This window comes from Gymnoscopelus microlampas (assembly GCF_963454915.1).
Source record: "Gymnoscopelus microlampas genome assembly, chromosome: 10".
NCBI classification, from domain to species: domain Eukaryota; kingdom Metazoa; phylum Chordata; class Actinopteri; order Myctophiformes; family Myctophidae; genus Gymnoscopelus; species Gymnoscopelus microlampas.
The window spans coordinates 52,090,953-52,227,207 of record NC_139947.1 but is presented as its reverse complement, the minus strand read 5'-3'; the positions used below and the strand labels follow the sequence as shown (position 1 = coordinate 52,227,207).

General features: G+C 41.0%; 1 protein-coding gene, 2 long non-coding RNA genes and 2 pseudogenes across 5 annotated transcripts; all 5 read left to right on the top strand.

The window, feature by feature from the left end:
• The first annotated feature begins 42,407 nt into the window (after positions 1–42,407).
• On the top strand, positions 42,408–43,458 carry LOC311054297 (5-cytosine rRNA methyltransferase NSUN4-like; annotated as a pseudogene). Its single transcript has one exon. The product of its transcript is annotated as a 5-cytosine rRNA methyltransferase NSUN4-like (transcript).
• A 20,468-nt stretch (positions 43,459–63,926) lies between these two features.
• Positions 63,927–93,498, top strand: LOC311054296 (zinc finger RNA-binding protein-like; annotated as a pseudogene). Its single transcript has 13 exons — positions 63,927–63,944; positions 79,627–79,765; positions 80,382–80,592; positions 81,612–81,853; positions 82,161–82,370; positions 83,416–83,446; positions 84,407–84,591; positions 85,126–85,251; positions 91,919–92,064; positions 92,348–92,379; positions 92,774–92,926; positions 93,194–93,325; positions 93,491–93,498. The product of its transcript is annotated as a zinc finger RNA-binding protein-like (transcript).
• A 50-nt stretch (positions 93,499–93,548) lies between these two features.
• LOC311053613 lies at positions 93,549–94,135 on the top strand. The gene is made up of 3 exons (XR_014601662.1): positions 93,549–93,627; positions 93,860–93,953; positions 94,047–94,135. It is a non-coding gene; the product is annotated as an uncharacterized lncRNA (long non-coding RNA).
• A 6,790-nt stretch (positions 94,136–100,925) lies between these two features.
• Positions 100,926–101,934, top strand: LOC311053849. The gene is made up of 3 exons (XR_014601691.1): positions 100,926–100,981; positions 101,639–101,714; positions 101,857–101,934. It is a non-coding gene; the product is annotated as an uncharacterized lncRNA (long non-coding RNA).
• Positions 101,935–101,968: 34 nt separating this feature from the next.
• On the top strand, positions 101,969–109,705 carry LOC311054295 (uncharacterized protein; the record flags this gene model as incomplete). The annotated part of the gene is made up of 6 exons (XM_084070171.1): positions 101,969–102,076; positions 102,464–102,573; positions 102,738–102,856; positions 103,160–103,291; positions 104,255–104,391; positions 109,675–109,705. The coding sequence occupies exons 1-6, from the start codon at positions 101,973–101,975 to the stop codon at positions 109,703–109,705; spliced, it is 633 nt and encodes a 210-aa protein (XP_083926297.1). The 5' UTR covers positions 101,969–101,972.
• Between the last annotated feature and the right edge of the window lie 26,550 nt (positions 109,706–136,255).

Sequence of the window (136,255 nt, the reverse complement as noted above, 5' to 3'; positions counted from 1 at the left end):
TAGCAAGTTTTACCCTAATGGAGACAAACATGCCTAACATTTCAGCCTAGCGCAGCTGCTATATGTAGGCTATACAACATACTATGATCACTACCTACATGTAGGCTATACAACATACTATGATCACTACCTACATGTAGGCTATACAACATACTATGATCACTACCTACATGTAGGCTATACAACATACTATGATCACTACCTACATGTAGGCTATATAACATACTATGATCACTACCTACATGTAGGCTATACAACATACTATGATCATTACCTACATGTAGTCTATACAACATACTATGATCATTACCTACATGTAGTCTATACAACATACTATGATCATTACCTACATGTAGGCTATACAACATACTATGATCACTACCTACATGTAGGCTATACAACATACTATGATCAATTACACTCAAAGGTGATGATGGGCCAATACAAGGTTTGTTGATTTTAACCACTGAAACACCTGTAGTGTTAGAGAACTGGATAGAGTTAGTGTCCACTCCATATCTCTTTGCCACAAATAGCAGATCTACAAGTTCACAATGTGTTGTGAACGTGATGCATTTTGAACTTGAAGATCTACTATTTTGGCTAATGTTTCCCCTTAGAATATGGACGAAGGGGTTCAAGTTGTTAAGTCAGTAAGTGTTTGTTTAACAGGCTGTGTGTTAAGGGTTAAAGATGCTATTTGTTGTGGCAGCTCAGGGGGAATGGAGGCAGGCCTGCCAATAAAGTAAGGCCTTTGTTGATTTGTTTTTCAAATCTGATCTTTAGGACTGACTGTTCACACTTTTATTTGCAAGTGAATCAGATCGGATTTGTGTATTCAAAAATAGCCGATCTACAAGTTAACAACACGTCGCATTGTGAACTTGGATATCGTCTATTTTCAGCAAGGGACACCGCTGTATGACAAAGTATAAATCCTGCTTCAGTGTCAGAATGTCCAGACTGAGACACGTCTTTAGAAATCACATTTGAATCACATTTCAAACAAGAATCAGTTTCCATGTGGTTTTATGCTGTTCAGACCTGATCAAATAAATCTAGTTCCAATCTGAATAGGACAACAATGTGATTTGGGCTGCCAGTCTGAACAGGGCCTTTTAGTGAGCAGAGAGACCAAGGATGGAGAAAACAGAACAGCTTCATTACGTTGAAGGAAGTGATGTTGTAGAAAGCTCTTTTCCTCAAGATAAATTACTGGACATAATAATGTAATAATAATAGTTTAATCTTGACTGGAATAGACCTTTTCAATTAAACAAATGAAGGCTGTGTTTCATTCAAGTCAAAGTAAACAGAGTGGGTGCTGCTATTGTGCATGTTTATTTAATTAGTATCATTGGTGACACCTGTACAGGGTGTAACATTACACAACTATTCATGTCAATATTCAGGCATGAGAGAAGTGCTGAGGACACATCTTTTAGTCAGACAGAGGAATGTCAGTCCTCAGAAATATAACGGTGTGTAGAATCTGTATTTAAGCTGCCCGACATCCAGATCAGCATAATATCATAACAATGTGTATGTATCCTTGTAGAATCTATATTTAAGCTGCCCCAACATCCAGATCATCATAAATATCATTACAATGTGTATGTATCCATGTAGAATCTGTATTTAAGATGCCCCAATCAATCAAACCTCAATCAAACCTTTATTTATTCTCGAAAGAAGTTGAGGTTACCCTCATTTACAACATCATCGAGACAATACATCACAAAATAGTACTTTTTCAAAAGGAAAATAATAACAGCAACAATAATAATAACAACAGTACTACAAGTTTAAAAGCAGTTGCAAACAGTTGCAGGTAAGTCAGCAATCAAAGATTTAAAAGTTCCATATGTTATGGGAGAATCTATTTTGAATTTAAGCTGCAGCTCATTCCACGTGTTTGCAGCATTAAAGCAAAAGGCTGTTTTCCCTAGTTCAGTGTTCATTGTGGGGATTTTTAGCGTGAGCCAGTCACTAGAGCGTGTTCCATATGTTACAGGTTTCCAGTCCAGCAACGATTTAAGATATAGTGGTAAAGTCCCATCGGTTGTCTTAAAAATAAACAGGTACCAATGTTTGTTTCGTCTGTCGTTCAAAGAAGGCCAACCTACTCTGTCATACAGGATACAGTGGTGGGTCATGTATGGGGCACCTGATACAAAGCGCAGAGCAGAATGGTAAACTGTATCAAGGGGTTTGAGGACAGAAGGGGATGCCTTTCCATATATAACGTCTCCAACATCCAGATCATCATAAATATCATTACAATGTGTATGTATTCTTGTAGAATCTGTATTGAAACTGCCCCAACCCCAACATCCAGATCGATGTCAGACTCCCTTTGCCTTCCAAGGCAAAAGGACCCTGTCCACATTTTCTTCTTCCATCACTTTTCCTTTTCCCTTTCTATTCTTTACTCTAATGTTCTCATTATAATATGTCCCATTATTATATTACATAATTATTGTCATATTATTGTCATCTTTTGTATTGAAACAATCTCCTAAAATGCATATTCGTATAAACTCATTCATTCTCTCACAGAGGAAATGTTACATTTCCACAATAATAACTAGCAACTGAAGCTGTCAAAATATGTAGACACGTACATATGTTCGTTTTTTTTATAATATCAACATTTTAATTAAGAATATAATAACCACACTTTGAGTCTATATATAATTATATATTTTTTGTGAGATATGTGAAATTAATTTCATTTTTGTATCACATTCATGTTATTCAAAAGAAAGTGGAAGGCAGTCCCACCATCCATCCATCCATCCGTCCTTTACTCAGTTACACATCTCCTCCACCAGGTGGCGAAAGACAACAGTGTCTGGATCCTTTGCTGCTGCTCATGCTTGTAAAACGTTGACCCGGAAGTAAATGCGTGTTGTTTATTTTCAGGAGCCCGGCTATCGTTAATGTTTCATTTGTTTGGGATCCTCAACGGAATAGACTTATAGAGAGCTTGTTGAAAATGTCTCATAAAGTTAAAGGAGGTAAAATGAGTCAAATGGAGTCTGTACGGCTGAAGATAAATGAACACATGACGTCAGTGGTGGGAGAGGAGATATTGTGTGTTTTGGAAAAACAGCGTGGTGTTGATGTTTGTAGTGTGAAGCTTAATGTCAGAGTGTTTGTGTTGGAGCTCCTCAGTGCGGCTGCAGAGTTCATGTGCAACCTCTTCCAGAGAGAGATAGAGACACTAGAAACTCTGCTGGAGACACAAAACAAACTGCTGGACGTGATGCTACAGCCACACATCAAACTACACAGAGCAGGTTGGTTCATGCTTCATGTCAAACACATGTTTACATACGTTCAACACAAGCTTAATAGCTACTAGTAGCTAAGCTGCTAGCTTAACCACACTTGATTGATTGATTGATTGATTGATTGAATATTAGCAGTTAAAAAAAGCACAGGAAAGCACAGTTCAATACAAGGTCTGCTAAGAGGATTTTAAACCCAAGAAAGCCTATTGCTTGTTTCCATTGGGGTCCTTTGTACTCAATTAATCGAAGCATAAAATGGCAGACAAATATACAGTACTATGCAAAACATCATACATCACATAAACTGTTAGAAATCAAAAAGCAAAATAAGTACAGTAAACAGTGCGGGGGGGGGGGGGGGGTAGGCTGTTTACAGGGGCCAGTTTTGAATTGCAGCCACCTGTAAGTGCTCTCTTAGAGCGGCTTTGAAGGAGAGCAGGGATTTAAACTCCTTCATGACTTTTGGTGGCTAGCAGGAGAACAAATTTAACCCCTTGTTTGCACCAAATCTGGGTTGAACGTGATAAGTGGAGTTACCTCTGCTCTGGTGTTGTGATTGTGGATGTCATTGACGTTTGTGAAGTAGTTTGACAGGTACATGGGTGTCTTTGTAGTGTAGCGCATCTTGTAGACCAGGCCCATTGCAAATTACTGTCCTCTACCCTGAGCCATCCCACCCTAGCAAAATGAGCAGGGGTTAAATGGGTTGTAGATGTAAGGTCAAGCAGGAGCCTGACCAGTGTTTTTTGGGATGTCTGGAACCTTGTTTCTAAGGCCTTTGTGGAACTATGTTACCATGAGGTAAATGCATAGTTGAAATGACTTTGGATGAGTTCTTCTGTTAAGAGTCCTCAATGTTCTTACTGACCAGTTGTTAGATGCCATTTTATCACTGGAAAGATTTGCCTCTATAATGGAACCCAGGTAACCCATGTTGAGTTGTGGTGCTGATTCTACCTCTTCTGTCTTTCTTCTGTCTGTGTGTAAAGAGGTTTCATCTGAACATGAGGAGAAGAGAAGCCCCAGTCTGGTCCAGGAGGAACCACAACCACCACAGATTAAACAGGAACAGGAAGAGGCTGATGTGTCAACATGGACATTACTACACAGGAAGACCACGTGCAACACTCTCTCAGGTATATAAAAAAACAAGCTCTATAAGTGCTAATCTAATGAAGCTAAAAGCCCTACGATCAGCCCTTAGAGGCTGCTAGATCAGATGGGTGTAGATTCAGAAACAAAGTAAGGTTTGAATTTCAAGATGGTTATTGGGCATCTATGCATACGTATGCCCGTACCTACTTAAATAAAAGAAACCTAATTTAAGGACATTTTAATGAATGTCTGTATGAACTCTTCTGAACCGTGCATTTAAAGAAACTGCTTGTTGACACTTGAGTTGTGCTCATATTTGTCTCCGTTGTCTCCGCCAGGAGACTATGTTTTCGTTCTCGTCCTTCCGTGTGTTCACCAAGCTAACATTGGTCAAGCTTCACGTGACACGTGACAATATGTTGAAAGGGTGTGCTTTGATTGGCTAGGAGACGCATGATGAAATAGAGTTCTATAAATAGGTGTGTCACTTCAAAAATCATGTATATTTTTTTAAGTGACACACCTATCCATCAGCCAAGTTAACATTGGTCAAGTGACGTGACAATATGTAATATTGACAGGATTAATGGAGAGTATCTTTTCCTCTCCGTCCGTCTCTGTAAGTGTCCGTCTGTGAACACCCAACATTGGTCAAGCTTCATGTGACATCACAATATGTAATATAAATAGGTAAGACTGGATCAATCAGGAACAATACTTTCCAGTACAAATTACCTGACCGTGCGTGTGTGTCCGTCTGAGAACACATCCAATTGATTCATCTGACTTCATATTCCAACAGCAGCAAGAAATGAAATTGATGATTGATAAGATACGCAAAGGCGATTGGGCCGACAACCTTGCAATAAATGCTGTGGCAAACATGCTGAATATCAACATATTCATCTACAACAGTGACACAGAACAGGACTATAGAGTTGAATTGATCCCACAGCAAGGCCGAAGTCTTAATACTGTAACAATTGGCCACCTTGATCAAATACATTATGTATCACTAAAAAAACTGACATAGATCAAACACACCAATCCAATTCAATTTCTAGAACACTATGGTTAAAGATAGAGTAAGTGATTTCCTTTGGTTAAAATAGCACAGGTCCGCTGGCGGAGACTTTTGCTCCGAGGAGCACATTTTCTAGTTTCTTATGTTGCCGAGCCAAGTTCAGCCACCTGGTGGCGCTCTGTTCATTCAGTCAGACAGACAGGTCGTGGCTGGTCTCACATATGATCAGAGATCTCTGCCTACTGGGACTGGACAATTAACCAAGAATATATCGAAACCAACATTTATGCTGTGTTCACTCTGTCAAATACAAAGCTACAGTCCACCATTCATTTCAATGGCAGCCAGTGACATGAAGTTACAAAGCTACACCTGATGTTTGTAGCTGCTACAAAATCTACAAAGCTACAATCCAAGTTGAACTGAGCTTCAACTGCAGATACAAACCTACAAAACGACAAAAGCTTGTAACTGACTGTCTTGGAACTGGACTACTAGTATCCACTAATTTTTATACATTTTTTGAAAGACATTGCATGGCTGTCCTATTTGGCTGTTCAGTCGAAATGGATTTTTGGATTATTATTTCTGATAAACATTGCATGATCCTTGTTTCAGGCTTGCATGATGAGAGGACTCCTTGTCCCATCTCTTTTTTGGCTTGGACTCAAAACATTTTGCATGGACGAGCATTGCATGTTATAGATTGGATAATACTAATTTCTTTGCATTTTTTTTTGCTTTTTTGGGGAACAAATGTATGTATATCTGAGCACCTGTACCTCCATCTATGACAGTTGTTGATGAGAATCTTCAGTTCCCGTACAGGGACATTGATGATGATGAACTTGTTGATGGTGCCAATGTTTATGTAAGCAGTACAAACAGACAACAGTATGAACAATATGAGTTCAGAAACTTTGAACATACTGATCATAAGCCACACGAGCTAGGCTATGATTTAGATCCGGAGAATAATTTTTATAAGAACATAAATAACAACTGCCAGTACTATACTGATGATCAATTTAGTAAAATTAAAATGAATGGTTCATTCTCAATTATACATTTTAACAGTAGAAGTCTGAATAGAAATTTCCGTAAAATTAAGAAGTATCTGGCCCAATTTAACAAATTCAATGTCATCGTGGTCTCCGAAACTTGGTTGAATGATGAGAATGAATGCAATGTGGAACTAGAGGGGTACGAACTGTTCACCGCTAATAGGAAAAACAAAACAAGAGGAGGAGTCGCCTTGTATGTAGATACAGCCTTAAGAAGTAGCGTGGTACAAAATATGACGTATATCATAGATAATATTATGGAATGCCTTACAGTTGAAATCATTTTGGACAAATGTAAAAATATGGTCATAAGTTGTGTATATAGGACACCTGGATCATGCCTAGACACTTTCAACAACAAATTAGACAATATGTTTGGCAGCCTTAATAATAACAAAGTGCACATAGCATGTGGCGACTTCAATGTTGACCTGCTTAACCCACATGGAAAGAAAAAAATAACTAACTTTGTCGATTCAATGTTCAGCAACACTCTATACCCTGTCATCACAAAACCTACCAGAATCACAACAGACACAGCCACATTAATTGACAATATTTTTACAAATACAGTGGAAAGCCAAGTAACAGCTGGACTGTTAATTAATGACACCAGTGACCATCTCCCAGTATTTGCCATTTTCCACCATCATTTTAAGAAGGAAAATAAATGCAGAAACAACACCTACAGGCTAACCCGACATAGAACACCTGAAGCCGTTGCTGCCCTCAAGGTGGACCTTAGAAGACAGACCTGGAATGAGGTTTATGAAACTGATGACCCAAATAAATCCTATGACGCGTTCTTGTTAAAACTTCTTGAACTATATGATAAAAATTGTCCTCTCAGAAAAACCCAGACTATACACAATCATAAACAGCAAACCCCGTGGATAACTAAAGGTATTGAAAACGCCTGTAAAAAGAAAAATACACTTTATAGGATATTTATAAAACAAAGAACAATAGAGGCAGAGACCAGATATAAGACATACAAAAATAAATTGACAAATATTATAAGATCAAGTAAAAAGGACTATTATCACAAAAAACTTCAACAGCAAAGAGGAAATATTCAAGCCACATGGAAAACAATAAATAGTATAATTAGAAAAGGTACTGGCAAAGGTGAGTATCCAAACCACTTCAATAAAGAAAACACAATTATAAATAAAACAAAAGAAATTGCTAACGAATTCAATCATTTTTTTGTTAATGTCGGACCAAGCCTAGCCAAGGCAATAATTGATCCAAGTGTCAAGCAAGGCCTGGACCACTTAATTATTAACCAGAATACTCATTCTATATTTATAAAAAGTGTATATGAACATGAGATACTGGGCATAGTAAAAACATTTGAAAATAAAAAGTCCACTGACAGTACCAACATTGATATGACAATAATTAAAGACATAATAGATACTATAGTCACACCACTCACACACATTTGCAATCAATCATTCACAACAGGTATTTTTTCCCAAAGCCAAGAAAACAGCTAAAGTCATACCCATCCACAAAAGTGGCGACAAACACCAATTCACCAATTACAGACCTATTTCGCTGCAATCACAATTCTCAAAAATATTGGAAAAATTATTTGTCACAAGGTTAGACAGCTTCATAGAAAAACATCAGCTGCTGAGTGACCACCAATATGGTTTCAGATCAAACAGGTCCACCTCGATGGCAGTAACAGAGCTAGTGGAAGCAATTTCAACCAACACAAACAACAGGGAGTACACTGTCGGGATTTAAAGAAAGCATTTGACACAATAGATTATAACATACTACTAAAGAAAATGGAGAGGTATGGCATCAGAGGAGTCGCCCACGCATGGCTAAAAAGCTACCTAAATGACAGACAACAATATGTTCACATGAACAATGTTGACTCAGAATTGCTTAAATCTACACATGGAGTGCCACAGGGTTCAGTATTGGGCCCCAAACTATTCATCATGTACATCAATGATATATGCAAAGCATTGCCACTGCTTAAGTGCGTCCTTTTTGCTGATGACACCAGCCTACATAGCTCCGGGAAAGATCTTGGGCAGCTCTTGCAGGCAGTGGGAAGGGAATTAGAGATTCTTAAGAACTGGTTTGATGTCAACAAATTATCTTTGAACTTAACCAAAACCAAGTATATCATCTTCTCCAGCAGAAAAATTAACACACCAGTCAAATTATCAATCAATAACGTTGAAATTGAAAGGGTATATGAGCATAATTTTTTGGGAATCACAATAGACAATCGACTCAATTGGAAACAGCATATAGACAACACTAAAACAAAAATATCAAAATCAATTGCAATATTATATAAAATGAAACACATAGTAAATAATAATTCACTGTACATACTGTATTGCTCCCTCATACTTCCATACTTAACCTACTGTGTGGAGGTATGGGGGAACACATACAAAACAATCATCAAACCAATATACATGCTACAAAAGAAAGCAATAAGAATTGTAACTCAAAGTGACTACATTGCACCCACAAACCCACTCTTCATCAATACAAAAACTCTAAAACTAGAAGATCTAGTGGATCTAAATACAGCTGTAATCATGTACAAGGCACATAATAAAATACTTCCACCCTGCATGCAGGAGCTGTTCGAGGCTAGGGAGTCCCAGTATTCACTCAGGGGGACGTGTATATTTAAAACAAGAAGTGTAAGGACCAACATAAAAGGCAGGTGTATATCAGTAAAGGGGGTTAATTTATGGAATAACTTAGATAAAGAACTAAAAATGTGCAAAACAGTCACCACATTCAAAAAGATGTTCAAAAATAAGGTATTAAACAAGTATAAAACATTACTATGATAAAGCACACCAACTAACATTTAATAACAATAAAATAGTGACGTAAAATAGTGACATAGTGACGTGCCCGTGCCAGTGTACTGTAGGTACTATATGTATGCGTATAAATGTGTAAGTATGAAATGGGTGTATGAGCTGAGGTGAGTATGTATGTGTATGTAAATCTGTGTGTGGAGACAGAGCCTTACTGTGTGACCTAATAGCCACAGAGTATAGTACTGTATGGTGTAGCGTTGTGTGTAAAAATTGAACCATATTGTGTGGTCAAAAAACCACAAAGTATGGTCAACCATAGAACCAAGCTGTACTAGGTGAATGCAGACTCTTTTTCTCTTTTCTTTATTTTTCCCCCTCTCTTTTCTTTTATTCCTGTCTTGGTGCCGGGATAGTCCATCTGAATTATGCTTCGTTTTGCTCTAACCATGTTTGATACTGATATTTATTTTGTCATGAAACATGTATCGGTACATTTTGAACTTTTATTACTCTTTACACAGTGTACTGCAGGTAAAAGCCAAGTCTTTACTCTGATTAGTACTAGTTTTGTTAAAATCAATGTTTGATTAGTTTCTTCTTTTCTATTCTATCGAATTATCTGATGAGATTAGTTTAGTTAAACAAATGTGTTACTACATTTTCTTATATTTTATAACCAAAGATGTTTCAAAAAGGGTAGGCAAAATAAGCCTTGGCTTCAGCCTACACCTTTTCGGTGCTACTTGTATAAGTGGACTCTAATGTATGTTTGTATTCTTTCTGTTTTTTTTAAATGGACCGAAATAAAGATTTACTACTACTACTACTACTACTACTTGGCGACACGATAAGAAGACTACTACTACTACTAATAATAATAATGATAATACTCATGTATTATTACTACTACTACCACAAAAATTGTCTTAACCAATCAGATGAGCATTTTTTTCATCGTTGAACTCTTCTCTGCAACTCTGTCAATCACAGTGTCTGTGTCCAGGTTCATAAGAACGTCCTTCTCAGTAGCCATCAACATAAACGCCTCCAAGTGGTCCTGTGAGAGTGAGCTCCTGAGTCTGCTTTTAACGAACTTCAGGATGGAAAATGACCGTTCACAGGCCACCTGGGTGATGGACAGAGTGAGGAGGAACTTGTATGTGAGGCCAATTACATGGTATGGCTGTGTGGACAACAGGGTAGAGAAGCCTTTGTATTGACCTTGCATATTAGATGCTCCATCTGTCGCACTTCCTATACACTTGTTCATGTCCAATTTCAGCTTGGCGATGACCTCTGTCAGCATATCAGCAAAGTACTGTCCAGTAGAATCCTTGCACTTGACATATCTCAGAATAACTGAGCATTTATCCTGAGATGTGATGTCCTGTGTTTGTGTCAATTTGGACTGAGAACATCCCAGCATCCTGAATGTCACTGGAAATTGATTCTTGAATCAGTTGCTTAACCGTATTTATGACAGAATTGACTGTTGTTTTTTAAATAAATGTGACATGGGAACCTCTGCCTTTTGCCCCAGACTGACTGATGCTCAATTCAATTAGTGAGATGGTCTTTCAGGATCACGTCATACTTTCTCAGAAGAATGAGCTCTAAAAAAGTGCCATGGTCTTTAGTGCTGTCTTCTAGGGCATATGCTGCCTCATTCTCTGCCCCCTGTAGCTAAGCCCCCTCTTGCCTATAACCTTCACTAGATCTACTATACGCTCCATAACCTGTCGTTTCTTTCTGACCTGGTCTCTGTGAGCAGACATCTGGTTCCCACTTAACAAACTATTTATGTTGGCTTTGGAAACCTGCAAGAAATATGCTTCTGCACAACTCCTACGTGCATGGCTCTGCTCATGCTCCATTGCACGCTGGTGTGGACGCCTCCAATCTGTCATACCACTAATACAAATGCTGGGGTCAGTGGGATTTGCAAAGGCCAAACAAACGAAGCAAAAGGCTGTATCACTTTCTTCATCATATGTTAGCCACTTTCTATTGGTGCCATCTTGGCAGGAGAAAGCTCTCTGCACCACTGGGTTCTTTGCCTTTTGTTGAGAGTGAGAGTTAAAGAACAGCTGAATGGTGTTTGGGTTGGGACGGGTGCTGGGCCTGGCCCTGGGCTGCTTGGGATGATGATGTTAGTTGGGGACTCTGAGGAGATCATCTCCACTGGAGAAGATGTACTGGGTCTATCACAAACCTAGACATGAGAAGTAGAGGACTGTTATGAATGGGTGAAGTATGAACATGATTACATGCACACATGTGTCTGCGTGCAATCTGGACTTTGGCTAGTTAGCTAATGAATGGAAAACAAGAGCATAATGATCTGAGAATTGGACAAACACTTGGGGTTTATTTTAGAAAGTATTTGATTGCTTAATATGCAGCATACTGCAGTATACTGTATAGGTTGAATAGATACCAGGGTTATATATCACATAAGAGGAAAATGCTTGTGCTGTTTTATTGTAACAGCAAAATAATTCAGTGTTTTATAACCTGTGATCATGCTGAAACTGAAAGGCCAATAAACAATACACAGTGATTGAAACAATATGTGTAGCCTAGTACTGTACATACAGTATTTATTTTGTTTGATCAATGTCCTTTAAGTCCATATGGGCTGTGGGCACCAAGAAAGGTGCATGGTGGCACTTAAACCCTGGTATCCTGATTCTGGGGATGTCATTATAGGTAGAATATATATTTTAAATAAGTGAAAGTAGAAGATCTACAGGTTCACATGTGAGTTTTGAGACATTGTATGATTAAAGTATAAAATGGGGCTTAAAAGTAGCTAATCAATGAATCGGGATAGTATATATGAATATGATTATTGTTTTCCAATACATTAGATAACTACATAGTTGCAACAACACACACCACACCATGCAGAGAACAGAGTTTCTAGTGTTCTATCTATTTATTGATTCATAGATAGAGCAACCATTTCCGAACCATTTTGTTGACAGAAACCATTCGCTTTTTTGACCGTTGCGATGCAATTTATTTATTTATTATTCCACACCATGCTTGATGTTGCTGGAGGGCCATACAACAGGCCCCTCCATGCTTACCACGTCACCATCTCCTCCTTCACGTCATGGTGGCAAGCCTTCCTCAACAAGTATCATCTGATCCTCCTCCACTACAAATACAATCTCCTCATCATGTACCACCACGGGCCCCTGGGCCTGGGGCTCGGTAGGAGCCTCGCTCTCTGAGTCAGACACGCACTGAGTCGGCAGGCTGCTGTAACCCGACACCAACACCTGTTGCTGCGATGGACCTGCAGCCGTGGTGCTCTGACCAGCTTCCCCTGCTGCTGGCCCTGCAGAAAACATCTGTGTGATCTTTTTATTTGTTGCAGCCTCTGCCTCTAGGGCTTTTCTTTTCTTTTCCCTTGCCTTCTGTGCACTTCCTTTATGTGTTTTGGTCTCCTTCTCCATTTTTGTAACTCTGTTTTCATTTTGTTTTTGTTTTTTCTCTCTCTCTTCTCCTCTCAAATCACCATATCTCCTCAAAGACGAGGGGGGGGGGGGGGGTGTAGCAACATGTGGGGGTGGTACCCCTGGGCCATTGTAGCCCTGTGATAGGGCCACTGGGCCAGGTATTCAGTTGAGAGACAAGCTAGTGGGCCAATGACATGAGATCCTTTCGCTTTCTGGGCCGCCCAACCCATGATTACCGTAATTACCGGTGGCGAGGGCCAGCCGCATGACCAGAAATTACTGTAATTATCCTAAAACCGGGGAAATTTCTTTTTACCATTACTGATCGGCCCACCGGGCATATACCCGCTGTGTAAAACGGCCAGTCCGCCCCTGTCGCCATGGAGACGGAGTGAAGCGACCAATCCGTGGGGTTTATCAATCCCCATGTGTGGCTCAGTCGACGGTCAACGCCCCCGTGTCGAATCATGAATTAATTACTTCAATCAGGCAATCAAGCCTACGCCCCACTCTCCTCTCCCATTCATAGAATGGACCAACACTCCAACTGAATGAAGTACAAAAGCAACAGCGTAATACAATAATACAAATAATAACATAGCCTATCAAATACAATAATAACAATAATTAGGGCCACTGGCCGTAACGGATAGACAGCTGCAGTGTACACAAAGATTCAAATATTTGATTACTGTACAAAACTGTTCAATTTCCACCACAAAGTGTATTGGTGGAATGGAATGGTTGCAGCCGATATAAATATACAAATATCTTTGATAAATGAGGATAGATCTATGGTTTAGGAGCATTTATTTACAGCGGAAGTTACTTAAACTATCACACCTATGAAACAGAGGAAACACTTAATGAAAAAAGAAAAAGAAAATGTGTTAAAAAACATTTCATGTTTGCTTTTATTGTGTCTTTTCCCCAGACGTCCTGCACCTCCCTGTGTGTAAAGAGGAAGTTTCCCCTGAAGAGGAGAGGAGCCCCAGGCTGGTCCAGGAGGAACCAGAGCCTCCACACATTAAAGAGGAGCAGGAGGAGCTACTTCAAAGACCAGAAGAGGTTGATGGGCCAATGCTGACATTACTAGCAGTGAAAAGTGAAGGTGATGATGGTGAAAACAGAGACACAGAGCCTGTAGCCAGCACCTCAACTGAACACATGAAAACACAAGCTGATGTAGAGGACTGTGGAACATCACATCCAACTAGTGATGACCAGCTCCTCTCTTCACACTGTTCTGAATCTGACATCACTGAAGACAGTGATGAGTGGGAGCCCAGTGTAGATCAGTCACCTTTAAACACACAAGACACAACATGTGGAAGGACAGAGATTATCTTTGAGCAACAAGATGTCCCAGGACCTGAAATCATCGAAAGAAACTCACTCCATGCTGAGTTACACAGGGAAGAAAAGATTTAGTTGTACAGTGTGTTGCAAAATGTTTAATCGTATGGGAACTCTAAAGACGCACATGATGACTCATACAGGGGAAAAGCCATTTACTTGTAATGTTTGTGGCCAAGGATGTACTCATAAGGGTAATCTAAAAATACACATGAGGATTCATACAGGGGAAAAGCCATTCACTTGTACAATTTGTAACAAAGGCTTTGGTGCCAACAGTGATCTAAAAACACACATGAGGACTCATATAGGAGAAAAGCGATTTAGTTGTTCAGTTTGTAGCAAAGGCTTTTTCCGAAATTGTGACCTAAAACGACACATGGTGGCCCATACAGGGGAAAAGCCAGACACTTGTACAGTTTGTAACAAAGGCTTTCGTAACAACGGTTATCTAAAAATACACATGAGGACTCATACAGGAGAAAAGCCATTTACTTGTTCAGTTTGTAACAAAGGCTATAGTGCCAACGGTAGTCTAAAAATACACATGAGGACTCATACAGGAGAAAAGCCATTTACTTGTTCAGTTTGTAGCAAAGACTTTTGTGACAACAGTAATCTAAAAAGACATAGGAGGACTCATACAGGGGGGAAAAACCTTTAACTGCAGTTTGTGACAAACGCTTTGGTCCAAATGGACATACTGTAGATTCATACGCAGAGAAGCTGTTAGTTAAACAGAAACAAATGATTTTTTTCAAAGGATCATCTGAGTTGATAAATGACATCAAACAAACGTATGATCTATCACCATTATTTATAGCTTTTGCCTCGATTATTTATGATTAATGAACAGTGATAATGCATTGTATAATTATTATAATGTATTACAGAATATGACAATTATTTTGAATCAAAATCCTGGCCTAAATAAAAAGTCTGTGAGTGACCTTTAATAATGAAGCTGTGTGATACTTGACCTTATACATTATAAATAAGTAGGTCGGGAGGTGGCTTATTGTCGGTATCAGCCGAGTAACACGCGGGAGTCTGTCCCCGTTACAATGAGCTAGACCCCTGGGAGATGGATTGCTGAGGTGGAGCGCCACACCTATCCTCAGCTCCCATTACTTACCGCACGACTTACCGCACCCAAGCCGTGCTACTCATGCGCTGAGTTGGCGGTGCCCGGGATCGAACCCATGACCTTGTGGTCTGAAGGCTTTATAATGTGTTACGATTATTGTTATTAAGCATTAGTATTTATGGGTTCTTATAATTATACAGTATTATAAGTATATTTATGAAGCATTATAGACAAAGAATCCATAGCAAGTTTTACCCTAATGGGGACAAACATGCATAACATTTCAGCCTAGCGCAGCCGCTGTCAGCGCAGACATTCACTGGTCTGGCACCGTTATTATGAAGCACCAACATCTCTGTTGTAATTCACATGTTCAGTTTTGATAATTAAATAACATTCTGCATTCATAACACATTCTCTCACTTCAGCTTTTCAGAAACAACACCACGTTGCTACCTACATGTAGTCTATACAACATACTATGATCACTACCTACATGTAGGCTATACAACATACTATGATCACTACCTACATGTAGGCTATACAACACACTATGATCACTACCTACATGTAGGCTATACAACATACTATGATCACTACCTACATGTAGGCTATACAACATACTATGATCACTACCTACATGTAGGTTATACAACATACTATGATCACTACCTACATGTAGGCTATACAACATACTATGATCACTACCTACATGTAGGTTATACAACATACTATGATCACTACCTACATGTAGTCTATACAACATACTATGATCACTACCTACATGTAGGTTATACAACATACTATGATCACTACCTACATGTAGTCTATACAACATACTATGATCACTACCTACATGTAGGCTATACACCATACTATGATCACTACCTACATGTAGGCTATACAACATACTATGATCACTACCTACATGTAGGCTATACAACATACTATGATCACTACCTACATGTAGGCTATACACCATACTATGATCACTACCTACATGTAGGCTATACAACATACTATGATCACTACCTACATGTAGGCTATACACCATACTATGATCACTACCTACATGTAGGCTATACAACATACTATGATCACTACCTACATGTAGGCTATACAACATACTATGATCAACTACACTCAAAGGTGATGATGGGCCAATACAAGGTTTGTTGATTTGAACCACTTAAACACCTGTAGTGTTAGAGAACTGGATAGAGTTAGCATCCACTCTATATCTTTGCCACAAATAGCAGATCTACAAGTTCACAATGTGTTATGAACGTGACTCATTGTGAGCTTGAAGATCTACTATGTTGGCTAATGTTTCCCCTTAGAATATGGACGCTGGGGTTCAAGTGGTTAAATCAGTAAGTGTTTAACAGGCTGTGTGTTAAGGGTTAAAGATGCTATTTGTTGTGGCAGCTCAGGGGGAATGGAGGCAGGCCTGACAATAAAGTAAGGCCTTTGTTGATTTGTTTCTCAAATCTGATCTTTAGGACTGACTGTTCACACTGTTATTTGCAAGTGAATCAGATCAGATTTGTGTATTCAAAAATAGCCGATCTACAAGTTCACAACATGTCGCATTGTGAACTTGTATATCGTCTATTTTCAGCAAGGGACACCGTTGTACGATAAAGTATAAATCCTGCTTCAGTGTCAGAATGTCCAGGCTTAGACACATCTTTAGAAATCAGATTTGAATCACATTTCAAACAAAAATCAGTTTCCATGTGGTTTTATGCTGTTCAGACCAGGGGCCTGTTCCTCAAAAGGGAATTAGAGTTTAAGCCTGGCTTTAACACCTATCCTGGCTTAATTTAGCCAGGATTAGGGCTGAATCGGTTCCTCAAAAGCTGAATTAGCTTGAAGATTAGTTTAGCCAGTTCAACCTGGCTAAGTTTAGCCATGACCCGATTCCTCAAAAGAGAATTGAAGCAAGCCTACCTTAGTTACCATGGCAATTTAGCTGTGAAGTTAGCCTGGTCAGGAGCAGGCTAACAGCCAAGCTTACTTAATCCAGTGCCTTTGTTCTTCAAGTTTTTCCACAGTTAATTCAACACATGTGTTTGTATATGGACTCATTGAATGACCCTGCATTCAAATAAAATGAAATAAATACAATAAGATAATATAGCTGCAAGCAGCGATAATACGGGGCCAGGAGAGAGAAAGAGAAATGATAATTCCTTTAACAGGTCAGTTCATGAAAGTCCTTGCGGTCTTGTTTCCAATGAGGGCCTGTGAGCAATAAGGGGTTAAGAGTCTTGCTCAGGGACAAATTTCATTTCATCGACACATTTGCTGGCCTGGAATCGTACCTGGGTCAACCAGAGCCTCTGGCTCCCTAACCACTCAGCTATGGCAGAGAGAGAGAGAGAGAGAGAGAGAGAGAGAGAGAGAGAGAGAGAGAGAGAGAGAGAGAGAGAGAGAGAGAGAGAGAGAGAGAGAGAGAGAGAGAGAGAGAGAGAGAGAGAGAGAGAGAGAGAGAGAGAGAGAGAGAGAGAGACGGAATAGATTGAAGAGACAGAGAGAGACATGGAAACGGAATAGATTGAAGATAGAAACGGAATAGATTGAAGAGACAGACATGGAAACGGAATAGATTGAAGATAGAAACGGAATAGATTGAAGAGAGAGAGAGAGCCATGGAAACGGAATAGATTGAGTCATGTTTTTTGCAATTCAACTTAAATGAGTCTGCATCAAGTGAGGCTTGAACCGGCAACCTTGCGATCGTGATGCACTCTTAGGTAGCTGCAACACTACCTATAGTGCTATAGCTTTGTCCAGGCTGATATTGTCTGTTGAGGATCACAAACTCTTGCCTTCTGTCATGACCCAAGCCCCTGTTTCACTAACACAAAGATCACTCGTTCACAAACCATTTACCAATGAACAAATTGTACATCTCCTCAGAACCAAAACTAGTGAAAGTAGCCGATCTACAAGCTCACAAACCATTAAAAGTTGTCAGATTGTACATCGGCTATTTTCACAATGAAGTATGTTATACATTGAAAAAACATACTCTCATTGCTATCTGAAAAGTTGTGAGATTGTAGATCAGCTGTATGTAAAAAACACTCAATTAAGTATTTCATGTTATCTTTAACAATTGCAGATGTATTCATTGATAGTCATGTTGTGTGAAATGCAACTTAGATGAAGTCTGCACCAAGTGAGGCTTGAACTGGTGACCTTCAGGTTGTGGGGCACACATTTAAGCGAGAAGCCACCAACAGACAAGAACCTGTGAAAGGAGATCACACAGATTATACAGTTTCACGCAAATAGCTGAAAAATCCTGGGTTTAAGTGTTTTTCAAACTGCTCAAGATTGCGGACAATCTAAGGGCGGTGCTTACTGGTCAACGTGATAGATGTGTTCCTCATTAGTCAAGGCACATGTGTAAGCAGGTCTAATGGCTGTCGGCCAAACGAGGCATGACTTTTGCCTGTTTAAAGTTTCAATTTTCAAAAAATTGCTATAGCGCCCCCGTTTGACCAATTGGAGTAAGATTGGTTTCAGTGATATTTGGAATGGCCCTTTACATTTCTGCAAAGTTTTCAAAGAATGGTAAGTCTGCATGTATGTGTTAGGGGCAGATGAATAATTGTCATAAAACTGCAATATTCATTGGCTCATTAAAGCTTCATTTTTTCACTTATGGAAGATATTTTGCAAACGTTTTTTGGTATAGGTCCAAAGTTCATGTGTAAAAAGTTTTGTGCAGATTACTCAAAAATCCCAGGAGGAGATAGGTTTTAACTGTTTTTCATATAATTCAAAATGGTGGGAGATCTAAAGGTCAGAGGTCAAAAGTCAGAGTGTGAAAGTTGTTCATCATGAGGAGACGCATGTGTGTATTGAAGTTTTATGGCTGTAGGTAAAACAGGGCATGAGTTGTACCTGTTCAAAGTTGTCATTTTCAACTGAGTGCTATAGCGCCACCTTTTGACGAAAGATTGTGAGATTTATTTTTTGATCGTTTTTCATGACCATCTATCATATGGCCGAGTTTCATAAAAAGCGTATGCACGGTTCAGCCAGAACTGGCAAAAACGGCAGAAGAAGAAGAAATGGAAATATAGCTGCAAGCAGCGATAATATGGGGCCAGGAGAGAGAAAGAGAAATGATAATTCCTTTAACAGGTCAGTTCATGAAAGTCCTTGCGGTCTTGTTTCCAATGAGTGCCTGTGAGCAATTAGGGGTTAAGAGTCTTGCTCAGGGACAAATTTCATTTCATCGACACATTTGCTGACCTGGCCTGGAATCGTACCTGGGGCAAGCAGAGTCTCTGGCTCCCTAGGCGGGCTCACTAACCACTCAGCTATGGCCACCCCTCAGAGAGAGAGAGAGAGAGAGAGAGAGAGAGAGAGAGAGAGAGAGAGAGAGAGAGAGAGAGAGAGAGAGAGAGAGAGAGAGAGAGAGAGAGAGAGAGAGAGAGAGAGAGAGAGAGAGAGAGAGAGAGAGAGAGAGAGAGAGAGAGAGAGAGAGAGAGAGAGAGAGGTTGGAGAGACAGAGAGAGAGACAAATGGAATAGATTGAAGAGACAGACATGGAAACGGAATAGATTGAAGAGACAGACATGGAAACGGAATAGATTGAAGAGAAAGACATGGAAATGGAATAGATTGAAGAGAGAGAGAGAGAGCGCCATGGAAACGGAATAGATTGAGTCATGTTTTTTGCATTTCAACTTAAATGAGTCTGCATCAAGTGAGGCTTGAACCGGCAACCTTACGGTCATGAAGCACTCTTAGGTAGCTGCAACACTACCTATAGTGCTATATCTTTGTCCAGGCTGATATTGTCTGTTGAGGATCACAAACTCTTGCCTTCTGTCATGACCCAAGCCCCTGTTTCACTAACACTAAGATCACTCGTTCACAAACCATTTACCAATGAAGAAATTGTACATCTCCTCAGAACCAAAATTAGTGAAAGTAGCCGATCTACAAGCTCACAAACCATTAAAAGTTGTCAGATTGTACATTGGCTATTTTCACAATGAAGTATGTTATACATTGAAAAAACATACTCTCATTGCTATCTGAAAAGTTGTGAGATTGTAGATCAGCTGTATGTAAAAAACACTCAATTAAGTATTTCATGTTATCTTTAACAATTGCAGATGTATTCATTGATAGTCATGTTGTGTGAAATGCAACTTAGATGAAGTCTGCACCAAGTGAGGCTTGAACTGGTGACCTTCAGGTTGTGGGGCACACATTTAAGCGAGAAGCCACCAACAGACAAGAACCTGTGAAAAAGGAGATCACACAGATCATACAGTTTCACGCAAATAGCTGAAAAATCCTGGGTTTAAGTGTTTTTCAAACTGCTCAAGATTGCGGACAATCTAAGGGCGGTGCTTACTGGTCAACGTGATAGATGTGTTCCTCATTAGTCAAGGCACATGTGTAAGCAGGTCTAATGGCTGTCGGCCAAACGAGGCATGACTTTTGCCTGTTTAAAGTTTCAATTTTCAAAAAATTGCTATAGCGCCCCCGTTTGACCAATTGGAGTAAGATTGGTTTCAGTGATATTTGGAATGGCCCTTTACATTTCTGCAAAGTTTCAAAGAATGGTAAGTCTGCATGTATGTGTTAGGGGCAGATGAATAATTGTCATAAAACTGCAATATTCATTGGCTCATTAAAGCTTCATTTTTTCACTTATGGAAGATATTTTGCAAACGTTTTTTGGTATAGGTCCAAAGTTCATGTGTAAAAAGTTTCGTGCAGATTACTCAAAAATCCCAGGAGGAGATAGGTTTTAACTGTTTTTCATATAATTCAAAATGGTGGGAGATCTAAAGGTCAGAGGTCAAAAGTCAGAGTGTGAAAGTTGTTCAGCATGAGGAGACGCATGTGTGCATCGAAGTTTCATGGCTGTAGGTGAAACAGGGCATGAGTTGTACCTGTTCAAAGTTGTCATTTTCAACTGAGTGCTATAGCGCCACCTTTTGACGAAAGATTGTGAGATTTATTTTTTGATCGTTTTTCATGACCATCTACCATATGGCCGAGTTTCATAAAAAGCGACTGCACGGTTCAGCCAGAACTGGCAAAAACGGCAGAAAAAGAAGAAGAAGAAACGGAATAATGCCAATAACAATATGGGTCCATGCTGGAAGCCTGGCCCCATAATAATGCCAATAACAATACGGGTCCATGCTGGAAGCCTGGCCCCGTAATAATCAAATTAATTATATTAATGAAATAGTGCGTGACCATGAATCATAATTGTTTCACAATGACTCATGTGATGTCATTGTCACTCTGTTAACACTATAGTTCATATTGTTGTTAGATGTTTGATAATATATTACAGATTTTTTTTAATATAAAAAATGTCTGACATTATATATATATATATATATATATATATATATATATATATATATATATATATATATATATATCAGACAGGTGAGATGAGGCCGCACACTCCAATGATGAGATGGACTTTTATATTTTCATTGCTTTTATTTGTGCACAACGCGTTTCGCCTTTTGGCTTCGTCAGGTGCATATATATATTATATATATATATATATATATATATATATATATATATATATATATATAAATTATTATTATTAGTAATTATTAGTTACGGGTTTAAAAGAGCCTCTTCACTGAATGTAAGTGAGGAGAATATTTTAAATTATCAATTTCTAGTCAATGGAGAAATATTTGTTTTATTTCTTGTCCACCTTTGGAGTTACATCATGATGGTAAAGTAACTACACAACCCAAACCTCGACCAAAGTGGTCTTTCAAATGTGGGGTTATTGCGCGTCAACCTTCTCTCCCCCCACCCCACCACACCCCCCCTCCGTGCGTCCCGTCACGGCCCCCGTCGCGGTCAGTCTGAACAGGGCCTTATAGTGAGCAGAGAGACCAAGGATGGAGAAAACAGAACAGCTTCATTACGTTGAAGGAAGTGATGTTGTAGAAAGCTCTTTTCCTCAAGATAAATTACTGGACATAATAATGTAATAATAATAGTTTAATGTCAGACTGGAATAGACCTTTTCAATTAAACAAATTAAGGCTGTGTTTCATTCAAGTCAAAGTAAACAGAGTGGGTGCTGCTATTGTGCATGTATTTAATTAGTATCATTTGTGACACCTGTACAGGGTGTAACATTACGCAACTATTTATCTCAATATTCAGGCAGAAGAGAAGTGCTGAGGACACATCTTTTAGTCAGACAGAGGAATGTCAGTCCTCAGAAATATAACAGTGTGTAGAATCTGTATTTAAGCTGCCCCAACATCCAGATCATCATAAATATCATTACAATGTATATGTATGTATCCTTGTAGAATCTGTATTTAAGCTGCCCCAACCCCAACATCCAGATCGATGTCAGACTCCTGTTGCATTCCAAGGCAACAGGACCCTGTCCACCTTTTCTTCTTCCATTTTCTTGCATCACTTTTCCTTTTCTATTCTTTACTCTAATTTTCTCATTATAATATTTCCCTCACAGAGGATATTCTCTCACAGAGGAAATGTTACATTTCCACAATAATAACTAGCAACTGAAGCTGTCAAAATATGTAGACACGTACATATGTTTGGTACTTGTTTTTGATAATATCAACATTTTAATTAAGAATATAATAACCACACTTTGCGTTTAATGTAGATTATATATTAATTTCATTTTTGTATCACATTCATGTTATTCAAAAGAAAGTGGAAGGCAGACCCTCCATCCAGCTGTCCTTTACTCAGTTACACACCTCCTCCACCAGGTGGCGAAAGGCAACAGTGCCTGTATCCTTTGCTGCTCATGCTTGTAAAACGTTGACCCGGAAGTAAATGCGTGTTGTTTATTTTCAGTAGCCCGGCTGTTGTTATCGTTTCATTTGTTTGGGATCCTCAGCGTAGGAATAGACTTATAGAGAGCTTGGTGAAAATGTCTCATAAAGATAAAGGAGGTAAAATGAGTCAAATGGAGTCTGTACGGCTGAAGATAAATGAACACATGACGTCAGTGGTGGGAGAGGAGATATTGTGTGTTTTGGAAAAACAGCGTGGTGTTGATGTTTGTAGTATGAAGCTTAATGTCAGAGTGTTTGTGTTGGAGCGCCTCAGTGCGGCTGCAGAGTTCATGTGCAACCTCTTCCAGAGAGAGATAGAGACACTAGAAACTCTGCTGGAGACACAAAACAAACTGCTGGAGGTGATGCCACAGCCACACATCAAACTACACAGAGCAGGTTGGTTCATGATTCATGTAAGTCTCACCCTTTGAGAGTGAGAGTCACGCAATTTAACCTGTTCTCACGCCACACTTGCCATTTCTCACGCTTCTCCCCTCTCAGAGCAAACCGTGGACGTCGGATTAGACCGGGGTGAGGGTGTTTTAGAACATTGGATCTCAAAGTGGGGTCCGGGGACCCCCAGGGGTACTCGCGGGGGTTCCAGGGGGTCCCCAGCTAAATGATGGATAGGCACCAAATGGACCGTTATGGGTCTGTAACTCTGAGATTGTACAAACGGGTCCATTTGGTTCCATTTGTACACTCAGTTACATTAACATTGATTTTACAATACAAATTGGGGTCCCAGGGCTAGAAATGCCATTAAATGGGGGTCCGTAGCCCTAATGCATGTCAAACTGGGGGTCCTTGAAATTATAATGGTTGAGAATCACTGCTAGAGAGCCGTGAAAATCTTCTCTTATGGGGGTCCCTGGCTTATCTTTTGAAATGGGGGTCCGCGGGCTATTGAGAGTCAATTTGGGGGTCCTTGATATGAATACGTTTGAGAATCACTGTTTTAGAACGACGGTTGAACCGTCGTGTCGGATTAACGCATGCCTCCCGTCCTTTAACCCTCTAAGACCCGGATATATTTGTACTTGCAAAAAAAAATTTTAAACCTTTCAGATGGTCTTGTAGGAGTATTTTGAAGAGGAAAATATAATGTTTTTAAAAAAAAAATGTTTTGGTAAGCTTTTATGCAAATGTTGACATTTAGCAACGTTGGGTTCATCAGGTAGCAAAATTTCCTATAGGCCATTTTTATGGATAACATGGCAAATGTGTAATTACTTCACTAAAACAACTTAATGATTCATTTATATGGTTTATTATTTGGCCTCAGATCAATTATGAATAATATTTGGCCTCAGAACAGTATACATTATGAATAATAACACCAATAAGCCATATTCTTAAATCAATTTTATTAAAAGAACAAAATGAAAATCAGTACAATATATGTCCTTCTCTGGCACGGTCAAGTTGTCAACCAGATGTAACGAGGTCAACAAAGACTGAAATCGGTTGCGTGGCATCACATCAGCTACAGACGCGTTTCGTGTGTCTGCTTCCCAGTACATCCGGCATCCATTCATTTGAGAAAGGCCCATTCTCAAATACATCCCAAACATTTGCTCAATTTCTTTTGGACTTGTGTTGACTGATGTTCCTTTTGTTTGAAGGCTGTAAATGTTTGTGTTCGTTGTGAGAGAGTCAATCATGTCTTTGGACACAAACTGGCGGAAGTACTGCAGTGGTGTTTGGATAGAACTCACATCTTCAGAGGTCAGAGGTGGGCCAGAAAAGTCTGTATTAGGGCTGATGAAGTCCTTCTTCAGCCACTGATATCTTGAATCACGGCGATGAGTGGGTTTGGTCAGTTGGGGCAGCTGAATGTCTGCTGGGCGGTCAGTGGGTTCACTGGGTGGTTCGGATGGTTCGTTTTCTTTGGACCCCAAGCCACAGTCCTCTTCATCTGACTCTTCATCAGTCTCATTGATGTCTATGTCAACATCACTCTCTCTGTTGAACACGGCATCCAGAACATCCCTTGCTAAGAAGCGAGGCTCTTTCCGTCTTTGTGGCATTCTGAAATGAAATAAAGACATACCATTAGTACATTAGTAATGCTAAGTTCTTACACATCACTGCTCACTGCAGGACAACATTTCACAAGTCATACAATACTGTCTGGCAACCTATTGTTTGATGTTGATTGCCACTAAGTGGTCATCATCATTACAAGCCCCTAAGTACCCACCACCCCTCGAATGAATAATGAACAACCCCCACAACACCCCAAGAATTACCACATTGGTCCCACTGTCCTTGTAGTATTGAAAGAAAATTAAACTTACTGAGAATTAACAAGGGAATAATATTGGTTGAATATGTATTGTTTAGGGGGAAAGAGAAACTTTGGGTGGACATTTTCTGAGGCTTACAGCTCAATTATCATTGAGACCCAAAAAAAAAAAAAAAAAAAAAAAAAAAAAAAAAATATATATATATATATATATATATATATATATATATATATATATATATATATATATATATATATATATATATATATATATAAATTATATAGTAATGTAAATACACATATAACTGTTTAAATCTATTGTGAAAACTATATATAAGGCTGAACAGTAGCAGGTGAACCCTTGTATTTTTTGCAACCCCAAGGGCCCAACGTTGACCAAAAGCAACAAGTATGAATCATGCTCTAATTTCAATTTGGGACATATATTTCACAATAATAACATATATACATGTTCTAGACATTGTAATGTTCACCCAAAAAAATTATTACAGGCATATTACTTACGTTTTTGTGAGGAATATCTTCCAGAGAAAAAAGAGATCTGTTCCAGCAGAGATTTTTCAAGTTGTGATGATTCCTGCCTCTGTGGGGGGTATTTATATGCAAATATCCTGGCCAATGGCATTGTAAGACTAAACAATAGGACCCAATGAGGATTTAGAGGTGAAAAAATAACAGAAAAACAAATTATTTAAACTCCTTTCTTTATAAAATATAATTGTTGCTCTGAAGCATCTCTGGGTCTTAGAGGGTTAAACACCCTCCCATTGACGACACGCAGCGCCAAAACACACTCACTCCCATTATTTTCGCCGACCGAGCCCACCGGATATACCCGGGGCGTGCACTGGACACTCAAGTCTCACTCCTAGATTTTCCTGAAACTTGGCAGCCCTTCATGTCAAACACATGTTCACATACGTTCAACACAAGCTTAGCTACAAGTAGCGATGTCGATATAATCTATCGTCATGAAACCGCCTCCACACTCAAGCCTCTGGACTCAGTTTACCACTCAGCTCTGAGGTTTATTACTGGTGACAGCTACATCACTGTGCCCTGTATGATAAGGTGGGCTGGTCTTCTCTGACTGAGAGGCGCAATAATTAATCATTGGCACCTCTTTATTTATAGAGCCCTGGTAGGAACATTACCACCTTATATCTGCTACGTCAGAAACCTAGTCACATTCTAACTCGCTCCAGCGATTTGCTAGTCCTTCTGGTTCCTTTTGTTCGGAACTGGGAAAGACTGCTTTCAGCTTTGGTGCACCTGATTGTTGGAACCTCTTGCAACAAGAGCTTAAACTGAATACCCTTTTATAGAGTCCGACCGATATATCGGTCACCGATATATCGGTACCCGATATGGCCTTATTTGGTTATATCGGATCATATCGTATCGGTGAAATTTCTCACCGATATGACCGATATGAAAAAAAAAAAAGTTTGCTCAAAAAGCACATTGCTGGTGTAATTATATATTTTGTCCAGCAGAGCGCGCTGGGCTTGTAGATCTGCTACTTTCAGTAGGCCTACCATACTCTACTACTCTACAAAACAGCAAACCAAACAAAAACATCGTCGATGGTCGACCAAAGCAGCTTCAACCAGCGGATACTTTTCCCAGATGCGACAGTAAATTAGTTCAATCTGATGACTGGTTCAGCCCAAAACATGCCAGTATACATAATTGTGGATTGTCTTATAATAATAATGATAGGCTGAGGTGAGGCTATACTCACTTCGATTTTAGCGTCGTCATTTTGGCTTAGTTTGTTATGCCTCAAACAAAACAACACCACCACAGCTGTAGTGTTAATTAATTAATTGTCTCTAAAGCGGGTTTGCGTATTAAGTAAAAGTACAATACTGTAATACAGAAATACTCTGTTACAAGTAAAAGTCCGGAATTAAAAAAAATCTGTAAAGTAAAAAAACAAAAGTTTTGGTATCAAAATGTACTTAAAGCAGAATCCTGCACGGGTCCAATGTTGAGAACCCGCGCTGCCCGTCAATAATCAGATCTGCAGAGTAGACCCACCCGTCACCCTGGCCGTGATCCTTTCAAAATACGAACCAGAACCGCCCCGCGTCCGCCCGTCAAATAATGGACCTGTTGTCCGCCCGTTTACCCATGATTACATGCAGAGTAAAATGTAAGTAGCCTACAGTCACTCAATTTAAAAGTGTGTTGAAAAGGATAGATAGCAGCCTTCAACAATAGAGCTATACATTCAGTGTACAAGTGAGACGGAGGAGCGAGCTTTAGCCACACGCGTGAACGCGCACATACGCAGTAAGCATGTGTCATTGTTTACGTCTCAGATGGTTTTAATTTGAAGGTTTAACAGGATGTTCAATGTGTTTTGTGAGTTAAGCTAACTGACCGGTGTGCTCCATGCCGTTGTACTGTGTTAAGTTACACAAGTGACGTTGTTTTCGCGGAGACAGGGCTCTCTGATTTTCACAATAAAACGTTACCTACCCGCGTTTAGTTCAGAACCGCCCGTCAGTATATTTTACACCCGTTTTCACCCGTCAAACGATTGCAGGACTCTGACTTAAAGTACAAAGTAGAAAGTACTACTAATTATGCAGAATGTCCTGTTCAACAAGATTTCAAATGTATAAAAATCTTTGGAAAATAGCAGATCTACAAGCTTGTAAATCTGCTATTTTCAAATGGCAGAAATGTATATAGGGCTGAAGTGGTTAATGTGTGTTTTGTTTATAATATTCTAGATCTTAATCTACAAAGTAACTAGTAACTAAAGTTTTCAAATAATTGCTGTGGAGTAAAAGTATAATATTTGCCTAGTCTGAGATGTAGTGGAGTAGAAGTAAAAGTGTTGAAAATTGGAAATACTTTCCAATACTTTACTATTACTAAATAATAGTTAAAACAATACCTCAAAATTTTACTTTAAAATGTCCTAAGTACAGTACTTGAGTAAATGTAAAAAAAACAAAACAGAAAAGGCCTATTTTCATTGCAGCTAAAATTCACAATATCGGTTGTTGCATATCGGTTATCGGTGACCGATATAATCCAAACCTCTCTAAAATCGGTTATCGGTATCGGTCACAAAAATCCCTATCGGTCGGACTCTACCCTTTTATCTATTGGCCATTTTAGGAATTTATATAATAACCGTGCATTACCTGTATGCAACTGTTTTAACTGATTGCTGTCAACATTCAACTGTTTTAACTTTTTCTTGTCAACATTATCGTTTTATTTGTTGTTCTTATTAGTGATGCGTGGGTTGACCCGTAACCCGCGGGTCAACCCGCGGCGCGGGTGGGTCGAGTCAGAATTTCAGAGGCAATTATGCGGGCTGCGGGTGAGCGGGTCAGCCGCTCTCACACGCAAAAAAAAATAAAAATCACATGCTCTTGTTTTGTCTTTATTCCTAATAAGAATAAGAATAATAACAATAAAACAGTTTGAATACACTTGGGGATTATTTTCTAACCATGATTTTACAGAATTAAAAAATAATCGCGGGGCGGGTTGAGCCATAGATTTATATATGGGTTCGCGGGGCGGGTTGGGTTCCGTTGCGGGGCGGGGCGGGTCATGAAAAAACCCGACCCGCGCATCACTAGTTCTTATGTTATTTGTGTGTAATCTCAGTGCATCATTGTTGCTGCTAGCTTAACTACACTTGATATATTGATTTAATACTCTATTAGCAGTTTGCAAATAAAAGCACAGGAAAGTACAGTTCTATACAAGGTCTGCTAAGAGGATTTTAAACCCAAGAAAGCCGATGTCTTGTTTCCATTGGGGTCCTTTGTACTCAATTCATCTAAACATTTAATGACACAAATATACAATACTAGTATGCAAAACATCATATAAACAGAGTAGGGATTTACACTCCTTTACGACTGTTGTTAGGGCGTTCCACATTTTTGTGGCATAGTAGGAGAAAAATGTAACCCCTTGTTTGAGCCAAATCTGGGTTGAACGTGATTTGTGGAGCTCCCTCTGGTGTTGGGATTGTGGACGTCATTGACGTTTGTGAAGTAGTTTGACAGGTACATTGGTGTCTTTGTGGTGTAGTGTATCTTGTAGACCAGGCCCATTGCAAGTTACTGTACTCTGTCCTCTACCCTGAGCCATCCCACCCTAGAAAAATGAGCAGGGCTTAAATGAGTTGTAGATGTGAGGCCACGAAGTAGCCTTACCAGTTTGTTTTGGGATGTTTTGAGCCAGGTTTTTAAGGCCTTTGTGGTGCTTTGGTATGATGAGGTGCCTGCATAGTCGAAGTGACTTTGAATGAGTGCTCCTCTTAGAGTCCTCCATGTATTCTTACTGACCAGTGAGGAGATCCTTTATTCCATTCTAGACCTGCGGAGCACCATTGTCTGACTGTCTGACAAGCATCTGGACACATAATCCACTCCTAAATGTGTATATCTACAATAATAAATAATCGCTGTGAAAATATATCATTTTATAAAGTCATTTAAACAAACTGCTTTAACAGTCATTCAGATAAGATTGTAGATCTGTCTGTATTGAAAATAGCAGATCTACAAGCTCACAAGCCAGCGTTGCATCGCGACGCGTTGTGAGCTTGTAGATCTGCTATTTTCAAAAATACACAAGCACTTTTGCGCTGGGAGTCCCGCGGTCGGGACTCCCGGCCACCTTTTCATGGACAGTGAGGTCTACAAACTTACAGTAGCTTGTCCTATGTTATGGAGTTATGTCATAGAGAGTTATGTAGGCTACACAACCTGGCTGGGTTAAGGAGATAAACCCGACGCTCCAATATTAACGTGGCGGCACGGAATCACTGCATTCCGCCCGAGTCTCATGTACCGCTACGCTACGCAAAGACGAAGTTGGGCGGGCGCATGTGTGTGTGTGTGAGAGAGAGAGAGAGCGAGAGAGAGAGAGGCGTGTGCGTGTGTGCGAGGCGAGGCGAACGGGGCAAACTGTTTCTTATTGGCTTTTCATGTCTTTGGTCGTATTCTGGTTCGTCTTCATGTCGTAAAATCGGGGCGTTTTGAGAATATTTAAGGGCGTGTTATTTAAATGGCGCTCGGTTTCAGCCGTCACATTTATCAACGCTGGGACCAAGCGTACGCTCGGATCAGCTGTATAGGATGCGTTGATAAATGTGACTTCGACGTTGTTGTACGGCCGAATATATGGAAAAATATACGCCGGTTTATACGCTGTGTTGATAAATGAGGGCCATTGCCTCTAAAATGGAACCCAGGTAACCTACATTGAGTTGTGGTGCTGATTCTACCTCTTCTGTCCTCCTTCTGTCTGTGTGTAAAGAGGTTTCATCTGAACATGAGGAGAGGAGGAGCCCCAGTCTGGTCCAGGAGGAACCACAACCTCCACAGATTAAACAGGAACAGGAAGAGGCTGATGTGTCAACATGGACATTACTACATAGGAAGACCACGTGCAACACTCTCTCAGGTATATAAAAAAAACAAGCCTTATAAGTGCTAAACTAATACGGCTAAAAGCCCTACATTCAGCCCATATATACTGCTAGGTCAGATGTGTGTAGGTTCAAACAAAGTAAAGTTTCAAGATGGTTATTGGATGCAAACGTATGCCTGTGCCTCCTTAAATAACAGGTATCTAATTTAAGGACATTTTAATGAATGTCTGTATGAACTCTTCTGAACCGTGTATTTAAAGAAACTGCTTGTTGACACTTGAGTTGTGCTCATATTTTCATATGTTGCCGAGCCAAGTTCAGCCACCTGGTGGCGCTCTGTACATTCAGTCAGACAGACAGGTGGTGGCTGGTCTCACACATGATCAGAGAACTCTGCCTACTAGGACTGGACAATTAGCCAAAAATATATCGAAACCAACATTTATGCTGTGTTCACTCTGTCAAATACAAAGCTACAGTCCACCATTCATTTCAATGGAAGCCAGTGTCATGAAGTTACAAAGCTACACCGGATGTTTGTAGCTGCTACAAAATCTACAAAGCTACAATCCAAGTTGAACTGAGCTTCAACTGCAGATACAAAGCTATAAAACGACAAAAGCTTGTAACTGACGGTCTTGTGGACACGATAAGAAGACTACTACTACTGCTACTATTAATAATAATAATAATAATCATGTATTATTATCACTACTACCACAAAAATTGTCTTAACCAATCAGATGAGCATTTTTGTCATCGTTGAACTCTTTTCTGCAACTCTGTCAATCACCTCTGAGTCTCTGTCAATCACCCTGTGTCCAGGTTCATAAGAACGTCCTTCTCAGTAGCCATCAACATAAATATCTCCAAGTGGTCCTGTGAAAGTGAGCTCCTGAGTCTGCTTTTAACAAACTTCAGGGTGGAAAATTACCGTTCACAGGCCACCTGGGTGATGGACAGAGTGAGTAGGAACTTGTAAGCGAGACCAATTATACGGTATGCATCCGATAGGAGGTTGAACTCCTTGAGGAGCTGGTAGCAGCACAGTGGACAGTCTTTGCGGGAAGTGTTTTTTTTTGTTGACTATTTCAACCTCTTCCTCTCCACCAGATCCATCCTCCATTGCCCTGGACATGTACTCAGAGAGTGGAGAAGCTTTTAAGTCTATCCCACTGTCCAGCTAACCTTTTCAGCTCACTCTGTAAGTTCTCCACTGTTGCCCTGCTGTCAAACTTCAGCAAACATTTGCTGAGCTCTTGGAGGGCAGACTGAGGAAGAGCACTGGTCTTGAGCTTAGATAATATGCTGGGGTCCAGAATTGCTAAATCAGCATACAGGGTAGCATGAGACAGAAACCTTCTGTGGATTGCCTCAAGTGCTGTGTCCATCACTTGATTGTATTATGCACATTGACTTCATGTGCTCGGTCTGCATCAGACAGTGTCTCATCATGAGCCGTCTCTCCAGCTAAGACTTTTTTCTTTCTTTGCCTTTTCTCCAGCAGTGCGCCTTCCACTTCAAATTCAGGTTCTTTATCCTGCTCCTACAATGTCTTATTTGCCCATCCCACAAATGTTTCTCCAGCTGCCTTGACTGTCTGGTAGTCTCTTGCCATCTCTTTCAACTTGTCCTGTGTTGTCAAAACTGTGGGTGAAGAGGATGTCCATCCCTTTTGTTTGCAGATACTTTGACAGCACTGACGTTTCCTCAAATATTTGCAGGAACACCTGTGCTGTCAGTATGGTCTCATACCTGAGCAGGGCCTCTATGTATCCCCTTGCTTTGACCCGGGCTGTCGTCTTCATGGTTTCCTGTTCCTATATGGCCGACAATGTGAGCAGCACATCAATGAAGAGACCACTTTCAGATTTGGCAAAGAAACTAAAAACCTTCTTCAGGGCCTTGTGCTTGGCCCACCACCGTGTCTCTCCAATTGGAGAAAGCCGTCTGTGTCGCTTGTCCTGGCTTTCATTCTTCCACATAGTCATCCTTTTGTATGACTCTGATGAAAACTGCAATGTCATTGAGGAGAGCAAGCAGCGAGACACCTTCAATGACTGTCTGGGTTGTGTCGGCCAGCACCATGCATGTACCTTATTTGGGGACTGTGCGGACAACAGGGTAGAGAAGCCTTTGTATTGACCTTGCATATTAGATGCTCCATCTGTCGCAGTTCCTATACACTTGTTCATGTCCAATTTCAGCTTGGCGATGACCTCTGTCGGCAAAGTACTGTCCAGTAGAATCCTTGCACTTGACATATCTCAGAATAACAGAGCATTGATCCTGAGACGTGATGTCCTGTGTTTGTGTCAATTTGGACTGAGAACATCCCAGCATCCTGAATGTCACTGGAAATTGATTCTTGAATCAGTTGCTTAACTGTATCTAAGACAGAATTGACTATTGTTTTTTAAATAAATGTGACAATTGCCCCAGACTGACTGATGCTCAATTCAATTAGTGAGATGGTCTTTCAGGATCACATCATACATACAGAAGAATGAGCTCTAAAAAAGTGCCATGGTCTTTAGTGCTGTCTTCTAGGGCATATGTTGCCTCATTATCTGCCCCCCTGTAGCTAAGCCCCCTCTTGCCTATAACCTTCACTACATCTACTATACGCTCCATAACCTGTCGTTTCTTTCTGACCTGGTCTCTGTGAGCAGACATCTGGTTCCCACTCAACAAACTCTTTATGTTGGCTTTGGAAGCCTGCAAGAGATATGCTTCTGCACAACTCCTACGTGCATGGCTCTGCTCATGCTCCCTTGCACGCTGGTGTGGATGCCTCCAATCTGTCATACCACTAATACAAATGCTGGGGTCAGTGGGATTTGCAAAGGCCAAACAAACGAAGCAAAAGGCTGTATCACTTTCTTCATCATATGTTAGCCACTTTCTATTGGTACCATCTTGGCAGGAGAAAGCTCTCTGCACCACTGGGTTCTTTGCCTTTTGTCGAGAGTGAGAGTTAAAGAACAGCTGAATGGTGTTTGGGTTGGGACGGGTTCTGGGCCTGGCCCTGGCCCTGGGCTGCTTGGGATGATGATGTTAGTTGGGGACTCTGAGGAGATCATCTCCACTGGAGATGATGTACTGGGTCTATCACAAACCTAGACATGAGAAGTAGAGGACTGTTATGAATGGGTGAAGTATGAACATGATTACATGCACACATGTGTCTGCATGCAATTTGGACTTTGGCTAGTTAGCTAATGAATGGAAAACAAGAGCATAATGTCTGAGAATTGAACAAACACTTAGGTTATATTTTAGAAAGTATTTGATTGCTTAATATGCAGCATACTGCAGTATACTGTATAGGTTGAATAGATACCAGGGTTATATATCACATAAGAGGAAAATGCTTGTGCTGTTTTATTGTAACAGCAAAATAATTCAGTGTTTTATAACCTGTAATCATGCTGAAACTGAAAGGCCAATAAACAATATACAGTGATTGAAACAATATGTGTAGCCTAGTACTGTACATACAGTATTTATTTTGTTTGATCAATGTCCTTTAAGCCCATATGGGCTGTGGGCACCAAGAAAGGTGCATGATGGCACTTAAACCCTGGTATCCTGATTCTGAGGATGTCATTATAGGTAGAATATATATTTAAATAAGTGAAAGTAGAATATCTGCAAGTTCACAACACATGTGAGTTTTGAGACATTCTATGATTAAAGTATAAAATGGGGCTTAAAAGCAGCTAATCAATGAATCAGGATAGTATATGAATATAATTATTGTTTTCCAATACATTAGATAACTACATAGTTGCAACAACACACACCACACCATGCAGAGAACAGAGTTTCTAGTGTTCTATCTATTTATTGATTAGTAGATGTATTTATTTATTATTCCACACCATGCTTGATGTTGCTGGAGGGCCATACAACAGGCCCCTCCATGCTTACCACATCACCATCTCCTCCTTCACGTGATGGTGGCAAGCCTTCCTCAACAAGTATCATCTGATCCTCCTCCACTACAAATATAATCTCCTCATCATGTACCACCACGGGCCCCTGGGCCTGGGGCTCGGTAGGAGCCTCGCTCTCTGAGTCAGACATGCACTGGGTCGGCAGGCTGCTGTAACCCGACTCCACCACCTGTTGCTGCGATGGACCTGCAGCCGTGGTGCTCTGACCAGCTTCCCCTGCTGCTGGCCCTGCAGAAAACATCTGTGTGATCTGTTTATTTGTTGCAGCCTCTGCCTCTAGGGCTTTTCTTTTCTTTTCCCTTGCCTTCTGTGCACTTCCTTTGTGTTTTGGTCTCCTTCTCCATTTTTGTAACTCTGTTTTCATTTTGTTTTTGTTTTTGGGGCGGTGTAGCCGCCTCCTATAAGTGAGTTTTGGACACCGACCAATCCTGCACCGTGATTGGCCAATAGTCTACAACGTATTGTATACCCCCTAACCCTTCCATTGTTAATGCAAATCGATACTTTTGCAAAGTCAGCCAATCACATTACAGCTAGTGTCATCACCACTAACTGTAATGTGATTGGCTGACTTTGCAAATTCAGGACTGTGATTGGCTAGCGAAACACATGACACATGTGCAGCCCTATGAATAGCAGTATGGACTTTAAAGTGAGTCATGTTGTGATGACCACACACCGCCCACTTCACGCTGGGTGTGATTTTTTTCTCTCTGTATTCTCTTCTCAAATCACCATATCTCCTCAAAGATGAGGGGGGTGGGGTGTAGCAACATGTGGGGGCTTCTTCTTAGGCCTTGCACGGCAATCAGACACTGCATTCATGAGTTGAGGCATTTTGTTCCAAAAATGTGGTTTGCTAAATTAGACCAGCTGGTGGCGCTATAACAGGCCAATGTGAAAAGGGTGGCATTTCTTCCTCGGCCTAGTGGGAATGTGTGTGCACAATTTCACAGAAATCGCACACTGCGTTCATGATTTGAGGAATTTTGTTCAAAACGGACCTATCCTGCAAACTTTAGAAGCCAATGTTAGCCAAGTAGGATAGAATATGAAGTATCGGACACATCCATCTTGATCACATGACTATAGAGAGACTTTGTACCGATTTGCGTGATTTTTGAACAGAATCTGAAGGAGTAAGAGCAAAAAATGTGTTTTTCAAAACTCAGCCTCCTGGTGGCGCTCTAAAAGGCATATGTGAAAAATGCATGGCAAAGGTTTTTCCTTGGCCTCTAAGGAGTGTGCATGCAAAGTTGCACGCAGATCGGTGCAGTTATAGCTAAAAACGTGAATTGGCCTGTTATAGCGCCACCATGAGGCTGATTTGAAAGTTTTCAAGTGCCATTTCTTCCTGGGCCAAGTGGGAACGACGTGGAAAATTGCACGGAAAGTGCATGCTGCGTTCATGATTTGAGGCATTTTGTTCAAAATGAACCAATCCTGCTAACTTTGGAAGCCAATCTCAGCCAATCAGGATGGAATATGGAAAATCGGACAGATCCGTGTTGATCACATGGCTATAGAGATACTCTGTACCGATTTGCGTGTTATTTGGAGAAAATCTGTAGGAGTAATATTAAAAAATTTGTTTTGCAAAAGTCTGCCTCATGGTGGCGCTATGACAGGCTGATCTGAAAAATGTGGGGCAGAGGTTCTGCTGTGACATCCAGGGAGTGTGTGTGTGCAGTTTCACAGCAACCGGGCCAACGGTGGCGGAGATTAGCTGGTCACAGACAGAAGGACGGACACACACACACACACACGGACGGACGGACGGACGGACGGAGGGTAAAACATACTCTCCCGCCATGCCTTTCGGACTGGCGGAGACAATTACTTCAATCAGGCAATCAAGCCTACGCCCCACTCTCCTCTCCCATTCATAGAATGGACCAACACTCCAACTGAATTAACCCATTGAGACCTGTTGCTACCTATACGTTGTTATACCTTTCAATCCGGATGCCACCTCTGTGTCTCTCATCTTTCGCCGCAGGCTGAAAACCCACCTCTTCAGGAAACACTACCCTTCCTCTTTGCCTGGCCTACTTGTTGTTAACTAGTTGTACGAATGCTTGTTTTATTGTTGAATTGTTTATTGGATCTTGTTTAGTCAATACAATTATTTGTTTTTAGCTCCTGCTCATTTGACTACTTTGTCTCATCTGTAAATAGGAAATAGGTAGCTGATATATTGCACTTTTACCTTAGCGCTAGGTATGCTCTTGGTTGCTTGTTATTGCAGAAAATGCACTTATAACCTCTGGTGATTAGTAGCTTTCGTTCCCTACCTTTGTTGATTGCACTTATTGTAAGTCGCTTTGGATAAAAGCGTCTGCTAAATGACTGTAATGTAATGTAATGTAATGTTGCTATAATATAGCAACATAATTTTTGTCTCCGCCAGGAGACTATTGTTTTCGTTCCTGTCCTTCCGTGTGTCCACCAAGCTAACATTGGTCAAGCTTCACGTGACACGTGACAATATGTTGAAAGGGTGTGCTTTGATTGGCTAGCGAGATGCATGATGAAATAGAGACCTATAAATATGTGTGTCACTTCCAAAGACTATTTATGTCTTTGGAAGTGAGGTAAGACACACCTATCCATCAGCCAAGCTAACATTGGTCAAGTGACACGTGACAATTTAATAAAATTGAATTGAATTGACAATATGTAATATTGATATGTCCGTCTGAGAACACCCAACATTGGTCAAGCTGCATGTGACATCACAATATGTTATATAAATAGGTAAGACAGGGACAGTACTTTCCAGTACAAATTACCCGACTGTGCATGTGTGTCCGTCTGAGAACGCCATTGGTCAAGTTTCACGTGACATCACAATATGTAATATAAATACCTTAGACAGGATCAATCAGGAACAGTACTTTCCAGTACAAACTGAGAGTGATTTCCTTTGGTTAAAATAGCACAGGTCCGCTGACGGGTCCGCTGACTCAAGTCCTCCTGACACCTCAGGAGGACTTGAGTACCTGCTAACTGCCACACTACGGCTCCCATGAACTCTCTAGACCTGATGGTCAATGGGCAGGCCAGCACATGCCCAACACTATTCTTTTTACTTTCCCTTTTTACTACTGGCGGAGACCTGTGCTCCGGGGAGCACATTTTCTAGTTTATTTTTAGCGGCGCTAGCCGAGCGGATCCTGCTCTATACCTGACTTTGTCCGTGTTCACCGTCAACGTTCTGATTGGTCAGACCCGTCAACGTTCTGATTGGTCAGACCCGTCAACAAAGTGATTGGTCAAGCTTCACGTGACACATGGCTATAAACACATTATAAACACATCAATGACATAATGTATCAAAGGCGCCGCTACCTTCACACAGGGTGTGATTTTTTATTTTTAGTAAGAATTTGAATGTTTTCAGAAAACTTTTGTTAGGTTTTAGAAGGCGTTTTTAGAATTGGCCTTTTGTACTTAATGGGTTAAGTACAAAAGCAACAGCGTAATACAATAATACAAATAATAACATAGCCTAATAACAAATACAATAATAACTAGAAAAAGTGCTCCTCGGAGCACAAGTCTCCGCCAGCAGACTTGTGTTGGGAATGTTGGGAATGTTCTAATTCTTATGTTCTAATTAGAACATGTTACTGTGTCATAGTAGCATGACACAAGTGTCCTATCCGTGTCCTATCCGTCTGTTTTATCCAAACCTTAGTTGGATAAAACTGGTATCCCCACCTGGAGTTACTGTATAACTGTCCTATCCGTCCTGTCTGTATAAGTGTCCTATCCGTCCTGTCTGTATAAGTGTCCTATCCGTCCTGTCTGTATAAGTGTCCTATCCGTCCTGTCTGTGTAAGTGTCCTATCTGTCCTGTCTGTGTAAGTGTCCTATCCAATTGTTACAGTATCCGCCATTTCTCAGCCATTTCGTGATTATTCCTGTCTTACCTCACTTTGAAAGAGGAAAAGACTCTTTCAAAGTAACACATGTATTTATAGCCCGTTATATGTCACTAGCCAATCAGATCACACTATTTCACCGTATTGTCAAGTGTCACGTGAGGCTCGACCAATGTTTGCTTGGCTGACGGAAAGTGAAAACAAACTCTCCTGGCGGAGACAACTAGAAAATGTGCTCCTCGGAGCACAGGTCTCCGCCAGGCGAGGTGGTAAAACTGTTCCTGATTAATTCTGTCTTACCTATTTATATTACATTGTGATGTCACGTGAAGCTTGACCAATGTTAGGTGTTCACAGGACGGACAAAGTGAAAACATACTCTCCACCATGCCTTCGGCCTGGCGGAGACTTCGGCCTTGGGTCCACTTTCTGACATCTTCTTTAAGAATGCGGCACCAGCTTCATCAACTTGAACGTCTTCTAGTTCTTTAAGTGATCTGTAGCGTCTCTTCTTACTGGTGTAATCTGCTCGTTGATGTTGTCTTTCATCTATCTACTGTGACCAGTGCCTTCTTTTCCTTTCGATGTTCTTTACAGACTCTTGTACTTTTTCTTCCAGAGAATGTAGCAATCTTTGCTGTGTCATGTTGTCAGCATTTGTGGCTCGTCTTCGTTTTTTGTCATTTAGGGATTCAAGTGCTCTTTGTCTCTGTTTCTTAGCTTTGGCCTTCTGCTGTCGGCGTTGCACCGTTGCTTCTTCATGAGGTTTCAGATGATGATTTCCTGCTTCTTCAGTTTGCGTAATGAGAGTTAGTTGCATTGTGTGATCTCAGCTGTGATCTCTGTTTGTACTGGAAAGTACTGTTCCTGATTAATCCTGTCTTACCTATTTATATTACATATTGTCACGTGTCACTTGACCAATGTTAGCTTGATCCCGTTAGCTTGACCAATGTTACCTCACTTCCAAAAACATAAATGTTTTTTGGAAGTGACACACCTATTTATAGGATTTTATTTCGTCATGCGTCTCGCTAGCCAATCAAAAGCATTGGTGACAACATATTGTCACGTGAAGCTTGACCAATGTTAGCTTGGCTAAGGGGGGGGGGGGGCACACAGCGTGACGGGAACGAAAACATACTCTCCACCATGCCTTCGGCCTGGCGGAGACAACAATAATTAGGGCCACTGGCCGTAACAGATAGACAGCTGCAGTGTACACAAAGATTCAAACATTTGATTACAGTACAAAACTGTTCAATTTCCACCACAAAGTGTATTGGTGGAATGGAATGGTTGCAGCCGATATAAATATACAAATATCTTAGATAAATGAGGATAGATCTATGGTTTAGGAGCATTTATTTACAGCGGAAGTTACTCAAATTATCACACCTATGAAACAGAGGAAACACTTAATGAAAAAAATAAAATAGAAAATGTGTTAAAAATATGTTTGCTTTCATTGTATCTTTCCCCAGACGTCCTGCACCTCCCTATGTGTAAAGAGGAGGTTTCCCCTGATGAGGAGAGGAGCCCCAGTCTGGTCCAGGAGGAACCAGAGCCTCCACACATTAAAGAGGAGCAGGAGGAACTACTTCAAAGACCAGAAGAGGTTGATGGGCCAATGCTGACATTACTAGCAGTGAAAAGTGAAGGTGATGATGGTGAAAACAGAGACACAGAGCCTGTAGCCAGCACCTCAACTGAACACATGAAAACACAAGCTGATGTAGAGGACTGTGGAACATCACATCCAACTAGTGATGACCAGCTCCTCTTTTCACACTGTTCTGAATCTGACATCACTGAAGACAGTGATGAGTGGGAGCCCAGTGTAGATCAGTCACCTTTAAACACACTGAAGTCACACAAGACACAACATGTGGAAGTACAGAGATTGAAGAAGATGTCCCAGGACCTGAAATCATCGAAAGAAACTCACTCCATGCAGAGTCAAACAGGGAAGAAAATATTTAGTTGTACAGTGTGTTGCAAAATGTATGATAGTAAAGGAAATCTAAGGTCGCACATGATTACTCATACAGGGGAAAAGCCATTTACTTGTATAGTTTGTGGCAAAGGCTTTAGTACCAACTGTGATCTAAAAGTACACATGAGGACTCATACAGGAAAAAATACATTTACTTGTAATTTTTGTAGCAAAGGCTTTAGTCTCAACGGTAATCTAAAAACACATATGAGGACTCATACAGGGGAAAAGCCATATCCTTGTACTGTTTGTAGTAAAAGCTTTGTTCACAACAGTCATCTAAAAACACATATGAGGACTCATACAGGGGAAAAGCCATATACTTGTACTGTTTGTAGTAAAGGCTTTTGTCACAACAGTCATCTAAAAAGACATATGAGGACTCATACAGGGGAAAAGACATTCACTTGTACAGTTTGTAACAAAGGCTTTCGTCTCAACGGTGATCTAAAAACACATATGAGGACTCATACAGGGGAAAAGACATTCACTTGTACAGTTTGTAACAAAGGCTTTTGTCGCAACGGTAGTCTAAAAACACATATGAGGACTCATACAGGGGAAAAGACATTCACTTGTACAGTTTGTAACAAAGGCTTTCATCTCAACGGTAATCTAAAAACACATATGAGGACTCATAAAAGGGGAAAAAACCTTTAGCTGCAGTTTCTGACAAACACTTTGGTCCAAATGCACATAGATTCATACAAAGAGAAGCTGTTCGTTAAACAGAAACAAATGATTTTTTTCAAAGGATCAATCTGAGTTGATTATTTATAGCTTTTTCCTCGATTACTTACGTTTAATGAGCAGTGATAATGCATTGTATAATTATTATAATGTATTACAACTATGACAATTATTATGAATCTAGATCTTGGCCTAAATAAAAAGTCTGTGAGTGACCTTTAATTATGAAGCTGTGTGATACTTGCCCTTATACATTATAAATAAGTAGGTCGGGAGGTGGCTTATTGTCGGTATCAGCCGAGTAACACGCGGGAGTCTGTCCCGTTACAATGAGCTAGACCCCTGGGAGATGGATTGCTGAGGTGGAGCGCCACACCTATCCTCAGCTCCCAGTACTTAACGCACGACTTACCGCACCCAAGCCGTGCTACTCATGCGCTGAGTTGTTCTTTTTGTTTACTTGGTCTGCTCTTTTCCCCCTCTACACCTATACCTCTTTGCCAAAAATAGCCGATTGAGCTTGTAGATCTGCTATTTTTGGCTAAAGTTCACCTCAGAAAAGGGATGGGGTTAAGGTAAAAAAAAAATCATATCACACAAAGATTTGGCGGACCCCCTGTAGTAACTCTGAGGACCCCCTAGGGGTCCCGGACCCTCTGTTGAAGACCCCTGGCTTAGCTTATTATTCACATTTCTTGTTTGTTAAAGCTCTTACCTGTTCAAACAATGTGAACATACTTTAAGAAGTTCAAGAACATGTAGCCAAATAACAGTTGTCTTTGGATCCTTTTTTCTTACATGTTCAACTTTGTATTTAGATTTTATTTAGTTATAGAGCTTCACAAGAATGTTGTTGTTAACTCATCTTAAAGAAGAATCTGAAAATGACAGTTGTTGAAAGGGCATAAAACCCTTTTGTTGTTCTCATTTGATATTATTCAAATAAAAGGGACTTATTGAGAAAATTGTGTTTTTCTTTACAAATCAAGACAATAGCCTAAATTCATATAGCCCTCAAAGCTGAAAAAAGGATGTTTTAAAAATATATATCGTATCGAAAATTGAATCGAGACCTTAGAATCGAAAGTCGAATCGAATCGTGGATTAGGCGTATCGTGACACCCCTATCATGGACACAAGATTACTCCTCAGGAAAATCAAAGATTTACGTTGTTTAGCTCCTAGACCAAACCATGTAAAAGCCAAATGGGCTGGAACTCGACCCAAGTATCCTGCCAGCAATCTGGCCCTGCAGAACTTTGAGTCCGGGTCAGCTTGCTCTCCGAGCGCAAGTACGGAGACTTGTTCAACAGCTTCTCTGCCGACGAGGCTGCCGTTGCTGAGCTACAGGCCCAGGGCTGCAGGGACTTCATCATAAATACAGATCAGGATGGTGGAGCAAAGTCAGGACGGAGGAGGAGTACACTGGTGTTGGTCAAGAACTGCCACAGCTCAGCCCCGATATCAAGTGTTTAGTGTTTCCAAGAGCAGATATCACAAGATTCAAGCCTGCTAGACCAGATGTGTATGGCTTATGGTCATACTACCTGATGGATGCCGCCTCCATCTTGCCTTGCCTGGTGCTGGATGTCCAGGAGGGTCACAGCGTGTTGGACCTGTGTGCTGCCCCAGGTGGAAAGATGTGTGAATGTCTCGAACCTCACGTCTCAGAAAGGTCATCGACACCTACATTCCAAAGGAGCTTTTGAAAGGGAGACTACGTATCACCTCCCACAATGGCACAATGGGGTGAAATGGAGAAGGACGTCTTTGACAGGGTCCTAGTTGATGTCCCCTGCACCACGGATAGACATTCAGTCATGGAGGACGACAACAATATATTCAACAGGAGCAGAACCAAGGAGAGACGCATGCTGCCCCAGCTGCAGATGGAGTTGTTGCTGGCTGGTATCGAGGCAGCGCGTCCTGGGGGAGAGATTGTCTACTCCACTTGCACCCTCTCCCAGCTTCAGAACCAGTATGTGGTGGAGCAGGCCATCCACCTGGCCAGAGAGAACCTCGGCATCCACCTTCAGGTACTCGACCCCTCACAAAGCTGTTCAGCAACACTTTTAACTTCGCCCCTGACTTGACCCTGGGTGAGATGGTCCTTCCACAACTAGCAGCCAACTTTGGACTTTGGACCCATCTACATGTGCAAGCTGAAGAAGCTGATTTAGACTAGGAGGACGACTGTAGACTGGATCTCATTTTACAGAAAAAATGACAAAAACTTTCATCTGATTACTATAGCATGGAAACTAGAGGGTGCTAATAATGCGTCCCTCAGGTACCGTGGTTGAGGTAAATAGAACTTGTTTTTTTGTGGCGCTTCTGTGTACCCTATCACATACGATTTTAACATTTACATTTTGACATACGGATACGGTGATGTCAATAGATTAATTACAAAGACAGTTCTACAGTATTAGTCCATCGGCCCAGGCCAGAATTTTCACTAATCAGGGACACTCAAGGTAGCAAATTCTAGTTTGGTATTTTGAAAAGATCTATATCCCTAGATAATATTTCAACATGATAGCCCTTCCCAAGTAGTAGCTTAGTCCCAGTTATCAGCCTTCAATGACAAGATTGACATTGATCCAAAGAATGAAAAAATTGTCTAACCTTTTTTGAATAGAACATGCCATACAGAAGGGAAAACAAACATTATTCAATCTCTTTCATTCACTTATTAACCACATGAACCCTAGCATGCCTATTCTGGGGCAAACATTCAGCAAATGGCATGTCTGCAAGCTCACAACACCTCACGTTGTGATACGATGTGAACAGCATTTTCACTAATCGGGGTCACTCAAGTGCAGTCAATCAGTCTGTGTAAACACGCCGGATTTAGCTAGAAGCTCATTTCCATCCGTAATCCCCAAGCTTTTGTGGACTCTGAAGTGTACACATTTTAAATGTGCTTCACAAATAGAGGAGGCTTGACTTCAATAAATGATTCGTGAATTTGTGATCCGTGTTCTGTAGAGCTTCAGCAGACACAGGAGCAGACAGTGGCTTTGAAGGTATCTGTGAAGCTTCAGACACAGGAGCAGACAGTGGATTTGAAGGTATCTGTGAAGCTTCAGACACAGGAGCAGACAGTGGCTTTGAAGGTATCTGTGAAGCTTCAGACACAGAAGCAGACAGTGGCTGAAGGTATCTGTGAAGCTTCAGACAGCAGGATGAAGATGGTACGGTGGCTGAGTGTGACCTCTCTGCTCCTTTCCTCTCTAACCATGGAGCTGCATTGTAAGTAGATCTAATCCACCATCTGCTGATACCATGTGAGCAGATTATCATTATTATTATTAAGTATAACACAATGTAGAAATACTCAGTTTACAAGTAAAAGTCATGTTTTAAAGGCATAGTTTGTAACTTTGCCCTGTATTTGAATAACAAAACAATACATACATGTTTTACCAATCATGTCCCTCCATATCAAAAGCGTTGGCATCAAAATACACTTACAGTACCAAGACTAAAAGTATTGAAATGTGTTTAAATTTGTCAAACATTGCAGATGAAAATAGCAGATGAAAAGAGTTCATAATGTATCACAATGTGTTTGTGCGCTTGTAGATCTGCTATTTTCAAATAGTCAAAGTAAAAAAAATGGGATTAATGGGTTAATGTTTTGCAATAGTAATCTAGATCTACAAATCATTCTAGCAGAGTAAAAAAGTACTAATTTGCCTCTTTGAGGTGTAGTGGAGTAGAAGTATGAAGCACTGAAACATGAAAATACAAGTAAAGTAATAGTATCTAAAATTATACTTAAGTACAGTACTTGAGTAAATGTATGTGTCACATACTAGTGCAGTGGTTCTCAAAGTGGGGTCCGGGGACCCCCAGGAGTCCTTTTTTCCAGGTTTCCAGGGGGTCCTCAGCAAAATTGGTTAATATAGCATCAATATCAGTTTAACCACTCTAAACTACAGTAGATACGAGCTCATGTGATTCGGGCTTGTAGATCTGCTATTATCTTGTGGAACAAGATAATGTGCAACATTTTATATATTTTTTAAACATTTTAACAAAACACATCTTGTATAGGGGTCCCTGGCACAAAATATTTTCATATGGAGGGGTCCGTGGCCAAATCTCTCTCTAGGTCGTCCTCAGATTAACCCAATACATGTTAATTTGGGAGGTCCTTGACATGAAAACGTTTGAGAAGGACTGACGTCCGTGAACCTTTCACCAGGGGTGATGTGTTGTTGCCTCGTATTTGTTCAGTTCTGTTCGTTATTTGCTGAGTTTACTGTGTCAGAAGCAAAGCACAAAGTCAGCAGTGATGATGACATGTTATTGATCTGCAGGGACGTGCACAGATAGACTCTAGGTGGTGCTAGAGCACCTGCCCTTTGCCCTCTTGACCAGAAGTCCCCTTTTGAAAAAAAGGGCACTTTTTTCCCCAGTTTACAGCAGGGGTCTTCAACAGGGGGTCCGGGACCCCTAGGGGGTCCTCAGAGTTATTACAGGGGGTCCGCCAAATCTTTATGTGATTATGATTTTTCTTTTTACCATAACCACTTGAAACTTAGCATCCCTTTTCTGAGGAAAACTTTAGCCAAAAATAGCCGATCTACAAGCCCACTATTTTTGGCAAAGAGGTATAGGTGTAGAGGGAAAAAAGAGCAGACCAAGTAAACAAAAAAAAGTATAATTTACTTGAGCACCTGCCCCTCAAAATGTCTGTGCACGCCACTGCCTGGATTCATCATTGAGTCACTTAAGCAACAGAGAAGGCACGGTCATATTTAGTGTTAAGGAGTGTTTGGGTCAAAGGTCAAATTGATTGATTGATTGAATACTTTATTAGCAGTTTGCAAAAAAAGCACAGGAAAGTACAGTTCAATACGAGGTCAGCTAAGAGGATTTTAAACCCAAGAAAGCCTATAGCTTGTTTCCATTGGGTCTTTGTACTCAATTCATAGAGATATGACCTTGAGTCATGAGTTGACCTTTTACTGTCTCCTGATGCACTGCCCCCCCTTCTCTCTCTCTCTCTCTCTCTCTCTCTCTCTCTCTCTCTCTCTCTCTCTCTCTCTCTCTCTCTCTCTCTCTCTCTCTCCCCCACAATATCTCTCTCCCCCCCCAATATCTCTCTCTCTCTCTCTCTCTCTCTCTCTCTCTCTCTCTCTCTCTCTCTCTCTCTCTCTCTCTCTCTCTCTCTGCTAGAGAGGATCCATGTATTCTGTAACAGTCACGCTCATATATATATTTTTTTTAATCATTTTTCTCCTCAGCTCTCCAGGTTCAGCCAACACCAAAACCAACACCAGGTAAACAAAGATTAATGAACAACTAAGCATTATATATTGTAGCCTAATAGCTTTTCTTCCGATCAATATGCCTTTCTTTTCTTCCCCTTATTCTTTCTACTATTTATTCTGTTGTCTCTGTACAGGTGTCAGGTTGGTGGGAGGAACCAGTCACTGTGCTGGTATACTGCACACCATGGAGAAACACAATGGAGGGTGGGTTACAGTTAAGGATTGTGAATTTAAGCTGAAAGCAGCACATGAAGTGTGTCGACAGCTGGACTGTGGTACTGCTGCTTCAGCCACAACCATTGTTAACCCATGGGTGGAGGAGGGGACCACAGAGGTGATCTGCTCAGGTAACAAACAATGACTACAACAAATGCTTTTCTTAATCTGTATCATGTAACTGTGTAAATCCTGCTGTGCTGCCTCTTGGCGACTGATTTTCCCCTATAGGATGATCTATCTAACGTATCTGTCAAGAAAAGTACATTTTAAATTATTTTGAAAACTCTCTCTCTCTCTCTCTCTCTCTCTCTCTCTCTCTCTCTCTCTCTCTCTCTCTCTCTCTCTCTCTCTCTCTCTCTCTCTCTCTCTCTCTCAGAGTCTGTGCGGTTGGTGAATGGGACTGGTTCGTGTTCAGGCAGAGTGGAGGTGAAGTCTAATCAGTCGTGGGTCTCAGTGTGTGAAGGTGACTTTGACCAGCAGGATGCAGAGGTGGCCTGTAGGCAGCTTGGCTGTGGAACTCATCCGATCCTCCTGGGGGCGCTCTATGGAGAAGCCAATGTTCCAATGTGGACCAAAGAGTTCCAGTGTGAAGGCAACGAGTCTGTTCTCCTGGACTGTAGAGCCTCGAACTCAACTAGAAACACCTGCTCACCTGACAAGGCTGTTGGACTCACATGCTCAGGTAAAAGACAAACTACACTGTAGGTTTTATTTGTTATTTATATTTACAATTTAGTCATTTAACAGAGGCTCTTATCCAGAGTGACTTACAATAAGCAATGGTAATACTATTGAAATAATAATCTGTACATTGAAACTCTAGGATACAGAGTAAACAATGAATCTAGCATCTGTTTAAATAACATTTTATCTAAGAATGACATTCTTAACCCATTAAGACCTGGAACTGTGTCATTTTTAGATTTGAGCTAAAATGCATTATTTTACACTTTGGGCTATTAAAAAATAGTAGATATACAAGCTCATAGCGCGGCACCGAGTGCCGCGCTATGAGCTTGTAGATCTGCTATTTTTTTTTAATCGTGAAAATGTGTGCAAATCTTTGAATATATATATATTTTTAAGCGAACATTTTTAACTCAAATCTTTGCTTCTGGGGGTCCCTGGAAAAAATATTTTGATGGGGGTCTACGGCCAAATACATATAATTTTGGGGGTCCTTGACATGAACAAGATTGAGCACCACGGTTTTGCAAATACACCTGTGGAGTGCCAAAAAGCCAAAAAAACTTAAATATACGTTTTTTTTTTTTACCTTTTAGTTTTTTTTTGTTTTTTAATTATAAAATTCGGGCACCCAATGTGTTAACTGCCCATGACAATGGAACGGATTATCCCGGCGGCACGTCCCCCCCCCCCCATTCTCCGAGACCCCTGTGTGCGTAATGAGGCGATCGCCGGATGGATCGCTGTAAAAAATATTATTCTATGATTTTTCAAAGGTTACTAAAAACCCTCGGAATCGTTGGCAGTGGCTTGACACTTTTCAGAAAAGACAGTCAGTTAAAGGCACTCATACTGCCCTCCTAAAACGTGCGGGGGCCATGTTTTTTAGAAATTATATTTTGAACTATTTACTTTCTTTCTTTTCTTTTCCATTTCTTTTTCATTTTCAAAAAATATATTAAAAACCTTTATGAAAAAAGTTATCGAAAACGCCCCCCCGCACGTATTAGGAAGGCAGTATGAGTCACCATAACCAAGGACGTTTTTCGATCAATATGGTAAAAATTTAGTTTGAAGTTACAATGGGTATGTATCGGTCTCATAAAATGAATATCAAATATCTAAATACTGAATCAAACAACTTAAAAACCGTCTGGGGTGAAACACAAAATCCTGAGTAGAGGTTAAAATGAACCCAAACATGTTTGAAAGTGAATTATCCCTTCAAGCTGGCAGGTACAATTAGCTAAGTGGTAAACAAAAAATACAGCCCTTGCTCAGGAGACCCGGGTTCAAGTCCAGGTTAGAAAAGCACAGTTACATAGTGCAGCTTTAATATTGTGATCAAGAAAACTAAAACATGAGATCAAGTGACCAGGATAGCAAGGGTCTGCATGGCAGCCATACAGTATCTTAGTCAATCGCTAAGACAACCAATCCCATTCATATTTGCTTAACCCTGTCTTCTACCCCGAGCCATCCCAGACTAGCAAAGTGTGTTGGAATTAGGTGGGTCATGGGCTTTATCAGTTTGTTTTGGGATGTCTGAAGCTTAGTTTCTAGTAGCATTGAGGTGTTTGGAGAACCAAGAGGTGCAAAACAGCTAACAGCTAAAATATTATAGATTGCGGCCTAAAAGCTTTTCCTCTAATCAAAGAGTTATTTTTTCTATTCTGTTGTCTCTGTATAGGGGTCAGGTTGGTGGGAGGAACCAGTAAATGTATTGGTAAACTAGAGGAGAAACCCGATGGCGAGTGGACAAGAGTGAATCCGAAAGATATATGGAAGCTGATGGCAACACATCAAGTGTGTAGACAGCTGGATTGTGGCTTTACTACTTCAACAGGAACGAGTGATTTCTTTGGGTTCTGGCGGAATGATTATTATTATGGCCAAGTGGAGGTGATCTGTGCAGGTAACAAACAATAACAAAAACATAAAGAGTGTCTTATCACCAAACTGTGGTTCAAATCTTCTGAAAGGTCAGTCTCTACTCAACAAATTGTTCATGTCCATAGATGTCAGGTTGGTGGGAGGAGCCAATGACTGTACCGGTACACTGGAGAAGAAACAAGATGGAGAGTGGAGCCTAGTGCATGATGATAATAATAAGTTTGAAATGAATATCATACATGAAGTGTGTCGACAGTTGGACTGCGGCCCTGCTGTTTCATTAAAATACAGTTTTGTGCCCGGCAGTGTTCGAATAAAAATGGAGGTGATCTGTTCAGGTAACAAACAATGACTTAAAAAATGACAGAACTCTATCTATCTATCTATCTATCTATCTAGTAGATCTGCTATTTTTGCTTATTATTGCAGCAGCAGAAAGTCTCTTACTATCTATATCTTTTAAAAGAAAATGGTTAACATTATGACAATATGAATGACCATGACATTAAATTAATTCATTTAACCCTAACCCCAAAAAAGTCTAAATGACAACACAAAATCTTCGTTTCAAAATCCAAACCATCTATTAATCAGATCACTTGAACGTGTGAATGAGTAGGCTGTCAGCTGGGAGACGCACAGCGCATAGGAAGCTCTGTCTGTCTGTCTGTCTGTCTGTCTGTCTGTCTGTCTGTCTGTCTGTCTGTCTGTCTGTCTGTCTGTCTGTCTGTCTGTCTGTCTTTCTTTCTTCCCTTGTTTATCTTTTGTCTGTGCTATGGGGGACGGAGAGGTTGACAGGTCCCTGAACTTGATTGATTGAATACTTTATTAACAGTTTGCAAAAAGTACAGAGGTACAGTTATACAATAATGCTAAAAGGATAACACAAAAATCCCTGAGGGCTTGTTTCCATTGTGGTCCTTTGTATTCAATTCATCATCATAATTATAAAGACATACAATACAATACTATACAGGAAATAATCAATATTAGGAGGAGCAGTAAAAGTATATTTACAGAAAAACAGTGGAGGGTGATTTCTTTTGGCAAGCTAGAAGACTTGTCTAGGGCAACTGTGCAACTAGTTGCTCGGCACACACCCTCTGCACCCGGGAGTTGACCATAGCATCATTGTATAGAAAATGTACATAAAAATGGTTTTGAAATATCTCTCTCTCTCTCTCTCTCTCTCTCTCTCTCTCTCTCTCTCTCCCTCTCTCCCTTCAGAGTCTGTAAGGTTGGTGAATGGGCCTAGTGAGTGTTCAGGCAGAGTGGAGGTGAAGTCTAATCAGTCGTGGGTCTCAGTGTGTGAAGGTGACTTTGACCAGCAGGTTGCAGAGGTGGTCTGTAGGCAGCTTGGCTGTGGAACTCGTCCAGTCCTCCAGGGGGCGCTCTATGGAGAAGCCAATGTTCCAATGTGGACCAAAGAGTTCCAGTGTGAAGGCAACGAGTCTGTTCTCCTGGACTGTAGAGCCTCAGACTCGACTAGAAACACCTGCTCACCTGACAAGGCTGTTGGACTCACCTGCTCAGGTAAAATATCAACCATACTTTAGGGAGCCTCCGTCCTACTCCTCCCACCCAACACTCCCTGCTGACAGGCTCCACCCCCAGCCAGTGTAGGAGTACGTGCATTGAGAAATATCACCCTCCCTGCCTGCCTGGATTCCCTCCCCCGAAAATGGTGTTCTTATAAACGCTTGACCCGATGCACCGCTGTGGATTCGAACCCCCAGACTCCTCAGCGGTGGTCTACCACTGCGCCACCCAAGCGCCATTAACTCTCTCAGTGCCAAGCCACGAGTTATCCCGAGTTTTTTCTGAATGCCCTCAGTGCCAGAACGAGTTATCCCGAGTTCACATTGTGTGCCAAAAATGGTCCGGACCGTTTTTGAGAATCCATGCGAAACTTTGGGATCATCCAAGGAGTCTCTGAGAAGGAGAGGCCGCATGTGGATCCATGTCAAAAATCCTTCCGGTCGGCCTTTCCAATCTTAACTCCTTGACTAAAAGCTTAATATCTCCATTTCTTTTTAACGTGGTGGAAGTGAGCCGTTTTCGATCGGCGATCACTCTGCAATGGAGGATCGCGTTAGAAATATTATTGTTCCAGGCGTTAATCGGGACCCTGCGCCGTCTCGCACGCACGCTTTGTTTACATTTCCGCGTCGGGGCTTCTACAGCACGAAACGTATCAACTTAAGTGGATGGAAGAAATGCAGGCACTGAACGTACAGTATTTTAATAAACCTCTGGCACACAATGTGTTAAAAAGAAATACTCAAGATTTCATTATCTGAATATTTGCAGCTCCATCCACTCTTTGTTTAACTTATAACTGAAAAAGGCTGTATCTCGCTTCCCTTTTCCTCACACTTTTTCTTTACTTTGAAAAAAAAACCAATTGCTGGCACAGTATGAACATATTTTTTTATTTCATTGGCACTGAGAGAGTTAATATGACTTTATATTTTTACAGTTTGTTCTGTATTCTCTGTCCAGATATCAGGATGTTGAAAGGAGACGGTAAATGTGTTGGTATACTGGAAGAGAGACGTGATGGAGGGTGGAGAGGTGTGTATGACCATGATCACACATGGAATCTGATGAAGGAAAACAAACTGTGTAGACAGCTGGGCTGTGGCTCTGCTGCCTCTGGGATATGGTTCGGGTATAAGGATCATGAAAGGACGCCTCACAATATTTTGACGATGTTGATCTGTTCAGGTAACAAACAATTACAGGCATCTATACAAGTGTCTTATCACCAAACTGTGGTTTAAATATGCAGGAAAGTCAATCTCTACTCAACAAAATGCTCATGTCTGTACTACAGATATCAGGCTGGTGGGAGGAGCCAGTCACTGTAGTGGTACACTGGAGAAGAAAGACGACGGAAAGTGGGTTACAGTACGGGATAAGGAGCATTACTTTAAGCTGAGGACAGCACATGAAGTGTGTCAACAGCTGCACTGTGGCACTGCTGTTTCAACACGAACCATTGATGTTCGTGGGAGATGGACACATGACACATTTGTGGAGGTGATCTGTTCAGGTAACTTCATAACTTCAACAATGACATGAATCTGTACAGTCTCTTATTGCATCTATCTATCTGTCTGTCTGTCTGTCTGTCTGTTTCTCGTTAAGCAGTTTTGGCTGGATGGTGTTGAAGGCATAGATATAGAAACCTAGATACCTCATTGGCCTCTGCAGTTCATTGGAGCGACTGGTATCTCAATACTTCCGCAGGGCTACTTGACTACTGGCCAATCACAGCGCGTTAACTACTGGCCAATCACAGCGCGTCTAACTGACTAGTTGCTGCGCGGCTATCTCTTAAGAAAAGACCCGCCCCACCTGCCTCTGATTGGCCTACCGAACACCCCCCTTCTGTGACGCACACGGAAGTTTACAGCTTGCCCTGCTGAAGCGGAAGGAAGTGGAAGCACGGCCGAGATACGCACGCCTCAGAGACGAAGGAGGCGTCTACCTTTATATGTCTATGGTTGAAGGCATTAGAGAAGACAAAAACAAACATAATTCTCACGGTGTTGCCCTGTGTGTCACGGTGTGTGAAGGCCCTGTTTAACATGTAGATCACGCCTGGTACGCAGACTGAAGTGGGTCGAGGTGTTCACTCATCAGCGGTCTCAGATGACACAGTACCAGCCGCTCAAAGGTTGCATGACCTGTGATGTCAGAGCAACTGGCCTGGAGTCGTTGGGGACTGAGTAGTCCAACCAGGAAAACGCGATTCCGCGATCGCGGAAATTACCGCAGATTTCAAGGCCATCCGTGGATTTCAAAGCCGTCCGCGGATTACAAGGCATAGTGCAGAAAACAAGAAAAATCTCTGTAAAACACGTATGGAGAAGTATTCTCTCTCTGTCTCAGGGCAGCACTAATTAATGGCAGCTTAGATCCTTGTGTCTGTCCGTGCAGCCTAGATATCAAGTAATTCCCTGTAGATGGACCCTCTCCCTCATGTTCAACTTCAAGTGTGACTTCTAAGTTTTACTTTTCCTCAAAAGGATAACTTTATTATTTCCCATCCTGAATGACAAGCCTAATATTATTATTGCATTTGGCTATGTGCAATAACTGCAAGCCAATGTTCAGAGGCATTGTCAGTATTTGTCTTAATTTCATTCATTCATATTTCTTTAGTCGCCAATAATTCAACTGTAAGCCAGTGTTTTGAGACATATTGTCTTGTATTGCTACAAAATATATGGTAAAAATGCATTCTACATGCATAAATACAAAAATAAAAAATGATTGGATCGGTGATTGCTATCGGCCTGATCGGACCACCTCTATTTATAACCAGTAACATTGACTCAATTACTATGTTCCACGGTATTTTAGTGTTTTAGAATGGTATAACAATTAATTGTATCTATTTCATTATGGAATTCACTTGATTATTAAAACTTAATCTATTTTTGCTTGATAACTGGTAATTTCAGGTTGTTTTTTAATGCCCGCGGAATATTAACGATAAGCCGCGGAATCAATTATTGCTCTCCGTGGAATCTAGACTTTTTCTCCGCGCTTTCCTGGGGGGACTAACTGAGGGGAGGTTTTATTTGGGCACCAGAACAATGCAGATAGACTTCCACAGTTGCGCCTCAGTATCCCTCTGTCTTCAGGGAGAGGTTGTTCTTTGTTTTTTATTGATTGAATACTTTATTAGTCAGAAATGTAAACAGCACGTGGTACAGTAAGACATTAACTAATTTCCTGCCAATCGCGCATGAATGCGTTCTATTAAATGGCGCACTTGTCAGCCAAATCGCATAAATGCGTTCTATCAAAAAAATTAGGCACGCTGTTTTAGGCACCGTAACACAGCTCTGGGATGATCCATCGTCAATGAGAGAAGAAGTATGTGGATGTGAGATCATTCCAAAAAAAGGTCACTTCCGCCCGCCCTGACTATGGGATTTTCAGAAAAACGCCTGTAACTCAGATGCTGTTTTTTGCATTGAAAACCACTGTTTTCAGCGAGCCCCAGCCCCAAAATGGCGGATCGCGGTTGGACTGTTGTGGTCCGTCTGAATACACAGATCCATCCTCTTACCCCTTCCCTCCGCCTTTTTTGTTTTTTTGGAACACAATGTCGCCTCCACGGTGTTTCAAAATTCATCGGATGAAGGTAATTACGCTGGCAAGGGGATAACAAACGATGTTTAATACCTTGGCGGGTAAGCTAAAAGGATAACGCAAAACAGTCCTGGGGACTTGTTTCCATTGTGGTCCTATGTATTCAATTCATCAACATGGCATAAGAAAATTAACACAATTATACATGTCATCTACAAATACAGACACTAAATGTACAAAAGAGATGGAAAATTACATGTACCTCCCCTTGTGTTCTCCTGATAGGTGTTTTTTACATGTACCTCCCCTTGTGGTCTCCTGATAGATGTTTTTTACATGTACCTCCCCTTGTGTTCTCCTGATAGGTGTTTTTTAAATGTACCTCCCCTTGTGTTCTCCTGATAGATGTTTTTTACATGTACCTCCCCTTGTGGTCTCCTGATAGATGTTTTTTACATGTACCTCCCCTTGTGTTCTCCTGATAGGTGTTTTTTAAATGTACCTCCCCTTGTGGTCTCCTGATAGATGTTTTTTACATGTACCTCCCCTTGTGGTCTCCTGATAGATGTTTTTTACATGTACCTCCCCTTGTGTTCTCCTGATAGGTGTTTTTTAAATGTACCTCCCCTTGTGGTCTCCTGATAGATGTTTTTTACATGTACCTCCCCTTGTGGTCTCCTGATAGATGTTTTTTACATGTACCTCCCCTTGTGGTCTCCTGATAGATGTTTTTTACATGTACCTCCCCTTGTGGTCTCCTGATAGATGTTTTTTACATGTACCTCCCCTTGTGGTCTCCTGATAGATGTTTTTTACATGTACCTCCCCTTGTGTTCTCCTGATAGGTGTTTTTTACATGTACCTCCCCTTGTGTTCTCCTGATAGGTGTTTTTTCAGGCCTGTTTTGAAAGAGACCAGTGTTTACATCCTTTAATGGATGGTGTCAGGGAATTCCACATTGTGGTGGCAGAGCAGTAGAATGAGAACTTTCCCATGTTTGTTCTAAACCGCTCACAAAATGTAAGGAAACTTGAATTTGGGCCATTATATCTCCCCTTTACTAATACCAATCAGTAAAGTGTTATATATCATTTTTATCGGTGATTAGTCACCTTTACAACGAGGTACAGCTTGTAAGCATCAGGTATTCATGAAATTATCAACACAGGCAAACGTTTGGGTAGCGCCGAGCAAAAATGTGCCAAAATCACCCAATAATGCTTTTGCTGGTAATCGCTCTTGTTTTGAGCGACCTGCCAGCGCACACCTGCTGAGAGGTGGGTTCTGCAACTTTGCGTTCTGCAACATGGGTTCTGCAACTTTGTTGAGTTTGTGTATGCTCCAAGCAGCAACACTGCCCCCATAGAAAGATGCCACATTTGTCCCTTCAGGATAAGGCCCGTGCAATAGGGCAAGTGAAGCTGGTGTTCCGTTACGCATATTACGCATTATTTGGTCTTAGCCCTGGTACCATTTGCAGGCAGGTGTGTGCCAGTCAAAGGTGTGTTATCCTGACAAAAGTGGCATCTTTCCATGGGGGCAGTGTTGCTGCTTGGAGCATACACAAACTCAACAAAGTTGCAGAACCCATGTGCAGGTGCCAGTCACTCACCTGTGAGGCAGTCACATACCTGTGACTGGCACACACCTGAAGCCCATTGAATGTCATGAATGTCACGACATTGAATGTCAGCAGAAAAGTCTAACAGGCCATTTTGGCACATTTTTGCTCGGCGCTACCCACACGTTTGCCTGTGTTGCTCATTCCATGAATGCCCGATGCTTACAAGCTGTACCTCGTTGTAAAGGTGACTAATCACAGATAAAAATGATATATAACAGTTTACTGATTGGTATTAGTAAAGGGGAGATATAATGGCCCAAATTCAAGTTTCCTTACATTTTGTGAGCGGTTTATATGTGGGTGTTACCAGATCATTGTCGCTCCCTCTGGTGTTGTGGCTGTGGGTGTCACTCACTTTGGAGAAGTAGATCATCAGGTATGAGGGTATTGAGGGCTCTGTCTCTTTGACTATCTTATATACAAATCACAGTCATATTTTCTTAACCCTTTCTTCTATCCTGAGACATCCCAAACTAGCAAAGTGTGTCTATATAAATGCACCATTTACCATTCATCAGTTTGTTTTGGTAGGTCTGAAGCTTAGTTTTTACTGAACAGGTCCCTGAACGGGGCAGCTAGTTGCTCTGCACACATCCTCTACACGTGGGAGTTGATGTTGTCCTCTGAACCCGGGCTTTGATGTTGTCCTCTGAACCCGGGCTTTGATGTTGTCCTCTGAACCCGGGCTTTGCTGTTGTCCAGTCCCGCTGCTTTCCTGGTGTTGGTCCGGGTGAGCTGAGGCCTCACTTGGTCGGTGGTTAGGATCAGGGGTGGAGGAGCTTCCTACTCCACTGCTATGGGACAATGAAAGTAGATGCTGTGTGGATGGTGTAAATGTGACCTTGTTTATGAACTAATGTGAGCTACATCGATATGTACCTGTTCATTTAATCACTTATTTACATGTTTTTACTTACATCTCTCTCTCTCTCTCTCTCTCTCTCTCTCTCTCTCTCTCTCTCTCTCTCTCTCTCTCTCTCTCTCTCTCTCTCTCTCTTTCAGAGTCTGTGAGGTTGGTGAATGGGACTGGTTCGTGTTCAGGCAGAGTGGAGGTGAAGTCTAATCAGTCTTGGGTCTCAGTGTGTGAAGGTGACTTTGACCAGCAGGATGCAGAGGTGGTATGCAGGCAGCTTGGCTGTGGAAGTCATGCAATCCTCCTGGAGGGGCTCCATGGAGAAGTGAATGTTCCTATGTGGACCCAAGAGTTCCAGTGTGAGGGCAACGAGTCTGTTCTCCTGGACTGTAGAACCTCAAACCCGACTAGAAACACCTGCTCACCTGACAAGGCTGTTGGACTCACCTGCTCAGGTAAAATATCACACTTTAGGTTTGGATTAGTAGTGTGTGTGTGTGTGTGTGTGTGTGTGTGTGTGTGTGTGTGTGTGTGTGTGTGTGTGTGTGTGTGTGTGTGTGTGTGTGTGTGTGTGTGCGCGCGTAGTACACATTGTAATCATAAAGTTACAAATTCCGACCCTGTGAATGTCAAATAAATAGCAGCAAACAGGAGAAACGAGGCTTTAAAAAAGCTCCTGTATTTCAACAGATAGACTAACTTGTTGCACTGCTAGAGAGGATCCATGTCCTCTGTTCACTGTACACTCAAACTATAGTATTTTTAAATACTTTTTCTCTTCAGCCCTCCAGGTTCAACCAACACACCACACAACATATAGACATATTTGAACCAACAACTTGATTATAGATTGTAGCCTAAAAAGTATTCTTCTAATCAAAGTGATATTACTTTTTTACGGGGCCAGGCTTCCAGCATGGACCCGTATTGTTATTCTGATTATTCCGTTTCTTCTTCTGCCACTTTTGGCAGTTCTGGCTGAACCGTGCAGTCGCTTTTTATGAAACTCGGCCATATGATAGATGGTCATGAAAAACGATCAAGAAATAATTCTCACAATCTTTCGTCAAAAGGTGGCGCTATAGCACTCAATTGAAAAATGCCAACTTTGAACAGGTGCAACTCATGCCCTGTTTCACCTACAGCCATGAAACTTCGATGCACACATGCGTCTCCTCATGCTGAACAACTTTCACACTCTGACTTTTGACCTCTGACCTTTAGATCTCCCACCATTTTGAATTATATGAAAAACAGTTAAAACCTATCTCCTCCTGGGATTTTTGAGTAATCTGCACGAAACTTTTTACACATGAACTTTGGACCTATGCCAAAAAACTTTTGCAAAATATTTTCCATAAGTGAAAAAATGAAGCTTTAATGAGCCAATGAATATTGCAGTTTTATGACAATTATTCATCTGCCCCTAACACATACATGCAGACTTACCATTCTTTGAAACTTTGCAGAAATGTAAAGGGCCATTCCAAATATCACTAAAACCAATCTTACTCCAATTGGTCAAACGGGGGCGCTATAGCAATTTTTTGAAAATGCAAACTTTAAACAGGCAAAAGTCATGCCTCGTTTGGCCGACAGCCATTAGACCTGCTTACACATGTGCCTTGACTAATGAGGAACACATCTATCACGTTGACCAGTAAGCACCGCCCTTAGATTGTCCGCAATCTTGAGCAGTTTGAAAAACACTTAAACCCAGGATTTTTCAGCTATTTGCGTGAAACTGTATCATCTGTGTGATCTCCTTTCACAGGTTCTTGTCTGTTGGTGGCTTCTCGCTTAAATGTGTGCCCCACAACCTGAAGGTCACCAGTTCAAGCCTCACTTGGTGCAGACTTCATCTAAGTTGCATTTCACACAACATGACTATCAATGAATACATCTGCAATTGTTAAAGATAACATGAAATACTTAATTGAGTGTTTTTTACATACAGCTGATCTACAATCTCACAACTTTTCAGATAGCAATGAGAGTATGTTTTTTCAATGTATAACATACTTCATTGTGAAAATAGCCGATGTACAATCTGACAACTTTTAATGGTTTGAGAGCTTGTAGATCGGCTACTTTCACTAGTTTTGCTTCTGAGGAGATGTACAATTTCTTCATTGGTAAATGGTTTGTGAACGAGTGATCTTAGTGTTAGTGAAACAGGGGCTTGGGTCATGACAGAAGGCAAGCGTTTGTGATCCTCAACAGACAACATCAGCCTGGACAAAGCTATAGCACTATAGGTAGTGTTGCAGCTACCTAAGAGTGCCTCACGACCGCAAGGTTGCTGGTTCAAGCCTCACTTGATGCACACTCATTTAAGTTGAATTGCAAAAAACATGACTCAATCTATTCCGTTTCCATGGCTCTCTCTCTCTTCAATCTATTCCGTTTCCATGTCTTTCTCTTCAATCTATTCCGTTTCCATGTCTCTCTCTCTCTTCAATCTATTCCGTTTCTATCTTCAATCTATTCCGTTTCCATCTCTCTCTCTCTCTCTCTCTCTCTCTCTCTCTCTCTCTCTCTCTCTCTCTCTCTCTCTCTCTCTCTCTCTCTCTCTCTCTCTCTCTCTCTCTCTCTCAGGGGCGGCCATAGCTGAGTAGTTAGTGAGCCCGCCTAGGGAGCCAGAGGCTCTGGTTGCCCCAGGTACGATTCCAGCAGGTGTGTCGATGAAATTTGTCATCGACACAAGCAAGACTCTTAACCCCTAATTGCTCACAGGCCCTCATTGGAAACAAGACCGCAAGGACTTTCATGAACTGACCTGTTAAAGGAATTATCATTTCTCTTTTTCTCTCCTGGCCCCGTATTATCGCTGCTTGCAGCTATATTCTTCTTTTCTTTTTCCTTCTGTTGTCTCTGTATAGAGCTCAGGTTGGTGGGAGGAACCAGTAACTGTGCTGGTGTACTGGAGATGGAACTCTGGAGTGCGTGGAAACCAACGTTTGATCGGTATAGTGACTGGGACATGAAGGCTTCACATGTAGTGTGTAGACAGCTGGGCTGTGGCCAAGCTCTTTACACAAACAGGAGACGTGGTTCTAAAAGCCAAGCTGTATGGCACACCATATCTACCTGTAAAGGAGATGAGTCTCCAGCAAAGGACTGTATTGGAAAGGAATGGACTCACTCTGGTCACACAAACGACTTACGGGAGATAACATGTTCAGGTGACAAATAATGACAGTAATACAGTCTCTTATTTGATCTATCTATCTATCTATCTATCTACCTACCTATCTATCTATCTATCTATCTATCTATCTACCTACCTACCTACCTATCTATCTATCTATCTATCTATCTATCTATCTATCTATCTATCTATCTATCTATCTATCTATCTATCTATCTATCTATCTATCTATCTATCTATCTATCTATCTCAGCTATTGTAGATTTTGTCAAATTTTGACCACTGCGCCACCTGTCTTACATTCATGCATTCTGCAAACCTTTTGATTAGTATATGTGTTCTGATAGAAATCATACAGGTACTCATCCCCACCCTGTGAAAGTCAAATAAATAGCAGCAAACAGGAGAATCAAAGGACATCATCTCATGTCAACAGATAAACCAACTGGTTGCACTGCTAGAGAGGATCCATGCACTCTGTAACACTCAAACTCTTGTATTTTATCATCTGTCTCTTCAGGTCCCCCGGTTCAACCAACACCAAACACCAGGTAAACAAAGATGAACCAACCAGGGACGCCGATAGGGGGGGGGGGCTTCAGGGCCAGCGCCCCCACGCTCAATTGGTCAGCCCCCTCATGAATCTCAGATGTCAGGCTCAAACTTACAGTACCATTACCATTACCATTACATAGCGGGCGCAGATAGGTGTTAGCGCGCCGTTGACACCTAGAACAATAGCCCAGACAGAGAAACATACTTTTTTTCGGTCGCGGCTGAGGGAGCGGGGGGGGGCGGGGCTATTGCGGTTCCAGTTGAGCCCCCACGGCCACGCACATAAATCGGCGTGCCTGGAACCAACAACTAAAAAATGATAGATTTGAGCCTAAAAGGTTTTCTTCTAATCAAAGTAATATTCATTTGTTTTTCTTTACTGTTTATTCTGTGGAGGAACCAGTAACTGCACTGGTATACTGGAGATTAAGCACAATTAACAAACTAGACTGGGAACAAGTTGGAAATGCATGCCCCACCTGGTTATGCAATACCTGTTGCACTCGTTGTCGCTGAGTATATATCCATTGTACCTGTCTGTCTGTGACCCTTTTATGCCCATACATGGACATATCTGTATCTGTCTGTCTGGAGACATCTGATAATCTAACATTAAAAACACATAATGTCTTCAAAGTGTTTGATCAAGTCTCATTATATTTGATGCTTTTTCACACTAACTCCTGTATCTCCTTCATAACTAGAGCTTTAAACTTTAAATGTGATCATAGCAGAGGTATATTAGTGGTGGGCGTGGCCAGACAGTGACATCATGAGGTTCACTGTCAGTTTTGGTGTAACTCCAAAGAAGAGTATAGCCTACAAATGTAACCAAATGGACTCCTCGGAATTTAATTAACTAACTATAAGCACTTGAATGTGATTTAGGTGACAATTATAGCATGGATAAAGACCATTTACCATTGTAAATGTTAAAGTAATTTTTCTGACTTTCTATTTAAGGGAAATTCAAAATGTGAGAAGGTTTTACTGTCATAATTATTGGATGGCTGGATTCCAGGCTTAAAATAATTGATATAATTTTTGGGGAAATCTCTATGGGAAGAATGTATGTGCTCTGGATCGATTGAACCACAATTTTCACAATGTATGCCTCTTTCTTATATTATTTGACAATTTGGCCAATGTTTGACCAGTTTTTGTAGTGTAGTTTGTTGATTACTTTTGATGCAGTAATGATTGTATGCCTTTTTTATATTTAGTGTGCCTTAATTATATAATAAATATATAATTATTTATTATATAAGTCATCTTTTGTATTAAAACAATCTCCTAAAATGTATATTAGTATCAACTCTTCATTCTCTCACGAGGAAATTACATTTCCACAACAATATAAACTAGCAACTAAAGCTGGCAAAATATGTACACAGGTAGATATGTCTGGTACTCGTTTTTGATAATATCAACGATATGTGAATGTATTAATTACTATTAATCATTTTGTAAAACATTCATGTTATTCAAAAGAAAGTGGAAGGCAGTCCCTCCATCCATCCATCTGTCCTTTACTCAGTTACACACCTCCTCCACCAGGTGGCGACAGACAACAGTGCCTGGATCCTTTGCCGCTCATGCTTGTAACACGTTGACCCGGAAGTAAATGCGTGTTGTTTATTTTCTGAGCTGGTGATCCTTAACGATGCAAACTGCGTTTTCCAAGCGACATGTGAGTGAGGGGGCTGAGATGCATGTAGATACACGCAGGAACAGAGAGCTTTACACATTATATAAGTATATTACAGTAGGAACAGAGAGCTTGGTGAAAATGTCTCATAAAGATAAAGGAGGTAAAATGAGTCAAATGGAGTCTGTACGGCTGAAGATAAATGAACACATGACGTCAGTGGTGGGAGAGGAGATATTGTGTGTTTTGGAAAAACAGCGTGGTGTTGATGTTTGTAGTGTGAAGCGTAATGTCAGAGTGTTTGTGTTGGAGCGCCTCAGTGCGGCTGCAGAGTTCATGTGCAACCTCTTCCAGAGAGAGATAGAGACACTAGAAACTCTGCTGGAGACACAAAACAAACTGCTGGACGTGATGCTACAGCCACACATCAAACTACACAGAGCAGGTTGGTTCATGCTTCATGTCAAACACATTATCACTACCTTCAGTCAAAAACCAAGACCGTAGTTCTTTCTCCTTGGTGGATTTATTCTGCACTCTTTCAGAAAAAACAAATTAACGTCGAACTGGTGAACATAAAGATAAATAAAGAAACGTTCACTATAGACATAACAGAAACAAACGTAAATATTGTACGACAAATACAATGTAACAAATGAAGAACATGATTCACAAACACACCTCAATGGCTTCTGCACATAACCAAAGGGAATGAGATCAACAAAGTGCCCATGAACAAGCTCAGACAGCAACAGAAGTGTAATAAATCAATACATTAATGAAACATTCAAATACAGACAATATTAATAATACATTTTATTTGTATTGCACTTTTAATTCACACACAGGGAATCCCAGAGCGCTACATGGTTAAAACACAATAAATCATAGAAGGATAAAAACCGGGTTTAAAAATGTCAAGCACAAAAGGATATTGCTGACAGTGGTTACACAACAATTTAACACGAAAAGCCCTTCCGAAATAAAAATGTCTTTAGGCCTGTTTTAAAACAGTTTGTGGTGGTCTCAAATCGATAGGAAGGCTATTCCTCAGGCACGGTGTTGCAGAGCAGAAGGCCAGGCCCGCCATGGTGTGTAGATTGGTACTAGGGACATCGAGGAGGAATCTGTTCTGGGAGATCTGAGGGTGCGGGTGGAAGTTTATGGAGGCTTAATTAGTTTCTGTAGGTAGGGAGGGGCATGTCCGTTTATGCAGTTATGAGTGATTAGCAGGACCTTGTAGTCGATTGACTTAGATTTCGGGAGTTTTGGATTTGGGGTATATAGCATTCGGAGATTGTGGAATAGTTGTCTGGCTACGCGAGACTAGGGTGCAAGACTATAGTCTCGGCCACACCTTCGGCCTGGCAGAGACAACTAAATAATTACAAATAATTATGACAGCTAAACACATGTTTACATATGGTCTACACGAGCTTAGCTACTGCTAGCTTAACTACACTTTGATTTGTGGTGCTGATTCTACCTCTTCTGTCCTCTTTCTGTCTGTGTGTAAAGAGGTTTCATCTGAACATGAGGAGAAGAGGAGCCCCAGTCTGGTCCAGGAGGAACCACAACCACCACAGATCAAACAGGAACAGGAAGAGGCTGATGTGTCAACATGGACAAGGACGACCAGGTGTGACACTCACTCAGGTAAAAAAAAAAAAAAAAGTTTTAAGTATTCAACTAACAAGGCTAAATGCCATACAATCAGCCCATATATTTTTCTGTGAAAAAATATATTTGAATATTTAATTAAATTATATGATATAGCCTACTATATTTAATAAATATTGTTTGTTTTGCAAAGGATATTTTTTTTCACAGAATCAAATGTTGTATGGTCATGATTCACCAGGAGCCTGGATGGCTTGGTTCCAGGCTTAAAATAATTAATATAAATATTTTCGGAAATGGCTATGGGGAAAATTAATGGGCTTTTGATCGGTGGCACCACAATATGGCCGCCACTGCTATGCCCTATAGACTTGTATGTCAGATGGGTGTAGGTTCAGAAACGGTAAAGTTTAAATTTCAAGATGTTGTATTGGACGCAGACGTATGCCCCTACCTACTTAAATAGCGGGTACTTAATTTAAGGACATTTTAATGAATGCTATGAACTCTTCTGAACTGTGCATTTAAAGAAATTACTTGTTGACACTGAGTTGTGCTCATATTTTATTATGTTGCCGAGCCAAGTTCAGCCACCTGGTGGCTCTCGGTTCATTCAGTCGGGGTCCAGCTGAAACAGTGCGACTTGTAGTAGTTTATAATGGCATATGGTTATATATCACATTTCACAAGACATAGTATTTAGATAATAGAATTCCTGGCTGAAAAAGGAGTAGTTCACCCTAAAAATGACTTATTTTCTATCAATTACACACCCCATGAAGCGTTGAATTCATGGAGATTTTTTGTTTTTGTTGCATTCTTAAGCCAATAATTGAATGACCGGCGGTCTCTCCGGTAGGAGACACAAAGGAGTCTCCTTTGTGTCTCCTAGTGGATACATTAGGATCTTTTGGCCAGTCATCAAATTATTGGCTTAGGAATGAGACAAAAACTAAACAAAACTCCATGAATTCAACGCTTCATGGGGAGTGTGATTGATAGAGAATAAGTCATTTTTTGGGTGAACCACTCCTTTAACTTTATATTCAAGTCGCACTCTTTCAGCGGGAAGTGAAATTCACCATTCTAGTGAATGCAACAGCCTAGAGGGCGGGCCAAAGAGTACACCTTCCATATGTCACTGATCACATGACCCCTACAATCAATTCTCCAGTTCTAGGCAACATAGAAGGGGGTGGGGACTTTTTTTGTATCTCCACACAACAGCTCAAAGGTATATTATGACATGGTTCAATGTTGAAAATGAGTGGTATTCCCCTTTAAGTCTATTGCCACCTTTAACTTTTTTTTATTAAGCTTTTGCAGATACAGCCTTTGTGAATAACATTCAAAGAACCTATCACTGATCTGCAGCTACTCAGTCGCTGCATGCTCTACTTGTTCTATTCCCTCCACTCTTGTCATCGATAAATCGACAATATATTTGAATGTTCTCTCTGAATGGATTTTTGACTATATCAAACACAGGTTCAGCTTCCCACAGACCTAGAAACAGACATGCATACTCAAGTGCAAAGGAAGCTCCCATACTAGTACCTTTGCACTGTTTAAACCTCCTATTTTGAAACAGAAACACATTGTTGTTCAAGACCCAGTCGGTGAGTTCCACAATGAAACCTGTACGGGGTGTCAGTCCCTCTTTATCTGACAAAAAGTGACTCACTGCTAAGGCCGTCAAGAGTGATCAATATTAGTGTGAAGGGCTTCAACGTCCATAGTAACCATGACCATGAAGTCCCAAACTGTGTGCTCATCAATATGACTCAATTTAAGACGTCTGTAGTGTCCCGCACATATGAAGGTACATTGTGAACACAGGGTTTTAGAAAATAGTCAATGAACTGCGATGCGGGTTCAGTGAGGGTCCCATTAGCGGGTTTCAGTGAGGGTCCCATTAGCAGGTTCAGTGAGGGTCTCATTAGTGGGTTCAGTGAGGGTCTCATTAGTGGGTTCAGTGAGGGTCTCATTAGTGGGTTCAGTGAGGGTCTCATTAGTGGGTTCAGTGAGGGTCCCATTAGCAGGTTCAGTGAGGGTCCCATTAGCGGGGCCACAATTGGCCTACCTGGGGGAGTGTCTTTGGGCTCCTTATGCACTTTCGGCAACATATAAAATGTTTCCAATCTAGGGTGTTCACATGAAAGGAATCCGTGTTCACTGGTGGTGATCCATCCACTGTCTCTAGCTCTCTCTCTACGTCGTCCTCAGACGAGCCCTCCATCGGAGTCTCCAGTCATCTGGGTTCTCCATACATCTGGCCAGCTCCTTTGTGCTTTCTGCACCAGCATCTTTCCTTAGTACATCCACGTAGGTAGGTGTGGGACGTCCTCTTGATCGATGCCCGTGTGTTGGTTCCCACAGTACGAGCTTTTTGACCGGGAATTCTCGGTGCCGGTGGCAGTGGCCGGCTAGTCTCATCCTCCTGACTGGTATCTTTTCTGATACACTTGGTAGTGCCCCGTACAGACCCTTGTTGTCTCCCCGCCAGAGGTGGAGAGTATGTTTTCGTTCTTGTCCTTCCGTGTGTCCGTCCGTCTCAGCCAAGCTAACATTGGTCAAGCTTCACGTGACACGTGACAATATGTCACGTCGCACGTTGTCACCAATGCTTTGATTGGCTAGCGAGACGCATGACGAAATAAAATCCTATAAATAGGTGTGTCACTTCAAAAAATCATTTATATTTTTTGAAGTGAGCTTCCATCAGCCAAGCTAACATTGGTCAAGTGACACGTGACAATATGTAATATAAATAGGTAAGACAGGATTAATCGGGAACAGTACTGGCGGAGACCTGTGCTCCGAAGAGCACATTTTCTAGTTGGTAATGTGCTCGTCCTGGTTGATGTTCAGTACCACACGTAACATTCTGGTGTAGCACCCCGTCCAGGGACTTCTGTAGGGCTTGCTTTAGCTCGGTCCACTACACTACAGCAGTGAGTTCCTCCTGCATGCGGAGAAGAGGATTACTATGGAGTTCAGTGTAATTAATACTCAGTGTTTTCTAGTTGACAATGAGCCTCTTGAACATACTTGTCAAGTTGTCATAATCCCACACAACAACTTCCCCTCCTTTATCTGCTCTTTTTTTTATCACAATGTCTTTATTGCGTTGCAGCTCTTTTAAGGTTGTACGTTCAGCGTGGGTTAAAGGACGACTTCACCCATTTTCAACCTGTCTTCATATAATTGGTCCTTGCTAATGCTCATTGTAACATGGCACCATTTTTGTCTACTCGGTCTGTGTCTCAGAGGAGGGCTGTGGACAGTTCAGAAACCCGTCTGCCAGTGACATCATCGATGCGGAATCCATACTAATAGAAACTACAGGCTTTCTATTCCTGGAAAGTTAGCATGCTATAATGGAAGCCATTGTTTTCGCGTTAATAAAAAAAAAAAGAAGATGTACGATGATGTCACTGGTAGATGGGTTTCTGAAGTGTCCACAGCCCTCCTGTGAGACACCGACTGAGTAGTAGAAAAATAACACAATTTTATCAGGAGCGTTAGTGAGGATTTATTATATGAAGATAGGATGAAAATGGGTGAAGTCGTCCTTTAAGTCGTGTGTCAGTAGGAGTAGGTGGTGGTTTGTTTTCTATAACATTTAAACAACTCAACCTTGTTGTCAAAATGTTTGGTGTCGAAATGTTTGGTGTTATGAGTAGGGGCAAATGATAAGCCTTTTGACAATACCTTAACCCATTAATACCTAGAACGCATCTGTGTCACTTTTAGATTTCTTTAGGCTATTCAAAAATAGCAGATATACAAGCTCATAGCTCGGCACCGAGTGCCGCGCTACGAGCTTGTAGATCTGCTATTTTTGAAAAATCTTGAAAACATTATTATTTTATTTTTTTCCAAAAAACTGTTGGATTTAGAAAACATTTTTAAGAATCGCCTCAGGTCTTAATGGGTTAATCTGGTTAGTGGTGAGCTCTACGGCTCTATGGTGATTATGACAGTTTTTGCAATGATACATTATATCGATAGTGGTTGATCACCGCACTCTGTGCTTGTGCGTCTTAGCCCGTAGCCCCGTCCTGCGTGTCGGCCTGTCCTGTTGTGGTTTTCTTTCTTTTCAGCTGAACTGTGATGGGAATCGCTTAAGACACAAACAGACAAAAAAAAGCAAAAACATTGATAAATGGTGACTATGACAGAGTTTTTGCAATGATACATATGTCGATAGCTGGCTGTCAATCGCATGATTATGAAATAACCGGCCTGGCCCACTGATCATCTATGATGATAGACAGCTGTAGTGTACACAAAGATTCAAACATTTGATTACAGTACAAAACTGAGACAGCGTTCACTTTCCACCACAAAGTGTATTGGTAAAGTGGAATGGTTGAAGCCAATAACAAATATCTTAGATAAATTAGGCTGGCTCTATGGTTTAGCAATAGACCATTTATTTACAGCGAAAGTTACTCCAACTAGCACACCTATGAAACACAGGTAACACTTAAGGTGCATTCGGATATACAGCACTGAGCACACTGGCCAATACAAACTAATAAGTCAGTGCACTCCTGGTGCGCATTTCCAAACACACCCTTAATGAAAAAATCACACCCTGTGTGAAGAGAGTGGTGCCTTTGATGAGCCCCGCATTGTCATCACCCGTGTTGTCATCAATGTTTGTTTATTGGACATACATACATACGGACACACGGACAAAGTCAGATATAGGAGTGGTTGGCACCACTCAAAAAGAAGGGAAAAATATATAGGTAAAATATTTCATGGTTGCTTTCATTGTATCTTTTCCCCAGACGTCCTGCACCTCCCTGTGTGTAAAGAGGAGGTTTCCCCTGAAGAGGAGAGGAGCCCCAGTCTGGTCCAGGAGGAACCAGAGCCTCCACACATCAAAGAGGAGCAGGAGGAGCTACTTCAAAGACCAGAAGAGGTTGATAGGCCAATGTTGACATTACTAGCAGTGAAAAGTGAAGGTGATGATGGTGAAAACAGAGACACAGAGCCTGTAGCCAGCACCTCAACTGAACACACGAAAGCACAAGAAACTCACTCCATGCAGAGTCACACAGGGAAGAAAAGTTTTAGTTGTACATTGTGTTGCAAAATGTTTAAACTTAAGGCAAATCTGAAGAAACACATGATGAATCATACAGGGGAAATGCCCTTTACATGTGAAGTTTGTAGCAAAGGCTTTAGATACTTGTGTTATCTAAAAACACACACAAGTACCCATACACGAGCCAAGCCATTTACTTGTACCGTTTGTTGCAAAATGTTTCATCGTAAGGGAAAGCTAAAGACACACATGAGGACCCATACAGAGGAAATGCCCTTTACTTGTGATGTTTGTAGCAAAGGCTTTAGATACGGGCATCATCTAAAAGCACACATGATGACCCATACAGGGGAAAAGCCATTTACCTGTACAGTTTGTGGCCACGGCTGTATTCAAAAGGGTCATCTGAAAAGACACATGATGATCCATACAGGAGAAAAGCCCTTTACTTGTAAAGTTTGTAGGAAAGGCTTTAGTCAATTGAGTCATCTAAAACAACACATGGTGACCCATACAGGGGAAAAGCTATTCGCTTGTACAGTTTGCAACAAAGGCTTTGCTGACATGAGTTATGTAAAACAACACATGATGACCCATAAAAGGGGGAAAAACCTTTAGCTGCAGTTTGTGACAAACGCTTTGGTCCAAATCCACATAGATTCATACGTAGAGAAGTTAGTTAAACGGAAACAAATGCTTTTTCCAAAGGAGCATCTGAGTTGATAAATGACATCAGACAAACGTACAGTATGATCTAGGGCTGGGCCTTGTGACTTCAAAACATATTTATAACTTTTGCCTCGATGATGTACGGTTAATGAACGATTATTTAAAAAACTAAAACTAAATAATGAGAGTAGCAGATCTACAAGCTCACAACAACACGCCGTGATGCATTTTGTACACCATGGGTTCCCAAACTTTTCAGCCTGCGACCCCAAAATAATGCGGAAATTGACTCGCGACCCCACCTAAAACTTGGAGGTCATTTATGCACATAAACTTGCATGTTCGGTGCGCATTTGTAATGTATTAAAATGTACTATTTGTAATAATTTTTAGACTGTATTTCATCCATTCTGTTGAATTTAAAATTGAAAAAATACAATAAAAATGTAATTACCCCAAATAAATTCGCGACCCCACCGTCAGTCTCCCGCGACCCCAAGTGGTGTCGCGACCCCAACTTTGGGTATCCCTGTTGTACACAACCATTGTACTGCGAAGTATAATACAGTCAAGGGGTTAAAGGTACACTTAACCATTTTTCAACATATCTTCATATAATTGGTCCTCACTAATGCTCGTTATAAGATGGCACCATTTCTGTCTCTACTCACTCTGTGTCTCAGAGGAGGGCTGTGGACAGTTCAGAAACCTGCATAAATGTGACATCATTGGTAGACATGTTTGGTCTTTTATTTATAATTTTGCTTTATTACCCCTTTTCTCCCCAATGTAGTCGTTATGCCAATTGAAACACGTGTGTCGTCACTGCTGTTGTGTCCAGTGGTGGAAGGTAACTAAGTACATTTACTTAAGTACAATTTTGAGGTATTTGTACTTTACTTGAGTATTTCCAATTTCCAATACTTTTACTTCTACTCCACTACATCTCAGAGGCATATATTGCACTTTTACTCCACTACAATTATTTGAAAACTTTAGTTACTAGTTACTTTTCAGATATAAATGACAGAAATGGACACTACACACAGACCACTTTTGGTGGCTTTATTTTTATTTGATTTTTGAAAAAAGTTGTTTTTCTCATGTTTTAATCTGTTTTTAAAGGACATGGGTTTGTCCTCATGCTGGAATTGAATCAGGTGTAGGATTAACTAATTCTCTTCCTTCCCCCAAAACGACTTTGTTTCTGTTGTTGTTGTTGTTGTTGTGTGCAGTTTAATCTCTAGACCCATATGATGTACTTGATGTTTTTTACGGCTCCACCCAGCAGAAGGCTGCTCAGATGGCTCAAGTGTCCCATTTTGACTCAATTATTTTTTTCAGAGACTCATCAACTTTATTAGGGACCTGTCTGTCTCTGTCCCAGCAACACACTCGTGGGATCTAGCACCAGTAAACAGGACGTTGGTATGCCATTGTAAGCCATCTAGTGGCTATAATTGGGATGGACGATCTTCCTATAGACAGGTTTCCTGTTAGTAAACATGAGAGGATATGACCGTGCAGATCCGGGGGTAGCCTATAGAGGGCGCCATTACCCGCAGCAGCTCTGGTCAAATGTCCATTCATAAAATAAATGATCTTCACCGGGTTTAATGAAAGTAGATTAAATTATGCAGTTTGTAATACCTTGTTTACTCAATAAAAATGATTTGTTGGAAGTTGGATCTGTTTGTATATAATAGCAGCATTATGCCTATTATGCCTATAATAGCAGAATTATGGCTATCTAACTCCCGATCATAACAACAGAGTGAACGGCGCAACAATTCGTTTTCCCCGAGCATGCGCAGATTGCGCATTCTGCTCTGTGATGACGTCGCGCGGAAATCCGTCTATATCTACCATCATTGATATACTTTATGGTTATATCACCTCCCTTTAAAAAGAAAAAAAAACTCCGACCTTGGAAGGAGCCTGTATTGGCCTTTATGCACAGAGCCTACTAACTTCTAGTTCTGGGACTACTAGTTAGCTTGTAGATCTGCTATCTTCGGGGCGTACGACCAAGTATAAAGCGGGCTTTAGCGGTACTCTTTTAGTCAGCTGATGATGTGTATATGGGTACAGTACATAGTCCGGTCATTATGATGATAAACTCTTGTATAATTATGGTACATGTTGGGGTCAGTATGGTAAAACTCTAAGAGCAGTGGTTCTCAAGGCTTGGGTCCATTTTCAGAGCCACGTTCTGGGCTTGGATCAACAGAACTTAAGTTCATATTTATCGGTTTCCACGATCAAAAGAAAAAAAAAATCACGTTTATTTAAAAAGAAAAGCAAACCATGACTTTTTTTAAATTTATTTATTTACATTATTATTGTTTTTACATTAATCTTTTGGGGGTTTTTTTGCCAATTATTTGGGGGCCGAACAGGACGGTTGAGAACCGCTGCTCTACGGTACACTGTCAGCTCATTGGTGTCAGTTTTGCACCTTCAGCCATCCTGGTCCCATCCGGCGTTTGCATATTGCTAAGCATGCGGGGGGGGGGGGGGGGGGGGGGGGGGGGGGTAGAGGTACTTAACTGGGACGAATCTGATGATGATGATGAGAATATTGAAACTGTATATGAATCTAGCAGTCTGTATTTTGATACTTGAATGAGTTTTGCATCTTGTAATCTTGGCTTCCAGTCTTTTTTAATGATTATTTTTCATAATTGTACAACTAATAAATGCCACAATTAGAATGATTGCTTATTGTGACTCTTTATTTATTAGTGTTGTGTCAACTGTTGCCATTGGAATTAATCACTTTCAACCTGTTGTCCCTATTTTTGGACATGCCTTTATATAGGTGAGAATATTCACTATTTTCTGTTTAAGAAAGTAGGTAACTGATATATTGCACTTTTACCTTAGCGCTAGGTGTACTCTTAGTTGCTTGTTTTAGAAGAGAATGCACTTAAGACTTCTGGTGATTAGTAGTTTCCTTGCCTACCTATGTTGAATGCACTTATTGTAAGTCTATGCATTTATTATATATAGGTGAGATTATTCACTATTTAGTGTGGTTGCCCTAACAGGGCAATCAGACTATAGTACTCTTCCCACTTTATTCCACTTCTAGATAAACTTTATTTTGCCGCGCTACTCCTCCCACAGTTTTTTCCCCCAATGTTAGAATTTTGGAGGCAATTATGCGGGCTGCGGGTGAGCGGGTCAGCGCTCTCACACGCAAAAAAAATAACATGCTCTTGTTTTGTCTTTATTCCTAATAAGAATAAGAATAATAACAATAAAACAGTTTGAATACACTTGGGGATTATTTTCTAACCATGATTTTACAGAATTAAAAAAAAATCGCGGGTCGCGGGGCGGGTCGAGCCATAGATTTATATATGGGTTCGCGGGGCGGGTTGAGGCGGGTTGGGTTCTGTTGCGGGGCGGGCCGAGTCATGAAAAAACCCGACCCGCGCATCACTAGTGTGCGTGTATTTTGCTATGAGATTGGTTATATAGTTTAATTGATATTGATTTATTAGTGCATTCAATTTCTCCATTCACTTTAATGGAAAAGTGAAAAAACTCAAATTCAAGTATTTTTTTCTCAGAAACCATAAGGGCTAGAGTTTCAAGACGTGGAGGGGTGGTTCGTGATTTAGTTCGAAATTATTAAAAAAAGAATTACACCAGTCGGCCTCATGGTGGCGCTATAACAACCCCCTGTACGTTTTGGCCTATAACTCTTGAACCGTAGGTCGTAGAATAAAAATCAAAAAAATGTTTTCCCTAGATTCCTTAAGTCATGACGCAACTCCCCATATATGCCACGCCCATTTGCGTCAGGACAAAAAAAAATCCTTAAATCACGAACGAAGCGTCCGGTCAATCCCAAATTTGAATCACATGTCAAGGGTGGTTTACTCAACAAATCCCCAAAAGCATTTCCACTTTGATCCATAGGGGGCGCCACAAATGCGTACAATGTAACCGTTTGATGCAAAAACATCCACCTCCTGGTGGCGCTATAACAGGCCTATGTGAACATTTTCCTAATTCAGGTGCCCAGTTGTCCAGATGCCCACATGTCCAAAGTGCCCAGTTCCCAGTTGACCAGGTGCCCACGTTTCCCTAGTGCCAAGATGGTGACAACAACAAAGCATCATGCTGTGTAAAGTAAAAAAAACACAATTCCTAATTCAGGTGCCCACTCGTCCAGGTGCCCAGTTGTCCAGATGCCCACATGTCCCAAGTGCCCAGTTCCCAGTTGACCAGGTGCCCACATTTCTCTAGTGCCCACGTGTCCCTAATACCCTCATGTCCCTAGTGCCAAGATGGTTTTGGTGCCCAGTTATCCCTAGTCCCTAATGTGACATTCTGCCTAATTACTACTTTTACTTCTGGTACTTTAAGTATATTTTGATGCCGATACTTTTGTACTTTTACTCAAGTAAAGTTTCATTACCAGACTTGTAACAGAGTGTTTCTACAATTTCAGTATTGATATCATTGATTAATTGATATTCATTGTTAAATAAATATTACAATGTATGTCTATTATTATTATTATTATTATTATTATTATTATTATTATTATTATTATGTAATATTATTATTATTATGTAATATTATTATTATTATTATTATTATTTAATATTATTATTATTATTATTATTATTATTGCTGTTATATATTTCGCTAACTTCTTCTCTTTAACTTTTAAATTAGTGAAATGACGTTTGCATTGAAAACAAATGTATCTATTTTTGGTTAATACTTCAATGTCTTTTTGTTTGTTCTATGAAAACAAATACGGAAATGGTTTACCTGCGTGCGTGTTTGTGTGTGCATGTCATAGAGTTGTTTGGGTGCGTGCGCATGTGCGTGCGTGTAGTGCGTGTGTGTGTGTGTGTGTGTGTGTGTGTGTGTGTGTGTGTGTGTGTGTGTGTGTGTGTGTGTGTGGGGAGGGGGGCGGGGCTTGTGTCGTGTTTGTGTGTGCACGTCATAGTTTGGGTGCGTGCGCATGTGTGTGCGTGTGTGCGTGTGTGTGTGTGTGTGTGTGTGTGTGTGTGTGTGTGTGTGTGTGTGTGTGTGTGTGTGTGTGTGTGTGTGTGTGTGTGTGTGTGTGTGTGTGTGTGTGTGTGTGTGTGCGGGGGTGGCTGTGCTTGCGTACATGCGAGAGAGGGAATTCCCGGGCATGCCCTCTCGCATGTACGCATGTCTGCTTGACTGACCAATCACAGCCCTTGCGGATTTTGTCCCTCCCCTTAAAATGACCCCATCCAGCCTCGTCTCCTTCACTTTTCAAGATGGCGTGTGGATACTAGGTCGCTCCGAACGGCGCCTCCGAACGATGATAGATTACTATTGGAAACTGTTCTACTTCATTTCGCTTCATATTATATCACTAATCTACTTTTATTTCGTCGTCTTTTGTCTGAGGTGAGTAATATTACTTATAATAATATAATATACTTTTTTGGAGTAATATTACTTTTATATACTTTTTTCCCGCCTTTTTCGGACCGTACATCTACATGAACGTTCAGATTTCCAACACAGTTTTTACCCCATGGCCACGGATGTTATAATTATGTACGGGCCCTCAGAAGTAGCCGTATCTTCCGTATTGTTCAATAAAAACGCATCTTAATCCGATCGGTGGCCATTTTCTCATAGTTGGCACCACTCTATCAGAGTGCAGTACACCTACCAACCGATGGGTAATGCAGTTGAAAGCATATGACGGACATGCTGAGAAAATGGCCACCGATCGGATTAAAATGCTTTTTATTGAACAATACTGAAGATACGGTTACTTCTGAGGGCTCGAACAGAATTGTCACATCCGTGGCCATGAGGTAAGAACTTTATATTTGAAATGTGAACGTTTATGTACATGTACGGGCCTTAAATGAATTAAGTACAATCGCCAGGTTAAGTTTGTTTCAGGCTACTGTTACGTGTGTGTGTGTGTGTGTGTGTGTGTGTGTGTTGTGTGTGTGTGTGTGTGTGTGTGTGTGTGTGTGTGTGTGTGTGTGTGTGTGTGTGTGTGTGTGTGTGTGTGTGTGTGTGTGTGTGTGTGTGTGTGTGTGTGTGTTGTGGCTGCTCTCAGCGCAGTCCAGAGTCCAGTGTTGCCAAATCTGTAATTATAAGCGACTTTGGGCTTCCTTTTTTTCTGTAAAGTAGCAGTGGTGGAAAAAGTACTCAAATGTTTTACTTAAGAAAAAATAATAATACTGCAATGTAGAAGTACTCCGTTACAAGTAAAAGTCCGGAATTCAGAATTTACTTGAGTAAAAGTACAAAAGTATTGGTATCAAAATGTACTTAAAGTACCAAAAGTAAAAGTACTAAAATGTTTGAAAATGGCCGATCTACAAGCTCACAATATTTCAAATAGCCTATGTATAAAATAGGTTTAAAGTAGTTAATGTATGTTTTATAATAATATAATAATTGCTATCTGAAAAGTAACTAGTGACTAAAGTTTTCAAATAATTGTAGTGGAGTAAAAGTACAATATTTGCCTCTGAGATGTAGTGGAGTAGAAGTAAAAGTATTGGAAATTGGAAATACTCAAGTAGAGTGCAATTACCTCAAAATTGTAATAAGTCTTAAGTACAGTACTTAAGTAAATGTACTTAGTTACTTTCCACCACTGTAAAGTAGCTTGTAATATTGGGGGCCCATGGCATGAAAATGTTTTAAAATCACTGCTCTCAACATTTGACAATAAAGTTTGACTAACCTGCCCACTATTTGCTTATTTTGGGCTTCTTTGTATAGACTTGCTGCTTATTTCTTTCGCTAGATCTGGCAACACCGACTTACGCTAATGTTTAGCGGCTAGCTGGCTCCGTCGTGTTTCTGTGATCATGGTTATAATATATAGTCTGTGATCCATGCCATGTGGCTGCTATCCACAGTCCTGGCTGGAACGGTGGATAGATCTGTCTGTTACAGTAAGATATCCATCTAAAAGTACCACACACTGACTGTGACCGCAAGTTAGAAACTCACAAAGTGTGTATAAGAGGCACGGTGGCACAGCTGTTTACAATGCGATGCAAATCTGTGCTGTGGTTACACGCAACTAAAATAATCTAAGAAAATAGCAGATCCACAAGCTCACAACGCCTCATAATATTTATCTGTGGAACTAGTTGTAGAATACAACTCTCGTAGACGTATTTATGATTCTGACGTTTTCAATCTATGAGAGTTGTAGGGTTCACGCCCCATGGAGACCTGGACTTTCTGCACTATGCCCCTCAGATACTCAAAACGTGTCCAAATTGAAAATAAAGGTGCTTACCCCCAAGCCCCAAATGTTAACTGTCTCTACGGGGTAGTAGTTTAATGTAATAATCCATATATTTCAATAAAGAAGTGCTTTAATGCCGTCTGTGGCCGATTCTATCGGAAGTTCCCAATGGGCGGCAGTGACGGGTAGTGAGGGGGCGCATCCGGTGAAACCCGGAATTACACTCAATGTAAACAGGAGGTAAACTAGGGTGAAAAAATGGCGTTCGGCCACAAACGGCATTAAAACACTTCTTTATTGAAAGATATGTATTATTACATTAAACTACTACCCCGTAGAAGTAGCTAACATTTGGGGCTTTGAGGTAAGCACCTTTTATTTTCAACTTGTACACGTTTTGAGTATCTGCAGGGCATAGTGCAGAAAGTCCAGGTCTCCATGGGGCGTGAACCCTACAACTCTCGTAGATTGAAGACGTCAGAATCGTAAATACGTCTACGAGGGTTGTATTCTACAGCTACTGTGGAACCAAGTCAAACTAAACGTAATGCCACAACCCCTGAAGTGCTTGTCAGGTGTTCAGTTCAAATATTATTATTTTGGGGGATCCCCGGTTCAAATATGATTATTTTGGCGGCCCCCCATTAAAAATATGATTATTTTGGGGGGGTCGCAGCCTGAAAAGGTTGAGAACCCAGTGTATTAGGATATAATGTACTCACACACACTTTCTTTTACACATAGTTTAAAATTTGCCACATTTTGTTTAATGTTCAGATAATTTGAATGTAGCTATAAGTATAACCCTTGGAGATAAACCCTAACCCTAACCCACAATACAAGGTCTACTAAACTACCTAACCTTACCTAAACCCTAACCCACAATACAAGGTCTACTAAACTACCTAACCTTACCTAAACCCTAACCCTAACCCACAATACAAGGTCTACTAAACCAGTGGTTCTCAAACTTTTTCATGTCAAGGACCCCCAAATTGACATTTATTAGCCCGCGGACCCCCATTTGAAAAGATATGCCAAGGACCCCCATAAGAGAAGATTTTTACGGCTCTAGCAGTGATTTTCAACCATTTTAATTTCTTGGACCCCCAGTTTGACATGCATTATGCTACGGACCCCCATTTAATGGCATTTCTATCTCTGGGACCCCAGTTTATATTGTAAAAATCAATGTTAATTTAACTCTGAGAGTGTACAAATGGAACCAAATGGACCCATACCATTTGGTTTCATTTGTACACTCTCAGAGTTACAGACCCATAAGGGCCTATTTGGTTCCTAGCTGGGGACCCCCTGGAACTCCCTCAAGGACCCCTGGGGGTCCCCGGACCCCACTTTGAGAACCAACGTACTAAACTACCTAACCTAACCTAAACCCTAACCCTAACCCACAATACAAGGTCTACTAAACTACCTAACCTAACCTAAACCCTAACCCACAATACAAGGTCCTACTAAACTACCTAACCTAACCTTACCTAAACCGTAACCCACAATACAAGGTCTACTAAACTACCTAACCTAACCTTACCTAAACCCTAACCCTAACCCACAATACAAGGTCTACTAAACTACCTAACCTTACCTAAACCCTAACCCACAATACAAGGTCTACTAAACTACCTAACCTAACCTTACCTAAACCCTAACCCACAATACAAGGTCTACTAAACTACCTAACCTAACCTTACCTAAACCCTAACCCTAACCCACAATACAAGGTCTACTAAACTACCTAACCTTACCTAAACCCTAACCCTAACCCACAATACAAGGTCTACTAAACCAGTGGTTCTCAAACTTTTTCATGTCAAGGACCCCCAAATTGACATTTATTAGCCCGCGGACCCCCATTTGAAAAGATATGCCAAGGACCCCCATAAGAGAAGATTTTTACGGCTCTAGCAGTGATTTTCAACCATTTTAATTTCTTGGACCCCCAGTTTGACATGCATTATGCTACGGACCCCCATTTAATGGCATTTCTATCTCTGGGACCCCAATTTATATTGTAAAAATCAATGTTAATTTAACTCTGAGAGTGTACAAATGGAACCAAATGGACCCATACCATTTGGTTTCATTTGTACACTCTCAGAGTTACAGACCCATAAGGGCCTATTTGGTTCCTAGCTGGGGACCCCCTGGAACTCCCTCAAGGACCCCTGGGGGTCCCCGGACCCCACTTTGAGAACCAACGTACTAAACTACCTAACCTAACCTAAACCCTAACCCTAACCCACAATACAAGGTCTACTAAACTACCTAACCTAACCTAAACCCTAACCCACAATACAAGGTCCTACTAAACTACCTAACCTAACCTTAGCTAAACCCTAACCCACAATACAAGGTCTACTAAACTACCTAACCTAACCTTACCTAAACCCTAACCCTAACCCACAATACAAGGTCTACTAAACTACCTAACCTAACCTTACCTAAACCCTAACCCACAATACAAGGTCTACTAAACTGGAAGACTCATTAAGCACTGAGCTTGTTTAAGATGAGATCCCTGAAAGAAGTACTAAGAAATTTTACTTACGTAAAAGTAGCAATACCACAATATAAAAATATTGTGTCCAATATTGTTTGCTCTGAAAATAATAATAAATTGATTGTTTGACTGTGCGATGAAATCTAGCAGCGCAGGTATGGTTTTCAAATGGCCTATAATAAACATTGCTTGCTTGTGGTGTTTGTCTTCTGCAGGACACATATTCGTATGTGCGGTCTACAGCCCCGGCTGTCGCTTATGACCCCAAGCAATACTACCAGCAGCCCATCGCTGCATCAGCTGTGGCCGCTGCACAGCCCCAGCCCACAGTGGCAGAGTCCTACTATCAGACAGGTACGTTCAACTCGCCACTGACTGGACTCGTCATGGTGAAGAAAAGTCCTACTAGAACTGTCATTCTCAAAGCTTTTTAAAAGCTTTGATGACCTCCAGTTTGGTGTGCATTAGGCCAGTGGTGCTCAAACTTTTTAATTTCAATGACCCCTCATAACTCTGAGAGTGTACAAATGGAACCAAATGGACCTGTACGGGTCCATTTGGTTCCATTTGTACACTCTCAAAAGTTCCAGACCTGTACGTGTCCATTTGGAACCACCTCAAGGAACCCTGAGGGTCCCTGGACCCACTGCATTAGGGTCCATTTGCTTCCATTTGTACAAAAAAAGGTCAATCTATAAGTGTGGTTCTCACAACGCTTGTATACTCTGCTACTTTTGAAAATGTTTCACAATGACCCAACCACAACAAACATTTATTTCTTAAAACATCAATGAGTCACGGCACACTCATGGCTGCTGATGCCAAACCAGTTTATTAAAGACAAGAGAACAACAAAAACATGTGTTGTTTATATCCCACATGGTTTTTGGATAATGGATATGTTTTGTGTTTTGTGCAACCTTTAAAAAAAAAGTCATCGTTTTGTACTATTCTCTATTTCCCCACATAGCCCCCAAACCAGCGTACACGCAATGTATGACGCCGTACACCCAGACCCAGCAGACGCGCCAGGTGACTGCCATCAAACCGGCCACGCCCAGCCAGGCCACCTCCACCTTCTCCATCTACCCGGTGTCGTCCACCGTGCAGCCCGTACCCTCTGCTAGAGCGTCCGTAGTGCCGTCGTACTCCCAGAGCCCGACCTACAGCACCATATTCCGGTAAGGAAATGCCCGGCCGTCACCCACACATACAAGTTACCCACACGCTAAACCCAAACGTAGTCGAGCAATATAGTAGAATGTGAGCTGCAGAAACACATTTAATTGATCTGGGTGCCATCGTTATAATAACCCATTAAAACCGGGAAAGCATCTGTCATTTTAGATTTTAGCTGTATAGCAAAACATGTTTTAAGAACACTTAAAAGATCTCTCAATAAATGTAAAAAAATAGCAGATGTACAATCTCACAGTCATCACTTCGTGCCGCGCTGCGGGCTTGTACATCTGCTATTTTTGAATAATTTTGAATGGATGCAACGTGTTCATTACTTTGCAACGTTCCCCATACATAGGCTGTCGCTCGTATTCGCTTGCGCAAAATTCACTTCAGTCGAACATAATTATTCAACGTACGCGAGTTGTGTCGCATCGGGCGTAGATGCAGAATCTTGTCACTCAAAACACAGTTTAGCTAGACTGCACATTTTAGAATGCAGGAGGAAGCCAAAAGTTCCCAGTGTTAAACACTGACGCATTTGATTTCTTTCTGAGATGCCGTGGCTTGTAGACTTAGAATAGGCTCTATGCACAGCAGCCAAATTATCACTTCTTTCATAGGTGTTACCAATGATACTAATGAAGGCTCTGTTCCATTTAGTGTAGCACAGTGGTTTCCCACGACCCCCATAACTCTGAGAGTGTACACATTTACATACATTTGTACACTCTCAGAGTTACACACCTGCAAGGGGCCATTTGGAAGACCATGAGGGTCCCTGGACACCAACTGTAGACCCACTGGTGTAACAGAGTGTTTCCAGTGAGCCAACATGCACAATATCAGCACCCTGACTCTGTTTGACCAGAATGGAACAGAGCCTTCATTAGTATCATTGGTAACACCTGTGAATGTCTTCATAATATGGCTGCTGTAAATACAGCCTATTGGTATCTTTAAAAAAATATATTTTATTGAAATGCATTTCTTCATCACTGCCCCTATTCCTGCTCCATAGGTACGTCTTACTCGGGCTACGAGGCTGCCGTGTACTCTGCTGCCTCCACATATTACCAGCAGCAACAGCAGCAGCAACAGAAGCAGGCGGTGGCCGCGGTAGCCGCTACAGCAGCATGGACGGGCAGCACCTTCACCAAGAAGCCGCCCTTCCAGAGCAAGCAGCTCAGGCCTAAGCAGCCGCCCAAACCCCCTCAGATCCACTACTGTGACGGGTGTAAGATCAGCTGTGCAGGCCCGCAGGTGAGGTTGAAGCCTAAAGACTGGTGGGGATCACTTTGAACCTCGCCTCCCTATTTTGGGCATGTTGTTATAGACCAAAAACAAACCTGATCTACAAGCTTGTTTGAGTACCTTGAAAAGCTGTATATCAATTCTACATTTACACTGATCAAATTAGTTTAACAAACTTTGCAGGTTTGTCCGACTTAATACATGATTAGATTTTATGCTGAAACGCCATGCTTGGCTTGCATTATTATACGTCCTACATTTGAAGCAAATGGTGTCTCAAATGAAGGAATAGTAACCCCCCTTCCTCTCCAACCAGACATACAAGGAGCACCTGGAGGGCCAGAAGCACAAGAAGAAGGAAGCGGCTCTCAAGGTGTCTCAGAGCAGCAGTAGCAGCAGCAGCAGTGGAGGAACCAGCAGCTCTGCCCGCGGCGTCCAGAACCAGCTCCGCTGTGAGCTGTGTGACGTCTCCTCCACCGGAGCCGACGCTTACGCCGCTCATATCCGTGGGGCCAAGCATCAGAAGGTAATGTATTTATTTTATGCTACCATGTATTACCATCATGTGTCACTTGCTCGCATAGATCAGTTCTTTTTGACCAGCGACACCATTTTACCTATGGATTAGGCTTAACCACGTAAGCACTAATTTGTACTTTGGGATACAAGCTCACAGCTTGTCTTATGAAGTTTTATACATTGACTATTTTTAAAAATTTGAGAACTTTGATAAACATATTTTTTAAGTCTTTAAACCTTTGCCTATAATGGCATGCCCAAAATGGGTAAGCCAGGATTAATGTGGTTAACTACATTAATCTACAATCTTTCAACGTGTCGCACTGTGAGATATTTGTAAAGGGGTAAAAAAGGAGGGGGCCCATTATAGACCCCTGGCTGACACCGATAAACACATTATTTAGGAACATAATGGATTGTAAACGGTCACAAAAGATATTAACCCTCATTCAATATACACACGCCCACATACAGGCAGGCTTACTGGACGTTGTGTACTTGTCTCTATACTGTGTATATTTGGCACAGATGTATGCATATATGACCGGTACGCAAGTTCTATGCTTGGTTCAGGTGTTTTGAAGGACAAAAAAAAAGAACATATTTGCATATCTGGTTTAATAAAGACATAAGCCAATCCTTTTACAGCTTCATAAGTCATAAGGGGAACTTTAGCTTTGACGTGTTTTGGCAATTAAAGCAAAAAAGATGTCAACATGTGTGTTCCCAAATATGAGATTTATGATATGAGACAATGGAAACAAGCCCTCAGGGATTTTTGTGTTATCCTTTTAGCATCATTGTGTAGGCCTTACTGTGCCTCTGTACTTTTCGCAAACTGCTGATAAAGAATTCAATCAATCAAAGCCACACAGCAATTTGCATGATGCTCAAGCAATGGCTAAAGATGGCTTGCTATCATGCTGCCTAGGATGGCAAATAAACAGTGATATGTTGGATGGATGGATAGGCTTTTAGTTTAGTGGTGTTAGAATGCGCTCGGCAACAGTCTGTCGTCTGCCAACTCCACCCCCCCCCCCCCCCCCGTCAAGAAGGCCTCCGCCCCCAAGATCAACTTTGTCGGTCAGTAGGTCCCCTTTGAATTTTGACGTCTCCTGGCGGTATTTGACAATGACTTCATTCTTCACCGTGTTTGCCATTATGCTCTGTACTGTGTTTTTGCTGTATTCCTGTTTGATTAGTATAGCTCTGCATTTAACCAGTTCAACCACATGAATCCTAGCGTCCCTATTCGGGGCTTGTCGTAATAGGCAAACATTCAGTGAAAACAAAAATCGTCTCACTACACGTCACGAGGCATTGTGTGAGCTTGTAGATCGGCAGAGATTAATGAGTGATAGAAAATGACAGACCCCTTGCACACCCATCTAAGTATATAGGGTTTAAGTCATTGAACCCCTATGTACTTATCACACAATGAATAAAGAAAACGACTTCCATTTTCACTTTAAAAATGATAAAACATTTTTTTTTTTACAATTTGCACCTATAATGACGTGCCCAAAATAGGGACACCAGGTTGAAAGTGGTTCAAACACTCATCACTAATAAAGAGTGAAGCTGGTTTCACAGAGCGTGCTTTGCACTCAAAGGCTACATGCCAATGTCTGGATAAGTCTCTGCCAACTTGTGTAGTGATGGACGGCGACCAGGCGTGAGTTTCTTATTGGTTAATCAATTCATTTTTTTGTGTATTTACGATTAGAGGTTGGGTGTTCACTAATGTCTATGGTAAGTTTACGGTAACTTTTGATTGAAAAATAAGGCCCTGCTACAAATAATAACTTCTCTATCTGTGGTCTTTTGGAGCAGTAAGGATGAAGTCATTAGTAGACACAATTTCGGGTTTTATCGTATTTGTTGGCTGTTCACTTCATCCAATGCCATCTGCAAACTCACAACACCTTGCATCGCCTATTTTCGCCACTAAATAGGCAATTTATGAAATATTGGAAGAGGGTTTGTGCCCAATAGCAATGGTCTGAGACTAAAGAACCCTACCTCCCCCTTTGCCCCTTGCAGGAGGAAACAAACTGCAGACCACGGCGAAAGAGGATGAGATGAAGGCAGCGGAGATATCCAAGCCAACGCCACCCTCCATGGCTGCCCCAGAGACCAAGAATGATATCTCTGATTGGCTGTCTGCGGCGGCGCTAGCTGCACTGCAGAACGACGTGCAGCCTGTTGGACACGACTACGTTGAAGAGGTATTCTGACAGTTCACTTGGGTGTTGCTTGCCAAAAATAACTGATCTACATGCTAACACGTCGCATCACGACACATTGTTAGCTTGTAGATCAGTTATTTTTGTGAGTATACATTTTTTTAGTAAGGCAAAAAAGTGTGCACAACTGCAGCAGCCCAAATAGGGAGACAGCTGTTTTTTGTTTAACAAACCCCACTGGCCATGAACCAGAGGGGAAGGCCAGTGCTGTGGATGTGGGGATGTAATCGTTCTATATTGCACTCCATCAAACACAAGTATAAAAGAGTTAAAATGAAGACTGGCTCTGAGTCTGCCGTACAATTGTATTTTTACGGCGTTGCTCGGCCATACCCTACCTGTCTATGAGAGGGTCTGTGTGTAACAAACCACAGGACCGATCAGTGCTAAACTTTGCATGCACGCTACACAGAATTAACTCCACATTGGAGCCATGCTGTTGGATCCTATAAGAGTTAAAGTTAAAAAACACTGCTATAGAGGGAATTGAACATTTTGTGTTACCCATCTCCTTAGGTCCGCAACGATGAAGGCAAAGTCATCCGCTTCCACTGCAAGCTGTGTGAATGCAGTTTCAACGATCCTCAGAGTTACCCAAAGGAGATGCATCTGAAGGGAAGGAGGCATCGACTGCAGTACAAGGTTGGTACATTTTCATAGGTGCAGGCACAAGTGTTATTATGCCTAATGTATTATCTTTGGCTGATGTCGCTTGCTGATAAGAGATAGATAGATAGATAGATAGATACTTTATTGATCCCCGAGGGGAAATTCAGATATCCCATAGCTCATACAGGCAAGGTTAGTTAAAAACACATCACAAAAAGGGCGGGGGTACAGGTTAAAACTGAGAGAAGACAAATATAAAAGATATATTATGAAATAAGCATAAAAGAGCATTTAAAAGGTGTCACTGGAATATATCATCCTTAGTCATTGTCACAGAATTGATCTTCAAGTCATGTTTTAGCTGGGACAACGTTATTTTTAGCATGACAGGTTTTTAGACCGAAGCGAGTAATCTACACGACCCAGTACACTAGACTGAACTATTTTGAATAGTTAAACAATAAGTCATAAGTTGATCATGCCGTCATCTGTCCTGACATTTCCTCTTGTCACAGGCTATTCCTACCGGCTCGCTAAACACCATAGATAGGAGCTACCCTGACCTAAAAGGTGTGTGTATGTGCTTGTGGTCGTGTGTGTAGATGGCAAACTAAAACAATATGGCACTGTTCCCCCCACGTCAACAACCCCCCAGCTCCACTCACCTACTGGCTACGGCCAGCTCTGGCGTTGGCCCTCACAGCCGAAGCGAGATGCTGGATCTTTCACTGTTCAGGTGCGGGGATAATAACCCACGTTCTTTTTATGGTATTTACGGATTTCTTCTTTTTCTTCCCCGTAGGGTTTTTGTGCTCTTTATATATGTATTAGTCTCTGTACCACACCGACACGGGACATCACTACGGTGGGACCGTCAGTAACTCCTTCTCGTACGCGAAGCTCCACTCTTCTCACTTCCTTTAGAAACTACAAGGCACAGTAGGACAGCGCTATCCATCCGTCGCTTATCTTCTAAATCCGTAAGTGAGAGGTGGCCTCCGTATGTACTGTATACCGAACGTTACTAACTCCCAACCCGCAACTCCAAACACCCGAGCCGCCACGCTCTTCAAACACTTCCTCCTCCTGTCCCGGCGTGATGACGTTCACTTATATAGCCGTACCTCCAGTGGCCGGCTGCCGTTGTGACGTACAGAAAACAGTGCCAAAACAATAAATGAAAACAAACAAAACATGGGTGCAAGATGTGACAAGATATGTATGTATATGTGCCTATATTGCCTACTGCACAATATCTTAACATCTCCCCCCATAAAGAAAAGAAAAAAAAACTTTTTTTTTCTTTTCTTTACCCTGCAACTACACTAAATCCTATTCTCCTCTACACCTAACCTCTCACCCCGCTGCCCTAGACAGTGTGTCAGCAATGACGTTATCCTTCCCTGCTACGTGCTGTATACACAGATTGTATTGCTGTAGGACCAGACCCCATCGGAAAAGCCTCTGGTTCTTGGTCTTAAACTTCTCAATAAAAACCAGAGGGTTATGATCAGTATAGACCACAACCTCCCCACAGCCATTGGTCACATAAATTTCAAAATGCTGCAAACCTAACACCAGGGCCAACCCTTCCTTCTCTATGGTTGAATAGAGCTTCTGGTGACGATTCAACTTCTTTGAATAGTAGGCCACTGGCATATCAATACCACTGCTATCTTCCTGCATGAGCACCCCTCCGATTCCCACATCGCATGCATCTACCGCCAACTTAAATGGTTTCCCGAAATCAGGTGCCGTTAACACAGGCTGACAAGTTAAAATGGCCTTCACTTGCTCGAATGCTCTCTGACACTGCTCATTCCAAGTATATCTCACAGTCTTCTTCAATAGATTTGTAAGAGGTTCTGTAATTGCTGCAAAATTTCGCACAAACTTTCTATAGAATCCACACATTCCTAGTACCCTCATCAACTGTTTCTTTGTCTGAGGTACTGGAAGATCAGTAATTGCCTGTACTTTAGCAGCACGAGGGCGGACCTGGCCACGTCCTACTACATGCCCCAAATATGTCACTTGGGCCTTGCCGATCTCACTTTTTGCTAAATTAACCACTAGTTTTGCCTCGGCCAGCCGTGCAAAGAATTCTTCTATCTGAGCTACATGTTCTTCCCAAGTGTCATGGTACAACACCACGTCATCAATGTAGGTCACACAGTTCATCAACCCTCTGGTGACTTGGCTCATCAGGCGCTGAAAACATGCTGGTGCATTTCTCAAGCCAAACGGAAGAACCCTAAATTGATAAAGGCCATCTGGAGTCACAAATGCTGAAATCTCCTTTGCACGTTCCGACAAAGGCACCTGCCAATACCCTTTCAACAAGTCGAATTTCGACACATACTTAGCTGACCCTATCCTATCAATGCAGTCTTCAATCCGGGGAATAGGATATGAATCCGCTTTACTCACTGCATTCACTTTGCGAAAATCCACACACATCCTGATACTCCCATCTGATTTAGGAACGAGTACAATAGGAGAGCTCCAATCACTACTGCTAGGTTCAATAATATCATGCTCTAGCATGTACTTTATTTCTTCCCTAACTGCAGCCATTTTCCCTGGGTTTAACCTATAGGGATGCTGTTTGATAGGCAACGCATCCCCTACCTCTATATCATGTTTAAGCCCAGAGGTTAACCCCGGAGTATCTGTAAACACAGCAGGAAACTTTTGGATCAGAGCATGCACCTCAACCCCCTGCTCTGGCTCTAGATGTTCCACCACCTGACCCCACTTGGCCATCACCTCACTATTTACCAAGCGTATTCCCACTGGCTCCAAACTCTCTGCCCCACTATCTTCTTCTGTCTCACTCTTTTCTATGTTAATAGCTACTACTGGCCTCTCCCCCCGACCATGATACAACTTCAACATATTTATGTGACACAATCTTTTCTTCTTACGCCTATCCGAGGTATTAATGACATAATTAACATCATTTATCTTCTCCCCAATCAGATAGGGTCCACTAAAACGAGCATGTAGGGGGTCTCCCCTAATAGGCAACAGTACCAACACACTGTCTCCCACCTTGAAACTACGCGCCTGCACGTTTTGGTCATACGTAGCCTTCATTTTCTCTTGGGCCCCCTTCAAATGTTCTCTAGCAATTCCACAGGCTGCTCTCAGTCTGGCCTTAAACTCTGCTACATAATCTAAGATGTTCACCTCTGTCTCCTGCCCCAGAAACTTCTCCTTCACCAACTTTAACGGTCCCCTTACTTCATGTCCAAAAACCAGTTCAAACGGACTAAAGCCTGTTGACTCATTCACTGCATCCCTGGCTGCAAATAGCAGAAAGGGGATCCCTCTGTCCCAGTCACCTGGGTCCTCCACACAGTACGTTCTAATCATTGTTTTCAACGTCTGATGATGCCTCTCAAGGGCCCCCTGAGACTGTGGGTGATATATGGATGATTTCAACTGTTTTATACCTAGTTGGTACATTACTTCTTGAAACACTCCAGACATAAAATTGGATCCTTGATCCGATTGCACCTCTCTGGCCAGCCCATACTGTGTGAAAAACTTTATTAGTGCATCTAACACTGTCTTTGCCTTGATATCTCTCAGGGGAATTCCCTCCGGATACCTCGTAGCCACATCCATTATTGTGAGCAAATACTGATGCCCCCTTTTCGTTTTAGGCAGGGGCCCTACACAGTCTATCAACACCCGAGTAAAAGGCTCCTCAAAAGCAGGTATCGGAATCAGTGGTGCCCTGGGAATAACCTGGTTTGGTTTTCCCCCCACCTGACAGGCATGACATGATTTACAAAAATGGACTATATCCTTATGCATTTTTGGCCAATAAAAATGCTGTTGAACTTTGGCTTGCGTTTTCCTTATTCCTAAATGCCCTGCTGTTGGAACCTCATGAGCCAATTTTAAGAATGTCCTCTCGATAACAGGGTGGGAGCACCACCTGATACACTACCTTCCACTCCTGGTTAGCAGGACACTCCCTAGACCTCCATTTCCTCATAAGTACCTCATTGTTCAAATAAAATCCCTCTGCTTCGTTCCCCATTTCCTCCTGTGGTATCGCACTCTCACACAGTTTCACAATATCTGGGTCCTCCTGCTGGGCACTCACCAAATCATTATGAGTAAATGTCTTAATCGAGCCCTCGACATTTGAAAAAAAAACATTGGCCAAACTACTCTGAGGAGTCTGAGCCTCGCCTACCTCGTCTTCCCTTTTTGCCTCACTCTCCAATCGAGCCTGTGCTCGCGTCACTACACAAGCGGGAAATATTCCTGGGAATTCGTCTTGTAACCCCTCAGTCTCCCTTGACAAAGCTGGAGTGGCAGTAATCTCAGGGTCTGCATATACCTTGTCCCCGGCTAGGTCATTACCCAAAATAAAATTCACCCCTGGTACCGGCAAACTGGTGACCAGCCCCACGGACACCAGCCCACTCACCACCTTAGACCTTAATGTTATTTGGTGAATCGGAACAGATATGAACTCCCCTCCAACCCCCTTAATGAGAGCATACGTCTTTAGAAATGTTCTATCATTCTCCCCAACATTTTCTACTAACAGAGATTGACTAGCTCCCGTGTCTCGCAACACTACAACAGGACTCTCTTTCCCATCGACCATGACTGATCCTTCTGAAATAAACTCTTTGTACATCTCCAGGGTTCTCTCCTTTTCTCTCCTCTCCTCTGACTCAGGGCCCATCGACACCACCCCCACTGGTTTTACTCCACCTTCTCTTCCCACATCATTTTGCAATTTCCAACATTCTGCCTTTATATGTCCCTTTTTACGACAGTAATGACATGTTGGCCCAGATGGCATTGCTGAGGGTACCCATGGCCTGTCATTCCTCACCTTCATCCCTACCCTGGATTCTCTGTTATTTGATACTCCAAAATCCTCCTGTACTTCGTGATAACTAGTATTTTTACTACTACCAAAGTTTGTCCTGTGCGATAATTCATACTCATCTGCCAACATGGCTGCCTTTTGTAAATCTTCCACTTTATGATCTTCCAAATGAGTTTTTATTCCTGGGGCAATGCTATTTTTAAACTCCTCTGTTAGGATAAGCTGCCTAAGTTGACTATAATCCTGATTCACATTTCGGGCCCGAAACCACCTATCAAATGCAATTTCCTTCTGTCTGGCAAATTCCAAATGGGACTCCCCCACTTTCCTCTGCAAGCCCCGAAATCTCTGGCGATAGGATTCAGGTACCAATTCATAAGCACCCAATACTAATTTTTTTACTATCTGATAGTCAGCCGACTTTTCTTCATCTAGAGCTGCATACACCTCTTGAGCTCTTCCTGTCAATGCACTTTGTGCTAGCACCGACCAATATTGTGAAGGCCACTTTAAACTGTTTGCCACTTTTTCAAATGACAAAAAAAATAAACTTCTTTCTCACAAAACTTGGGCACGAGGCATATATTACGCCCCACCTCAAATGGTTTCTCACTTTTACCCACCCCGTGCTCCAATTTCTTAATTTCCAATTGGATTCTCAGTTTTTCTTTTTCTAGTGCAATACGAGCAAGCTCCCGCTCCGTTTCCCCCCTTTCCTTGACTCTCACTTGCTCAAGCGTTACTCGTTGTAACTCCACTGATGACAAATGCTGTCGAGTGGCGTTATCAAGCGGCTCTCCCCCCACCCGTTGCACCAAGATCTCCACCATTTCTCCTTTCTTCATCTCAGGCGTTAATGCCACTTCTAAATGCTCGGCCACTCGGCGCAAATCCTCTTTTTTTAGCTCATACCACTCGCTAAGCCTGCGAATCTTTTCTAAAAACGTCTCGGGCGTAAATTCATCACCCATGTTTACTTTTACTGCTTAACTCCTCGGCTACTAATTATACAACAAACAAATTACCCAAATAAACGGTTCAGTAAAGACGAGCCCCCATTTGTCACGGGCTATTCCTACCGGCTCGCTAAACACCATAGATAGGAGCTACCCTGACCTAAAAGGTGTGTGTATGTGCGTGTGGTCGTGTGTGTAGATGGCAAACTAAAACAATATGGCACTGTTCCCCCCACGTCAACAACCCCCCAGCTCCACTCACCTACTGGCTACGGCCAGCTCTGGCGTTGGCCCTCACAGCCGAAGCGAGATGCTGGATCTTTCACTGTTCAGGTGCGGGGATAATAACCCACGTTCTTTTTATGGTATTTACGGATTTCTTCTTTTTCTTCCCCGTAGGGTTTTTGTGCTCTTTATATATGTATTAGTCTCTGTACCACACCGACACGGGACATCACTACGGTGGGACCGTCAGTAACTCCTTCTCGTACGCGAAGCTCCACTCTTCTCACTTCCTTTAGAAACTACAAGGCACAGTAGGACAGCGCTATCCATCCGTCGCTTATCTTCTAAATCCGTAAGTGAGAGGTGGCCTCCGTATGTACTGTATACCGAACGTTACTAACTCCCAACCCGCAACTCCAAACACCCGAGCCGCCACGCTCTTCAAACACTTCCTCCTCCTGTCCCGGCGTGATGACGTTCACTTATATAGCCGTACCTCCAGTGGCCGGCTGCCGTTGTGACGTACAGAAAACAGTGCCAAAACAATAAATGAAAACAAACAAAACATGGGTGCAAGATGTGACAAGATATGTATGTATATGTGCCTATATTGCCTACTGCACAATATCTTAACACTCTTCACCTGGTCTTTTAGAAAAAGGTGAACCCTGACCTTCAGGTGGAGGTGAAGCCTAGCATCCGTGCCCGTAAGATTCAGGAGGAGAAGATGAGGAAGCAGATGCAGAAAGAAGAGTTCTGGAGGAGGAGAGAGGAAGAGGAGCGCTGGAGAATGGAAATGAGGTACGATGAGGTCTTTGATGACCAGCTGATGTTTTTTAGTTTTTTTAACTTGCGTCTCCATTCTGGGGAAAACATCTGCCGAAAATAGTGCAGATGTATTTTCCACGGAGATTTGATGTAGAGGGGAAAACGGGAGGGAACCAAGTATAGACCGCTGGGTGATCCCAGTCGACTAAGCATATAGGGTTTAAGTGGTTCATCAGTGGACATTCTCCATGTCTAATCTGCTGAACTCCCAGGTCACTGTTTTTTTTTTCTTCCCCAAACTGCTGAAACTTTCCAGGCGTTATGAAGAGGACATGTACTGGAGACGAAGTCCCAGAGATAGACATGCCATTAAATGGGGGTCCTTGATATCAAAATGGTTGAGAATCACTGCTAGAGCCGTAACAGTCTTCTTGTTATGGGGGTCCCTGGCATATCTTTTCAAATGGGGGTCTGTGGGCTAATTGTCAATTTGGGGGGTCCTTGACATGAAAAATTGAGAACCACTGTCATATGCAACAACATGCTGGGTGTACAGTACAAGGCACAATCCATTTTATTTAGGATAGAGTGATTCAATGTCTTCAGTAGGGCTGTCAATCTTCCTCATATGATTGAATTTTCTGTGGCTATTTTAATCCATTTTTATGACACATTAATACAAATTAAATCAATTGCACAACAGATTTATCAATAAGCTTGTGCAATCTTGTTTTGTCTTCAGTTGCCAAGAAATTTGAAATTCCTAGTACCTCAGACTTAAAAGTCTATGCTGACTTGAACACTGAAGTTGACGAGGAGGCGTTTCAGTTTTTTATAAAGAAACCAGACCTTGGTGTGTTGGAGATTTGTTCACCCCAAGACCCAAATCCTGAAGGTGAGTTCTGTTGCTTATCAACATGGAGCCTTATAGCCTCATCCATACAGTCCTGGCTAACCTAAAATGTCACACAGGTATATTTTTGTACTTTTGAAATGATCTTTGTTTCTATACGCCCAATGTAAGTAAAAGAGAGAAAGTGTCTGAGGAAGAACTTTGTTGGTGTGTGGATCCTTCCGTATCTAATGTGCGCTTTTTACATTACACTTGCCACAAACATTCCTCTCTTGCTAATCACACTTGTTATGTCAACATTATTGCTAGATTCAGTGAGCCCCTCTGCAAGCAATTCCATTGCCAGCAACAGCAGCTCCTTTCTCAGCTCTGGTGCAGACAATGACGGGGACTCGGATGACACCATCAGTCCTGCTCCAAGAAACAGAGCTGACCTGACTCGTCTCGCTCAGGTAAGCGTTGCTTTTTGGGGGGGGGCGGTCATGGTTTACATTTTTGTCACCTTAAATATACTTGGCCACCAAATGTAGTGGCCTGTAGGACCAGTGCTTTAAAATATTACTGTCTATCCCTGTGTTTCCCCTCCCTTTTTTTACTTCCACTTAGATGGTTGAAAAAATTCTGAAGGACAGACCTGGTGGAGAGAGGATCCTTACCGAGTATGCTCGGACAAAAAGCCTAACGGATACCAGAAGACGCGACATGGTGAAGATATTGGTTCTACACATGGCAAGTGAACATGGGTATGTTGTCATCTAAAAATTATGCACCCAATACACAATTTTGGTTGTACTTGGTGCAGGCCAAAATCCTCCTTTTTGCAGAAGGCAGCGGCACAGCAATACTTTTGTTTGGATCTCATACGTGTGTGTGTGTGTGTGTGTGTGTGTGTGTGTGTGTGTGTGTGTGTGTGTGTGTGTGTGTGTGTGTGTGTGTGTGTGTGTGTGTGTGTGTGTGTGTGTGTGTGTACTGTAGGACGAGTCCTTCAAGGCGTGTTAAAGAGGACTATGCAAAGGGCATCACTGCCTTATTCCCATACCTGGCCGATCCCCAGGGAAATTTGGGCTATGTAAGTACATAAAACACCGGTCTAACGCACATTTACACATGCTCATTAAAACCAAATAACACTTTTCCCCCCTCTTTTCTTCTTGTGTTTTAGGCACAGTATTACAATCCAGTAGATGGGAGTGGGTTTCTGGCATGGCGAGTGAAATCACTTCAAAAAGAAGCATCAGAGGGACAAAAAAAGAGCAGAAATCTTCAGCCGCTGACGGGTGTGTGATTTTGATTGTAGTTAGAATTTAAGGGGGAAGTCACATGTTCACACACACACACACACACACACACACACACACACACACACACACACACACACACACACACACACACACACACACACACACAGGAAGAACCAGTGCAACATGTCATGTTTCCCCCAGTCCACTGTCTAGCAACTGTGAAGATGGATCCTTATAGTAAATGCATATCACTGGAAAGTATTGCTGCAGTATATGTGGTTTCTGCACTGTTACAGGTGGTCCAAATGCTGGCGACAGAGCTCCCGTCTGTGAGGAAAACCAGCTAACCACAGAAACCCAGTGTCGTGAGGCCATTGTATATGTGGCTGTATGTATGTATGTATGTGGCTCTTCAACTGCCTTGCATTAACCCACTAAGACCTGAGGAAGCGTCTGTGTCACTTTTTCATTTGAGCTAAAAAGCATTATTTTACACTTTGACTATTCAAAAATAGCAGATATATATCCCCTCCCCTCCTCTCCTCTCCCCTTCTCTCCTTCTCTCCATATCTACAAGCTCACTGTGAGTTTAATGTTTGGAAAATAGCAGATCTACAAGCTCACTGTAAACTTGTTGCCTTATTTTAAATAGCCGATCGACAAGCTCACTTGTCAGCTTGTAGATAACTTGTGAGCTTGTAGATCTGCTATTGTCACTATATTTATATAGTGACAAATATATATTTGTGTCTAAAATACAGTATTTTTGCTTGACATTTTCAGCTGTGGCGTGGCTGTACACCGGATCTGATATCTTGGCCAACACAGCTGTGGACTGAGGGGACCGTCCCAGACTGCACTACTGCAAGGTTTGTTTAACATAACATGACACATGTGCAAATCAAAACCTTTTAGATCTAACTATCTAATGTTAGCATATGGACATTTTCTTGTGGTCAGTCCATTGTCCGTTTTTAAGGAGGCATTGCCAATATATATACTCTGTAGCTTAACTCTTTGACTGCCATATGAACAGTGTAATAGTGTGCCACTGCTGCCAGCAAAAACAGTGATTTTTACTGTATCAGTTTGCATAGAAAAATACTGTACTTGTACTTCTATCCACTACAGCTCAGAGGCAAATATTGTACTTTTAATCCACTACAATTGTTAGAAAACTTTAGTTACTTTGTAGATTTTGGTTATTGTTTAAAAAAACATAGGGTACATTAACCACTTCAGCCCCATTTAAACTTTGGCTATTTGAAAATGGCAGATCTACAAGCTCACAATGCAACATGTTGTGAGCTTGTAGGCTTACAAGCTCACTTGTCAGCTTGTTGGACACTTGTCAGCTTGTAGATCTGCTATTGTCTATTGATATGCATGTACTTTCATAGCTTTGTGTCTAAAATATTGTATTTCTTTTTTTTACAGCTCCTGCTGCGGACCCAGGTGACAGACACACCATCCCAGGCCTACTGCAAGGTGTGTAACTATCTAATGTTGGCTTATTGACATTGTCTTGGGGTCAAATACTAGGTTTTGGGGGTCTGTGGTTTAATGCATAGGCTAAAAAATGGAAGCTCTTTGACATTACAATAGTTTGAGAACCACTGGTATTCAGGTGACAAGTATATGTTGCTTACATTTTCTATAGTTGTCAGCTAATAATAATAATAATAATACATTTTATTTATAACGCACTTTACATTCTCACGGATGTCAGAGTGCTACAGATTAAAAACAGAGCATAAAAACAGCATAGGCAACAAAACAATTACAATAGACCCAACCAGGCTAAACTAAAGGGCCAACTTTTAGAAATTATAACTCAATACGAAAAACAAACAAAGTCCATGAAAAATTAGAAAAATGCTTTTTTTAAAAGGTAGGTTTTTAGTCAATTTTTAAAAGCATCAGTGGACTGTGGCGCTCTCAGGTGGTCTGGGAGGGCATTCCACAGACATGGGGCTGTGTGGCAGAAGGCCCGGTCGCCCATGGTGCGGAGGTTGGTGTCAGGCACGACAAGAAGGTTGGTGTTGTTGGAGCGGAGGCTTCGGGTGGCAGGTTTTGGGGTGAGGAGTTCTTTGAGGTAGGGGGGGGGGGGGGGGGGGGCGTTGCCGTAAATGCACTGATGGGTGAGAAGGGAAATCTTGTATTCGGTCCTGAAGGAGATGGGGAGCCAGTGAAGTGAGCGGAGGGTGGGTGTGATATGGTCATATTTTCGCACTCTCATCAGGACCCTATCAGCGCTGTTTTGGATGTTTTGGAGCCTTTGGAGGCTCTTGTTAGGGATCCCGATGAGTAGTGCATTGCAGTAATCCAGCCTGGAGGAGATAAAGGCGTGGACGAGTCAGCTGACTGAAAGGTGATAATAGGGGGGTGATTAGAGGTGTGGTTATCCATATGTGGCCAATATTTCAGCACAATATGACAGTTTTCAAGATGGATCTTGGCACTGTTTCTTTGCTATTGTCCAATTTATAGAAAGCTATATGCTGATAGCCATCATTGCTTTGTGTTTGTTTAGTAACAGGGAACAGCCTGTCTCTGCAGGTCCTTTTTAAACAGAAAATTAAGGGTGTGTTGGCAATTTCATCCAACCATAATCAACAACTTGATTGTATAGGATGTGTCCTGTATGAGTTCTCTCTCCTGATTGGATGAAATTGGTCTCTCAAAATCACAATTTAGTTTTAAAGGCAGTTACTGTATTCACCCAGAAGCAGTATAATAGCAGTCGCACCCCTACTTAAGTAAGACTGTGTTTGCATACTGGTACAGTGGTGTAGTTAACTGGTATAGTTGCTGTGTTTTCACGTCGTGGATGCAATGTATTATTTAGTATATTCGTTTCCATTTGAAAGTATGCTTTAATAAGTACCTGGCATACAAACATGCTCACTTCTGTGTGCCTACGTGTCTTTGGGTCATTCCAGGGCCAGTGTTTAAAGGAGGAGTTCACCCAAAAAATTACTTATTTTCTATCAATTGCACACCCTATGAAGCCTTGAATCCATGGATTATTTTTTGTTTTTGTCGCATTCCTAAGCCAATAATTTGATTCCCGTCTCCTACCAGCTAATGTATCCGGTAGGAGACACAAAGTAGATTATTTGTGTCTCCTACCGGAAGTACACACGGTCATCAAATTATTGTCTTAGGAATGCCACAAAAACAATAATAAATCCATGAAATCAAGGCATAAATCACAGTATTATTCATATTGTAGCATTGTTTTGTCTTTTTTCATAACTATTGATTGTGAAGCATTTGTTTGAAAAGAACACTAACACTTGTTTCCCTGTTTTTCAGAAGCCGTCCAGCACTGACATGTTTTTTTGCCTTTAACCTTTTTCTACTTTTCAGGAATGTTCTTTGTGAATAATTGTCATATTTCTAAGATAATTGCATTCCATTTATGTTGTGGCGCGTGAACCGGTAGTACCCAATTTCTATAACACAATATTGGCCATCCCTGAATTTAATAACAAACTCACACATGAAATAATCAATTCTAACAAATGCATAACAAACTATTTTGGATTGTATACTGCCTTTTCATGACCCACTACCTTATATTTACATGTGCATGTTGTAAATGTTTAACTCACCATTTGTTTTTAGGGCTGTAAGACTGTAACACTTATTAGGACTAAATTATTTTTTAATTCATTTTGACAAAAAATGTAATTTTATTCAAACAGCCAATATACACTTATTAAAATAGGACTTAATTTCCTAATTAAACTAATAAATGTAATCCCAAAATAATTATGGAAAATGTTACACATTGATTCATTGATAAATACAAAATTAGATATCTACAAAATACACTTTGAGATAATTAACTTAATCAATATAGTTGCAGCCCTACAATTTGTACCTATTTTTTCAGAATGTTACATGTTGTTTAATAATATATTAATATATTTACCAGGAGCTTGCTTGATCCCCTTTTTTAACAAATGGGTCGGTGCAAGAATTTTTTTCCCCGTGCACTCCTAAATTGGCTGAAATAGGAGGCGGGTTTTTTGCTTCACCCTGGAAAATATTGAATTTACTTAAAAGTTAGAATATAATTTTGGATAATAACAGTAATAGTAGTAATAATAATCATTATAGCATCAACAATATATCTGTCAATAATAAACTGTTTACAGGCATTGTAATAGTTACCATACTATATAATTGTATAATTATCAATAATAACTATAATTAACCTATATATAGAATCATAAAATATAACCATACTATTATTACATATATAATCATAATAACAACAACTATAATAACAATAATTGATAGGACATTATACCAAATATATTGATGGTGTTGCTTACAGTAAAGGTACCAATAATACAATTGTGTTAATAAATACTTTAAACTATATCTGCTCTGCTTTGTCTCTACTTATTATTCTTTTTACCATGTGGTTGAAAAGTGAATCTATATGTTTGGTAATGTATTTAGTCGCATGTATTTAACATTTACAATGAATACAGATGTGTGTTGTTTTTTTTTTGGAATTACTATTCATAATCAGAAGGGTTCTTCACTACTAAAGCTGAACAAAAAGTGAAACTTTGAAATGTAACATCTCTTAATACCTAAGCCCATACACATATGAACATAATACACAAAAGTTTTTTGTTTAACTGACAATAATTTTTGCCTTCTACAATCTGGTGTTTTAATTTATTTGACCAACTTATCCACTTAACGGTTTGATCCATGCAAGAGTCAAAGCTTGTAATTGAAAGTGTTGTCAGACTATAATCTCTGCCTGCTGGACAAAATGGACTTCAATCCCTCTACTGTGTGTAAAACTGTGAAGCAATCTACATGGACATTAGAGCTTAACCAAAACTCCTGCCTGGTGATGACAAGTCTGTCACAATGTAGGCTAAACAATAGTTTTTCATTGTGGTATTGATGCCATTCAGTAACATTGATGTGCCTGATATGCTGGGGAGTATCTATTTTACAATATACAAAATGGTATGGCTTCAACCCAGCTACTAGCCAGGTCGACATGTATCGTAATGGTTCCACATGTATTATATGGTGAGACATTCCCAAGTACATTACAAGGTATTTAATATCTATTATCAGGCTGGGGGAAAATAGGTGCTGAATCTTATACTCACAAAACATGACATCATAATATAAGGAAAACGTGAAATGTCTTCTGAGTATTTACAACTTGTTTGCAAATAGCAGATATGCCATTTACTCTATATACACAGGGTATTGTCTCCTCTCAATATCTCAGATCAGAACAATAAGGTAAAAAAAAAAAAGGCAAGTTTGCTTTAACAATAATTTATTTTGAGATCTTCAACACCACTGGAGACTGGACTGTGAACTATGTGACGATGGATTCCTTGGACCCCCATGGCCGCAACCCAGAACTCTGCGTCGGCGCAACCACACTTTGCAATTGCCCTGAATTGTGAAAATTCTAGTTCAGTCTTATGCTAGATGTGCTCCTGTTTCTGCTCAACATTGTAACAGGGCCTTTTATTTATATGGTATATATTTTACCACGAATGTTCGTATTTTACCACGAATGTTCCATTTTCGTATGAAAATCTTGTACATATTTTGTGTCTTGTGACGATTGGGTCCAATATTTAGTTCAGTAACCATGGAGCTAAGGAATGGTTCAGAAGCTGTGTTCACGTTCACAAAATGAATATTGGAATTGGTCTATTTGTTCTATTTGATGCCTCTTTGTTATGCATCTTTTGGGAGGCCAAATACAGGCTTATATTTTTGTAACTGTCATTATTCGACTGTTCTCTTGGGATAAAAAAAACTAAAACAAAACAATTAAACGTCAACGGTATAGTTTGAATTAACGGCTTGCTCCTCCGGACGCGAAACGTAACGTCTGGGGGGTGACAGATACATTTTTTACACCCACCCTTTGTTATTGTGGTCCAAGTGAAGACGATGATTACTTTTAATTGAAAGTCATGTGTAATAATTAAAAGTAACTTCCCCTACACTGTCTATGAATTGACCTTCCTTCTCTCCGTGTCTTCCGGGTTGCAGTTGGAGGTTCTTCACCTGCTGTCTCCAGAACAGAAGGCTGAGCTGCTACTGAGGCCTGAGGTTGCAGGCCTGGACAACGGGACCCTCAGCCTGATCTTCCACAGCTTGATGACCGGTGGTCCTGGGCCCACCCCCACCTCCACCCCCGGATACACATACACCTCACATAGCCCCTACTCACCACCACCACCACCACCACAGAATAGCTTCAGAGAGGTTGCATAGCTTTAAATATTATACATTTCTTTCATCCAATTAAACTTTTACCAGATTGTTGATGGTAATCTTCATAACCTTAAACAATATTATTTTGTTCTTTTTGAAACACTTGCAGGTGGTGAATGGGTTGATGGGAGCTTTCAGACCTGTTGGGAGCCTCGTCAGTGAGTTTGTGTCTCTCACACGTGAGGTACATACAGCGTACATACATATACTATATGCATATATGAGAAGCCAATTACTTGTTTTTATATGACTAGTTGTTTATTATGGTTATGCATATTACATCTGCTAACCTGACATGACCCTGACATTCCTATCTATCTGTTGCTCTCCAGAGAAATGTATCCGAGATCGGAAGCATGACTCTGACCCAGACCCTGCTGAACTGGACCCTAGCTGAGCTGGCTGGCATGTACACGCCACATAATACGTCCATAGCCCAACCAATGGAAGAGTTTGATGTGACAAATGTGGAGGTTTGGTTCAACCATGTTGTACCGCCACTATTACAGATATTCTTACCCCATGGGCAACTCCCTGACCAAATCAAGTATGCCTTCCACCAAGTGTTGTAAGTACAATTCATATTCTTTCATACAGTGAGTAGATGCATGTACAGTCCAGCGTCCATGTCTTTCCAATTATGTTGTGCAGGCTAGTCTTGACCAAAGTCACAGATTTTTCTGGATGAGCCAAACTAGTTTAATTAAGAGTGCCGGTGGTGTTAGTGGACTTCTGTTTCCTTTCACATTCAACACAACACAACACAAAATAATGGAAATCAACAAAAGGGCAACGTTTATTTATGGATTAACTCAAAACGTTTGCGAGATAGCAAATATTGAGTGAGTAATAACTGGAATTGTTGATTGTAACCTTAAACAAGTGACCTAAGCAAGGCAGGACACAAAGATTACAAAAGGAAAGACAAACACAAGCCCTTTACTAAGATGTGAACACAGGGTAGGTGGCTGAACAAAGTTAAAATTATTAAAGGGAACTTAAATACAAACCGACACAAGGAATTTGTCACTTTGTGATAGTGAACCTAACAAGACAAAGGTCAACAATGTCCTGCTTTTGGAGTGATAACAAAGGTCAGCCTCTGGGCACCCTCTGGTGGCCATCCAGAAATATTGCAGGTTATGTCCTTTGTAAGTCCCTTGTTTCGTCCACTGTCCATTATCTATGAATATGATGCTGATTATTGTGCTTGCTTGTTGAACAGCTATTTGGACATGGGCAATGACACCACTGAGGTCCAGGACACTTGCAGCATCACCCTTGAAGAAAGATCATGTGGCGTGAGAAGGCTTTATTAATTGTTTCTGAATTTCTTTAATTTAAACGTATTACACAAAGGATTCCAAATTCTATTCTAGATGTCGTCGGATAGGAAAGTCATGCCTGTACATCCATTATCCTTCTCCCCATCTCTTCTACCAGCTTACCAACGCAGTGGAAAATGTGGCCCGTTTCATGCACTGTGCTGCCCGTAGCAACCTCACTATGTCAGAGTCGATGATACCCAGGAGAACCTGGAGGACCCAGACTTCATCAGGATGTGGTTCCAGATCAAACTGCTGCCTCTGCTGCCTACAGTTCCCATAAGCCTCCTCGACTGCCTCAGCTTTAAGAACTTCACCTGTCCTGTTTACCAAGCCCTGTGAGTTGTCCCGTTTATAAAGGGAATGCTATCTTCTCTAGAACATAACTGTTTCCCAAACATTTTCAGCTTGAGACCTGAAAGATACATTTGGTGACTTCCTGGGACCTAAACTTTTAAGAAAAATCATTATGAATTATAAAGTATGCATATTTAAAAAATGTATTTCTTAAAATCTTCTGAAAATCTTTTGTATTCCTTTTCCTTTTCTTTAATTTCTGAAAATCTGTTGATTTAAAAAACTTTACCTTACTTTAATTCATAAAACCTGGTCTGTGACCCAAAAATGGGTCAAGAGTAAGACCCTACGTTTGGAAAACACTTATAGTCGAAATACACAAAATAGTCCCGGAATAATGATACATTTCTTTGCATTGCTGGGTCCAGAGTAAAAGACCTGAGTCATCATATGCGTCTCATGGATCCTGATCACAACCACAGCCCAGTGATGTACGAACACTTCATCCATTCCTTCTTGCTACATCACAACACGTCCGGTAAGTGAACCAAGTAGCCATAGCTAGAGACAAGCTCAGAGGACCATTTGTCTGCAGATGTACAGGAATTTCTGTTGCTTTCAGGCTACATTTTTGAGTAAAACATTACTCTATTCTAATACTATACTATTATAGCCTACACTGACTTGTGTATTTATCTTCAGATCCTCAGTGTGTCTCCTCATCCAGCCATAGTGCAGAATGGCTGGAGGAGAACTTTGGATTCTTCTCCATGTTCGCCCCCATCACAGACTTCTATGACCTCAACCGTGACTTCTCTGGAGTGAGTGTGGATAATCTGAACATTTTTACTGAAAACATTGATTTGATTGTTTGTACTTGACACTACAATTTCAGTAACTTAATAACCTTTCAACCTGGCGTATATTTTGGGCATGTCATCACAGGATTGCAAGATTTTCAAAAACGTAATAGCTGATTTGCGAGTGTGACATTATAATTCGATTACGTATAAAATAGGGCTTCAGTGGTTAAATCTCATATCCTGCCCTCTCCCATTATGTCCTGTCTGTCTGTCTCTTGTCTTAAACGTGTCCAGATTCTACACCTCCTGACTCCGAAGCAGACTGCAGAGATGCTGCTGGTGCCTACTCCTCCAGAGAAAGACGTCATCATCCATGCAGTGTTTGACCATCTGACACAGTCTCAAGGAGACTTTCCTGAGTTCCTGCACCACCTGGTTCTGCTCGCTAGAGAGGTAACCTCATCTGTAGAGCGTCTTATGACAGCTTAAAAAACGTACAGCAAAATATAATAGTAATTATAATAATAATAATTATTATTATAATGCATGGACTTGTATCCACCCTGTGATGTCTACCAAGTCATGTGAGTGTGTTGTGATGATGTTAAATGGCTTACATTTTAAAGGGGCTACACCATGAATGTAAAAAAAAATATATTATATATAAATATTGCCCGCCAACAACCCCGTGGTCAACAATTGGTATTTTCTTGTGCGCCTGGCGTATTTCATCCAATTAAATGATAACTTCATGAAGACATTTGGAAAGTCTGTTTCCAATGTATTTTGCATTGTATTCTTGCATGTGAGGCTGTTGTCCTTTTACCATAATATTTAATATTGTCTGACCACATTACCACCAAGATAAAAGTCTTGTAAATGTATTGCATGAATGAACAGGTATCGCAAATAAAGTGATTCCAGTTGCATTTCTGATCTGGTGTCCCGTCCAATATGTCTCTATCCACTAATATGTCTCTATCCACAACTTCAGGCCTATGTCAGTGAGTCGTTCATCCCAGAAGAGAAAGTCCAGGAGCTGGGGCCTGCGTCACGCAACGCCACTACTGATGACATCAGCATGTGGAACATCACACAGATTGACACACTGTGTTCTTTAATGGACTCTTCAGATGGGGAGTGGGATTCAGCTCTGGTAAGTATACAAATGATCTTTCATTGATTGATGGTGTTATTGACAAAAATGCATGGGGCGGCAGTGGCTCAGGAGGTAGAGCGTCTGTCTGTTTGTCTGTCTGTCTGTCTGTCTGTCTGGCTGGCTGGCAGGCAGTGTAATCAGTGTAGAAGTGAGAAAACATAATGCGTTGTGATTATATTTACACGTTTTTGCATGTGTGTTCGTAAATGTGTGCAGTACATGTATATGGCACTAACACATTTTTTGTCACCATCAAGGCCAAGGCCATCATTTCCAAGTATCTGACTAAGGCGGGCAACAGTCTTGGCAGTGCAGAGCTCAGTTGTGTCAAGGGACCCAACCTGTGTTCCCTGGATACCAGTGTCCTACAGACCATCTCAGAGGACACCCTCAGGTGAGGGGTGTTGGGGAGGGAGCCAGTAGTATCGTAAATCATGTTTACTTTAGTATTTCTTCACTACTTGCACACACTTGAACATCGACATTAATGCAAAAAACTATTATTATAAAAAATGAATTGGGAATATTTGTGGGCTTTATTGACAGTGTATAGTAGAGCGAGACAGGAAACAGGGAGAGAGAGATGGGGAATGACATGCAGCAAAGGTTGTCGGGACTGGGATTCAAACTCGCGACACTCTGTCAGACTGTATTACAGCCTATATATGGTATGCGCCTGGACCGCTAGGCCAACGGGCGCCCCACCCAAAACTATTTTTAACCTAATTAACCCTGGCATCCGTATTTTGGGCTGGCAAAAATAAGAATCAATTATTATTTTATAGAAATAAAAGTCCTAATAATAATAATTCACGCATTTTCACAAATAAAAAAGAAAGTAGTAAAATTAGCATACATTTCTACAAGCAACATCGTACAACAAATTATAAAAGAGTGATGTGTGTGATTCCATGACATATTAGCCAAAAGGTAAATAAGATATGTAAGGGACTGAATTTTAGAGACTGAATAAATTACATTTGTGGTTGAAAATGTGGTAGCACTCTTTTGAGATGTGTGCTGTGTGTCTCCTGGTGTTTCCAGTAATTCCAGTTTGCTGGTAGTGTCCAGCTGTACGCTGGAGAAGAAGAAAGTGCTCTTTAACATCGCAGAAAAAGCCTTCTCTGGACTCAGCCGCACTACAGCTATCAGCACTACCAGCTTCCAGAATACAGAGCCATTTTTGGGTAAGCAAGCATTCATTCACATGTACATGCGTACAAACACATACTGTATATTGCAGTGGTTCTCAAACATTTCCATGTCAAGGACCCCAAGTTCATACACAACTGTCTGTACTGTACTGTATACCAGTGGTAATAGCCTAACTCAAACATCCTCACAATGTCTCAAATTTCTCACGCACACACACACACACACACACACACACACACACACACACACACACACACACACACACACACACACACACACACACACACACACACACACACATACACACACACACTTTAGAGATGGATAAATTCAGTATTTTCTTTATGACCTGTAGGTGGTGCATCCCTTTCCTATGTGAGAAGTGCCGCTGCCTCCAATGTCAACATGGACCTGGATACCTTCGTCAATCTGGACCCGAGTGTTGTACAGGTTAGTGGCGTGTGCGTGCGTACGTGCGTGCGGCCTTGTGGTTGTACATCTGGGAAAGGCAAGTGGTTAATGTATGTTTTTATAATATAATAATTTATATCTACAATAACTAGTAACTAAAGTTTTCAAATAATTGTAGTGGAGTAACAGTACAATATTTGCTTCTGAGATGTAAGTAAAAGTATAGACAATTGGAAATACTCCAGTAAAGTAAAAGTACCTTCTAATTGTACTTACAATGCTGCGAAGTCCAGAGCTCGATGAATGTTAGGGACCAAAAAAAAAGTCACTACCAATACAACTTTAAATTGCCTGAAACGTACTCCTAACAGGTTTTTGGGGGAATTTTTTTTTTTTTGACACAATGGTGTCACTACCGAAACGAAAAAATGTTTACTAAGTCCAGAGCTCGATGAATGTTAGGGACCAAAAAAAAAGTCTCTACCAATCAACTTTAAATTGCCTGAAACGTACTCCTAACAGATTTTTGGGGGAACATTTTTTTTTTTGACACAATGGTGTCACTACCGAAACGAAAAAAAAATGACTAAGTCCAGAGCTCGATGAATGTTAGGGACCAAAAAAAAAGTCACTACCAATCAACTTTCAATTGCCTGAAACGTACTCCTAACAGGTTTTTGGGGGAATATTTTTTTTTTTGACACAATGGTGTCACTACCGAAACGAAAAAAAAATTACTAAGTCCAGAGCTCGATGAATGTTAGGGACCAAAAAAAAAGTCTCTACCAATCAACTTTAAATTGCCTGAAACGTACTCCTAACAGGTTTTTGGGGGAACAAATTTTTTTTTTGGCCTCCACACGTAGTGATTTTTTCGGATTTAATTTCGTTTCGGTAGTGACACAATGGTGTCACTACCGAAACGAAAAAAAAATTACTAAGTCCAGAGCTCGATGAATGTTAGGGACCAAAAAAAAAGTCACTACCAATCAACTTTAAATTGCCTGAAACGTACTCCTAACAGGTTTTTGGGGGAACAAATTTTTTTTTTGGCCTCCACACGTAGTGATTTTTTCGGATTTAATTTCGTTTCGGTAGTGACACAATGGTGTCACTACCGAAACGAAAAAAAATTACTAAGTCCAGAGCTCGATGAATGTTAGGGACCAAAAAAAAAGTCTCTACCAATCAACTTTAAATTGCCTGAAACGTACTCCTAACAGGTTTTTGGGGGAACAAATTTTTTTTTTGGCCTCCACACGTAGTGATTTTTTCGGATTTAATTTCGTTTCGGTAGTGACACAATGGTGACACAATGGTGTCACTACCGAAACGAAAAAAAAATTACTAAGTCCAGAGCTCGATGAATGTTAGGGACCAAAAAAAAAGTCACTACCAATCAACTTTAAATTGCCTGAAACGTACTCCTAACAGGTTTTTGGGGGAACACATTTTTTTTTTGGCCTCCACACGTAGTGATTTTTTCGGATTTAATTTCGTTTCGGTAGTGACACAATGGTGTCACTACCGAAACGAAAAAAAATTACTAAGTCCAGAGCTCGATGAATGTTAGGGACCAAAAAAAAAGTCACTACCAATCAACTTTAAATTGCCTGAAACGTACTCCTAACAGGTTTTTGGGGGAATATATATTTTTTTGACACAATGGTGTCACTACCGAAACAAAAAAAAATTACTAAGTCCAGAGCTCGATGAATGTTAGGGACCAAAAAAAAAGTCTCTACCAATCAACTTTAAATTGTCTGAAACGTACTCCTAACAGGTTTTTGGGGGAACAATTTTTTTTTTGACACAATGGTGTCACTACCGAAACGAAAAAAACATTACTAAGTCCAGAGCTCGATGAATGTTAGGGACCAAAAAAAAAGTCACTACCAATCAACTTTAAATTGCCTGAAACATACTCCTAACAGGTTTTTGGGGGAATATTTTTTTTTTTTGACACAATGGTGTCACTACCGAAAAGAAAAAAAATTTACTAAGTCCAGAGCTCGATGAATGTTAGGGACCAAAAAAAAAGTCACTACCAATCAACTTTAAATTGCCTGAAACGTACTCCTAACAGATTTTTGGGGGAATATATATTTTTTTGACACAATGGTGTCACTACCGAAACGAAAAAAAAATGACTAAGTCCAGAGCTCGATGAATGTTAGGGACCAAAAAAAAAGTCTCTACCAATCAACTTTAAATTGTCTGAAACGTACTCCTAACAGGTTTTTGGGGGAACATTTTTTTTTTTTACACAATGGTGTCACTACCGAAACGAAAAAAAAAAATGACTAAGTCCAGAGCTCGATGAATGTTAGGGACCAAAAAGAAAGTCACTACCAATCAACTTTAAATTGCCTGAAACATACTCCTAACAGGTTTTTGGGGGAACAATTTTTTTTTTTACACAATGGTGTCACTACCGAAACGAAAAAAACATTACTAAGTCCAGAGCTCGATGAATGTTAGGGACCAAAAAAAAAGTCTCTACCAATCAACTTTAAATTGCCTGAAACGTACTCCTAACAGGTTTTTGGGGGAACAAATTTTTTTTTTGGCCTCCACACTTAGTGATTTTTTTCGGATTTAACTTCGTTTCGGTAGTGACACAATGGTGTCACTACCGAAACGAAAAAAAAATTACTAAGTCCAGAGCTCGATGAATGTTAGGGACCCAAAAAAAAGTCACTACCAATCAACTTTAAATTGCCTGAAACGTACTCCTAACAGGTTTTTGGGGGAATATTTTTTTTTTTGACACAATGGTGTCACTACCGAAACGAAAAAAAAATTACTAAGTCCAGAGCTCGATGAATGTTAGGGACCAAAAAAAAAGTCTCTACCAATTGTTATGGAAAAATTGATAACTTATGCCAAGTATCGGATTCCCACAAAAAGCAGAAGTTCGAGAAGTGTTGAGACACAATCACCATTTATTCAGGAGATCCCCGTCTGCTCCACACACCAACGTATGTAGACCAGCCCTTTCCTAACAGTTTGCTACCTCTTTTATACAAGTCAAGAGGGAAAAATAGACTCAAATGAAGTGGTCACACATGCTCTAATATGGACATAAGGAAAGAAATAGACATCACACTTCATACCTTAAAAGGACATTTCTCCAGAGCAAGGAGGAAACACTATTGTAAACCCATGACAGGTGACATGGGCCTGTCACCTACACAGCTGTTCTCTGAGAATGAGAGTTAACCAGAATTAGCCTAAATATAATTAGAATTTGTCAGGCTGCCATAACAGTCCCTCCTTTGACTATATCTCATAGTCACTTAGACAGTATGACATTCTAAATATTTTCAAAATTCTTCACCACCCTTCACTTATCTGACCACAAGTCTAGGCGAAAACCTTATTATTTTAATATCTTTTGTATTGATTTTTAAAGGAAATTCCTAAACGGCCCTCATTGCCTTTTTGCAACGTTTGTCTCTTTTTGAGCGACCACCATATGGCCTGTAGTCAGTGGAAGGGAAAAGCATGTCAGTCATCAAAATACAGTCATCACAAAGAAAATAAAACACTCCACATCTAACTTAAAATAAACCCACATCTATAAAATACACACAAACAAAACAAAAAAACATTTTCCTCTAACCCCTCTTCCCCATAGCTAAATAATATCGTTATTATTGAATGGTGGCACCCACTGTGGTCTTGGCCGCACCACCACCTCAGGTGATGGTCCAATGATTTTTGCCATTACTGCTTTAATGCAAGCAGAGATGCACAAAAACACCAAAAATAGCACAATTATGGTAGTGACAATCAAGACCAGAGTACGTGTCAACGTGTTCCCAATTCCCCCAAACCAATTTTCGAAAATCCCCCAGAATTCTCCTCCGTGATTTTTGTGCAGTTCACTTACACCAGCTAAGGTATCCTCATGTAATTTGGTAATTGCCTTTGTAGGGTCACTTACAAAACTGCAGCATTCCATTTCTATAACTCGGCAAGTTCCACCCTGACTTGCAAGCATGATATCTAAAGCCATCCTGTTTTGCAAAGAAATCGTTTTAATTTCATTCACCTCAGTTGCCAGTGCCCCTATGGCTGCATCTGAATCATTCATGTGTCTTTCCAGTACCGTAGACAAGGCCTCCAATTCGTTTTGAGTGTTATAGGTTCCATAATTTGGTATAATTACCCCTAATACTTTTTGCCACCAGGACAGTGTCCTTTTTTTACGACTAGTTTTTCTCAAATTCTGTGAGTATGCAGCTTGAATCTCGGTACCACTTACACGCCTGATCATTGGGATGATGTGAGCCAAATAGCACGTCCCCTGGCTGTTAACTGGAAGGTGCGTGTATGCTTTATCTCCACACACTGCATATACCTTTTCTGGCAGATAGGAAGGACGGCTAAGGTTGGTTAGCATTAGTGTCCCTTTTTCACAGGAACTTTTACCTACAAGTACATTATTATTTTTGTTCTGGTTCTGATGCCCAGAGAAACAATATTTTACATTTGTTCCCTGCATGATGGGGATAGTATTACATATGGATGAGGACCGGAAGGTCACCTTAGTCTGCTTTTGCTCCTGACAGTTATTAAGGCCGCATTCAAGGCTTCCTATTTTGAATTCCATTGTGACAGGGAAATAAAAGATTTCCGAATCACAAGTAATGCTAGCACTGGATTTTGTCCGCACACATTTAATTAGTTCAGAATTGGCTTGTACATCCTGCATGGTGCAATTAGTCTGAACATGAATTGTTTTCAACCCCACCACAATTTTAGTAGCATTGTTCCTCTGCAACCGGGAGCTAGTCTGAAATGTCCCTATTCTGTGAACCACAGTTTTATTGAACCCAAACGGTACCTGGAAAGTCACTTTATTCACTTCTGCTGCTAAGAAATCTAGCACCTCCTTGTATTGGCTCCATGGGTTGCTTGTAACAAACTCCTCGACTGTCCTGTATCTACTCCCAAGGGGGTTTACAGTGAGGTTCTTCCCTCCATAACATTCGGAGTCCCAATCCCAAAGTAGATTGTTTTGGCCCAAACCTTGCCAGTTGTAACGGTGCCATTCTCGTGCTGTCAATGGAATTGCCATCCACACAGGTGTTGTGGTGCTGTGTGGCAAAAGCTGACAAATCCAGCAGTTTGAATAATTCATTTGTATCGCAAAGCTCAGGGTCATTGACATGGCCAAATTCGGATGGTGAATGTCTCGTCGCCCCCTGCCAAGTATGAGTGTGTCTCCTGACACACTTTCTGGATTCTCCTTTTCACCTGCTTGTTCTCCCTCCTTCGACCACATCCACACTGTTAAGCACAGTGTGACACTGACTGCTGTCACAACCCAATTTGTGAATGCAGACATGGGTGCCATTGTAGATTTTGTCTTTCCACAATGCACGGGCCGGTCAGTGTGGAGTTGTGGGCGTGTGCCGATCAAATCGTCTGCAATGAGAAGCGTGAATCCAGGTATCCCTCTCAGCTACTTTCACTGCGGTCGGAGTGATGAGAAGAACTTGGTAAGGCCCCGTCCACCGAGGTTGATACCAGTACTGTCGTCTCAGGTCTTTCACCACGATCCAATCGCCAGGTTCCAAGCTGTGCAACTGTCCTGCTTTTGGGTCTGGAAGCGCTGCTTTCACCTTTGGATAAATTGTCTTGAAAATGTTGTTAAGAGCGAGACAATATCTCACCATTTCGTCATCAATATTCATCAATGTCATTTTGCTCTGTGGAAATGGCATATTTGTCATTCTCATTGGTCTGCCCATTAATATTTCATAAGGGGACAGACCAAGCGTCGCATGTGTACGCCCTCTCATGTACATTAAAGCCAGAGGGAGCACTGTCACCCATGGTAAGTTTGTTTCAGCCATCAATTTGGTCAATTTGCCTTTCAAAGTTTGGTTTGCTCTCTCCACTGGGGCAGCTGCTTCTGGGTGATATGCACAATGTGTCTTTAAATCAAACTGTAGGTTTTGTGCAAGACTCTGTATCACTTTATTTACAAAATGTGAGCCATTGTCTGATCCTAATTTGGAACAAAGCCCCCACCGAGGAAATATATGATGCAACAAGATGTTTGCCACCGTTTTTGCTGATTCATCTTTACAGGGATAGCATTCAACCCATCTAGAAAACATGTCAACAATGACAAGTGCGTGTTTATAACTTTGGCACGGGGATAAGGTAATGAAATCCACCATGAGGTACTCAAATGGTCCGTCTGGTTTTGGTTGGGCTGACATTGGCACAACTATGCCTCTGCCAATATTATGTGTCATGCAAATAACACATTTTGAGCAGAAGTGATCTGCGTAGGTTGTGAACCCTGGAGCAAACCAATACTTGTTGACAAGATCAATCATTTTAGTTTTTGATGCATGGTCTTGCCCATGTGACATTTTCGCCAAATATGGAAAAACAGATTTGGGCATAGCAGGAAGGCCAGTAGGACCCAGCCATATGTTGTTGGCTGTGTCCACTGTACACTTTTTGGCCCATACTGCTTTCTCCCGTGCGTCAGCTCCTGTCTGTAATAAAGAGATATCATTAATAGAAAACGGATCCACTGGTGCCGGGAGCGCCGTCATCTGTAAAACAGGTGCTACGGGGGAGGTAGCAGCTGTCTTCGCAGCCCAATCTGCAAAAGAATTTCCCTTTGACACAGAATCAGTCTCTCTGGTGTGTGCTTGACACTTGCAAACAGCTATTGTTTTTGGTAACATAATGGCTGCTAGCAAATTCTTTACCAACACATGGTGTGCGATCGGCTTTCCTGCCGCCGTCAAAAAGCCTCTGTGTCCCCATATTGCATGGAAATCATGGCAGACACCGAAACAATATTGACTGTCTGTATAAATGGTTACAGTTTTCCCTGTGGCAAGGATGCAAGCTCTTGTTAATGCAAACAATTCTGCGGCCTGTGCCGACAGGTGTCCTGGTAATCTGGCACTCTCAATGACAGCGGAGTCTGAACAGACAGCGTATGAAACTAATGGCACTCCAGTTACTTTACACCGTTGCGCTGAGCCATCAACATATAATATTAAGTCTGAATTTGGATATTCACTGTCTGTCAGATCTAGTCTGGGTTTTGACATAACGTCTACTAGTTGAACGCACTCGTGCGGATCGCCATCATCAACTGTGGGTAGAAGGTTAGCTGGGTTAAGGACCGTACACCTCTTCAAAGTGACATGAGCCATGGTTAATAACACATTCTGATAGTGTAAAAGGCGTGCCGGTGTTAGATGGGCAGTACGAGCCTGTGTTATCAATGCATGGACTGCGTGTGGGACATGTACTGTCAAAGGATGCATAGCTACTATGTCAGCTGACACTAACACAGCAACTGTTGCTGCCTCGACAGCTCTGAGACATGGGACTAACCCACGTGCCACACTGTCTAACCTTTTTGAGTAATACCCAACTGGTCTCTGCTTGTCACCATGGGCCTGAGTCAACACTGCAGACATGAACCCATCTTTTTCTGCCACAAACAAGTTAAAAGGTTTATCATGATCGGGCAGACCAAGACATGGGGACATAGTTAAAGCCTGTTTAAGGGTGGTTAAGGCTCCTATTGCCTCAGCTGTCCATGCAATTGAGTCTGACATAGCTAATTTTTTCCCACCATAAATCAAAGCAGACAGTGGCTCTGTTATTTCAGCAAAGTCCTGAATCCAGGGCCTACAATAGCCTGCCATTCCTAAAAGGGACATCAGCTGCTGTTTGTTTGTTGCCTGTGGAATAGACAAAATGGCACTGACCCTCTCTGGCCCTAAGCTGCGTCCGTCTGGTGTAATAACATGACCCAAATATTTGACCTCTTGTTTGACAAACTGTAATTTAGCTTTTGATACCCTGTGGCCATTTTCAGCCAAAAACTGTAAGAGGGCTACAGTGTCCCGTTCACAAGCTTCTTTTGATTTAGAACACAAGAGTAGATCATCCACATATTCTATTAGAACACTCTGTTCAGGAGGAACAAAAGCTTCAAGATTTGTTGCTAATGCAGCCGAAAATAGAGTAGGACTTGCTGCGTACCCTTGCGGCATTACCGCCCATGTCCATTTTTTACCCTTGAAAGTGAATGCAAACCAATATTGACTATCTGGGTGGACAGGTACACTGAAGTATGCGTTACTTAAATCCACCACAGAAAAATAGCATGAATTAGCCGGGACTTGTGACATAATAGTCATTACGTTTGGAACCACCGGGGCGGGTGAGTGCACAGCCTCGTTAATAATGCGTAAATCCTGTACAAACCTCCATGCTCCAGACGCTTTTCTGATAGGCAAAATGGGAGAATTACATGGTGAATCAGGGCAAGGAATGATGGCTCCCCTTTCCACTAAAAAGGCGTGGACGTCAGCTATACCCTCCTCTGCGTCTTTACTCAAAGGATATTGGGCTTTATGTGGCCGATATGTAGATTTAGGGGACACAACTACTGGTCTCGCGTTCTTGATACACCCAATGTCGTACTTATCTTTGGCCCATAAAACCTCTGGTACTGCTCTCAACAAAAGGGATATGTCTTCTGGGGTGGCTTCTAACACCATTAATGCTTCTAAACCCTCTCTAGGCTTAACGCTAGTAGAAGTTCTAGTCAACATGCAGTCTGCCAACAATGGGGTTGAAAATGTCTCCATACTGGGTGAATATAACGTCTCTGTACTAAACTGTTGCCAGTCCTTGGCCTGTAGTACTAATTTTAGCCATGGGTCTATGTCCCCCCACCCACCTTTTTTCTTTCCTAAAGGAATGTGGGGAACTGCCCCTGTCACGGTATGGTACACTTTCTGTTCCTCAGTTAAATTCAGGGAGATGGCACCAAACTGACTGTTAGTGTATACACTACCTAACTGTACTTTGTCTTGATTTTTGATATTATACCAAAAATGTTCATAGGTCAGATCTCTTGTGAATGGTGATACATGTGCAGTACAACGCAGTATTGCTGGTTTGGTGAAATCATCAGGTGTCATATTGTGCAACCTCACAACTAAATCGTTGTCACAGAGGTCCCAGCAATAATGCCAATCAGTGGGATTACCCTTACTGACAGATAAATTGTAAAGTCCCAGCGTCGGACATGAAATGCATATGCCATCACTGGAACATTCCAATTTAACACCAAATTTGCAAAGCAAATCTCGTCCCATTAAGTTAACAGGGCACACAGTCGAAGACAAAAATTTATGTTCAAATCTGATGTCCCCATGTTCTACTGATAAAGGGTTTGTAATTGCTTCTATGCATGGTTCCCCCGATGCCCCTATTGTCGTAAGCGTTTTCCTGGACAGGGGGGCATTTGGTATCTCTTCTCGTCTGATTACTGACACACCAGCACCTGTATCAACAAGAAAAGTGATGTACTCACCATTCACGAATAGATCAAGGAGTGGGGCCTCATCTGGGGTAACTGAGACGTGCACGAACTGACCATCATGCATGTCTATCTCTGTCCCTATCACCCCTACAGCCAACTCCGTATCCTATAGGCGGCCTGGATGATTGACAGTCACCTCGGCCCCGGGTCCATGGTGCCAGGTGGCTTGTTCTCCCTGTCGTGGGTTGCCTGCGTTGCTTCTGTTGCCACTGTCTGGTCTCCTGTCATCGGCCCTCGGAGGCCAATCTATTGCAAGATCAGGTCTCTGGCCATTTTGTCCATATCCGATGTTGCCACTGTCTTGTCCCCTCGCATAGAGTGGGTTCGGGACCCAATCTCTTGCAGGGCCATCGGACCTCTGGCCCCCTCGTCCAGCTGCCTCCTGTAACCTCCATGCCTGATTTCTTATCCGACACTCTTCCATCCAGTGGCCCTCCCTTGCACAGTAATGGCAACGTCCCTTCTTAGGTTTTGTACCCCAGTCTCTGTCTCTGTCTCCTCCTGTCTGTGGCCTCTTCCGGCCTGTGCCATTTTTTCTTTGGTCTCCCTGTCGTGGTTGCTGGTTTTCATAGAACATCAGCTGTGCCATCACCAATTTTTTCTTTTGCACATTGTCCTGTGAAATCTCATGGCGCTCTGCGTGTAGTGCATGACTCCAGACGTCGGTAAGTGGCTTGCTTTCCCATCCGATACAGGACATCATGACTCGGTTATGAATGTTAGTGAGTAGTCCATTTATCAACGCTGTCTTCAACAAGTCATTGTATGCCGCGTTATCTTGGGCCACACCACAGTGTTTTTGGAACACCTCCTCCATTCTATTTCGGTACACATCACAGGTCTCCTCCTCGATCTGCCTGGTGGTGTGGATTCTGGGCCAGTCAGTATGCACAGGGTATGCTGCTCTCACCCTTGCAAACAGACCATCTTGGTTCTGCAGCTGTCCAGTCACAATGTCAGTTCTCAGTCCATCGACGTCAAAATCGCCCTTCAAACGAGGCCACTTTAATCCAAAGATTTTGCGGAAAACAGTGTCCAGTTCTCTAGCGGATGGCTGGTACAGCTCTATCAATTCCAGTATGGCTGCGCACCAGCGTTCCACATCCACCTTGGGGTCTGGAAGGTCCCGCACAATGTCATGCAATTCATCCGGTGTCCAGTTGCGTTGCACAGATACTGTGGTTGAATATGCATCCCTAACTGCTTGGTCTGCATCCGCAGGAGGGGCCGGATGAGGGTTTGGATAGGGGATTAATGGCAACAAATGTGCCTCTTTGGTTTTGCTGCTTCGGAGTGTCTCTCTCCTTTCAAGGGAGAGCTTCTGCAAGTCCTCCCCCATTTTCGCCACTTCCATGTAGGTCCTCTGCACCTGTTCTGCTTCGTCATTGTCGGTCACCTCCGGACGTCCCCCGGCAGTTCCTCGCAACTGTCCATCAGCCATGTTGACCACAGCAGCTGCGTTCCCTGCCAGCAGGCCTGCGGCTATGTATAGTTCTCCAGCCTGGTTGGGGGGTAGCAGCTGGGGTTCCGGAAGTAGTGGAAGCGGTGGGGGTGCTGGCGGTTGGTTTTGCGGGGCGGCCGTTACACAGGCATATGGCGGAGGCTGTAGGGATTCTTGCCTATGTGTTTTTTTTAATCTCTTACGTCTTTTGTCATCGTCACTCTCTTCCTTATATAAAAGGGCCCTCGCCTGTCTGCTATCCCTGATCTCAGCTTCTCTTTCCCATTTCCTAAAACCATCCCAGTCTATACTTTTCCTCTTTTTTCCCTTTGTCTTTTCATATTGCTCTAATTGTTCCCTACATGCTTTTAATCTCTGTGTACTCAGGGTTCCCATGATGGGAAAACCCCCTTTTGTGATTGCATGCCATAACCGTATTGCCTCTATCATTCCAACACCCCATCTGGTCACCATGAATTCCGCTGGCCCAGAAAGCGTCTGAGGCATGGATTCCCCATTCTGTTGGTTCCCCATGGCTCTGGTGGAACTCAGGAAGAAAAAAACAAAAAGAGAAAAGAAAATGTCAGAGCAGAACCAATAAGCACTTAGTACAATCCTAGGCTTTTTGGCAATCCTAGGCTTTTTATGCTGCTTTTCCTATTCACATCCGAACGGAATGTTATATTCTACTACAGGGTTTGTTTTCTCACACAGATTTAGGGTGACCTCTTTCACACCATGCAAACCTCAGTCACACGTCAACCCTTTACAATCCTATTTGCTCTCAGCACTCTCATGTATGCCTTGTCTCCTACTAGTTGTCCTCAGACATACGATCCTCTCTTGTGACAATAGTCATACCCATAAAGGTTTATGCACGCTTATATATTAACCATATTAACCCGAACAGTTGATTAAAATGTTACACACGCCTACTACCAATATTAACCCAAATACACATTTGATTAGGTGTCCTTCTAAGGACTTTGTACGTTTTTGTTTCCCAGATTCCTGGTTGGCCATATGCCACTATGCACACTTCAGTACAGTGTACAGTTGTTTACCATAAAGGAAGGACTTACACCTGCTTGGCCTCATGCCACTATGTACACTTAAATACAGTGTACAGTTGTTTACCAAAAAGGAAGGTCTCACACCTCAATGCACGGCTACGCGTACAGTTGTTTTACCATAAAAAATGGAAGGACTCACACCTACGTGATTGTATCAAAACACTCTCTTACCTTAAAGTTGTATTCACTGCCCATCCAGCACTTCCCCGGTCCCTCGAACGGCACGCCTCTGCGTTTGGGTAGGACGTATTTGCCTTAGCTGCAGCAAATCCGATGAACACAGGTCGTGTGGATGGACAGACGTCACAACTCTGCTAGTTCTTTCGATCAAGTATCACATTCATATGGTTATGAATTATGAATATTGATCCTGCCGACAACGCCAACTGTTATGGAAAAATTGATAACTTATGCCAAGTATCGGATTCCCACAAAAAGCAGAAGTTCGAGAAGTGTTGAGACACAATCACCATTTATTCAGGAGATCCCCGTCTGCTCCACACACCAACGTATGTAGACCAGCCCTTTCCTAACAGTTTGCTACCTCTTTTATACAAGTCAAGAGGGAAAAATAGACTCAAATGAAGTGGTCACACATGCTCTAATATGGACATAAGGAAAGAAATAGACATCACACTTCATACCTTAAAAGGACATTTCTCCAGAGCAAGGAGGAAACACTATTGTAAACCCATGACAGGTGACATGGGCCTGTCACCTACACAGCTGTTCTCTGAGAATGAGAGTTAACCAGAATTAGCCTAAATATAATTAGAATTTGTCAGGCTGCCATAACACAATCAACTTTAAATTGCCTGAAACGTACTCCTAACAGGTTTTTGGGGGAACAAATTTTTTTTTTGGCCTCCACACGTAGTGATTTTTTCGGATTTAATTTCGTTTCGGTAGTGACACAATGGTGTCACTACCGAAACGAAAAAAAAATTACTAAGTCCAGAGCTCGATGAATGTTAGGGACCAAAAAAAAAGTCACTACCAATCAACTTTAAATTGCCTGAAACGTACTCCTAACAGGTTTTTGGGGGAACAAATTTTTTTTTTGGCCTCCACACGTAGTGATTTTTTCGGATTTAATTTCGTTTCGGTAGTGACACAATGGTGTCACTACCGAAACGAAAAAAAATTACTAAGTCCAGAGCTCGATGAATGTTAGGGACCAAAAAAAAAGTCACTACCAATCAACTTTAAATTGCCTGAAACATACTCCTAACAGGTTTTTGGGGGAATATTTTTTTTTTTGACACAATGGTGTCACTACCGAAAAGAAAAAAAAATTACTAAGTCCAGAGCTCGATGAATGTTAGGGACCAAAAAAAAAGTCACTACCAATCAACTTTAAATTGCCTGAAACGTACTCCTAACAGATTTTTGGGGGAATATATATTTTTTTGACACAATGGTGTCACTACCGAAACGAAAAAAAAATGACTAAGTCCAGAGCTCGATGAATGTTAGGGACCAAAAAAAAAGTCTCTACCAATCAACTTTAAATTGTCTGAAACGTACTCCTAACAGGTTTTTGGGGGAACATTTTTTTTTTTTACACAATGGTGTCACTACCGAAACGAAAAAAAAAATGACTAAGTCCAGAGCTCGATGAATGTTAGGGACCAAAAAGAAAGTCACTACCAATCAACTTTAAATTGCCTGAAACATACTCCTAACAGGTTTTTGGGGGAACAATTTTTTTTTTTACACAATGGTGTCACTACCGAAACGAAAAAAACATTACTAAGTCCAGAGCTCGATGAATGTTAGGGACCAAAAAAAAAGTCTCTACCAATCAACTTTAAATTGCCTGAAACGTACTCCTAACAGGTTTTTGGGGGAACAATTTTTTTTTTTGGCCTCCACACTTAGTGATTTTTTTCGGATTTAACTTCGTTTCGGTAGTGACACAATGGTGTCACTACCGAAACGAAAAAAAAATTACTAAGTCCAGAGCTCGATGAATGTTAGGGACCCAAAAAAAAGTCACTACCAATCAACTTTAAATTGCCTGAAACGTACTCCTAACAGGTTTTTGGGGGAACAAATTTTTTTTTTGGCCTCCACACGTAGTGATTTTTTCGGATTTAATTTCGTTTCGGTAGTGACACAATGGTGTCACTACCGAAACGAAAAAAAATTACTAAGTCCAGAGCTCGATGAATGTTAGGGACCAAAAAAAAGTCACTACCAATCAACTTTAAATTGCCTGAAACATACTCCTAACAGGTTTTTGGGGGAATATTTTTTTTTTTTGACACAATGGTGTCACTACCGAAAAGAAAAAAAAATTACTAAGTCCAGAGCTCGATGAATGTTAGGGACCAAAAAAAAAGTCACTACCAATCAACTTTAAATTGCCTGAAACGTACTCCTAACAGATTTTTGGGGGAATATATATTTTTTTGACACAATGGTGTCACTACCGAAACGAAAAAAAAATGACTAAGTCCAGAGCTCGATGAATGTTAGGGACCAAAAAAAAAGTCTCTACCAATCAACTTTAAATTGTCTGAAACGTACTCCTAACAGGTTTTTGGGGGAACATTTTTTTTTTTTACACAATGGTGTCACTACCGAAACGAAAAAAAAAATGACTAAGTCCAGAGCTCGATGAATGTTAGGGACCAAAAAGAAAGTCACTACCAATCAACTTTAAATTGCCTGAAACATACTCCTAACAGGTTTTTGGGGGAACAATTTTTTTTTTTACACAATGGTGTCACTACCGAAACGAAAAAAACATTACTAAGTCCAGAGCTCGATGAATGTTAGGGACCAAAAAAAAAGTCTCTACCAATCAACTTTAAATTGCCTGAAACGTACTCCTAACAGGTTTTTGGGGGAACAAATTTTTTTTTTGGCCTCCACACTTAGTGATTTTTTTCGGATTTAACTTCGTTTCGGTAGTGACACAATGGTGTCACTACCGAAACGAAAAAAAAATTACTAAGTCCAGAGCTCGATGAATGTTAGGGACCCAAAAAAAAGTCACTACCAATCAACTTTAAATTGCCTGAAACGTACTCCTAACAGGTTTTTGGGGGAATATTTTTTTTTTTGACACAATGGTGTCACTACCGAAACGAAAAAAAAATTACTAAGTCCAGAGCTCGATGAATGTTAGGGACCAAAAAAAAAGTCTCTACCAATCAACTTTAAATTGCCTGAAACGTACTCCTAACAGGTTTTTGGGGGAACACATTTTTTTTTTGGCCTCCACACGTAGTGATTTTTTCGGATTTAATTTCGTTTCGGTAGTGACACAATGGTGTCACTACCGAAACGAAAAAAAAATTACTAAGTCCAGAGCTCGATGAATGTTAGGGACCAAAAAAAAAGTCACTACCAATCAACTTTAAATTGCCTGAAACGTACTCCTAACAGGTTTTTGGGGGAACAAATTTTTTTTTTGGCCTCCACACGTAGTGATTTTTTCGGATTTAATTTCGTTTCGGTAGTGACACAATGGTGTCACTACCGAAACGAAAAAAAATTACTAAGTCCAGAGCTCGATGAATGTTAGGGACCAAAAAAAAAGTCACTACCAATCAACTTTAAATTGCCTGAAACGTACTCCTAACAGGTTTTTGGGGGAATATATATTTTTTTGACACAATGGTGTCACTACCGAAACAAAAAAAAATTACTAAGTCCAGAGCTCGATGAATGTTAGGGACCAAAAAAAAAGTCTCTACCAATCAACTTTAAATTGTCTGAAACGTACTCCTAACAGGTTTTTGGGGGAACAATTTTTTTTTTGACACAATGGTGTCACTACCGAAACGAAAAAAACATTACTAAGTCCAGAGCTCGATGAATGTTAGGGACCAAAAAAAAAGTCACTACCAATCAACTTTAAATTGCCTGAAACATACTCCTAACAGGTTTTTGGGGGAATATTTTTTTTTTTTGACACAATGGTGTCACTACCGAAAAGAAAAAAAAATTACTAAGTCCAGAGCTCGATGAATGTTAGGGACCAAAAAAAAAGTCACTACCAATCAACTTTAAATTGCCTGAAACGTACTCCTAACAGATTTTTGGGGGAATATATATTTTTTTGACACAATGGTGTCACTACCGAAACGAAAAAAAAATGACTAAGTCCAGAGCTCGATGAATGTTAGGGACCAAAAAAAAAGTCTCTACCAATCAACTTTAAATTGTCTGAAACGTACTCCTAACAGGTTTTTGGGGGAACATTTTTTTTTTTTACACAATGGTGTCACTACCGAAACGAAAAAAAAAATGACTAAGTCCAGAGCTCGATGAATGTTAGGGACCAAAAAGAAAGTCACTACCAATCAACTTTAAATTGCCTGAAACATACTCCTAACAGGTTTTTGGGGGAACATTTTTTTTTTTTACACAATGGTGTCACTACCGAAACGAAAAAAAAAATGACTAAGTCCAGAGCTCGATGAATGTTAGGGACCAAAAAGAAAGTCACTACCAATCAACTTTAAATTGCCTGAAACATACTCCTAACAGGTTTTTGGGGGAACAATTTTTTTTTTTACACAATGGTGTCACTACCGAAACGAAAAAAACATTACTAAGTCCAGAGCTCGATGAATGTTAGGGACCAAAAAAAAAGTCTCTACCAATCAACTTTAAATTGCCTGAAACGTACTCCTAACAGGTTTTTGGGGGAACAATTTTTTTTTTTGGCCTCCACACTTAGTGATTTTTTTCGGATTTAACTTCGTTTCGGTAGTGACACAATGGTGTCACTACCGAAACGAAAAAAAAATTACTAAGTCCAGAGCTCGATGAATGTTAGGGACCCAAAAAAAAGTCACTACCAATCAACTTTAAATTGCCTGAAACGTACTCCTAACAGGTTTTTGGGGGAATATATATTTTTTTGACACAATGGTGTCACTACCGAAACGAAAAAAAAATTACTAAGTCCAGAGCTCGATGAATGTTAGGGACCAAAAAAAAAGTCTCTACCAATCAACTTTAAATTGCCTGAAACATACTCCTAACAGGTTTTTGGGGGAACAATTTTTTTTTTTACACAATGGTGTCACTACCGAAACGAAAAAAAAAATGACTAAGTCCAGAGCTCGATGAATGTTAGGGACCAAAAAGAAAGTCACTACCAATCAACTTTAAATTGCCTGAAACATACTCCTAACAGGTTTTTGGGGGAACAATTTTTTTTTTTACACAATGGTGTCACTACCGAAACGAAAAAAACATTACTAAGTCCAGAGCTCGATGAATGTTAGGGACCAAAAAAAAAGTCTCTACCAATCAACTTTAAATTGCCTGAAACGTACTCCTAACAGGTTTTTGGGGGAACAATTTTTTTTTTTGGCCTCCACACTTAGTGATTTTTTTCGGATTTAACTTCGTTTCGGTAGTGACACAATGGTGTCACTACCGAAACGAAAAAAAAATTACTAAGTCCAGAGCTCGATGAATGTTAGGGACCCAAAAAAAAGTCACTACCAATCAACTTTAAATTGCCTGAAACGTACTCCTAACAGGTTTTTGGGGGAATATATATTTTTTTGACACAATGGTGTCACTACCGAAACGAAAAAAACATTACTAAGTCCAGAGCTCGATGAATGTTAGGGACCAAAAAAAAAGTCACTACCAATCAACTTTAAATTGCCTGAAACGTACTCCTAACAGGTTTTTGGGGGAATATTTTTTTTTTTTGACACAATGGTGTCACTACCGAAACGAAAAAAAAAATTACTAAGTCCAGAGCTCGATGAATGTTAGGGACCAAAAAAAAGTCTCTACCAATCAACTTTAAATTGCCTGAAACGTACTCCTAACAGGTTTTTGGGGGAACAATTTTTTTTGTTGGCCTCCACACTTAGTGATTTTTTTCGGATTTAACTTCGTTTCGGTAGTGACACAATGGTGTCACTACCGAAACGAAAAAAAAATTACTAAGTCCAGAGCTCGATGAATGTTAGGGACCAAAAAAAAAGTCACTACCAATCAACTTTAAATTGCCTGAAACGTACTCCTAACAGGTTTTTGGGGGAACATTTTTTTTTTTTACACAATGGTGTCACTACCGAAACGAAAAAAAAATTACTAAGTCCAGAGCTCGATGAATGTTAGGGACCAAAAAAAAAGTCTCTACCAATCAACTTTAAATTGCCTGAAACGTACTCCTAACAGGTTTTTGGGGGAACAATTTTTTTTTTGGCCTCCACACTTAGTGATTTTTTTCGGATTTAACTTCGTTTCGGTAGTGACACAATGGTGTCACTACCGAAACGGAAAAAAAATTACTAAGTCCAGAGCTCGATGAATGTTAGGGACCAAAAAAAAAGTCACTACCAATCAACTTTAAATTGCCTGAAACGTACTCCTAACAGGTTTTTGGGGGAATATTTTTTTTTTTTTACACAATGGTGTCATTACCGAAACGAAAAAAAATTACTAAGTCCAGAGCTCGATGAATGTTAGGGACCAAAAAGAAAGTCACTACCAATCAACTCTAAATTGCCTGAAACGTACTCCTAACAGGTTTTTGGGGGGACGATTTTGGCCTCCACACTTAGTGATTATTTCGGATTTAACTTTCGTTTCGGTGGTGACCAACTTTCGTTTCGGTAGTTTGATTACAAAATGTAAGTTGTGTAAAAAATAATCTGACTATACTAAGTTCTTATTTGTTTGTTTAAGTCAGGCTATACTCTACTCAGAGTCATAAGTTTACAAAATGTACTGAAGTACAGTGAACTTCTGTGCGGTTTGTCTTCATCACTGAAAATAACGTACATGTAAACTGATATAAAACTGCTGCCATGTGCAGTTGGGGTGAAGAAATACAACCATTTCACTCCTAATAATACCTATTTGATTTGACATCCTGACTTGCTGCTGTAGCTGAGGCTTGATCCTGTTACCTGCGGCTCACTAGTCAGTGACTCTATCCATTCACCTACAGCTGTTTCCTTGGAATCTGAAACCTTTTGTTGTCAACCCCCCAAATTGACATGTATTTGGGCAGTGGACCCCAATGTGAAAAGATGTAGTGTCAGGGCCCCCCATGAAAAAGATTTATATTTATGCTGTAACACATTTTTTTTAAAGTTACTTGTCTTGTTTGTTGTTCAAGTCAAAGCACCAGGAAGGCTGTACTTGTCAGCCATCTGTTAGCTCAATGGGTTGAGACGCAGTATTCATGATCCAGAGGCCATGAGTTCAAATCCCATTGATGTCTTTCCTATGATTCTTTCCTTTGCAGACTGGCTTCCAGAAGATCAACTGAAAACTACCAGCAAGGCTATATTTGTCATCCAACTGTTAGCTCAATGGGTTGAGACGCAGTATACATGATCCAGAGGCCATGAGTTCAAATCCCATTGATGTCTTTCCTATGATTCTTTCCTTTGCAGACTGGCTTCCAGAAGATCAACTGAAAACTACCAGGAAGGCTGTACTTGTCAGCCATCTCTTAGCTCAATGGGTTGAGACGCAGTATACATGATCCAGAGGCCATGAGTTCAAATCCCACTGGTGTCTTTACTGTGATGCTTTCCTTTGCAGACTACCTTCTAGAAAAACAAGTTAAAACCACCAGAAAACCTGTAACTCTCAGCCAACAGCTTAGCTCAACTGGTAGAGCGTCTGTCCAATAACATGACTTGACTTGACTTGAGTGAGTTCGATTCCCACTCGAGTCAAGTGCAAGTTATTCTACGGATATCAGTCAATTTATCCGTTGCCCCAAGTTACCGGGGACACTTGCCTCGAGTGGGAATCGAACCCACTCAAGTCAAGTCATGTTATTGGACAGACGCTCAACTGGTAGAGCGTCTGTCCAATAACATGACTTGACTTGAGTGGGTTCGATTCCCACTCGAGGCAAGTGTCCCCGGTAACTTGGGGCAACGGATAAATTGACTGATATCCGTAGAATAACTTGCACTTGACTCGAGTGGGAATCAAACTCACTCAAGTCAAGTCAAGTCAAGTCAAGTCAAGTCATGTTATTGGACAGACGCTCTATCAGTCAATTTATCCGTTGCCTCAAGTTACCGGGGACACTTGACTCGAGTGGGAATCGAACCCACTCAAGTCAAGTCAAGTCATGTTATTGGACAGACGCTCTACCAGTTGAGCTAAGCTGTTGGCTGAGAGTTACAGGTTTTCTGGTGGTTTTAACTTGTTTTTCTAGAAGGTAGTCTGCAAAGGAAAGCATCACAGTAAAGACACCAGTGGGATTTGAACTCATGGCCTCTGGATCATGTATACTGCGTCTCAACCCATTGAGCTAAGAGATGGCTGACAAGTACAGCCTTCCTGGTAGTTTTCAGTTGATCTTCTGGAAGCCAGTCTGCAAAGGAAAGAATCATAGGAAAGACATCAATGGGATTTGAACTCATGGCCTCTGGATCATGTATACTGCGTCTCAACCCATTGAGCTAACAGTTGGATGACAAATATAGCCTTGCTGGTAGTTTTCAGTTGATCTTCTGGAAGCCAGTCTGCAAAGGAAAGAATCATAGGAAAGACATCAATGGGATTTGAACTCATGGCCTCTGGATCATGAATACTGCGTCTCAACCCATTGAGCTAACAGATGGCTGACAAGTACAGCCTTCCTGGTGCTTTGACTTGAACAACAAACAAGACAAATAACTTTAAAAAAATGTGTTACAGCATAAATATAAATCTTTTTCATGGGGGGCCCTGACACTACATCTTTTCACATTGGGGTCCACTGCCCAAATACATGTCAATTTGGGGGGTTGACAACAAAAGGTTTCAGATTCCAAGGAAACAGCTGTAGGTGAATGGATAGAGTCACTGACTAGTGAGCCGCAGGTAACAGGATCAAGCCTCAGCTACAGCAGCAAGTCAGGATGTCAAATCAAATAGGTATTATTAGGAGTGAAATGGTTGTGTTTCTTCACCCCAACTGCACATGGCAGCAGTTTTATATCAGTTTACATGTACGTTATTTTCAGTGATGAAGACAAACCGCACAGAAGTTCACTGTACTTTAGTACATTTTGTAAACTTATGACTCTGAGTAGAGTATAGCCTGACTTAAACAAACAAATAAGAACTTAGTATAGTCAGATTATTTTTTACACAACTTACATTTTGTAATCAAACTACCGAAACGAAAGTTGGTCACCACCGAAACGAAAGTTAAATCCGAAATAATCACTAAGTGTGGAGGCCAAAATCGTCCCCCCAAAAACCTGTTAGGAGTACGTTTCAGGCAATTTAGAGTTGATTGGTAGTGACTTTCTTTTTGGTCCCTAATATTCATCGAGCTCTGGACTTAGTAATTTTTTTTCGTTTCGGTAATGACACCATTGTGTCAAAAAAAAAAAATATTCCCCCAAAAACCTGTTAGGAGTACGTTTCAGGCAATTTAAAGTTGATTGGTAGTGACTTTTTTTTTGGTCCCTAACATTCATCGAGCTCTGGACTTAGTAATTTTTTTTCCGTTTCGGTAGTGACACCATTGTGTCACTACCGAAACGAAGTTAAATCCGAAAAAATCACTAAGTGTGGAGGCCAAAAAAAAAATTGTTCCCCCAAAAACCTGTTAGGAGTACGTTTCAGGCAATTTAAAGTTGATTGGTAGAGACTTTTTTTTTGGTCCCTAACATTCATCGAGCTCTGGACTTAGTAATTTTTTTTTCGTTTCGGTAGTGACACCATTGTGTCAAAAAAAAAATTGTTCCCCCAAAAACCTGTTAGGAGTACGTTTCAGGCAATTTAAAGTTGATTGGTAGAGACTTTTTTTTTGGTCCCTAACATTCATCGAGCTCTGGACTTAGTAATTTTTTTTTCGTTTCGGTAGTGACACCATTGTGTCAAAAAAAAAATTGTTCCCCCAAAAACCTGTTAGGAGTACGTTTCAGGCAATTTAAAGTTGATTGGTAGTGACTTTTTTTTTGGTCCCTAACATTCATCGAGCTCTGGACTTAGTAATTTTTTTTTCGTTTCGGTAGTGACACCATTGTGTCACTACCGAAACGAAGTTAAATCCGAAAAAATCACTAAGTGTGGAGGCCAACAAAAAAAATTGTTCCCCCAAAAACCTGTTAGGAGTACGTTTCAGACAATTTAAAGTTGATTGGTAGAGACTTTTTTTTTGGTCCCTAACATTCATCGAGCTCTGGACTTAGTAATTTTTTTTTCGTTTCGGTAGTGACACCATTGTGTCAAAAAAATATATATTCCCCCAAAAACCTGTTAGGAGTACGTTTCAGGCAATTTAAAGTTGATTGGTAGTGACTTTTTTTTTGGTCCCTAACATTCATCGAGCTCTGGACTTAGTAATGTTTTTTTCGTTTCGGTAGTGACACCATTGTGTCAAAAAAAAAAAATATTCCCCCAAAAACCTGTTAGGAGTACGTTTCAGGCAATTTAAAGTTGATTGGTAGTGACTTTTTTTTTGGTCCCTAACATTCATCGAGCTCTGGACTTAGTAATTTTTTTTTCGTTTCGGTAGTGACACCATTGTGTCAAAAAAATATATATTCCCCCAAAAACCTGTTAGGAGTACGTTTCAGACAATTTAAAGTTGATTGGTAGAGACTTTTTTTTTGGTCCCTAACATTCATCGAGCTCTGGACTTAGTAATTTTTTTTTCGTTTCGGTAGTGACACCATTGTGTCAAAAAAATATATATTCCCCCAAAAACCTGTTAGGAGTACGTTTCAGGCAATTTAAAGTTGATTGGTAGTGACTTTTTTTTTGGTCCCTAACGTTCATCGAGCTCTGGACTTAGTAATTTTTTTTTCGTTTCGGTAGTGACACCATTGTGTCACTACCGAAACGAAGTTAAATCCGAAAAAAATCACTAAGTGTGGAGGCCAAAAAAAAAATGTGTTCCCCCAAAAACCTGTTAGGAGTACGTTTCAGGCAATTTAAAGTTGATTGGTAGAGACTTTTTTTTTGGTCCCTAACATTCATCGAGCTCTGGACTTAGTAATGTTTTTTTCGTTTCGGTAGTGACACCATTGTGTAAAAAAAAAAATTGTTCCCCCAAAAACCTGTTAGGAGTACGTTTCAGGCAATTTAAAGTTGATTGGTAGTGACTTTCTTTTTGGTCCCTAACATTCATCGAGCTCTGGACTTAGTCATTTTTTTTTTTTCGTTTCGGTAGTGACACCATTGTGTAAAAAAAAAAAATGTTCCCCCAAAAACCTGTTAGGAGTACGTTTCAGACAATTTAAAGTTGATTGGTAGAGACTTTTTTTTTGGTCCCTAACATTCATCGAGCTCTGGACTTAGTAATGTTTTTTTCGTTTCGGTAGTGACACCATTGTGTCAAAAAAAAAATTGTTCCCCCAAAAACCTGTTAGGAGTACGTTTCAGACAATTTAAAGTTGATTGGTAGAGACTTTTTTTTTGGTCCCTAACATTCATCGAGCTCTGGACTTAGTAATTTTTTTTTGTTTCGGTAGTGACACCATTGTGTCAAAAAAATATATATTCCCCCAAAAACCTGTTAGGAGTACGTTTCAGGCAATTTAAAGTTGATTGGTAGTGACTTTTTTTTTGGTCCCTAACATTCATCGAGCTCTGGACTTAGTAATTTTTTTTTCGTTTCGGTAGTGACACCATTGTGTCACTACCGAAACGAAATTAAATCCGAAAAAATCACTACGTGTGGAGGCCAAAAAAAAAATTTGTTCCCCCAAAAACCTGTTAGGAGTACGTTTCAGGCAATTTAAAGTTGATTGGTAGAGACTTTTTTTTTGGTCCCTAACATTCATCGAGCTCTGGACTTAGTAATTTTTTTTTCGTTTCGGTAGTGACACCATTGTGTCAAAAAAAAAAATATTCCCCCAAAAACCTGTTAGGAGTACGTTTCAGGCAATTGAAAGTTGATTGGTAGTGACTTTTTTTTTGGTCCCTAACATTCATCGAGCTCTGGACTTAGTAATTTTTTTTTCGTTTCGGTAGTGACACCATTGTGTCAAAAAAAAAATGTTCCCCCAAAAATCTGTTAGGAGTACGTTTCAGGCAATTTAAAGTTGATTGGTAGAGACTTTTTTTTTGGTCCCTAACATTCATCGAGCTCTGGACTTAGTAAACATTTTTTCGTTTCGGTAGTGACACCATTGTGTCAAAAAAAAAAAAAATCCCCCAAAAACCTGTTAGGAGTACGTTTCAGGCAATTTAAAGTTGTATTGGTAGTGACTTTTTTTTTGGTCCCTAACATTCATCGAGCTCTGGACTTCGCAGCATTGTAAGTACAATTAGAAGGTACTTTTACTTTACTGGAGTATTTCCAATTGTCTATACTTTTACTTACATCTCAGAAGCAAATATTGTACTGTTACTCCACTACAATTATTTGAAAACTTTAGTTACTAGTTATTGTAGATATAAATTATTATATTATAAAAACATACATTAACCACTTGCCTTTCCCAGATGTACAACCACAAGGCCGCACGCACGTACGCACGCACACGCCACTAACCTGTACAACACTCGGGTCCAGATTGACGAAGGTATCCAGGTCCATGTTGACATTGGAGGCAGCGGCACTTCTCACATAGGAAAGGGATGCACCACCTACAGGTCATAAAGAAAATACTGAATTTATCCATCTCTAAAGTGTGTGTGTGTATGTGTGTGTGTGTGTGTGTGTGTGTGTGTGTGTGTGTGTGTGTGTGTGTGTGCGTGAGAAATTTGAGACATTGTGAGGATGTTTGAGTTAGGCTATTACCACTGGTATACAGTACAGTACAGACAGTTGTGTATGAACTTGGGGTCCTTGACATGGAAATGTTTGAGAACCACTGCAATATACAGTATGTGTTTGTACGCATGTACATGTGAATGAATGCTTGCTTACCCAAAAATGGCTCTGTATTCTGGAAGCTGGTAGTGCTGATAGCTGTAGTGCGGCTGAGTCCAGAGAAGGCTTTTTCTGCGATGTTAAAGAGCACTTTCTTCTTCTCCAGCGTACAGCTGGACACTACCAGCAAACTGGAATTACTGGAAACACCAGGAGACACACAGCACACATCTCAAAAGAGTGCTACCACATTTTCAACCACAAATGTAATTTATTCAGTCTCTAAAATTCAGTCCCTTACATATCTTATTTACCTTTTGGCATGGAATCACACACATCACTCTTTTATAATTTGTTGTACGATGTTGCTTGTAGAAATGTATGCTAATTTTACTACTTTCTTTTTTATTTGTGAAAATGCGTGAATTATTATTATTAGGACTTTTATTTCTATAAAATAATAATTGATTCTTATTTTTGCCAGCCCAAAATACGGATGCCAGGGTTAATTAGGTTAAAAATAGTTTTGGGTGGGGCGCCCGTTGGCCTAGCGGTCCAGGCGCATACCATATATAGGCTGTAATACAGTCTGACAGAGTGTCGCGAGTTTGAATCCCAGTCCCGACAACCTTTGCTGCATGTCATTCCCCATCTCTCTCTCCCTGTTTCCTGTCTCGCTCTACTATACACTGTCAATAAAGCCCACAAATATTCCCAATTCATTTTTTATAATAATAGTTTTTTGCATTAATGTCGATGTTCAAGTGTGTGCAAGTAGTGAAGAAATACTAAAGTAAACATGATTTACGATACTACTGGCTCCCTCCCCAACACCCCTCACCTGAGGGTGTCCTCTGAGATGGTCTGTAGGACACTGGTATCCAGGGAACACAGGTTGGGTCCCTTGACACAACTGAGCTCTGCACTGCCAAGACTGTTGCCCGCCTTAGTCAGATACTTGGAAATGATGGCCTTGGCCTTGATGGTGACAAAAAATGTGTTAGTGCCATATACATGTACTGCACACATTTACGAACACACATGCAAAAACGTGTAAATATAATCACAACGCATTATGTTTTCTCACTTCTACACTGATTACACTGCCTGCCAGCCAGCCAGACAGACAGACAGACAGACAAACAGACAGACGCTCTACCTCCTGAGCCACTGCCGCCCCATGCATTTTTGTCAATAACACCATCAATCAATGAAAGATCATTTGTATACTTACCAGAGCTGAATCCCACTCCCCATCTGAAGAGTCCATTAAAGAACACAGTGTGTCAATCTGTGTGATGTTCCACATGCTGATGTCATCAGTAGTGGCGTTGCGTGACGCAGGCCCCAGCTCCTGGACTTTCTCTTCTGGGATGAACGACTCACTGACATAGGCCTGACGTTGTGGATAGAGACATATTAGTGGATAGAGACATATTGGACGGGACACCAGATCAGAAATGCAACTGGAATCACTTTATTTGCGATACCTGTTCATTCATGCAATACATTTACAAGACTTTTATCTTGGTGGTAATGTGGTCAGACAATATTAAATATTATGGTAAAAGGACAACAGCCTCACATGCAAGAATACAATGCAAAATACATTGGAAACAGACTTTCCAAATGTCTTCATGAAGTTATCATTTAATTGGATGAAATACGCCAGGCGCACAAGAAAATACCAATTGTTGACCACGGGGTTGTTGGCGGGCAATATTTATATATAATATATATTTTTTTACATTCATGGTGTAGCCCCTTTAAAATGTAAGCCATTTAACATCATCACAACACACTCACATGACTTGGTAGACATCACAGGGTGGATACAAGTCCATGCATTATAATAATAATAATTATTATTATAATTACTATTATATTTTGCTGTACGTTTTTTAAGCTGTCATAAGACGCTCTACAGATGAGGTTACCTCTCTAGCGAGCAGAACCAGGTGGTGCAGGAACTCAGGAAAGTCTCCTTGAGACTGTGTCAGATGGTCAAACACTGCATGGATGATGACGTCTTTCTCTGGAGGAGTAGGCACCAGCAGCATCTCTGCAGTCTGCTTCGGAGTCAGGAGGTGTAGAATCTGGACACGTTTAAGACAAGAGACAGACAGACAGGACATAATGGGAGAGGGCAGGATATGAGATTTAACCACTGAAGCCCTATTTTATACGTAATCGAATTATAATGTCACACTCGCAAATCAGCTATTACGTTTTTGAAAATCTTGCAATCCTGTGATGACATGCCCAAAATATACGCCAGGTTGAAAGGTTATTAAGTTACTGAAATTGTAGTGTCAAGTACAAACAATCAAATCAATGTTTTCAGTAAAAATGTTCAGATTATCCACACTCACTCCAGAGAAGTCACGGTTGAGGTCATAGAAGTCTGTGATGGGGGCGAACATGGAGAAGAATCCAAAGTTCTCCTCCAGCCATTCTGCACTATGGCTGGATGAGGAGACACACTGAGGATCTGAAGATAAATACACAAGTCAGTGTAGGCTATAATAGTATAGTATTAGAATAGAGTAATGTTTTACTCAAAAATGTAGCCTGAAAGCAACAGAAATTCCTGTACATCTGCAGACAAATGGTCCTCTGAGCTTGTCTCTAGCTATGGCTACTTGGTTCACTTACCGGACGTGTTGTGATGTAGCAAGAAGGAATGGATGAAGTGTTCGTACATCACTGGGCTGTGGTTGTGATCAGGATCCATGAGACGCATATGATGACTCAGGTCTTTTACTCTGGACCCAGCAATGCAAAGAAATGTATCATTATTCCGGGACTATTTTGTGTATTTCGACTATAAGTGTTTTCCAAACGTAGGGTCTTACTCTTGACCCATTTTTGGGTCACAGACCAGGTTTTATGAATTAAAGTAAGGTAAAGTTTTTTAAATCAACAGATTTTCAGAAATTAAAGAAAAGGAAAAGGAATACAAAAGATTTTCAGAAGATTTTAAGAAATACATTTTTTAAATATGCATACTTTATAATTCATAATGATTTTTCTTAAAAGTTTAGGTCCCAGGAAGTCACCAAATGTATCTTTCAGGTCTCAAGCTGAAAATGTTTGGGAAACAGTTATGTTCTAGAGAAGATAGCATTCCCTTTATAAACGGGACAACTCACAGGGCTTGGTAAACAGGACAGGTGAAGTTCTTAAAGCTGAGGCAGTCGAGGAGGCTTATGGGAACTGTAGGCAGCAGAGGCAGCAGTTTGATCTGGAACCACATCCTGATGAAGTCTGGGTCCTCCAGGTTCTCCTGGGTATCATCGACTCTGACATAGTGAGGTTGCTACGGGCAGCACAGTGCATGAAACGGGCCACATTTTCCACTGCGTTGGTAAGCTGGTAGAAGAGATGGGGAGAAGGATAATGGATGTACAGGCATGACTTTCCTATCCGACGACATCTAGAATAGAATTTGGAATCCTTTGTGTAATACGTTTAAATTAAAGAAATTCAGAAACAATTAATAAAGCCTTCTCACGCCACATGATCTTCCGTCAAGGGTGATGCTGCAAGTGTCCTGGACCTCAGTGGTGTCATTGCCCATGTCCAAATAGCTGTTCAACAAGCAAGCACAATAATCAGCATCATATTCATAGATAATGGACAGTGGACGAAACAAGGGACTTACAAAGGACATAACCTGCAATATTTCTGGATGGCCACCAGAGGGTGCCCAGAGGCTGACCTTTGTTATCACTCCAAAAGCAGGACATTGTTGACCTTTGTCTTGTTAGGTTCACTATCACAAAGTGACAAATTCCTTGTGTCGGTTTGTATTTAAGTTCCCTTTAATAATTTTAACTTTGTTCAGCCACCTACCCTGTGTTCACATCTTAGTAAAGGGCTTGTGTTTGTCTTTCCTTTTGTAATCTTTGTGTCCTGCCTTGCTTAGGTCACTTGTTTAAGGTTACAATCAACAATTCCAGTTATTACTCACTCAATATTTGCTATCTCGCAAACGTTTTGAGTTAATCCATAAATAAACGTTGCCCTTTTGTTGATTTCCATTATTTTGTGTTGTGTTGTGTTGAATGTGAAAGGAAACAGAAGTCCACTAACACCACCGGCACTCTTAATTAAACTAGTTTGGCTCATCCAGAAAAATCTGTGACTTTGGTCAAGACTAGCCTGCACAACATAATTGGAAAGACATGGACGCTGGACTGTACATGCATCTACTCACTGTATGAAAGAATATGAATTGTACTTACAACACTTGGTGGAAGGCATACTTGATTTGGTCAGGGAGTTGCCCATGGGGTAAGAATATCTGTAATAGTGGCGGTACAACATGGTTGAACCAAACCTCCACATTTGTCACATCAAACTCTTCCATTGGTTGGGCTATGGACGTATTATGTGGCGTGTACATGCCAGCCAGCTCAGCTAGGGTCCAGTTCAGCAGGGTCTGGGTCAGAGTCATGCTTCCGATCTCGGATACATTTCTCTGGAGAGCAACAGATAGATAGGAATGTCAGGGTCATGTCAGGTTAGCAGATGTAATATGCATAACCATAATAAACAACTAGTCATATAAAAACAAGTAATTGGCTTCTCATATATGCATATAGTATATGTATGTACGCTGTATGTACCTCACGTGTGAGAGACACAAACTCACTGACGAGGCTCCCAACAGGTCTGAAAGCTCCCATCAACCCATTCACCACCTGCAAGTGTTTCAAAAAGAACAAAATAATATTGTTTAAGGTTATGAAGATTACCATCAACAATCTGGTAAAAGTTTAATTGGATGAAAGAAATGTATAATATTTAAAGCTATGCAACCTCTCTGAAGCTATTCTGTGGTGGTGGTGGTGGTGGTGAGTAGGGGCTATGTGAGGTGTATGTGTATCCGGGGGTGGAGGTGGGGGTGGGCCCAGGACCACCGGTCATCAAGCTGTGGAAGATCAGGCTGAGGGTCCCGTTGTCCAGGCCTGCAACCTCAGGCCTCAGTAGCAGCTCAGCCTTCTGTTCTGGAGACAGCAGGTGAAGAACCTCCAACTGCAACCCGGAAGACACGGAGAGAAGGAAGGTCAATTCATAGACAGTGTAGGGGAAGTTACTTTTAATTATTACACATGACTTTCAATTAAAAGTAATCATCGTCTTCACTTGGACCACAATAACAAAGGGTGGGTGTAAAAAATGTATCTGTCACCCCCCAGACGTTACGTTTCGCGTCCGGAGGAGCAAGCCGTTAATTCAAACTATACCGTTGACGTTTAATTGTTTTGTTTTAGTTTTTTTTATCCCAAGAGAACAGTCGAATAATGACAGTTACAAAAATATAAGCCTGTATTTGGCCTCCCAAAAGATGCATAACAAAGAGGCATCAAATAGAACAAATAGACCAATTCCAATATTCATTTTGTGAACGTGAACACAGCTTCTGAACCATTCCTTAGCTCCATGGTTACTGAACTAAATATTGGACCCAATCGTCACAAGACACAAAATATGTACAAGATTTTCATACGAAAATGGAACATTCGTGGTAAAATACGAACATTCGTGGTAAAATATATACCATATAAATAAAAGGCCCTGTTACAATGTTGAGCAGAAACAGGAGCACATCTAGCATAAGACTGAACTAGAATTTTCACAATTCAGGGCAATTGCAAAGTGTGGTTGCGCCGACGCAGAGTTCTGGGTTGCGGCCATGGGGGTCCAAGGAATCCATCGTCACATAGTTCACAGTCCAGTCTCCAGTGGTGTTGAAGATCTCAAAATAAATTATTGTTAAAGCAAACTTGCCTTTTTTTTTTTTACCTTATTGTTCTGATCTGAGATATTGAGAGGAGACAATACCCTGTGTATATAGAGTAAATGGCATATCTGCTATTTGCAAACAAGTTGTAAATACTCAGAAGACATTTCACGTTTTCCTTATATTATGATGTCATGTTTTGTGAGTATAAGATTCAGCACCTATTTTCCCCCAGCCTGATAATAGATATTAAATACCTTGTA